We start from the raw sequence: 144,179 nt of genomic DNA, 5'->3' as shown, positions 1-144,179 counted from the left end.
CCCCTCAGAAGTATTGAGAGTAATCTTAAATATCATTCTATTTAATAGGGAGCCTTGTTGGTGCTTAACATAAATATCATTACACCTATAGGAAAACTCACCACTAATGCCAAGGCATGCGTATAGCTCAAGATTTGGATTTCCTGGCATTTCAATTATTGCTTTTAGGTAGGTAGCTTCTAGGCTTGTAAGTGACATTAGTATTTGGGTTTTGTAGAAGAGTACATAGAATTCACAAAGCAAAGAGAATGGAATTGAATTTGAGAATGGTTTATGCAGCTGTTAATAGGCTTATTACATTCAGGGGTGAAGTCAAAACTAAGAGATGGGGGAGAATTTTGAACGAACTGGATGATTTGGCAAGTCATGCAGTTAAAGAGATTATGGGTGAGGACTACATTAATAATGATCTATGTTATCATGTAAATTGTGACATTCCTGCTACCTTTGTTGCCATTTTATTAGCAATAGGTAGTTAAAAAGAAGAAGCAAAATAGTTATATAAAAGTATTTTAAGGAAGAATTTTTGGGTAACCTAGAGTTAGCGGTAGATAGTGTCGATGGAAACATGATGATTCCTTTTTCAAAAGACTATGGTATGGTTGTAGGCTCGTGACAGGTTCTTAACCCTGATATTTTAGTTAAGATGTGTCCTTTGTTGGAGATAAGAGACAAAGAGGGTTTTGAGCAAAGGAAGTAGGACATTATCAGAAATGTAGACTTCCTCTTCAAATGGCTCCATCTGAAGGCAGCAGATGGGGACAATTTGTTGGTGGATTATCTCTAAGAAGAAGGTTTTAAACCTTCTGATGAATTGTCGAGCGTGGAAGTTGATAGGATTTAGGTATTACCCCCAGTAATCATTAGGGAAAGTTGGGTCAATGAAGATGCAAATAAGAAAAGTAGGAAGTCAAAAAAAGACCAGACCGCATCCAAGAACGATGTAGGGCCATCATTCTCCACCACGAAGCACATGGACTACGATTACATGGATCAAAGCTTACTAGAGGAGTGAAAGTTTTTAGGTTTGGTCTAGTTTTAGGTTAGAGATACTTTTCCTTGGTTAGAGTTGGCAGAAATTTTGTTTTTCGATATGTATAGGGTGGTCCTATCTTTAAACTTAATATTATCAAAGTGTTAATAGTTACATAGGGTTTGGAACTTATTAGTTCTTGTCAAAAAATATCCTTTGGTATGCAGGGTCTGGGTTTACTCGTACAAGTTTTATTTTGTTTGGTAATTTCATTTTGTTCATGCAGGACCTAAGTAAGACTTGATATGAAACTCTAATAAATATGTTATGATGAATAGCTTATAAGTTTTGTGTTGAAACTTATTTGTTTGAAGTGGTATGGATTTATCAGTATCTAGAGATTGTTCAAATTAATAATGGTTTAAGTCAATTTCTATGTATAGTGCTATTAATTTGTAATTTTGGATGTGATAAATTTTGTTGGTAGTTCCCTACATTGCAGTCTAGTTCACTCTTTTTCAGTTAAAGATAGCATTTAAGGAATTAACTATGTTGCGTGAGATCATGTACATTGGTTTAGCAATATATGTTGTTTATATTAGCAATTAATTAGAACGTTTCTTCTTGCTAACCTGGTTATTTAGCACATCAACTTGTTTGTGAGCTTAGGAGGTGGATCTACTAAAATCTTTGAAAGCAAGCAAATCAAATACAAGAGGTAAGAAAGAGATACAAATCTCACAATTGGAGGCTTCAGGTAATTTCATTTCATTTTGATTGACATTTTTGGCTTCAGCCTATTACCTAACAGAAAATAAATAAATTTAAAAATAAAAAATTGTAGTATTTACTTCATAAAAAAACTACATTCAAATATTTTTAAATTTTTTTGTTAAAATTACAAACATAAAATAGACAAAAGAATATAAATTTTATTAGTTTACATCATTTCAAAATTCAAAACATATATTTCACTTTCTATTGATTTAATTTAAAAAGTTGAATCAGCATTGGTCATTTCCTTTATAAAAGTGTGACACAACTTTGTATTTTTACCCATGTGTGTGTGTGTGTACATACACATACATATATGTATACATATGTATATATCTAAATCTATATATGTATATGTATATATATGTGTACATAAATATATGCATGTGTGTGTGTGTGTGTACATATACATACATACCTAAATATATTATATATTTGTGTGTGTGTGTATATATATAGTTGGTTAACAGATTTTGTTCTCTCCAAAATGTAACAATATTGACTCCTAGCCTAGGCAAGAGAACAAACTATTAACAACAGTTCGAGAAGTTGCAACTATTTTTGCAACTTTCCTCTGAATTTGAGAGGTACAACTCCCTCTTATGAAATAAATATAGGTTTTTCTAGGTATGCTTTTAACCAAAAAGAAGGAAAGGCAAGACTTTTAACCAAAAAGCCTTAAAGGAAAAAGAAAGGGAAAGAAGCAACACACAAATAATAAAAGAACTTTCCCAACTAACACCCGACAAAAACCATTGTTACACAATATTTATTCAAAGATAAACACCATATAACAATGATTAATGGAGGAAAGACAAGTACTTCAATAGCTCAATGCATAGAAACTTGAACAGGAAAACATCCACATTAGAAGAATGCAAATTTATACACTATAGCACAAAGTCTAATCATGTTAGGTAAACTATTCAAAAATTCCCTTACTTGGTATTAAACTAGCTAAATTAACTTCAAATTTTATTTCTTTTAGAAAACAACACAAAGTTTGCATTCCCAAATTTTTCCTCCTCTCTTTTACACTACCTTCTAGCCCTTTTTATAACTAAAATCCATTTGTCATTTCAAAGTAACAATTTATGGGAGGGTAACGGTCTTGAAAATAACCATTTCAAAGATTACCCTAGATAAAGCAGAACTCACCAAAAAGTATTATTAACATTAAACCCATACCATAAATAATCCTAATTCTCTATTCCTTCATCAAGTACTAGATTTTTTCCTACAATTTTATTTTTGATTATCTCGACCTTCGTTTCTTCTTCAATCAACACCTAGAGAAGTGCTGCAAATTCTTCTTCATCTTGTATCCATTCTCAAGATAAATCAATTAGACTGAAAAGGATGTCCTCTTGTATGTCTTCAACATCAGGTTGTATCACTGGAGCCTTCCCTTTGAGCACCATCTTCCTGAATGGTCAAAAGCTTAGCAATTGCATAATAGATTCAGGGGCATCAGACAACATAATGCCTTCACCCGTTGCTAGGTCTTTAGGTTTAACTCTCACGAAAACATTTGGGAGATGCTTTTCGATGGATGGGAAACATGTTCCTCTTATTGGATAGGTAAAAGACTTCCAGACAGTGCTAGCAACATGCCCTAATAAAAGAGTAAAATTGACTATCTTGGTTGCTGACATTCCCGCAAGTTACGGGATGCTCTTGAGTAGAACTTTTTGTAAGGACCTTGGAGGTGAAATCAAGATGGACTGGTCTGAAGCTATTATTCCTCTTGGAAAATAGAAAATCAAGCTTGAACCTGAGCCAAAAAATAAGTACACTGTTTTTCCTTCAGATAACCTTAAAGCCCAGATTTTGTTTTAAGAATGCGAGTTTGGAAACTATCTCATCCTTGCACCTGACGAAAGGGAACCTGAAGAAGCAGTTGACGAACTTGGTGAGTTGTGGCAGATGGAATTCGATGGAAGTTGCACCAACTCTGGCTCTCGAGCATGGGTAGTTTTGTTGTCACCCAATGGTAATATTTTTCCTTTTTCTTTCAAGTTGGATTTTAGAATACTAATAATACTACAGAGTATGAGGCATTATTATTAGGATTAAATGAGGCCAAATGTAAAGGTATCAAATTGCTCAAAGTTAAAGGTGATGCAGAGTTGATTGTCAAACAGGTGAGAAATGTCTATACAGTTAAGAATGACAGATTGAGACATTATAGAAATAGGGTTTGGGATGAGTTATAATTCTTTGATGCTTTCTCGATTGAAGCCATACCGAGGGATCAAAATAGTAGGGCAGATTTGTTGGCCGTTTCAGCTTCACTTTTGTTACCACATTCAGACTTTAAGGATAATTCATATAGGATTGAAATGATTTATAGGCCTAGTGTCCCTGATAATGTAAATCACTAGCAAGTATTTGATGCAGATGCTCAGATCAAAGATTTTCTGGAATGTGTTCAGTCATTCTCCCAATCATATTTTGAAGGTTCTGAAAATATCTGCAAGGAGTTTAGTCTAGACTCGGATGTTGATCCCACAAATAGTTTTATTCAGCTCAAAGGCAGCAAAATTCCGAAAGGGCTAGTGACTCTGGAGAGGTTTTTCACCAGAGATGATGCGTTCATAGGCAAGAAAGTCCCCAAGGATGACGGGAAAGGAAGTTGTGAGAAAATAAATCTGGGCGATGAGTCCAACCCAAAAGAGGTAACGATTGGCAAGTGTTGTTCTCCAGAGGAAAAATGAATACTTGGCACACTACTGAAACAATACATTGATGTTTTCACTTGGTCCTATGATGATCTGAAGGAGTTTAGAGATGGGCAGTTTCAACATCAAATTCCATTGAAGCCAGGCGTCTCTCCTTTCAGACAAAAATTGAGAAATTTCAACCCCATAATGGCGGATGCAATTTTTAAAGAGGTTGATAAAATGCTTAAGGCCAGAATCATATATCCAATTCATCACTCTACCTGGGTAGCCAACATTGTGCCCGTAAGGAAGAAGAATGGGGAGATTCATATTTGTGTGGATTTCCGTAATTTGAATCAGGCAAGTCTGAAGGACAACTACGCTTTACCCAATATGGATCATATTCTACAGACGGTATCCGGGTCAGAGATGATTTTGATGTTAGACGGTTTTTCCGGTTACAATCAAATTAGTGTTGCAGAGCATGAACAACACAAGATGACATTCATCACTCTGTGGGGAACATTCGCATATAACCGTATGCCTTTTGGTTTAATAAATGTTGGAGCCACCTTTCAAAGAGCTATGGATTCCTCTTTTAAGGATTTTCAAGATAGAATTATTGTTGTTTACCTGGATGACCTGATGGTATTTTCTAAAGAGAGGAAGAATCATCTCAAGGATCTGAGGGCAGTTCTGCAGCGTTGTCGAGAGCATGGAATCTCCCTGAACCCAAAGAAATCAGTTTTATGTGTCACAAAGGGCAAATTGCTAGGACATATTGTTTCAAAGGAAGGAGTCAAGATTGATCCTGAGAGAGTTAATGCAATTCAACGTCTCAGTTTACCTTCAAACCAGACTGGAGTAAGGTCTTTCTTTGGTCAAGTGAATTTCTTCAGGAGATTCGTTCCGGAGTTTGCAGAAACTACAAAACACATCATCATCTTGTTGAGTGAACAACATCCTTTCAAATGGACTGAAGAGGCCAAAGAAGCTTTTGAAAGAATCAAGGGTTCAGTTGCAAATGCCCCTACTCTCATTAACCTGAATTTCACAAAGGACTTCATTTTGTATTGCTATGCATCAGAACATACGATGTCTGGAATACTGTTACAGTTGGATGAATCTGGGGCCGAAGCACCTATAGCATTCATGAGTATTCCGCTCAAGAAGCATGAGCTTAAGTACTCACTCTTGGAGAAACATGCCTTTGTTGTAGTCAAGGCTGTGAAACAGTTTCGATATTATATTATGCACTCTCACTCTTTGGTTTTTGTTGCAGACTCCGCGGTGAAAAGCATTTTAACTCAGCAAGAGGTCAGACTCAATAAAAGAGCAACTTGGGTAACAAAAATTCAAGAATATGATTTAGATATTCGCCCTACGAAGACAGTCAAAGGACAAGGCTTATGCAAGTTAATAGCAGAAAATGAGATGGAAACAGAAGCAGAATTACCATTAACTCTTTTTGTTGGATTGCAGGATACCTGGTTCTCTGATGTGGCCTATTATTTGACTTATGGTAGCTGCCCAAGTCATTTGTCAGCAAAAGAACAAAGGAATCTTAAGTTAAAGGTTGCTAAGTATGTAATTTGGCGGGATGTTTTGTACAAGAAAGGTTTGGATGGAACATACTTAAGGTGTGTAGATAAACCTCAACATCAAAAACTTCTGGAGATTTACCATAGCGAAGCCTGTGGGGGGCACTTCTCATCGTCCGTCACTACTTTCAAAATTTTGAGGAATTGTTTTTATTGGCCAGGCATGTTTAGGGATGCATATATTTATGTTATGGAGTGTGAGAAATGTCAACTTTTTTCTGGGAAGCCACATTTAGCGGCCCTGCCTTTAAGGCTTGTGATATTAGATGAACTTTTCAAACAGTGGGGCATTGATTTCATAGGGCCGATAAACCCTCATTCTAGTGTTGGTCATATGTACATTTTGACAGCAACTGACTACTTCACCAAGTGGGTGGAAGCCATTCCCATTAACAAGGCAAACTCAAAGGTTGCATGTAACTTTCTCAAAGATTACATCCTAGTTCATTTTGGGGTTCCCAAAAGATTGTTGCAGATAACGCATCATATTTCTCTTCTGAGGAGTTAACTATGTTTTTCTATGAGCATCAGATTACTCTCTCGCATTCCTTTGATTACTTTCCATAGGGTAATGGACTGGCAGAATCCAACAACAAGAACCTGATAGCTATCATTAAAAAGTTGGTTGACGAAAAAACTCGAAATTGGCATAAGAAGGTATATGAAGCTTTGTGGGTAGACAGAACCATGCCCAAGAGGGCCATTGGAATGACACCTTTTGATCTTGTGTATGGGGTCAGCGCAAAACTTTCTTTACCTCTGGAATTATCAGCAACCAAGCTGCAGACAGTAGTGGAAGATTCTTTCTTTCAGAATGCTTTGGAAAAAAGAGTTATGTACTTGATGAAGTTGGAAGAAGAGAGGAAGATGCTGGTGGACACAATCATGGAGCATCAGAGCAGAGTGAAGAGGATTTTTGACATGAGAGCTCGGCCAAGAGGTTTCCTAATAGGAGATGAAGTGTTGTTATGGGATAAAAGGAAAGAGCCAAAGGGTGCTCACGACAAGTTTGATTCATTATGGAAAGGCCCTTTCAAGATCTGTGAAGTGGTGGGACAAAATGCTTTTAGACTCAACTACTCTGATGGAACGATTATGCCCTATACCTACAATGGGCAAGATCTCAAACTCTACAAATTGTAAGTCCCATGGTTAAGAGTTTCTGTAAATAGTAGCTTAGGTGTTTGTTTAGTTGTGGGTCTCCTTTTCCTTTCCCCTGTTTTTTTTTTTTTTTTGGTCATGTGAAACCAGAGATAAGGAGTTCTTTGCATTTTCCTTCGCAAAATACAATCCCCAGTCAGAGCCGATGTTACTGCATCATTTATTCCTCATGACAAGAGTGAGTCATCCTATAAAAATTCCATTCAGAGTCCTTGTCTTTCTTGTTACACCTTGGTTCAAGCCCTTAGTACGTTTGTAAATCATCTTTCAATAAAAAATGTCGAGTTTTAGTAATTGGTTGAACTCTGTGAACACGTTGAACCATCTTGAACCGGGTTCAACAGGTTCATTTAGGTTCCAGGAGACCTTAGGTGTTCGGGGAGGTTTTCATACTAACATTTTCATTAAGCGTCTTGTAGTGGCTCTTTAAAGGTTTCTTGTTTGGTAATGTGTTATATCATCTCTCTCCGGGCGTTGAACTCATTGAACCAAGTTCAAGAGGTTCAAACGTGTTCAACATGTTCAACATAGCACAAATGGTCAGCAGCTTGGCATAATTAATATTCTCGGCAAAGATTTTCCCTGAGCGCGGCGTACACCTTGAACTACTTGAACTCTAATGAAGTCTGTTCCAGATGTTCATATGTGTACGAAGTTGGTGGGTCCCGCAGGTTAAATGATTTGATGGTGCATTCATTGCCAAATATGAGGAAGGTGAACCATGTCTTAAGTGATGCCAATCCTTGGTTTTTCGAAGTAAGTAATCATTTTGGGAACTGGCGGTTACTTCAAAAATGCCGCCATGCATTCAATGCATACGTGCGATGTCCAATCCACAAACTTAACACACTCAGACTGATAATTGGAATTATTGCATTTAATGGTTCTGTATCGTTGCCCTCACTATAAGGTATGAAAGATTATTAGTGCTCTACATCTTGTTCCTCACTGCTGCGGTTTTGTTTTTCCTGGATAGGAGTCTTGTTTGCTGGTAGTCATCATCTGGTTGTTCAACTGTGAAGGTGAGTCCTTTTCTTGTTCTCTTTAGTAGTTTTTACTTGCATTTTCTCTCTCATAGAAAGGTTTGCTGCAACCAATTAAGGCTTATTGCTTAGAATTATGAAGTCCACATTGCATTTGTTCAGGAATGTTTTTAGCCTTGCATGTACTGAATCCATAGTTAGCGATACCGACCTAAAAGGGGAAAATCTTGAGGTTTTGAAAGAGAGGGTGTTCGAGGGAATTGACAAATCTTTTGGTGTGGAGATTTTGAGTAGCGGTCTCATAGTAGCGACAATTTTTCCCCTAGTCATTCCCTGCCCAGAATTGATCTGGGAATGTATCGCTAGATATGACCCAGTCTCTGAGACCATTAGGAGAGACAATGGTGAAACCCTTCTTGCCATAAATCCTGAAGTAATTTCCTTCGTCTTCGAGATACCTGATTACCAGTTCTCCAACTTTTCCCCTGCTCAGTCAATCACCGAGTTCAACGTAGACAGAGGTGGACACCGTAACAACGTAGCAAAATTCTGGTTGAAGGTTCCTCAAAGAGGTGGTTCCAGATTACCCAAGAATCCTAATAAGAATCACATGTTGCCTCACATTCATGATGTTATGCTTTTGTTACACCGGGCCAGAGGGTCTGCTGAAGCTTACAGCTTCGATGACTGGATTTATTGCTACGTGCAACTAGTTTTAGAAGGGAAGCAGTATCTTGACTGGGCTGAATTGATTGCTGATTCAATGAAGGAACAACTGAGTATGGCTAAACAGTTCAAATAGAACTTCTTTATGTCTTCGTATCTCTTGTATTGTTTGGCGTGTGTTAAGGAGTTAGTTGGTATACCAAAACAACTCACTAAGGAGGATGTTTCCGTATATGAGTTCTATCCCATGCCGCAAAAGGATAAGGCCTTACAAGATTTCAGAAGGGTGCACAACACTTTTCTGGGTGACTTGTGTCATGAATTGAAGAATATGAAAGCCAAAAGAATCTCTGAGGATGCGTAGACATTGATAAAGAGGTTTGGCAGTTTCTATATCCAGTTTTCACGCTTTTGTTACATAAGGATAGGTGGCTTTGAAGAGGAGCCCTTCAAGCTCCCTCACTTTTGTTCAGATTGCTTTGTTCTGGCGGAGATATGTAGGTAGCTGACCTCTGTAATAAAAAAGGCACAACCCAGGGATAAATGGGAGGGTCATTTCCCCGTCCAATTGGGCATGTTGTCCTGCAGTTTGATGTCCAACACTTTGAGTATTGGAGCAGATCTCAGGAATTTCAATTTTTCCCTGTATCCTGAAAGGAAAGGTTTTGATAATAAAGGTTTTTCCCGAAGTCTTGGTCTAATGCCATACCTCCCAATGCCACAATTGGAGGATTTCTAGGAAGATTGTACTGATGAACTCAAGGTGTTCAAAAGGGGAAACATGAGGATGGTATCAGGACAAGTTATTTCACTTCAAGTAAAGTTGGACATTAAAGGGCTCGAAGAGGACTATCTGGAACTGTTTGAACCCGGATACTTAGCCTATGTAGAAACTGAAATGCCTCCAATCGAATGGGACGAGGAGGAGAAAGATGATATATAGTTAAGGACCAAAGGATTTTTGGAGAGGACCGCGGCATGGGTTGCCAGGAAGAAAGCCGCGAAATTAGGCGTTAAGTCTAATTCTACGAGAAGTAATGAGGTCCCTCTACGTTCACCAAGGCATCTTTCTAACAATGCTTCTATGCCTGTTCATGCAGGTAAAGATAAAAAGTTGCCCCAGCTTAGACATAGGTCTAATTCAGCTTTGGATTTATGTACTCCTCGACATACTCGGTCTCGAAGTGCTGCTCAAAGAAAGATGAATCAAGCAAAAGATACAGGGCTGAAAGATACGATTCTTGATGCCCAAATATTTGAAGTTGAAGACCTGGATAGCGATGTTGCTAATGCCCTAGATTCTCATATGGTGACTGTGGCTATGATACCACCTTCCAAAGCAATCGAAGGAACAATCAGTTCCACTACAACTCCTAAGTGGTTGACCACTTCGGTGAACAGAAAGTGGAATTTTCTTCCTGTGAATGTTCCAATTCAGGAAATGGTTGTTAAGTACACAGAGAAGGGCCCCAAGCCGAAAAGGTTCAAAACCGCCGCCCGCTTGGACAATGATGAAGGAACTGGAAAATGGGTCACTGAAATCGCCTCATACAAACCCAAGGATGAAAACAAGGAAGCTAGCCTCGATGATTTTGAGGTCACAAAGGTGGAGCTAGGAAATATGAGTAGGGACTCAGATAATCATTTCTTCCAGGTATCGGTAAAGAAAATGCTCACCAGATAGGAGAAGGATGGGTGGGAAAAGAGAGAGCTAAAGCGACACATAAATATTTTTGCCCAGTTCATCAACAACATTGGTTGCTTTAGGGCACTCCCTATATCTCATGCTACAGAGAACTTTGACCCAAATTCAACAGAAAATAAAAAGTTAATGAGCCAAGTTCAACGGGCCAAGAGTATTGCAGAAGCTGTGGAGAAATGGATTGAGGGAATAATCAAGGATGGGGAGAAGTATATCACTGACTCCTAGAAGTTATGTGACGAGATACAAAGTCTTATTGCCGAAGTTCAAAATCAGCTTGTGCCGTGGGAGAAAGAGGAACACAAATGGCATAATATCTTGCCTTTGTTCGCCAAAATAGAAGAATATGGGGTTATCAAGTTTCTGACGGAACACTCAATCAAACTGGTAGCGGATGAATGTCAGCTCTTTGTGTTGAAGAAAATCATAATGTGGCGGGTGCTTACCTTCAAGTCTGTGATCTCCGACGCTAAGACCTCTGTTTATGAGCTCTAGGATCTCCAATGCAGTATAGTTAATGACAACAAGGTGGTTAACCCTGACCATGATTGACAATTGGGAATTTGCGGGTTGAACACATAGGATGCAATCAGGGCTTTCCAGATAAACATGGAGAAAATCAAAGCCAAGGGTAATTTCATTCCAGAAGATATAACAAGGGTGGCTAGGATTGAGTCTATGACCTTCATTGGAAATGACCAGTTACCAAAACATGCTGAAAAGATGGTGAAGTACCGGTGGAATAAGGAAGCGGCGAAGGCAAAGCTCAATGCGATGAAGATTCCGAACCAATCTATTATCCAGGAGCTCACAACCGCCCACGACGGCCGTGAAAGAAGAGAGGATGATAGTGATGGGAAAGCGACATAATGCATTGATCTAGGCCTGGTTTCCTTTATTTATGTAATTTCTCATGTTTATGCAAAGACTTCGGGACATCTGTCCCAAAATACATCTTGTCGGTTTCATAACTGTTTTGGGGGAGGTAGAGTTTTCAGGGAAACCTCCCTTGCTCTAAAACTATAAATTAAAGAAAGATAGATAGGATGGGGGTTAGATTTGGTGACAAATTTTGGTTAGTTTTTGTTTTTCCCTCTGTCTTGTAAAGTTTCTGTTTTGTAGAAGGAAGAATCAGACTTTTAATCTGGAATGGAAAAGGATTTATAGATGTATTATCGTGCATTTGTTGCACAAGAATATATATATATACAAAGATCATATTGTTTTTGGGAGAAGGAAAATCTGTGGGTTTTGAATCTGTGTAGACACATATCTTTGCATATGCTTATCTAATCAAATAACAGTAATGACCTTTCTATTGCAGAAAATTATTATTTTTCTGGTGCTCCTTCCTTTGAGTGTTTATTTTTAAGAAAAGTTTTGTGTTTGATAACAGATTCGTTTTCTCTTATCTGTCCGCTTCTTATTGGAATTATGGGAATGGTGTTCTGAACTTTGATTCAGTTTCTTCCATCTCTTGCATTGAAAAGATTGGAAAGAAGGTTTTTCTCAGAAATACATGTAAAATATTGGCCTCTCATCCAAGAATGAAATAGGCAGCCTTACATGCTTTTAGGTTAAAAGATACTACTCAAATAAAATTAATTAGATTATTCCTTGAATAACTGAAATAGGGAGCTGTACCTATGGAAAATTCAGAGGGAAGTGGTTTATATAACACTTACCCAACTGTTTAGTTGAACACTTGTCCTTAAAAGAAGGCAACAAAGTTTAAAATTGATCATTTTAAGAAAGGATAGATCTGTTCACTAACAATACACACACACACACATATACATACACACACACATATATATACACATACAAACATATATGTATATACACACACACATGAGCATAAGTAACCATTATTCAATATCCAAACAATAGTTCTATTTGCATATCCATCGGTCGATATATATACTTGAACAAAGATTAAAACATATCATAGAGATTGATTCAAACATTCCAAACCAAGGACATTCAAAACCATAACATTACAAATCATCACTCACTCGACAAAAGGCAACTTACCATTATCCCAACTAATTTAACTTAACTTGACCAACTAAGACGTGAGTGTGTGATAGCTCAATAAGACACACATATAAGATTACTGAACCAAGTTCTTCTTCCGAGTGATACTCTTCCTCCCTTCCAAAGGATTATTCATTTCTTGGATCTAACTTAGCACATCACAACAATAGTAAGTGTTATTAAAACATATATATACATCATAGATTTCATCTTTTAAATCCTCAAAATATCACATTTATTGCATCTCCATTCATTAGATTTCTAGTCAAGATAAATATGTTCAAAGCATATTCATGTGCTAAAGTATTTTAACTAAACAAGATAATAGTAAATAAGTAATATCACAATGGGGTGTACCAATTAGGCAAGGATGCCCACTTGCCCCTACATTTTTTGCTATTTCTTTAGATTGAGGGGATCTTCTTTCACCCCTAGGATCAAGGATATCTCCATCCCTAATAAGTAAGACCTTCTAGATATTCATTTTGAAAATGAAATTGCTATGTTTTTGGACCTAAATAAAAGAAACATGGACTAAAAGTTAAACCTATTTTGCTCTCTCTTAGGTGCTAAATTATAGAGTGCCAAATCTATCATGCTTGGTTGGAAAGATAACCCTCCAGAATGGCTTGCAAGTATGATTTTCTAGTGGGGAGACCTCCCACTAAGAAGGTTAGATATATAGGGATCCATTTACACTTAATCCTTGTTTGAAAGATATGTGGTTGTGGATAAAGGGTGAGATTGATAGAAAACTAGATAATTAGAATAGACAATTTTTATCCTTAATTGGGAGAATTCAGATTTGCCAAAAAAACATATCCTCTTACAATATGTACTATTCTTCTATTTGGCGCTTCCATAATTATCAAAATAATGAAATTCAGAAGAAGATCTTACAAACTTTTTGTGGTCAAATGGTAAAGGGAAGAAGAAGAAGAAGAAGAAGCACTTTATCAAATGGGAGTTGTGCTATTTGGACAAGATGTATGGGCATTTGGGGTTAAAATATTCAAGGATGCATGGAATAGCTATTGTCTTTGTGTAGGGGAAAAAGTGAGACTAAGAAAACAAGTCCTAATCCCACTCTCATGTACACATTGTGGAATATGAAAGAGCTTAGGGAGGTAACACACTTTGGCTACTTCTTGTGAGGAAGAGAGAGCCAAGGATTACCTCTTAGGGTTTCTATTCCTTTGTTGTAAATGAGGAGTAGAAGTGATGCAAAGTGCAAATTTGAATGATCAACCTCAAATGCAAGTATACACAAACAACCCTAATCTGAAAATGTAGAACTAAAACTAACTGATGCGTAGCTGAAAAGTACATATTAGGAAGTGAGTTCAGAGGTTCACCTGTGCCAGAAATCTGAGTCAAAATGTTCGGGATAGGGTGCCACGCCCGTGTCCTGATTCTCCAAATAGGAAGTTGTAACTGACATATTGGAATTTGAAGGTTCTAAACTACTGCTCTGCCAAAATCCACCTGAAACTGGTTGGACCAGGGTGCCATACCCCTTTTTTGGGTAGGACTAGGGTGCCACACCCCTATCCTAGTGATTTATGCTTAAATTTGATCCTTGAGACTGTGTCTGTGTGCTCTGTCGGACCTGTAATTTGCAGCAACGATTAGATCCTATACCTGCACCTGTAACTAAAAATAGGGTTTTGGATGGCTATATGGGGTTTTGACTTATTCAAACCCTTGTTTTGGTGATTTCCACCTCAACAAATAGCCAATTTGTCTAGTAAAATAGTGCATGCAGGAATCTTGTGTGTGTTCAAGACCCTAAAATGATGAATGCAAACAATCTAGAGTAACCCTATGCTTTAAAGAGTAAACCCTAAATACTTGTAAATGATAAATTAAATACTCTAAATCAATTGTGCTAAGTGATCTAAAGCATAAATGTAAATCTACAAATTGATGTAATGAAGCTCATACAAAGACATGAAAACAACATGAAATCATACCCAATCCCAAGGGAGGGGTATAAGCCAATCTTCAGTTGGTGATCTCCTATTGCTTTCCTACATATTCAAAAGCCCCCAATTGATGAAAGAATGCTTGATGAATACTTGATAGATGTTGTTGAAGACTCCAAAAGACTTGCTCTTTCACTACATAGAAAGCTCCTTGTGATCGCTAGAAAACTTAGGTAAAAACTTCTAGGCCTTCAAATGAAGAAAGAGAGATCTTATGTATGAAACCCTAGATCTTAATTTCATCTTTAGGCCGACCTAGTATTTGAATTTTCCACCAATTTCTTGGGTTAAGCATTATAATATCATATAATTATGCTCTCGAAATTTTGGGAAAAATGTCGGGGATTGTGCATAACTTACACACAATCGGACTAAATTTTCACAAAATTTTTAGAGCCGTTAGATATGATGATATTAGAGTGAATCCCAAAGTTAAAGATGATTTCGAGATGTTTTGACATGCGAAATTGGGCCTTGAAGGTCAAAATAAGACATAATTAGGGTTTATAATTTAATGATTTATTGGAGGAATAAAATGAAAAGGGCACACTTAAAGAAAAAGGGCCCAACTTTATGATGTGGGGAGTGATGACATATGACTTTAGATTAATTAAATTCTTAAAAGGAATTAGAAATGCAAGATGCAAAACAAAACAAGGCGGGTGTTAAACCAAGCGTGGAATTGTACCACCCTAGCAAGGGTGTACAATTTACGATGTTACATTTAGCCCCCACTTTAGCAGTCATATGACACTACGTGCATATGCAAGCTAAAGCATATAAAAGTAAACATTATTTGAAAAAAGGATATATCCATAATTTGTTTGTCGAAGCCCCCAGCGATATCTGTAGTACACAGTTAGGAACTGCACCCTACAAAACCACATCTAGATCACAAATCACTGAATGCTTACTAAGGAAGGTGATGAAATTTGCAGGTAGCTATATGCCCCTCCCTGTTTCAGATCACTTACTAGTGAGGTGAAACAGGGTATCATGTTTACCACAACGAATTGTGAAAAAAGACCTTGATGAGAAATGTTCACAATAAGACTCGATTATACATCAAAGCACTTTATGAAACAAATATGGAGAAAGAGAGCGAACTTATTATCCCGACACCGTTGATGATGTGAAAATCGGTGCTCCCTAGCTCAAGTTATAACATATTAAATGAAAAGAATTAAATTAGGGTTTTTAACTTAAAATTAGAAAAAGTGAAAAAATGCGTACCTCATAAGTATGAAAGTGACACCTTCATTTGTCAGTTTTTGACTTTTTGTACTATTCATTGCAGAGGAGCCCATGTGACAACCTTCATGCCTCAACGCCGACCCGAGCGACCTATGCAGATGGAGATCCTACACTAGGCCATGCTAACCGATAATCCACTTGACGAGGTAAGTTGACCTTCCATTGACTTTATGATGACTTTGACTTTTAGAATGATGATTTCAATGCCCCTGATAGTGCACATGCCCCCTATCTGAGCATCATGGTCCCCATAGGGCATCTTGGTCCTCCTTGGGCGCCCTAGTCCTCCCAGGGTGCCATAGTCCCAAAGGGGCATCCTGGTCCTCCCAAGACACCCTAGTCCCTGCTCAGGATGACAGAGGGTTGCATGGGATCAAGCAGTTGATGTTAAGAGTAGATAGGATGATGTTTTTTATTAGATGATGATGATTGATGAGTGATTACTGATGATTGGATTATTTCGTTTTGCAGATTCTCCCCTACATGCAAGAGCATACAATTGGCCATACCTTTCACAACCTTTTGAGTCAGATTCTGAGGCTTTTACCAGAGGATAGAGAGCTACTAGATGCACTAGGACTATGGTATGTGATGGTCATGCCCTCCATCAAGTTCCATCTCGCGATATTGATGGCATTGATGGAGAGATGGGATGTAGATACTTCTACCTTTCTCCTACCGGTGGGATAAATGATGGTCACCTTAGAGGACGTGTACCACATACTTCGTCTGCCTATCAGAGGAGAGACAGTGAGGTATTGATCCGATCGCACTGTTATCGACTATAGGAGGGAGCAGATATATTGTGTTGGGAGAGAGATGCCCATTGAGACGAGAGGCCGCATCATGATTAGTTGGCTTCTACATCCCATAGGTGAGGTACCAATAGTGAGATGGCTTATGATATCTACCATAGCATTAGTCGTGTGCCCTAATGGGAGCAACTCACATATGCATGGAGGTCACAATTATGCGGTGAGAGCGATGGAGAGACATTGGAGGGTATTCTCTTTAGGGGGGAGCATTCTAGCTCACCTCTATCATGACCTAGGAGACTCATGTTTGGACAAGGATGCAACTTGATGACTTGCACACTGCTAGCAGCCTCGGGACCGTGTCTGTGTGCTTTGTCGGATCTGTAATTTGTAGCGACAATCAGAGCCCGTACCTACACCTGTAACTAAAAATAGGGGTTTGGGTGGCTATATGGGGTTTTTCCTTAGTCAAACCCCTATTTTGGTGATTTTGACCTCAGCAAATAACCGATTTGTATAGTAAAATAGTGTGTGCAAGAATCTTGTGTGTGCGCGCTGATGAATGCAAACAAGCTAGAGTAACCTTATGCTTTAAGGAGTAAACCCTAAATGCTTATAATTGACAAAGTAAATTCTCTAAATCAATGATGCTAAGTGATCTAAAGCATAAATGTAAATCTACAAATTGATGTAATGAAGCTCATACAAAGACATGAAACAACATGAAATCATACCCAACCCCAAGGGAGGGGTACAAGCCAATCTTCAGTCGGTGATCTCCTATTGCTTTCCTACATATTCAAAAGCCCCCAATATATGAAAGAATGCTCGATGAATGCTTGATAGATGTTGTTGAATGTTGTTGAAGACTCCAAAAAACTTGCTCTTTCACTGCATAAAAGGCTCCTTGTGATCGCTAGAAAACTTAGCTAAAAACTTCCAGGCCTTCAAATGAAGAAAGAGAGCTCTTATGTACGAAACCCTGGATCTTAATTTCATCTTTAGGCCGATCTAGGATTTGAATTTTCCGCCAATTTCTTGGGGTTAAGCATTATAATATCATAGAATTATGCTCCTGAAATTTTGGGAAAAATGTTGGGGACCGTGCGTAACTTACACATGGTCCAACCAACTTTTCACCAAATTTTCAGGGTCATTAGATATGATGATATTAGAGTGAATCCCAAAGTTATAGCTATTTTTGAGATTTTTTGACATGCGAAATCGGGCCTTAAAGGTCAAAATAAGACATAATTAGGGTTTACGATTTAATGATTTATTGGAGGAATAAAATGAAAAGGGCACACTTAAAGAAAAAGGGCCCAACTTTATTATGTGGGGAGTTATGAAATATGACTTTAGATTTAATTAGATTAATTAATTAAATGCTTAAAGGAAATTAGAAATGCAAGATGCAAAACACACTAAGGCGGTTGCTAAACCAAGCGTGAAATTGTACCACCTTGGCAAGGGTGTACAATTTATGACGTTACAGTCTTTAAATAAACTTTTAAATATTTAGAGGGGAATGATCCCTAGAAGGTGTTGGTCATAAATAATATTCAACTTGGTGTCCCTAAATAAGCTAAGACTTGGAAGATGATTTGTTTATGTGACTTATTAACTTGCAACTTTTCAATTGTTCCTACATCGTCTACCATCTTTCAAAGTATTTGGAATACATGAGAGTTGGTTAAGAGTAATGTTTATAATAGTGGTATTATGTAATGTAATAAAAAATTACATGCTTAAATATCTATATGGTGAACCTTAAGCATAAAATTAAACCTTTAGCTTTGCTACAAGGTTTTTATGTTAGGAGTTGGTCGTCGAAAGGCATCTTGTCTTTCAATGATATTCTTATTGGAGGTAAACTAAAATCTCGGGCCTCTTTGAGTTGTGAATATGATATTCTTCCTTCCAACTAGAGGACCTACTCTATCCTCAAAGGACACAATTTTTTTCAGTTACCCAAAGATTGTATCATGGATAGTGATAACTTTAAACATTTCAAATGGCTTGATGGTATCAATATTCAAAAAGTAAATACCAAATTGGTTTATAAAACATTATGTAATAAAACTTGTATATTTGAATACCTCAATATGACATGGAATGTGACTTAGATTGGTGAATAGTGGCAAAATATTTTTATGTAGCTTTGGTCTAACATCCTTGAACAAAAAAAAACATGTTTTAAATGGCTTTTGATTCTTCAAAAACTACCCTATACACTATTTATTTGACTGTTTCTATGTTAAAGAAATTCGGAATTTATTTTGTTTTGACTGTAAGGGTTGGGAGGATACTATTAATTGGAAAGAAATATTATGTGGAATTGTGAGTAAATTGAATAAAAATAGCAATTTATTTTGGTTAATATTTTTTACTATAATTTTGTGGCTTATATGGATTGCAAGGGTTGAGGAAAAGTTTCATAGTGCAAAAAGGTCACTTAATGAGTCTTGTAAGAGATTCATTTTCTACAATGTTTCTTTGCATGTCACTTTGACTATGAAAATATGCAAGTTCAAGTTTATGAAGTTGTTGGAAGAGGACACTGTAAGGTCAACAAGTCAGAGACAAGGTATGGGTAGACATAGCCCTTCAACAAGGTTGAAAACACTCCATTTTTGAGAGGGTACCTAGACCTCTTGATGAGATATAATGGTGCCATACCTCTTGATAGAAAACTCTGCTAGAATATAGATGTTATGTGGATATGTACACAACTGAAGACATGCTTATCATAATGCTTTTTCTTTTATGTATATGCTGCTTTATTGTTATTGTATATCAACAACATAAACATTATAGTACATATATTATTCGAGTTTGCAATCAGTATTATTTAGCAAAGGTTTATTTTGGCAGAACTAAGACCCTACACGATCTTTTTTCTTTTAAATTTTGTAGATTAATGAGTTGATATGAAACTCTTTCATTGTATCTCAATGGTTTTTTAAATTATCTCTAATATAAAAAACAATTTATGTTTCCATATATGTAATAAATACATTAATCATAAATTAAAAATAAAATAGATCCAACTTGATATTCTCACTTTTTTTTAGGTAAATACATTTAAGATATCTATACTAGTATATTATATATTGTATTTTAATTTGAATGTGAGGGCTAAATTAATTTAAGATATGTATAATTTTTAAATATAAATATCTTCTAAATAAATTGAATATAAATCTTAAGGGAGGTGTGGCGGGCTCAAGACAAACTTTTTTGGAGACATTTTTGTGATGCTTCTTTTGGATCAATGGGTGGTTACTTTTTCGGGGGCACAACTCGGTTGTTGGTGTTTAGTATCTGGTGGTACACAACTCGACTCGATAATGGTGGTATGTGCAATGGTTTGCAACGTGGATGGTGGCTTTGGTTGTTTATGGTCTTTTAGGTAAGGTTGTTCAAGGACTTCATTTTGTTATGGAGAAGACCTTTTATGAGCCTCCCTCATGTTTTTGTAAGATGATGTTGCTTGGTTGAATGACATTTCAGTTATGAACATGTTTTTTTGGGTCCCCTAATATGTTAATCCAACATCGATGCTTGGTTATCTACGAACTAGAATGTATTAGCTAGGGTTTCTGAGCATCTTGGCTCTCTGAGTATGATGTGTCTATGCATATTTTATAGATATTAATATAATCTTTCTGACCTAGTCATGTTTTATGATTTTTTATTTAAATATTAACAATTTTTTATTATGTGGATGATTTAATAGAGGATGAAATGTAATCGTGTGAACTTATTAACGACAAAATTACTAAAGAGTCCATATATATTTATAAATAAATAAAATTATAAACTAACTTTACATAAATAAAAATAACTCTAAATAAATATAAGTCTTAAAATTAAAAATAAATTATGTAAATAAAGAAAATAATGATACAAATAGTTTTTGGATTCAACTTTGTACTTACAACACTTATTGTAGATTGTAAAAATTAATGTCTTTAAAAAAGTCATTTATGTTCATTATTCTTTCAAATGAACTCATTAATGATAAATTATTTAAAAATAAATAAATAAATATTATATCTACATTTTCATTTAAAAAGAAAAATTATAATCTTTAATTTGTTATTTTTTCTATTAAATTCTTTGAGCTCGTCTATGGAAACAAAAATTTGCACCCCCATAATTACGCCGAGAGGCGTAACCTACAGTGGCAGCACGGGGTGGAGTGAGATGGCGTGACCGTGTTAAAAAAAAAATGTTAACTTTAATAAATTGAAAGCCGACAAGTATTATTTAATAATTAATAAATATTATATTTTTTGAACCGACAACTAAATAGTCATAACGTTTCAAACTAATATAAATACCGATGAATTGTAGAATTAAAAACATATTAATGTGAATAAATACAAAAAAAATTATCACCAGCAAGTGCGAATAGTGCGAATACTTCAAATAAATTTACCAGCAACTGCGAATAGTGCAAATAGTGGGAATAAATTTACCCAGAATATAGTGCAAGGCGGTGCAAATAAATACTCTAAAAAAAGTAAGTCATTTTTACTTTATTTTACCTGCAATGTAAAATGGGTATTATATATATAATGGATAATGATATTTTTTATTATCTTTTTAGTAAAAGTAGATATTTTTTAATTCTATATTATTTATAGTAGTTTATATATTAAGTTGATATTAAATTAATTTATATAATCAAATAATATGATTAAGTTAATATTTCTCATATATTTTGTATATAATTAAGTTGATATGAACCTAAGTTGTATAATTAAGTTAATATTTTTTTTAGTTTTTAAATAAATTTTATTTATATTATATTCTTTTTTAGTTTTATATTTAATTATATATTTTTTTATTTTTTTATATTTTAATTAAATTGATATTAACTTGATATGTACATATTTAAAATAGGTAGTATAAATTACTAATAAGGATATTTTTAAATATGTAATAATTTATAATTAAATTTGTAGGATGCCTCGTCGTCCAAGGACAAGTTTTGAAAATGAAGAGCAAAGAAAAGAGCATCGAAGAGAATATGCTTGAAATTATATGAGACAACGACGTGAACAAATGGCTAATGCAGAAAGAGAGGAAGTAAGGATTCATTCAACTGAAGAGCAACAAAGAGAAAAAAAGAGAGAATATGCTCGAAATTATATGAGTCAACGACATGAACAAATGACTGATCTACAAAGACAAGAAGAAAGGAACCATCGAAACCAAAATGATAGACAAAGAAGTGCTAAACGTAGGGCAGAAATGACAGTGACAGAGATTGAAGAGGAAATGAGACAACATGCAGATAAAATGACGAAACATCGTGCACAAACATCTCAGGATAATGGATATATATTAAGAAGAAGAATACAAAGAGCTATGCATTCTGATCAATTGAATGAGATGGAAAGACAACAAATACAAGTGCGTAATCGTGAAGCAATTGAGGTTAGTTCTGAAGGGATGAATTCTTTGACAATTGATCGTGTGCTACAAACACCAAATGATAGAGTTCAAAATGTAATGAATGTTGATTTTCAAAATCATATGGAAAACAATAGTTCACAACAAGAATTAACAACTCCTCTAAGAAGACAAAGACAATTGCAAAGAACACAAAATAGAAGAGATCAAGGAGTAGTTAATAATGATGGAAATATTGAGATTGATTTGAAGACTTTACAAATGATATTTCGACATGGACTCAATCAACTTTCTTCACCAAGTATGTGCTACATTTGTCAAGAGAGTTATCCTGCAATGAAGGTTGTGCGGGTACTTGAGGGCCCTATTTGCAATCGATGTCGTCAAGAGAAGAATGAACATCGATTTTCAGCATCAAACAATATGGATCCTGGTCCACAACCATTAGAACTTGCAAATTTAACACAAATAGAAGAAATGTTGATAGCACGTGTCAACCCAATTCTTCAAGTAACACATTCAACTGGGGGTCAATACAAATATAAAGGACATACCATAAGTTTTCCACAAGAAGTGAGAGAAATAGCTAAAATTTTACCACATCAGATAAAAGATTTGCCAATCATCATTGTTCGAAAAAAAGATCAACGTGGAACAAATTATAATTTTACAGTTAATAAAGAGAGGGTATATAGAGCACTTAAATATAAAATAAAACATGATAAGTTCTATAGAGATGTTCAAATTGATGAAAATGCACTTAATGACCTTACATGTAATTCAGATGAGAACATTTTTGATCAATTGAATTCTGTTCATATGGAGTTTGATTTAGACACAAATGAATATGTATTTGCGGGTCCAATATTGGAGATCGATGAAGAAAACATTATTAATCACACTACATCAATGGCCTCTAAACCTCCAAATGCTCGAAGAGAAATGGAACTAATTCATGCATGGGTAAATAATCCTAATGTGGATCCCGGATCACTAATTGATTGGCCAGGAATTGGAGCATCTCCAATAAATGAGTATGTCACTAAAGGATTACTTGATATGGCTTTTCCAACACTATTCCCAAATGGACAGTGTGATTGGATAGAACCACGAATAAGGAGAGTCCATCTACATGAGTTTGTTAAGCATTTACTTCGATATAGAGATCATTGTTTTGGCCGACACCCAAGATTTAGATATTATATGATGAATATGATTATGCGACATCGTGCACAAAACTCATCTGCAGTGTTTGTCAAAAAGAGCTTGCAAGAGATGCCAATCACAATCAATGAGTTATGAGAACATATGGAAAATATACCACACTCACATCTAGCTGATCGTTTGATGCGTTTTGGCACAACACTAAGGGGTACAAGGTCTTATTGGGCAAAATGTCGAGCTGAATTATTTGACCTCTTGCATCAAATTGGTACACCAACAATTTTCTTTACTTTGAGTGCAGTAGATATGTACTGGCCAGATTTGCATGCATTAATGCCAGGGACACAACCAACTAATCCACAAGAAGCACAAAAATGGAGGCGTCAAAATATTGTTGACTACCCACATATTGTGGCATATTACATGCACCTACGCTATACAATGTTTAGAAAGGAAATACTGCAAAAGGGAATGAAGGCAAAAGATTATTGGTCAAGATATGAATGGCAACATAGAGGATCACGACATGTGCATGGATTCATATGGTTAGAGGGTGCACCTAACATAGACAATCTTGATTGGAAAAATCATGATGAAGTAAAACATGCTAAAAAATACTTTGATTCTATTATCCACGCATGGAATCCACGAGGGGATCCACATCAACGAAACATACAGGTATGATATTAATTCTCAATTGTATATATTCATTTTGAAATATATTATACTTAAAGATTTATATTTTCTTTAATAAAATATGTTATATCATTAATGATAGGTCTTACAAAATTTTACACTATAGCAGCTATTGTGAGGGTGTTTCCAAGATTTACCACCGTACCTACACGTCAATCAGAAAAATGGGTTGATTTTTGTTGGTCAGAGTTATTGTTGTACAAGCCATTTCATAATATCCAAAGAGATATTGGACTTGATGATAACATAGTTATATCAAATTGGGAGTCACTCAACTATAATCCATGGCATTTGGAACGAAGGATTATAACAAATGAAGCTGAAGATCATAATGATTCTGAAGATGATGATGATTTACCAAATAATCAAAATACAATCGAACATGAGTGGGAGATCATATCAAGACTACATCGTGGACAAATTATGGATGTAACAGAAATAGATATGTTGGGAAGAAGAGATATTGATAAACAAAATCCATGGAGTGCAGAATATCAAGGAGATGATTACACAAATATAGCAATAAATTTTATCAACACTATGAAAGAGAATGGCTTATTAATACCTGATGATATGATGTCAAGTATATCATATGGAACTTTAGGTGCTAAGCAAAAAAAAGCACTTGATATTATTATGTCACATTATAATCAAGTTGACAATGCCATGCCACTATACATGATAATTCAAGGAACAGCTGGAACAGGTAAATCATATCTGATTCATGCAATTCGTCAAACTCTTAATGATGCATCAGGATCACAATGTTCTCCCTTATTATTACTAGCACCAACTGGAGTTGCAGCATTTAACATTGGTGCATCAACAATTCATTCAACTCTACGAATACCTATTGCAGATTTTGCTGAATTAGAAGGCACAAGACTCACAAGTCTCCAAGAAGAAATTCAACATATTAAATATATATTGATTGACGAAATGAGTTTTATTGGACAAAATTTGTTACAAAATATTGATTCAAGACTACGTCAAGCTTTTCCTGAAAAATCAAACATGAGTTTTGGTGGAAGATCAATCATTTTGGTAGGAGATTTGGGACAACTACCTCCTGTTAGTGACAAACCACCTTATGATAGTAATGTGCGTGCAAAATTATTATGGCAAGAGTTTAAGACAGTTGTTACTTTGGATAAGGTGTTTAGACAAGATAGAGAAACTGAAGACCAACAAAGGTTTCGCCAATTACTCACAAATATTAGAGATGCACATCCAACTATAGATGATTGGAAATTATTGATGACAAGAACAGATGCTTCATTACATCCAACAATTAAGGAGGAATTTGATAATAATATTCATCTATTTGCAACAAATGACAATGTGCATAACCATAATAGAAAAAAGTTATATGCATTAAGAAGACCAATAGCCCGAAGCATTGCAAGTAAAGAAGGTAGTACTAATCCAGCAGGAGGTCAAAATGATGAGTTACATGTTGAATTATTAATTTCTAAGGATGCAAGGGTCATGTTAACATCTAATTTATGGATAGAAGCGGGTCTTGTGAATGGAGCTTTAGGATACATCCGAAATATCATATACAAACCTGGATGTGCCCCACCAGATCCACCAACACATGTTATGGTTGAATTTGACAATTATTCTGGACTTCCTTTTGAAGATGCATCTCCTAATTTGATTCCTATTTCACCAATACAAAGGGGCCGTACACGTCAATTGCCACTATGATTGGCTTGGGCACTAACAATCCATAAATCACAAGGATTGACTCTTTCAAAGGCAACAATTGACATAGGACCAAGAGAAAGGTCAGGATTAACATTTGTTGCTATATCACGTGTTAAGGCCTTGGATGGAATTAGAATCTCACCACCATTTTCATATGATCATTATGAAAAAATGAAGACAGGAAAGCAACTCACCAAAAGGAAAGCAGAGGAAGAAAGACTCAAATCTTTGGAAACATAATATTTTTATGTAATGTATACATTGTTGAATTGAACTCTTCTATTAAAATTGGGATTAAATTTGTGTTTTTAAAGACGAAATGTTGCATTTAATATGAATTTCTATTGTACACTCCATTGAATAGGATAGGCATCATGATTTGTAAAGGATAAATATGCTTTATTTAAAACAAAAGGTGATAAATTAATACTTTACATGTTGCGTTGCAGATGCTACTAGCCTAGATATCTTAATACATCTATCTAAAATACGCCGAGAGATATTAGTCTCGAGGCGCCTAAATATTTTCAACAACAATTTAAAATAGGCGCCTCGAGACTGATATCTCTCGACGTATTTTAGATAGATGTATTAAGATATCTAGGCTAGTGTATTTACAAAATAGGACCCGATAACCATTTCGTAATTTTTTCTTATACTCTATTATAAAATATTGATCAAACTAATTAACATTTTAAATATAGACTGATTTTTTTTTCTTAAATACCCCAGGACCCAGTCTTTGGCTCATAAAGCTACTTTCCATTTAAAAAACAAACAATTTTTATTAAGCTTGCTTTCACTCCGCAAGTTGTCTCACGCCGGGAAAACAATTTTCAGGTGGTAGAAAACAGTCCTCGCTTCACGCCTTGAAACAAATCTTTACTCGGAAGCAATATTTTCCTTTAAAAGGCTACAAAAATCTTGTCTCGAACTCAAGAATCTTTTAGCTTTGGAACCTCGATAATTCCAGACGATTGAAGCAGCAGCTAAAGGGAGATTAGTTTTGTTTTATCTCTTTAAAAGAAATCCGCTTTGATAGGGTTTGTAATAGTAATCTTGCAAACTCTGTCCATTTTTTCTAATTGGCATCGTCAACAGCACGACACAATTTGTGCAGATTCTTGAGGTAAGTCACCTGCTATGGTTTCAGTGAGGTTTTCTATGTAGGTGGCCGTATCAATTTCTGTTGCGTTTTACTTCACTCTAACACAATTCTGTTGTTCTCTGTTAAATGTTGTTTTACCTATGGCTGTTTTCGTACATGAGATCATTGCAATATTAGTGTTAGATTCTTATTTGTTTCTTCACGTAGAGATATCTTGAATTTTACATTTATTTGGTGGTTTTAAATTTTTGTTTATTTTGTTTTCCTTGTTCTCGAGGTTATTTTTGTGACAATTTACCCGACAGAATTATTATGTTCGTATTGAATGGGTACTAGCTACTGCTGATGCTGTAAATGCAATTGTTGCCAGAGCTATTTTCGAATCGAGTGATAAGTAGAGATCGGATCATCTTCATATGTTAAAGTTGCAAGTGCTAGTAATTAAAATCTATAAAAGAATTCCATTATAAACAAGAACTTAAAATCTATTTAAGAGCCCTTACTCAGCGTTATCCAATCCCTTCATTCATTCATTGAAACATAAAACAAGCAAGGCAAAAGAGGTCGCTTGGTTACAAAGCAACAAAGCCAACAAATAGCGAACTTAAAAAATTTAGCAGCCAAGGTATACAATCTTTTCCCCCTCGACACAAGCAGCTCACGAAGAAAGGCAAACTGATTGCAGCAATTTGCAAGGATAAATATCTGTAGTAGGTATGTGATTTCTTCTTTGCAATTCCATATTTTCTTTTGTTTGCTTGTTCGAAAAGATTTTCATCTTAAAAAGAAAATCCGGGTGTGCTTCCTTTCTGGTGCATTTCGCCGAATAGTTTCATAATCATCTCCTTTTCTTTCATTTTCCCGATGATTATCTGAGCATTCTCAGAGGCTGTCTTTTTGTATTGATTTTTCGCCCATATTTGCATTCAATGATTGCCTTTTTGTTCGCTTTTTATTCTATTTTGTCACTCGACAGCGTGGTTAGAGGCGTGGATTGCCACTAGTTGTCAAAACCTCTATAACTGTAGACGATCTGCAGCTTGTTGATGTTTGTGGGGCTAAAACTCCTGGAAATTTTGGATTGGGGATAGGATTTTTGGCTGAAGAAGGGTTATTGTGAAACTTGAAAGTAATTGACGAATCAAAGTGGGCTTCTACTTGGAAACACAACTGAATACGCTTGGAAATACAACTCAATAACATCGTCGCATCATACGGAGGGTTCATCTTAAGGTTTTAAGAATTACTCCAAGAGCGGGGTTGGAAACGTAAACCTAGTTTAAGCTTATTGCAATTATTATTTTACTCTAAAGTGCAGTCTCCACAAATATTGCATATCGAAGTGGGGCAGGGTGGATTAAGTTTGGTTTCTATGGTGGGATTATTGATCCTAATTTTACACCTTAGATATTTTGTGGACTTTATTTTATTTTTACAAGGGGAAAAACACTACTTACATAAAACCAAAGAAGCATTAATCATTTGGGGAATTAATCAGCAAAACAAAAGTATAAGATTTTTTGAAAAAATCGGCAAAATATCGGAAAAAAATTGGATTTACAAAAAAAGGTAAAAAATTGCAAAAAATAATCAAAAACTTTTTTTTTATATTTAAGGGCATTTCCATAGTATAGAGATATTGTAGGCAAATAAAATAGACTCTTCAACACATGAATTGTAGGAAATAGATTTTCGTTGTTTATACTCATATCGCTGATTACATTGCACAAAAACATAGCACATCATAAATAATATCTAGATGGTGATAGATGTCAAAATGTCGATTACAATATAGTTTGTGACTTTGTACAAAGTCAACTTGTACACTAAGTACAAAATTCCAAAAAATCAACCATAGACAATGACATGCTAGAGGGTAGGAGGCTCTGATGATGAAGCTCCCAGGTGAGAGCCTCTCTTAGCTCATTCAATCCATTCGCGATCCCAACTGGCTTCCCTCATGAGATCAAAATCTCCAGGCTCAAGCGGAGTATCATCATCATCATCATCATCATCAACACCAATCAACTTAGACTTTGGATCTATCTCATTGAGGTCAATTGGCTCGTCTTCCTGCTTGAGTTTTGCCCATGTAGAAATTAGTCTTTGCCTTACAAGTGAGAAACACAATGAGTAGTGAATACAATTTCAACTATTGCAACTATATATTAATATTCTTACCTTGAGCTTTCTCTATCTTCAAGTGGAGGTTGTGGTGAACAAATACCAAGTCATTCATCCGTTCTTGTGTTAGGCGGTTGTGTTTCTTGGAATGTGTGTGTTCAAAAACACTCCAATTACACTCACAAGCTAATGAGTTACATGGTTGGCTCAAAATGCTCACCACCATCCACCTTAAATCTGGTAATTCATTTCCAAAAGAAGCCCACCATTGAGCTGAAAAACACATTATATGGAGATGATATTGTAAGATTAAGAATATCTTAAATTCTGAACAAACTTAATGAGCATGTTGGCAAAATAAAGAGATTGTCAAAAGTTTATAGAGTCTACCTGGTTGGATGGTCTTTCTGCTTTGTATATGTGCCCTAGAAGAGAGAAAACCCTTAGCCTACTTGTACACTTCCAACTCTAAAATAGCTGCATTAAATTTATCTAACTTCGGAAACATTTTGTCCATTCACTGGTAGAAGCCTTGTTTGATCTCATCAAAATATCCATATATGAAGTCTTGTAGAATAACAAATGATTGAACAAGTATCTGGCAACATGGAGATGATTGTGCATTTGTCCATCCCATCTCCTATCAATTATGTCCCACAACAGCATATACCTCTCCTTGCTATTTCCTAGCTTACTCCTTATCACCTCCTTGGCCCTATCCATGGCCTCATACACATATCCCATGGGGGGTTTTTCCCCATCCACTAGTCTCAAGACTTTTACTAGAGGCTGTGAAAATTCTACAATTTGTTCAATCGATTCCCAAAAACTGGTAGAATACATGTACTCTGCCACTGCTATGCCATTTGCTTGATTTGTGAAGCCAGACTGCATCCACTCAGATGAAACAAACATTTGCCTCAAATTACTTTTTTGCTCGCATAGTTTCTGCAATGCAAGGAAGTGTGTTGCAAATCTTGTCACCCTTGGTCGAACTAGTTCCTTGCCTCCTATGAAAGAGTGCATTATAGCCAAAATCCTCATGTGATTATAAATAAATTTGGTAGCCTTGCGAACCTTCTGAAATGCCTCCTTAACCCTTCAATTTTTCCAATGTCCTCTAGGGTTAGATCAAGGCAATGTGCTACACATGGTGTAAAAAACATAGAAGGGTATTTATCTGTCAGAAATCTCCTAGTAGCAACACAAGCAACAACATTGTCTGATAAATTAAATCACATTTTATGGCCCTACGTCCGTAACTACTATGTCATACATCTCAAACAATGCAGCTGTGGATTTCATTATATTAGATGCATCCACAGATTTCAAAAAAACAGTGCCAATCTCACAAGAGACAAGGAAGTTAATGAGAGTTCAGTTCTTTCTATCTGTCCAACCATCTGACATAATGTTGCAACTAGCAATAGCCCACTGTAACCAATGCTCTTTAACATCTTCAACACCCCGTACTGCATCTTTGAGCATACCAACCCTCAATGACTCATAAGATGGGGCTTGAAACCCAAGACCTACAACTGCAATAGCATCTACCATAGGTTGCCAATATGGATTTCTGGAAGCATGGAATGCCAAGTGAGAGGAGTACCAAAAATTATCAATTGCCTTCTTTGCTTGTTCAGTGACATTTTTCCTCCATCCTGTACTCTCCAATGTGGTTTGTGATCTTGGTGTAGTACGAGTTTGGAAGAAAGTTTTAATGTTTCCTCCACCTGTGCTTGGTCCACGTGCTATAGAATTAGGCGTTGAACCAGATTCCCTGAAACCCCCATCTTCACCATCCTCCTCACCCAAACGGTTCCTCCTGGCATCTGTAGAACTAGAACCTAGTTCAACCCCAATTCTTGCCTTTTTGGCCTTACTCTCAGCAATCGCTTCAAGAGATTGCTTTGCCTGATACGAGACATTTGCAGGACATCATTTGCATGTTTTGGTGTTATTTCCTTGTTTTTTTGACAAATGTCATTTGAAATGATAAATTCCATCACTAATATCTTCTAGACACCAATTGCACTTGACCTTCGTGCTACATGGAACTACTGTGCAATGTGTCCACACAAAGTCTTTTTGACGTGGCATTCTGATCAAGAATCAGATCTGCGAAAACATTACACTCATTCTTTAACTTTTGAGTGAGAAAATCAAATTGTTGAGTTGAGGATTAATCATGACTTCCCATATTTCACATGTTTTCTTATTGAGAAAATCAAATGTCTAAAGCTTAACTTGTTTATTGTCTAAAGCTATATTATGTTGCTTAGAGGTCAAATGAGCTGATCTGAGGTCAAAGATGAAGTGATCAATGAACACCACAAGAAGGATTTTGATGCAGCAGGTTATGATGGTTTTGGCTTGTTTGAACATGTTAGAAAAATTTGTGTGTAGAGTGTAAACCATGTGTTCAATTCAAAATACAAATTGATCAAAAATCTCAAATTGTCACTAAAGCATATACCATTACATGTCTTCCCGAGTTTCTTACTATTTCTGACCTGGGATTCAAATTCTTAAACAATATGGGAAATAATTCAACAAGTTTTCTATAAAACAACTCTTCAAGGTGAAGCTATCCTTGAATTTTCTATTATAGTTATTTGATGTTTATGAAAACGTTCTAGGACAAATGTATGCCATGCTTGAAGATTTCAATATATAGCAGTAGTCCCAAAACTCTAGTTTTCAAATCTTTTCTTTCTTACGTGTTACACCTATGATCTGGTTTATCAGACAAGAATGGAGACAAAAATTCAGACTTTGAAGGAGCAAGTTAAGCGACTTGAACAATTATTTAACCATAATGTGACACTGTAATTTTTAAATTTCTATTTAATGTGATATAGTAATTAAATATAAATTTAGAAATTACTGATAAAATTACAGTAATTTCTATTTAGAAATTATTGATAAAATTACAATAATTTCTAAATTTCTAATTAAGCTATAGTGTATCAAATTACTTTTAAATATACTGTAATTGATATATCTAAAACTTATTTTGATGTATAATTCTTTTTCATCAAAATAAGTAAAAATATTTGATATACTGTAAATAATATATCAATTACAGTAATTTGATACACCGTATATCAGATTACAGTATATCAAATATATCTATACTGTAATTGATACACTATATATCAAATTTCGAAATTTATACACTATCTCCTTACAATAAAACAATTTGATATACTGTATATTCTTGTCTATGCACAGTAATTTGATACACTGTATATTCTTTATATTCTTGTCTATACACAGTAATTTGATACAGAATTTGTCCATATACAGTAATTTTGATACACTAATTTTAGAAATTAATTTGTCTATAGACAGTAATTCTTGTCTATACACTGTATATACTTGTCTATACACATTAATTTGATACACTGTAATTGATACACTATATATCAAATTTTGAAATTTAACACTGTCTCCATTCAATAAAACAATTTGATATACTGTATATTGATATATTGTATATTCTTGTCTGATCACAGGTGTCGAAATTCTGTATAGAGACTCTCTATACAGAATTTCGACACCTATGATCAGACAAGAATGGAGACAGAATTTTGAAATTTATACATTGTATATCAAATTTCGAAATTTATACATCTACAACTTATTTTGATGAAAAAAATTAAATGTCGTAAATACCTGGCTAATGGTCGGGAAAATGTGTTTCGCAGCCTGGCTCTTGTCAGGTAAATAGATGAATTGCAGCAGCTCCGGGAAAATATGCCTCGCACGATCAACTAGCAGAGTGTCAAACTCAGCCTGCGTGAGCTTGGATATGGAAAACCCTATCGTGTTGCACCCTATAAAGGAAAAATGCACATTTTTTTGCGCCTTTTTTTTTCGCGATATTAGGGTTTTTTCGTGCAAAGGCGATTAATCATACATTTTATTTGCGTTTTAATCGGGAAAAAGCCGTTGAAGATCGTTTGGATTGGTCAATGATTATTACTGCTGATTTTGGGGAATAAATCACCACCACATTCGATTCCCAATTAATCGGGTATAATCGCGATTTATTGCCAATTGTTGCTTCTTTGCATAAAACTATCTTTTCTAACTATTAAATAAAGCAATTAAGCAATAATTAGCCTAGATAAATGAGGGGGGACTGATAATTGATATTACTGATTCAGCTTGGAATTTGATGATGGAATCTTAGGGTTTGATTTGATGATTGTTTTGGAAGCCATAAAGTGATTTTGTGTTGCTTTGGTTTAGATCTACAAGTGTGGAAATGATTTGAATTTTCAGAAAATGGATTGTTGGAATTTTCTCACCCTGATCCTCTGCTATTTAAATCTTTGTAAGAAATAGTAGTTTTTAGGAACACCTTCGGGCAATCTAAAATGTGAGGCTCATGTTTCCTCAGGTAGACCCCTAGTTGGACTGACTCAATGAATCAAGATGAAGGACAACAAGTAGGTGTTCAAGAATGATGTGTGCCAATGTAATGCTAGTAGAATGCTCTGCTAAGTGCTCTATAGTAATGGTCTTAGATTTCTCCATAGACCCTTTTAAATGAATGAGTGAATGCCCTTAAATACAACAACATACCCTCAAAACAACACAAGTATGTGCTAGGTTGGGTCATGGGGGCAGTGAAATTTTCAACAATGACTTAATTTGAATTTTGAATTTTAGAGGTCTAGGGTTCAGATTTGTGATTGTGGAAGTGAGTTGGGGTCAAGTTTGCACTCGTGGATTTGATCCAAGGTGGCAAATGAGAGATCTAGGGATCAAGATCAAATTTTTTTGGGACGAATGATAATGGGATTAAGATATGGTAATGAGTTGAATTCATGCAAGAATATGCTACTTGTAAATTTGTTTCCACATTATGGACACTTTAATCAAAGATCCAAAACATAAGGGAAAAAGGCACAACTTTGCACTTTCCACCATTACATTTTGTCCCCAATTTGATGTGGACGTGAACTACTAGGCAAATGCATGCCAAATTAAGAAAAGCAAAGAACATGTAAACTACATTTTTTTCAAATACTTAGAAGTGTACAATATGCATAAAGTTTACAGATCATTCTTGAATTCTTCATGCAATGAGAATTCCATTGGAAACCTACAAAACAGTTTTTTTTTTATGAATAACATCTGCTACATATATGTATAACTACAACTTGTTTTGAAAAAGAACTATCCTTGGAAATAATAAAAGCATAGAAGAGAAGGGTAAGAGATTTTGCCGCATACAGAAAGTGGTAAAACTCTAATGAAGCATTGATGTAAAAGGAATCTGATCAAGTGGATGATATTATTAAAGCTCCCCTAAACATTGGATTGACTATGAGCATATCTTTGCAAAACATAACTCACAAAAGGATTTGTTAGCGAGATATATGCCTCCTTCCAATTGGTTACATACAAAGGATGCAAGGAATTGGAGGAGAGGAGAGAAATATATAATCACCATAAGGCATGTAAACGTGGTAAAGGATAACATCATTTGATAAGCATGTAAGAATATTGGTAATTTGTTATCATGAAATCACGTGTAATAAGGGAAAGGCAGATGCTCCCCAATGTTATGCTGAATGAGGGCAAATGACGAGGTAAGGGTAGTCATAATTCTAGATAAGGATCATATAAGCACAAGTAAGGTGTAGAAGTTTTTAGCATGACAAGGATTATAAAGATGGAATCATAAAATATAAGCATAATAAGGATCATAAAAATGTAATTGTAAGATATGAGGATCATAAACATGCAAGCCATGTAAGTAACATAAGCTATGAACATGAGAAACATATAGGATCAAAATAAACATAGGTGTAGACAACATCATAAGAATGAAATATAAGAAACATAAAAAATCATGTAATGTGAGCAAGTAACATAAGGACACAACAAGTGACATGTGGAATTGTAAGTGACAATTATGGAACAAAGGATGACATAACATTTAAATGAGGAGCAGGAAAGCATGAAAATGAACAACAAAATATAGGCAAGAATGTGAGGTAGATAGAAAAATAAATGTCAAAGACAGCTCAAGTAGGAAAACTAAAGAATATAGCATAATCTAGAAAGTGAAATTAGAACTGGAGAAATTGAACATAGCATAAACAAAAGGCCAAAGCATAAAGCATAAAAAAAACCAAAAAAAAAACACTAACATAAGTACATACATGAATTAAACATAAGAATGCTCAAGGTTTCATGGAATGAAATTAGAGATATCACTTTCCAAGAGGTCATCCTCATACCAACAAGTAACATCAAGTTCTTCCACTTTAATTTTGTGGCTCTCTTCTCCAATCCTACAAGTTTCATCTTGATAAGAATTAGTACTTTGGTGAAAACACTATCAATAGTTGTATCGTAGGAACCTCCTTTACCCATTTTTCTTGTTTCTAGAGAAAGGTTTTGCATGAACAATATTTTTCTTTGGTATCCATGAAGAAGTTATGTTCTTAGCATGAAATTTGGGTTTTTGAAACATTCCTTATCCTTCTTAGGTGGAATTGGAAGTAAAACATGCTTAGTATGGTCATGTACAACCTTAGTTCTATCATTTTCTTTCCTTTTTCTTTAAATTGCTTTTCATAGGCTTTTAAAAGAGTTTTTCACTTGCATATGATGCTTCCTTTAGGGTTGTGTATTTACGTAGCCACAATAAAATGACTTGTTTATGAAAGAAGCTCATATGGATCTTTTTAACCTTTACAATTCTTCTCTCATGAATATTGTTAAACATTGATGCACAACAAAAGGAACAACCCTCAAATACTCAAGCTATGGTCTACCAAGTAAAATCGAGAATTTATGTGAGGAAAGAATAATATAACAAAGTACTTTAAGGCCCATTGTAATAGATATAATAAGGCATATCAAACAGTTTCTTAAGATTAAATAGTTGTGGTTCCATTGGGACCCCGTCCTTTATAAAAAGACAAGCTTATGACAATGAAATTATCACCTTATGAAAAATGAGCATACTAGAAACACTACTACAAAGCCTTAGCCACAAAAAAGAAAAGATACATAGTTCTTCACTAATGGGGTTATAGACAAAATATGAGCTAACTGGACACCAAAATGACCACTAAAACAATGCAATCAACAACAAACAACCCCCCATTTGCTTGATTTGCAAACTCTACTGCTTTGTTCACCACTATTTTCTCCATTCATACCATCTAACTAGAAGCACAATGCCAAAAAAGGGAAACACTAGCCACAACTTAAATCTTTTTTGACAACAATCATTGTGAAGAGAGTTGCCACAAAATATTGGAACAACATAATCACTCTTGACCTCTATAAAACCATTATGGTGAGAAACTCTAAGACTAGCAATCATGATCCCAACAGAACCATAGAATGCTCTCAACACTCTTGTCTCATAGCACAACTCTTCCAATTCCTTTGTTACTCTAATATGGCATTTGCGAAATTGAGAGATTTTGCTCCCTCCATAGCTTTCCTTGCATTTCCATATACACTTGTATGCCCACTTGCATCCTTGACTAGCTACATTGTGCCAAATTGATTGGGAAGAAACATTTTGAGCAAGCAAACCCTTAGGTTTGCATTTGGGATGTTTTACACTAGATTGGGAACAAAGTCCCGTTGATGTGTTTTTTATGCATATGCGAACACAAAATAAAATACCAAAGTATCTTATCCTCTCTTGAACAAAGTTTCCCCGAATGCTGAAGATTTCGCCTAAGGATCAATCAAGGCAACTCCAAGGTTCTTATATGTAGGGTCTCTATGTGTGGATAAGCTTTTGTGGTGTGATGTGATTATGCTGGAATCACAAGGGGACTTACGTTTGATGGCCTGAGTGTTTAATCTGCTGGAACTTGAATCCTATCTACTGGCTGGAAGATAAAGAAACATCAAAAGATACAGGGCTCAAAAAGTCTACTCTAAGACCTAGAATGCGAGAATATAGATGAATGACTAGTTGGAGTCCTACTGGGTTGGGTCTCACCATCAGGCTGAACAATTCCACACCAACTCAGTGCGATCTTCTAAGGGATGCTTTGAATATGTTCAAATCGTACACCATCAGACACTGATCACCAATCAAGATAATGCATGAACAATAGACATGTAAGGACTCGAGATTAAGCTCATTCTATGCCAGTTGACCACGCAGGGCGCACTTACAATCAGCAAGAGGCTAGTGGTTTGGACTAGGCGGTTTCCACGCGAGTGCATTCAATAACTTCCTTCATTCAATCTAATTATTTACCATCTAAGAATGAAGATTCAACAAGAGACCATGCATATTGCAAAGAAACAACACACTTCACCATAACTTCAATGAAAATGGAGTTCATTTACAATCAAGGCAACAATTCCTTGACTTCTCTTCCTAATCTACTCTAATTGCTATTCTATTCACTATTCTATTTTACTGACTATTCACTATTGACTATTCTCTAACTATTATTAGCTAACTCTTAACTATTAACCCTTACAAATGAAGAGCCAGAGCTTTATATAGGGAGCTCTTTACAATTCAACGGCTCTGATTGACTTACAATCAATGGCTAGGGTTATAGGATGGAAACCCTAATTAGGGTTTGTTACAACAAACTCCTTTAGCCAATGAGAAAATTACATTCCATGAGTGTGGACCAATAGATGTCAGGGGTAGGTGCCTCGAAGTTTGTGCCATCACTGGTGAGTCAGGTACATTGAATTTGGACATGTTGAGGTGGAGCTATCTGATTGGAGGAATAGTGACTGGGATGCCACCTTGTCTTGCATTTGTGCCTTGGTTGATACTCCTCTGTCTTTGATGCGATGAATGATGTACCTCCTTGACTCCCATGTGTTTGATGAAGCCTCCTCACTGTCAAGTTTTCTTTCTCTGGTAGCTCACCTCGCCTTGAAGTGTTTATAAGATCTTTCTTCTTAACATCCTGTGGTTTCTTCATGTGGTAGAATGAGGTCTTGAGGATGGTCGGCTCCATTGCTTACAATTCCTTGAACACTTGAAGTCCTTCGACTTAGTAGCACCTTGAGTCCTCTTCCATGCCTTTGAAGTGTCCTCGATAATGATAAAACTTGAAGAGGTCGCCCTTGTCCTGGCCTGGTCTCCCTCGAACTTGATTTTGTTGATCTGCAAAACAAACAAAAGATGATTAAGTATACATAATATATTCATTCTAACATAGCATTTCTTACCTTAAATCATCAACAAGAAAGCATTAGAATGAAATTCTCTCAAGATCCTCTCCAGGGACATGCCCTATAGTGAAATTCGCTCTGGACACTTTGGAAGGGTCAGGAGCAAAATGTGACAAAGTTGCTCAATTAGACCTCATTTTCAACATTACCCTACCAAGATCAAGTCATTCGCCTCCAAAATTGCCTAGGAATAGGTTTTGCTCAAGGACCTAGGCAAAATATTAGACCTCCTAGGAATTTCACTCTGGACCCTTTGGAAGGGTCAGGAGCGAAATTTTGCATTTTAGGCTTAATTCACATTCCTTTAGCCTTGAACTTCACTTGACCTTTGAATCCCTTTCTCCTGAAGACATCATTGATTTGACTCCCAAAAAGACCAAAAAGAAGGATTTCGCTTTGGACCTTGGCCAAGGACAGGACCTATAAGGAATTTCGCTCTGGACCCTTTGGAAGGTTCAAGAGCGAAATTTGCAATTATGCTCAAATCCTTCACTTTGTTTCACACATCAATTCTCTCTTCACTACGCCATAAGGACAAGGTTTATGAGGCAAATTAGGGAGATATTAGGAAATTCGCTTTGGACCCTTTGGAAGGGTCAGGAGTGAAATTTGACATGTTAGTCTCTCCGTATAAGTGACAATTCCTTACATCATCTTTCTTCTTTCTTATACTTTAAGTTATATTCCATATATATTGTCAGGATGTTTGAGAGTGGTTTCAGACCTCCAGGAGTTATAATGCAAAATCTAGTTTTTGGAGGATTCTTCAATTTTCCAAACTTCGTCAAATTTCGGGATCAGGATGACATTCCAGACAGCCAAATTTCAGGACATTTGAGGATCAGGATGACATTCTAGACTTCTTAAGGCGAATTTGCTCTATCCTTGATGTAAGGGATGGGACTTAGGAGGACATTATGCATTGAGCACTCAACCAAGGTTTGATTTAGCAACTTGAAGTGCGATTAGATAGTACACAAAAAACACCCTAGGAATGATCTAAATAACCCCTAATCACTCAATTGACCTCATCGCTTGAGGAGATCCATCTGACTCAATCCCTTCAATGCAAAGGCTAAGACACTCAAATGACTAACAACAAAACCAAAAGGGCTAACCCCAAAAAGCAAAAAGTGGGGGTCCCCATTTGCAATGGGGCGATGTGTGAATACGTCACAACAAGTCCCTTCTTGGGGCAGCTTTCAGACTACTATTGGAGTTGATCCTTTACGTGCCTAAAGCACAACAAACAAACCCTATCACTACGTTAGAAACACAATGAAATGTGCACCAAATTTGATGCTTCAACATAGAACCATGCTGCTTGCCACCCTTTCTCTTCCGAAAGCCTCATTTGCTCGCCATGCGTCCTACCAACATAAGGAAATTGACATTCAACCTTTAGGTTCCCAAAACACACCAAACAAACCCTATCACTACATTAGAATCACAATGAAATGTGTGCCAATTTTGATGCTTCAATAAAGAACCATGATGCGTGCCAACCTTAGTCTTCCCAGAGCTTCATTTGCTTGCTAGCATAAAGAAAGCTCTTGGAATCAACTTACACAATAACACAAATACAAGACTCTACATTCCAATGCTTCTTTCTATCTAGACTCTTCTTAATAACCACTCAACCTATATGGTACACACTTCAAAAACTAACCATGGGGATCATAACATGCCTAGCACCAAATAGAGCTGAATGATACTCCAATCTACTACAAAAAGTAGGATACTTTCTTTAATACAAATCACTACACCTCAAATATAATCAATCCTAGAGTGAGTAAGGATGAAATAATAATGTGTTTCTGTCACCTTCTCTATGCTAAGGATATCCTATGCTTTAGATGTGCTTCAACATTAAGAAGCACATAACATACTTGCAGTCTAGGCATACTAAGGTAGTCTAAAAGTTCAAAGTTCTACGAGTTACTTCTAGGAGTTAGGAATAGTGATTGTATATCGCTGTTATGAGCTCTTGCGATACACCTAGGTTTACTAAATAATTAGTAGCTGAATTCATATTCCTTTGACAATTTAGAACCTTAAATCTGTAAAATGCATTTCAGACCTTGAACCTCTTCCACATTCTGATTGAGACATCAATTAGGTGTAGAATGTTTCTCAAGAGCGTTGATTATGATACATGAATCTCCTACCACCAACTTATTCATAATTTGTGTTTTAGCTGCATCTAAACCTACAAGCAATACCTCCCATTCTGCTTTGTTAGTAGTTTTACATCCAAAGAAGAGTGAGCAGCACCATGCAAAATCTTTCCAAATGAATTATTTAAAATCACCTCTCCTCTAGCCACACCTTGATTTACTTTTGATGCACCATCAAAATTCATTTCTACAATTTATTTGGAAGGGGACACCAATTTGCACCTTTTTCATCCTTTCTTTCCTATTTGTTTTGAGCTTGCATGTTTCCTTGATTTGTACCTCTTCTCCCTTCATTAGTCATTTTCAAAGCTATTCTAGATTGAGCAGAAGATTTTACTTGTAGGTTCGTAGCATCCAAGAATTCTTTAGTACATATATAAAATTGATTTGTAGGATGAATAAAAATGCCCTCAATAACCTTTTCGTGTATGCCACCATTCACATATGATGGGATATGATAATTGTTTTGTGCGATCTCCTCATCCTCAAATGTAATCATTCAAATATCATGATAAGATAATATACCTCTAAAATGTATTGTGTGACACAAAGTATCCATTTATGATTTTGCTTGGGATTCAATATAAAAATCTGCTATGTAATCTCTATCAACTTGTGTATGTGCCATAGTACAAAAATCTTGTTCATGAGATGGATTGATCTTGTTAGCATAATTTGGAAATGGATTAGTGTAAATCTTCAAATTTTGATTAGGGGGTGTGGCATGAAAGATTGCTTCCATCATTGACACACTCTATATGAATCACACTATTATCAATTAAATCTTGCATCTTATGTTTTAAAGCCATTCAACCTTGAGCCTGATGCCCATTAAGACTATGGAAGTTGCAATAGTTCTTAAGTTGCCATCTAGCTGGATCTAATAGATGGATAGGTGGAAGTGTAATCAAATTAAATACATCATAGTGTCCAAGGGCTCTTATAACTTAGTAAATTTCCTAAAAGAATGAGGCTTAAAGATGGCACACTTGGAAGTATTTCACGTGATGCACATAACTCTGTCTCTGTAGAATTGTTACCTTTTAAAAAGTATGACTTTTGGAATTCTGACGGGCAAGAAGATGTGGAAGAACCATGAAAAGATGAGCAATAGTTCATGATTTCTTATATGAGTGCACATGTCTATAATAGAATGAAAGCTACTTAGTAAACTTTATTTTTGATAAGAGGAAGGAGTTCTTCAAGATTTATGGTTTGTACATCTAATTTTTGTTTAACTTAACCACATAAAGATTGAAAGTGAATAACAAATCATTGATAGGCTCATTATTATTGTGCACATTTAGTTAAATCAGTCTATTGTTTCCCAGCCCTTGTTAACATGAAAATGTTGTAAGAAGCAATGGCTAGCTCATCAAAGTAGTAGATAGAACTAGGAAGTAAATAATAGAGCCATTGCATAGCATGGTGCCTTATGTTTTTGGAAATAACTTAGTTAAGAATTTATCCTAATATGTGAAAGCTAAACATACAACATTTAAAGCTTGTAAATGGGCATTAGGGTCTCCTTTCCTTGGATATAATTTAAATCTAGGTACTACAAAACTAATAGGCAATGGATAGGTAACAATCTCAAATGCAAGGGGTGTGTGATGTGGAGGGTTGTGTGCAATAGAATCTTTGTTAGTATGTATATCTTCTTTCTTTTTAAGTTGAGAAGATTTCTTAAATAGTATTCAAGGTAGAGATAATCCATGGATGAAGTTTCTAGAGAATGAGGTATAAGGGGTAATGTCATGGTAGTGGAAGGAGGAGCCACACTAAAAGGAAGAGTGGTCATAGGTTGAGGAGGAACGGTGTATGGAACATTAGTGTGGTGGATGTGCAAGTAGGTACATGGGCAGAAGGTTGAGATGTAAGTGAAATGTTAGTGGAGAGAAAGGTGGTGGTAATTGGTAGCACTGGAGGTAGGCATGAGAGAGGAAGGGTTCACACTAGTATTAACAACGTGGATATTAGATGCCATGGAAGTGGTAATTGTGGAGAGAGGAAGAAGGATGGGAAGAGGATGAAGGTTTAGTGAGTTGATTAGAGGAAACAACATTGATAAAAGCTATGAGAGTGCCCGTACTATGAAGAATATACGTACCACGAGGAGCACTTGCCAATGCGTTAGCTAAAACAACAACTAATTGTTGAGGAGATTCATTTTGAGTAATTGCATTAGTAGGTAATTGTCTTGATCTTGCTTAGCTACATATGCATCATGATCCTCAAAGTTGTTTTCAGCATGAGCACTATTAGGAGCATTATTAAGAACATTGTTGGGATTCACTTTCCTTGGTCGTTTGATATCTAAATCTTTGTAAGGATTGGTAGATTGTGGTGCTTAGGAACATCTTGGGGAATTTAGTGAATTGTGACGGTCCTCCCTGGTCTTTTTATATCTAAATTTTTGTAAGGATTGGTGGTGTTTCGGAACACCTTTGGGGACTGGTGGTGTTTAGGATCACTTTTGTGGAATTTGGTGACTTGTGAGGGTCCTCCCTAGTCTTTGATATCTAAATCTTTGTAAGGATTGGTGGTGATTAGGAACGCCTTTGGGGAACTTGGTGAATTGTGAGGGTCATCCTTAGTCAAACACAGGCAATTAGCCAAGATTGAGGGTTGTCCTTTGATAATGCTTCTAGAATGCTCTCATAAATGGTCTATGCCAATGCTCTTAGATTTCATCACACACCCTTTTAAATGAATGAGTGAATGCCCTTAAATACAATGTTGTAGTGTGCACACAAATCAACACAAATGTGTGCTAGGCTGGCTCACAAGGGCTTGTGAAATGGTTGTCAGTGACTAAATTTGACTTTTGATTTTCAAAAGTTTAGGGTTTAGATCCACGATAGTGGAAGTGACTTGGGTCAAGTCTACACTAGCAGATTTGATCCAGGGTGGTGAATGGGGAGATTTAGGGATTAGGATTAGAACTTTTGGGAAGAGTGATGATGGGACTGGGACATGGTGATGCCATGAGCCAAGTTCACATGCATGAATTTGCCACTTGTATAATTGTTATGTCATTAAGGACATGCTAATGAAAACAGGTCCAAAACATAAGGAAAAAGGGAACAGTTATGCACTTTTTAATGTTTCACCATACAATTAAAAAAAAACAAAAGTTTGAATCATAGTTCACATACTTAGACTTAGCTACTTAAGAAATACTTAATTTTCTTAAAAAATTTACATTTTATGCAAACATATAGCTATAAAATTTATTAAATGAGTTTAGTGGGGGTTTGTGGGTAGCACTTGTAGTTGGGTTGGGGGGCAATTCATGGGGTTTGGGATAGCATCCCCAGCCTGGTCAAGGGGCAGTGACCCCAAGCACAAATTGAGGCTTTTGAGACCACACAGTCGTTCATGGTGCATGCCATTTCATAAATTTTAGAAAGGCAAAAAATTGTGCATTTTGAGTGTGAAAATCACATTGGCCAAGTATAGTCCACAAACTTGCTAGAAGCTCATTTATTAACCTGCCAAAACTCGCTTAGAACTTGCTCCTGCAACTTGGCAAGTTTTTTTTGCAAAAACTTGGGGCAAGAAAACACTTGTGAGTATTTAAACTATGATTTGAATCTTTATTTGAAAGGTGCTATGTTTTTAAGGGTTAATTGTTACGAGGGAGTCCATTATTCCTATTTTTACTTCTTATAGTAATTTATTAAAAACAAATTTTCACTTGATTAGTGGTTTTTTAGAGAAACTATATAATTGCTGCTTACTATTTAGTTATATATATATATTTTTTTATAGAAATCAGTTATTATTATTTTAAATAACATTTTGTGGATTACATTATGTTGTTCGTATAGAATTTTGAAGAGGAAAGTTACCAATACCCTTGAAATTTTGGTTCTTTCCTGCTCTGTTACAAGCTTCAAACTGGCTATGCATAAAATAAAGTTAATAATGGTTCAAGTTGCAGATGGTAATTATATTGGGTTCAAATATCACCAAGTAGAATTACAGAATCTGAAAGTAAACATCCATTATATATATACAGATGGCTGAAGAAAGAGAGAATTTGTAATTGATGTCAACAAATGATTGAAATTAGGCTAGCTAGACTAAGAGTACACAATTGTAATAGATTATTTGTAAGTTATTGTAGATTGACAAAGATAGCAAGTACAAGGCTCTACAGAAATGTAAGATAACAATGGGTTGAATCTAAAATGTCAGAGCCAAGCTAGCATGCTAAGTTCTAGTATTGGATTGTCCTTTGATCTTTCAGCTAAGTTGCTGGCCATGGAATTGGTTTGGGTTCAGCTTTGCAGGTTTGGTTCGTGGGTTTGGTAAAAAATTTTTGGGGATTGGGTTCATCCATATAAAAACATATAGAAATAATAAATATATAGATATTAGATGTAATATACATATTTTTTAATATATCAAATGTATAATTATATTTAAAGACCTAATGCATTATTATTATATTAAAAAAAAATATAATATTATAATATAATAAAAAATATTTAAATAAAATTAATGTTAATAGTTAAATAATATTTAAATTAATTTAAAATTTGAATTAACATACATAATATTCTATTTAAAATATTTTTGTGCATTTGATATTCTTGAGGTTACACTAAAGCATAATTAATTAATTTTAATATTTTTAACAAATATTATTTCTAGTGAATGTGTTTTTTAAGGAGGTAAGATGTTCCCAATTGCATGAAAGAGGGGCCATTGGTATCTTACTCGTTTTGTATTTTTGCCTCTCCGACTAGTGCATTTGCATTTGGGGTTTCTTAAGAAAAGAATTAGAGATTTTGAAATTTTTTAAATGCAACTCAGAAAGGGTTTGTTAGGGCATGCCACTTTTTTGCTAGGTTCTTCCTGGGTTCGTGTATATTTTTTTGTGATAAACCCACAATTTTGTGTACATATTGCCATAGAATCCTTGACAAATTGGCTCCGAATCCAGACAGTTTATGATTCAGACACAAATTTGGGCATAGCAGAGGCCGAACCAGTAACATAGTCTGTGAGAATGAGGGGGCTTTTTTCATTTCACTTTTAACTTTTTTATGGACTCCAAATGTGTCAGTCTTGTGATCAGTGTTGGGAGTAAATTTAGCCTCACCAATCCATCTCAACAAATATAAAACAGAAGGTACTAATTGCTTAGAGAGCTAGGAATACTGAGCCAAAGCATGGTGTGGAACTGGGTCACCGAAGTTACTTTCTGCTCAATAGGTTGATACAAATGTCAATACTGCACCAAAATGATAATTGGTAGATTTGTTTGTAACTTTGTAGACAGAAAATCTGTGTGTGTGTAATGTAATAATTTTAGTTTAACTTATTACCATCATGAATTTGCAGGTTTTTGTAAGTTGCGTTTGAGCATCTAGGACAGAATTACTAGAATTCCACTTGTATGAGGAAACTCAGATCTTATGTGGTACCTTAGTGTACTTAAGGATTCAATCCTTCAGCATTGAATTCCATTCCAAATTTCATGTTAAGTATTATGCAATGTAACCTCTGCTGCACAGCTGAATCCTGTGTGAATAAGGAAAAATGTCAATGCAAAGTTATAATTTCTTCTTTTTAAATGTTTGATCAAACTGTTAAAATATGGTGTAGTTAAGGCTCAAAAAGTTGGTCGTGAATTTCGTAAGCTACTGAAAAATTAACTTATTTTTATCTTGACTTGATGTACAAAAGGTCTCTCTGAGGTTTTTTGACATAATAGCAAAAGCATGTACCCCAAACTGCTTGTTTTAAAAAAAAAATAGATAAAGCTCATAAGGCCTTTACAAAACCAGAGCTTAGAATTCAATATTGTTGTGAACCCATGGGGATATAAATCTTTCATTTGCTTAACCAAATCAAATTGTGGAAATTAGTCTGGATCCAACATTTTGTAGTAGTGGATTTGTCCACAACCAATATTTGCCTATATATATGTTTCTCCAGGCTCAGTGAGTTGTCAACTACAGCACAGAAATATTCTCAGTAAATAATATAGACTCTAGAGTCCTATGCTAACAAACTATTTCAGTAAAATTATGTAGTAGCCTTTAACATAATTGGATTATGTGAAAATAAAGTCTGAACAATTCCTACGAAGATAACCACTATAGTCATGGTGCAAAGCTGTCAAATTTTTTTCCCTTAGGATTCTCTATTCAGCCCTAGTGTTTTATTTTTCCATCCCCTTTGTTTCATGGTGGAGGCAGTGCTGAAGAAGTTGGTCTAGTTAAGGTTTAAGAAGTTGGCCATGAAATTCATAAGCTACTGAAAATAAATATTAATTGTCTTGATAGATATAAGCATTCAAAACAAGAGTGCAGTATTTAATATTGTTGTGGACCCACAGGGATATCTACCAATAATAATTAAATCGTTCATATGTTCAACCATGCCAAATTTTGGAAATTAGTCTGGAAGCAACATTTTACAGTAGTGGATTTGTCCTCAAACCAGTTTTTGCATATTTCAAAGTTTCTCCAGGCTAATAACATTGTCAACCAACGCAAATAAGTTATTCTCATCAAATAATGTAGTCCTATGCTGACAAACTGTTTAGGTAAAATTATGGAGTAACCTTTAACATAGTTGTATGAGTATGTGCAAATAAAGTCCAGGCAATTCCTAACAAGATCACTATGGATGAGTATATTCATGGCCCAAAACACTCAAAAAGTTTCCCCTTGCATTTTATTGCTTCATCCTCTTTGTTTCATGGTGGAGGCATTCCAGAAGAAAGCATGAACTGCTTTGGGTTGCTCTTAATGCTCAAGACAATAGAACAGGAATAAATAATTTTCTCCAAAATTTGAGTGAGCTGCAAAATCTCTTTTACTTCATATTAGTTTGGCTGGATTGACTTAGTAAGGTTAGAGATTTATCTTGCATTCTCTTCTCTTTTAGTATTAGCTTTTTAAAGATGGGACCCTGCCACATCCACATCCACAATTTTACTAATCTTGAGATTAATTTTAGAGTACAAATTGTAAATTACCTACCTACAACCCCAGAATACCATGGAGGTTCCAGTTCATGCTTGATTAGATTCTGCATCTTCATCACTGTGCTCGATCAGTACTTATACCTGATTTAAAAAAAATACTGAATTAAATTCATGATTCAATGTTCTACTTTTGGTTTGGAATTTCATGAGTTGAAATTGTAAATATAAGATGCATTTGCATTGTCAGAGTTACATTTATTGATCCCTTTTACAGTAATTCTCAAACTGTTTCATTTGGTTATATTTTTGGAAAATATAATGTCAATGTTTCTAATGGCATCTTTTTTGGTGATCCAGGTAATCTTCTATTGTTTTGTATGGCAGAGGATGGGAAGGAAAAGATAATGATGAATAGGGAAGAAACTTTGATGGAGCAGAAAAAGGATTCAACAGAAAATGAAAATAGTAATAAAGACAAGTCTGTAGAGACTAAGGTTGTAGAGAAAAAGAGGTGGGGGGATGAAGAGTTGGATGATGATAAGGTTTCTGATGCAGTAGATGTAATAAATTCTATAAATATCAATGAGGCGGCCACTGTAGATGAACCTGAAATCATTCTGAAAAGTGATAAACTTATTGAGCCAGCTCACTCAGATGAGTCACATATCAAAGCGGTATGCAATTCTTAGCATCCCCTGCTTTCCAATTTCTATTTGCTTCATTTAGATTTCCAACTTGGGGCATTTGAGCCAATGCCCATTTGGGTAGGGCTAAGCCTTTTGCTAGGTATGTAGAAGTGACATTATTGGTATTTTCATTTTATTTTTTCGCAGGCGGGAAAACTATTTTTAAGTGGTGGCCCCCATCCTCATTTTTGGCTGGAGAATTCCCTGTTTTGGTGGAACTGCCTTCATTTTGGATGTGACCATTGCAATAGCACACAGTAGGGATGGTTATATGTGGTGTGAGCTCAAGGAGTTTCCTTAGTAACTAGGATTTAACCTGGATGAATATAATAAGTGAGTGCAAGTGTTTGAGGCTTGAGCATTGCTAGCACAAAATCATTAAGAGATTGGATTTTTGCCAGAGTCTGTATAGTGGCTGACTTTGGTCAGCTGAAACTTGAAAGCTCTGCTTGGTATCCCTTTATGTGTCTAGCCAGACTCATGTTTGCTTGTTGGGATTGCTATGATGCAAGTAGAATTCATATGAAATAATTAGATTTTTAGGTTTTCTTGAGCATTCACTGTATTATCTATAGGCTGATAACGGAGGAAATATCTACTTCCATTTCCATTTCATGCTTTTCTTTATGCAACTATTTCATTAACAATGTTGCAGGAATATCTGTTAGCATTTATCCATACTTAATGGCTTTTCAATGATATATGATGTTTTATGTGATGCATTTCTCTTTATTTAAAAGTGAAATTTTCTTTAGGTGGTTAAATCTGTAGGCAAATTTGCTGTTGGATATCAGTTCTATCTAAATGCTTTGTTGATCATAATTTGTAGGTTTATGCCCATTTTTCTGGGATGCAAAAACATCAAAATTTGCATAGCTTTGGTATGTTGGTTAAATGATTTCCAATCTGTATGCGTTTTAACTCCTAAGGTATATATCTCTTGGTTATGGTTGTTTGTGAGCTTTCCTTAAGCTTCAGCTCGTCTAAGCTAATCTTTTTTACTAGCAGACCTCAGTAAATAATTGTAGGTGTCAACATTCCAAAGATGCTTCAAAATCATGCCAGCTGCCTCTTTGAGTTTCTTTGAGATTAGTATGTTTATTTCCTTGATTGGCTTGACCACAGTGCTATACCAAACTCTAGGTTTTAAGATGACAACTTGCAAAAATATTTGTTGTGCTATTGGGATGAGAGGGAAGGAGTTTTCTCTGTTAGGCTTTGTCATAGGTAAGTAATAGAAAAGGTGATTTTTCTTCTTTTTGTCCTCACTTGTCTTATTTTCTTTATGTGTTTTCATTATAAGACTTCAGCTCAGCCTTGAGGGAATGACGCTGTTATGTTAAGACCGAATTTGGAGTATACTCGAGTATTCAAATATTACTTTTTGATGAAGGCAAATCTTCACCCCATGGGGCTTGGAAAGATGGTTTTCCTATCCAATCTATCAAAGTTCATACTTTAAATAAGCTTTGAATTGGTTCTTACAGTCTTACAAAATAACGTTGTCTCTTATTTCTCCCTTTTTTCTGCCTTTCCAGTTTTTTTTTTGAGGATAAAATTCTATATTTATAATGTTTATTTTTTATACTATCTTTTTGTTGTCGTATATATAAGTCCAGTTCACTTTTTTTGCCATCTGAAAAGCATTAATGTCCTCTTTCTTTTCATTTATTTGGTATGCAAGGCTTTCAGGAAATTCTTTTTGAATATCGTAACCAAGAATAAATCATCATAAACTTGTTTCATGTTTCACACCTCCCAAAATCACTAGCATCTCAATGAGTTTTCTTTCCAACAGCAATTGTTTGGAGTCTCTTCTTTATAATTAAGGACCAAAGAATTCTTGAATCAGTTTCCATAGTGACACAAGAAATGTTCAACTCAACAGCATCATCAAAACTACATTGATTCTATGGCTTCTGTGGAATTATGTGTTTACACAGCCAAACTTAGAGCAAGTAGAAGCAATGCTTTCCATGCCAATCCGTAAGCCTGTAGAGGCTTCATCTGCGTTCAATTTAGTGTAATTTAGACAGAGGTGGTGGTAACCAGCCCATGCTCTTGCTATTATTATTTTGATTAGCAACTCCATGATTGGGAGAAAAATACAACCAATTTGAAATCAAGGATTTTCTTAAATTCAATTTGTTATATGCCCGGACATGACAAGCACAAGTCAATGAGAAGATTTTATTTGGTCTACTGTCTGTACAAGTGATTACATCTTAGCCAAGATTCAAGCTTGCTTTCAAAATTCAGTTTTTAAATTTTTTGATGCCATTCCAAAGCTTTATCAAAGTGATGAAGAACATTTGATAGACTTGATGGGCAGACTTCCAGATCTGATGGGTTACATACCGAGCCCTCATATTACTGGTATATATATTATAATCTATGAGGTTGCCTTTAATCAAAATAGCAGAGGCTATCTTTTAACAATGGTTCGAGAAAGCCCATTAAATTTGAATTAATTCATTGAGTGCCTTCCAATGCATGCATCTTGACAATTTTTATCCGAGCTTATAACTGATTTTTGCTAGATCTAATATTAATGCAGGTTACTGCTGGGGACACTCCTTATACTTCAGCAAAAACATTTGAGGACTTGAACCTTTCACCTGAACTACTCAGGGGTCTCTATTCAGAGATGGGATTTGAGAAGCCAAGCAAAATCCAAGCAGTAACTCTTCCAATGATTATTAGACCACCTCATCAAAATTTAATTGCTCAGGCTCACAATGGGTCTGGAAAGACCACTTGTTTTGTTCTGGGTATGTTGAGCAGAGTTAATCCGAGCATTAATGCACCACAGGCACTTTGTGTATGCCCAACAAGAGAGCTGGCAATGCAGGTTTGTTATTGTTAATGTATAGAAATATTGTTTTACAGTAATTTGAAATGTCATCTTGTGAATGACTTTTTAAGTTTTGTTATACAATTCTCATTTTTAAAGTTTCTATACAGAATCAAGAAGTCCTCTTAAAAATGGGAAAGCATACATCTATAACTTCAGCATGTGCTGTACCTACTGATGCTGCAAGTTATGTCAAAAGGCGCGAACCTTTTACTGAGCATGTTGTAATCGGCACACCTGGTACACTTAAAAAGTGGATGACAGCAAAAGTTTTGAGCATGAGATACATCAGTATACTTGTCTTTGATGAAGCAGATCATATGCTAGCCCAGGTACTACTTTGTTGACAGATAAATGTCTTTTTCTACCCTAAATTTTATATTCTATAATTCAAAGTAGCTGTGTTTGATAAGGCTTAGTAAATTGATATACAAGCAAATGCAGTTGTCCACACTTTTTTCCTAATACAGTTGTTACAGATAATTTTAACACAAACACTATGTTATTGTAGATATACACTCTGCATATGTGTTTTATTGAGGTAGAGATAGCATGATGCATCACTGAGAATGTTGTATAGCTTAGCATATATTTATATTTTTACCAAACATTGCTCTAGACTTTTAGTGTAAGTTGTAAATAGGGGTGTATTGTTGATTTAATGTTTTGGATAGTGGTCCTTGCAACTTTCAAAACTTGGGAGGATAAAGCTGATTTTCATCTAATACTTTGTTTATGGACAAAAGAAAGCTCATTAGTGGAGGAGAATGTTTTAATTTTTTTTACTACCAGGTAATTTAGGTAATTTAATCCTTAGCTCGATATGTAAATACTAAATAGTTGTTTTTGTATTTATTAGATCTCTATCTGCACATGAAAGTTGATTTGTCAAATGGATTGACACATTGAGCAATGAGTTCATGAGATCTTGTAGTGAACCAGTGTAAGTACAAGCAACAACATGAACAACGTCATGTCCTCCATTAGTTCCAAGTAAGGGGTAATGTATTGTTGCACCTTTAGAATGAAAGGTTTTAGCTCCCACATAGAAAACTTAGGCCTTTGTGATATGGTCTACATGCCATTACCATGAATGTGGTTAATAATGCATTTAATGTGTTCCATTGGGACATGTGCCTGGCCATCAATCCCCTGTCCCTGTCACCAATAGTGTTTCAGGTATGGCGGGACAGCAGATGACCTCCCTAGCTATCCCCAAAAATCTTCAAATATTTGGAACATTTCTGAAATGTGTTGCAGAAATAGGAAACACTGCGAGGACATTTGGCCATCCCTGAGACAGCCAGGGACACCTGAGACATCCCTTGACCTTCCTGGGGATGGCCAGATATCCCTGACAGCAATGCAATTTTTTAGGATGTAAAAAAAAATCATTCATAACATCAAAAAAAGACTGATAAATATTTTAGGACATCATTATAACAGCAGCAACAAATACATCATGACATCAGTATTATAGCACTATGACAGCAATTAAATTAATCGTGACATCAGTGACAACAACAACAGTAGTATAACAGCAATAAATATATCATGATTCAGATTCATAGCTAATGATATATGCTATATAACAGTTAACACTAACAGCAATAATTTGGATTTCTTATTTCACTCAATTTTTGGAATTTTTGATATGGTACTAGAGTCAGTTATTATTGTCAGTTGCAGAAGAGATAATTGATAAAAGGTGCATTGGCCATGGTCTGGTACAGTGTGGTATTTTGTGAGAGAGAAGTACAGACGAACAATTTCTTTTTGGAATGTGGTTGGCATGCAGGCTTCTGCAAACATCATTCGACATCATTTAAACAGTGTCATGTTATATTGCTTCTCTCTCTCTCTCTCTCTCTCTATATATATATATATATATATATATTCCTGCCCCCCTGTCATCCGTGAAACACGTCCCCTGCTGTTCCACTGTCCCCATCCTGAAAATGCTGTGGAACATAGAGTTAAACTCAACATTCTATCCTAGCTTGGGTTGCATCCAGTTTTCAATGTAAAATTATCTCTGCTACTACCAGTGTAGTCCGTACAATTCATATCATCGATGAATTGGTCAAGGAGATGAATAGTTAGAAGATTCTGGTCTGATGGGCTAAAATACTGTTTTAGGTATGCAGGTACAAACAACCTTTTTCTTGGTTGGGTTAGATTTGGTATGTGGATAAACAGGAAAAAACATTAACATAAAAGTAAAAAATAGTCTCAAAATAATAGCTGAAACCTAACAAGCAGAAAATAATAAATCCGTTTGTTAATAAAACCACATGCCGCATACATTAATATAATAAAGTATACATTTAAAGGCTAAGTAATATTAATTTGAAAAGCATTAATAAATATAACTTAACATGTAAGGACTAAATAAATTATTAAATTTAATTTGTAGTAAAAGATTAACATTTAAACTCAGTAAAATAAATGTGACTAGTAACATTCAAAGACTAAATATACAAATGCGGTGGATAAAACGTAAAGCATGTGTTGTTTGTATTAACACCTATGCAAATACTCATTGACCATCATTCGATGGAGAAGTAGTAGGGGTCAATGGGATTGAAACAGCTTTCTAGGGATTTGGCTTCAAGCTTGCATGGCAGTTGAGTTTTTATTGCCTTGGGTCTTCGGAGGGATTTTCTATGCAGTTGGTTAAGATGGTTGTGTCAGTGGATGAAGCACTGAAGTCAATGTGTAGGTGTCTATGTGTGGGATGATGGCCTTCCTACCACGTTTTTCTCTGTTTCCTAACTATAAATACACTGTTTGATAAAAATGCCAAAAAAAGAAAAAGGTGAAACAGAAAAAATGGTGCCTGATTTGCTGCGAGTTTGCTTTGGGATTTGCATAGCCCACCCAAGTTTGCCCAAGCATGCTGCAAAGTGTACCTTGACAAACTTGGGTGGGATTTGCAGATCCATGTCCACACCCACAGCGGGCTGGACTGCATAATTGGACTGGGTATGAACTGGACCCAGACCTGGGGGTTTTTCTTAGCAGACTGGTATTAGAGATAATGGGTGGTGAAGGCAAAGCAACTTTCTGCATGAAGTAGTAGAATGGATACATGGTATGAGGTAGTATGTTTCACAAGGTGTTATTTCTTTTGGTGTGTCAAGAAAGAGAATGATCATTACTCAGAATGTGAACGACAAATGAATATAAAGATTTCATCTATTTTCTTATCTGAAAAAGTTTTCATTTAAAGTGAGAAATTTTGATTCATAAATAATGGAGAATTTTTGGTTTAGTGCCTTGTTAAAGGGGATAAGTATGATATATGTGCCTTATTTAGGAGAACATTTGTAAAGCATCCAACAAACTTCTGAGTGCCCTTCCAAATTGTGATTAAAAATGAGTTTGCAGCAGGCAGAAATAATCATTGGAGAGTTACTATAAGGTTGATATGATGTTCTGTGCACTTGAGAATAGGGTTTCCTTGTTTTTTTTCTTTGGATAAGTTCAACAGAAAAGGAGCCTTCATTTTCAATACTTTATAAAAATAAAAGAATAAGAGAGACTTGGCAAAACAAATTCCAAGAGCCATAACACCCATTTTCAACCCAAAGTGAATTATTAGGGAAATATTGTTAGTATGTTAAACTGAATTCAATCTACATTGTTTGAGATATTACATTTAGTTTTACTGCTACCAGCTGACTAAGAAAGCACATTCAAAATAGTTTTTTGATGGTGATGCTTTTTATGCATATTTGATTGTGAACATTTTATATTTGATTCATGAAATATACATTAGATAACCATATAGCCAATATTGATTTCACTTCAAGACATGAAAAGGGACATATTCGTTGATATTATTAAGTGGAGCCCAATAATTCTATAAACAAGTTAGTTAAGTGAAAATATTAGAATAACCCTATTGAAACATTTACCTAGGAGTAGTGACTATATCTCCAAGTTGTTTGGACAGTCCCAGTTCCTAAAGTCATATTTTCATCAATAAAATTGACGTCAATTTCATGTAGACAATGTAGAAGGATAAACAAACATTAAAAGCTATAAAACTAGTGAAGGTATTTATCTAAGTTACTGTATTGGGTTCAGGCATGGTGGGACGACAATTTTTTGGGTGCCAGGTATGTTTGTACAAAAACATAATAATCATAAATACATATTATGTTTGCCTAAATTATGAATTAATTCCTGATAATGACAGAACACACATATAATAAACAAAACAACCATAAAAATATATCCACATAGCATACAGTCTTCAACCATTGGCAGGGGAGAAAGAAAGTTTAGAATCTAAGAATGCAAAACGTCATATCCATTGGACAGTAAAGACCAAGAACTAAAGCTCTCAGAAGTATTAGAACGCACTAATAATTCTTAGGAAGAAACAAAGGGTCTGCAGATTATCCTTCTTGTGCCTAGTTCATGAGATATAGGACGTGCAGTGAACTGTAATGAGTTCCAGAACTTGCGCAGTGAAGGTCAATATTATTTACAAAAAGAAATAAATGAAGTTAGAAATCAAATGCTGCCAAAACTATTTCATGCCTGCCATCCCTGTAATTTATACACTCAAGTAAATTGGATATAGTTACTGAGGCTGCAGCTTGCTCAGATAGAGATAAAGAAGAGTTCTATCAAGATCCACAAAAACAGTGCCCAATACCCGTTTTTAGTCATTAGTGCTATGGCAGCTGAACATATTTATCATTAGGAATAGATGAATGGAAAAAGAAACCTTGAAATGGAAAATGCAGTTACCATCTTTGCAAAAAACATGGATTCTCTGTGTCTACATTTTGGGTTTTGCATTTGCAGGATGGACTTGTCCAGGTACATCAGTTGCTCCCTATTTTATGCCATGTTTCTGGGACGAGGACAACAGGGGACAGGGTAATGCATTTTGGGGATGGATTTTTCAGAGGCTATTTTAGGAGACAGCTTGGGATGGCTATTAAGAAACTGGGAAAATTTTTAAAAGCAGGAAAATTTCAAACATTCATATGGTAGCATTGATAAAGCATTCGTCATATACATTATTGATTATAGGTCCTTAATACATGATATTAGAGTTGAATTTAGACTTCACATGAGAGTTGACAAAGAAATTAACAAAACTTAATTTCTTTCATTGTCAATGTCCATATATATTGTATAAAATTAAAAAAATGGAACAAAATGCCTTAAGGCCGCCAAGTTTTAATTACAAACTGACAAAAGCACTGAAAATATGTTGCTGCCTTCAGTTGGCATCTGCTAATATTGGATTAAAATCGGAGTTTGAGTTTGGTCATTACTACTATGAGGGGCTGATAGATCCATTTGAATCCCAACCAATCCCTTCTATGCCTCCTCATCAATTGGGTGGTCTCTTTGGATCAACACTCCACCATAAATTTGGAGTTTATTGATACTCTAGAGTCTAACGCTTTTGAAATTGCAAGGCACTATCATCGGCCACCAACTTCTTTTGTATGGAGGTAAGCCTATTCCTCTTGACAGAGTGGATGAAGCTATGTGTCGATCAATTCCTCTTTATAGTAGATGAATTGGAAACTCATGAAAGGAGGTAAATGGCAAACATTTTCAACTTTGGTGTATCCTTGGCATGCCATGACCACCACTGAGTGGGGTCGGTTTGAGGTGATGTAGCTCTATCTATCTTTGCCTTTGGTTTGCTGAATGTTGGACTGTGAAGATTAGTAAAGGCATGCCATTGTGTGTGAAGTAAAGCTGATTCCTCACTTGAATATATCTTTCGAAGGGCCTTTATTAATCTATGCATTTAATGATATGATTATAATTATCCATCATGTTGGGTAAGGAAGGAAGGAATCTGCAATTAGGGAGAACAGCTATAGGGCAGCTGGTACAGTGGCAAATAGGGAGAGAACAGCTAGTAGGGCACCCTATTGCATTGTGAAAGGGAGAGAACGGCTAAGGGCACCCTATTGCAATTTCCCTTCCAACCCCTACATCGAGGGATTGTCAATGAATATAAGGATCTCCAGCCACAGATGTGTGGAAGAGGATTGCATGGAGGGAGAACAGTTGTCTTAGGGCACCCTACCCTGCTTCCTTACTCCATATTTTCTCTGACTGAGATTCACATACAAGTCAGACTTGCTGTGTAATGATGCATATATAATCTCTTTGTTCTAACCATAGATTTATTCACAAATGATGTTTGCAATATTACCTAACCCTAATATATATATATATATATATATATATATATATATATATATATATATTTGCATATGTTGTTCATGTTGTGATTGCAAGATTCAAATCCAGGATCACACTATAAAGATTTTTATTTGGTAAGATGCAATCTTAACCCGAATTTGTTGAAATTGTGATTTTAGAGCAAATTAGGAAGGGGACATTACAATAGGCCATCTACCCCACTTCAGATTAAACATCATCAACTTTAGATCCTCTTGCACCTCAAGCTCACTCTCTAACAAAATAAAATAACTGGCATATCTAGTCTCCATAGGTTGCAAACTAAGTTATTGGTTCAGGTTTGAAGAACCCGGTACGCCGGTATGGCAAAATTTTGAAAAGGGGTTTGGGTTCGTTAGTACAAAAACATGTAAATTTTTTTTTTTTTTTATATATATATATATATTGATATTTGTGAAGCCTGTAAGCATGAATTAAAATTTGCATGTCACATAGCATTATATAAACAACAAAACAAACATAAACTTGTAATCATAGCATCATGATCATACCATAATAGCATCATATACATCAAGTTTAATATAAAAATGACAAAATATTCAAGTTTCATTGTTTCAACTTTCAATAATATAAACTTAAAGTTTAATCATCAAATGGATCATCCAAAAGTGACTTCTTTTCCAAAAGCAACACGACACCCCTACCTTGGCATATACGGGTTTTTCTGTTGAAAAGAGAAATCATTTTCCAACAAATGACGCATTAGCTCTGACAGACAAAAGAAACTGCAGCCCAAAATTGTTTCAAAAAGAAACACATAAAGCAGAAATTGGCACTGGAAAGAACATTTCTGACAAAAAAATCATCGAACAAACTCACAGCTACAAAAGAATAACGCATATTACTTGGAATATGCACCATTTAATATGTGCCAAATACAACGGCTGCCAAAAAGAAATGAAGCTCAAGAATAAACACAAGGAATCAACTGCCCCAGACCACACACATATAGCTGTCAAGATAAACACTGCTGGGTTCGACCTGGGTCCGCCCAGGTTCAACTGGGTTCGACTGGGTTCGACCAGGGTCGAACCACCTCTGGGTTTTTCGAACCCTGGTCGAACCTAGGTCGAACTAGGACCCATACCAGGGGGGCCCAGAGGTGAACCCGGTAACCTAGGTTGCAAATGAAGATTTGAACAACCCTAGCTTTTGCTACCATGTGCTTCATTCAATCTATCTTCCCTATGTCTTTCAATGTGTTGTTTAACACAAATACAACATGGGTTCAAAAGATGAGTTTGTAAGCATCCTCAACCATCATGCTAGTTAATTTGCATCCACATGTTGAATTATTGACCACTTGTACAACATTTGAGGCCTTAACCTCCTCAATAGCTGTTCTCAAATCTGAAACTGGAAGTCCACATCTCTGTGTTCCTTGAACAATCAACTACTCTAAGAAAATGGGAGCTACATGCATTCGTGACTATGATATTAATGAGTGGTCAACATCTAATATCGGTCCACCCATCCTTGAGAATAGAGCAACTTATCCTAATCCAAGTTTGTCTTATGTTCACCAAATTCATCGTGAAATATTATTTGCAAGGAGGGTTGTGTGAAAAGGGGTAAATGAGGGACCAAGAAAAGTTGCATCTTTGAAGATTTGTTTGAAGGAGAATGTACCGCGTGAAATGGGATAGCATGGGCATAGAAAAATTTGGCAATGGAAGACTTTTGCCATATCCCCTGCTTGCATATTAAACACACTGACAATTATCCTTGACCTCTTACTACCACTAGTCATTCTATTTCCTTTTGTGGAAACATCACCACTACCACGAGCAAACATGGATGGCTTAGTTGATTGTGTAGATTGTATTGGCATTGTCACACCCTTATACCTTGCTTCCGCCTCCATAAACAATCTATTAACCTCTGCCCTTTCATTCTCCATAACCACACTTCACTCTTGACTTAATATTTCATTTTGTCTTTGTGTAGTGTTGTTACAAATTGGAGAAGAGGTTTATTGGGTTTGAAAGGGCCCTTTGTATGAGGTTTCAAAAGGGTAGGAGGGCATTCAAACAGGTTATATGGCTATCTCTTTCACTCACAACACTCCTATTTTCTACTGAATCTCCAATTGAGGCAGAAAGGTTCCCTACTATCACAGCTGCTGCCAAATAAACATTTTTGTGAAAAAGAATGCAAGCGCAAACTGAAATAGAAAAATAAAGAAAAAAAATTCCTTTGTAAAATTTTGAAAAAAATTCATAAAAAAGGGTAAGATGCACTTACCTTTGGTATTAGTTTTGCTATCTCAATTGCATACCTCAAGATTGAGTGGGGGGGGTGGTGGGGTGAATTAGTTTGGACCTTAAAACAACTTGCTTATAATCCTTTAAACATCAAATCACATTTAACTTATATCTGCAAATATGAAACATGAAACCATAAAGCACAACACAAACAAGAACACCAGATTTACATGGAAAACCCAAGAAGGGAAAAACCACGGTGAGAATCACACTCACAATATGACTAACTAATTACAAAGTTTTAGGCTTGAAGCTATACAAAGAACTGCACAAGCTGCCAAAGGACTCACTCTCTTCCACAGAAGGTACAGGGAAATAATGAATTGAAATGAACAAGATCTCCTAATGAAACTTTCGTGGAACCATTGTGTCAAGCGAACAATATCATGACAAACACATCACAAATCACTTGCTGTCTTAAAAACATTGTCATACTAAAGATATGATCATCAAAGCTCATCACAAACTGAAATCACACTTTTGCTTCTTCACTTGTGCTTGCATACATTCACATCCAATTCACACATTCACACTTCCATTTATAGAAGATTATACATTGAAACCCTCAACTAGGTTGGCCACAAACAAAATATACATGAATTACATAAAGTCGACCATCCAAACCAAAAACATTCAATGTGGTCCACTCTAGGAGATAAAGGGGACCCAAATATATCACATCTCATCTTCCTAAGCCGGTTCCAATGAACCACACGCTAACACTTCCTCCAAAGTCAACATCAAATGTAATGTGTAGAAAAATAATAAAGCACGTTAACCAGTTGGCCCAAATACATCACGCAATGCAAATTACTCAATGTGGATCTACACACGCCACGGTGAGACCCATATCAACATTCTAACTCAACCTCCAATGCATATTTGGACCAAAAGAGCATGATTTAAATAAGATAAGTCAACTAAATCAGCTATAGACCAACACAATTGACAAAGCCGAACACGCGAACAAGATTACCTCACTTGCCGATCAAACCAGCACTAGAAATCTGAACTGGAACATTGCATGAACCATATGAACATGTCTACCAAGCCACAACACATCGGAGCAATGTATAGCATTCTCCGGACTAGTCCTGATAGACAACCTCACTGTCAGCAAACTGCCACTACCAACTTCATCATCTGAGCAATTGAGGACTTGAAAACATGATAGTGCAACATCCACAAAATGTAGACATTATATCCACAAATGCAAGCCATCATCATCAAGAATCGGAGGAATGCAGAGCATTCTTCCATAAAGACATTAAATACTCTTTCCTGCATGCTGTAATTTCCACTATTGTAGCCTTCTAGAAACACCTTATACTTAATATCACCATTAGACAACATAACAACATCTGATCACTCATTTTTGGACCATCTACTACATCTGCACAACTGACAATTGCAACTTCCTCTTCACTAACACACATAGTGACATCAATGACAACACTAGATAGGTTGACATTAATGACAACAAAAGACAAGTTCGACATCAATGACAACACAACTCAAGTTTCCAACATATTGTTCACTAATGCTGCCCTAGTCTATTTATCTCCAACTGCACCTTCAAACCTTGCTCAAAATGTTTATTTTCCCCTTTAAACTGTTTTGCTACTTTTTTTGGCACGTAAAAATGATTTGGAATAGAAAAGGAAGGCTTTTTTAGTTATTTAGGGCTGAGTGTGGTGAGGGGCACAACAAAAGAAGACAAATATATTTTTTATTCATCTTGTTTAGTTTCTAGGTTGTTTCAACAATTTTTGTTTCGATAGGAGATGATGAGGGACATTTCCAAGGCTTCCCTACCTCTCTCATACGGGAATGCATTCAAAATGGTTGGGGATTTGCCCCTGGGGAACATAGGTTGGTATGGATTTACTTGGACAAATCCATTCTGCAAATGCAAAACTGAGAATGTGCCCAAAGAAAAGCAAACCCATACCTATATTTGGAGCTAATGAATCAATGTACCTAGACAAATCCATTTTGCAAATGCAGAACCCTGAACTTACCCAAAGCAAACCAAATGCTTAGTCAAACTTGAATCCAAGGCCATAGGGGAGTGAATTGGTAACTTGCTATTCATGGCACAACACACATACTAATACAGTTTTATAAGCTTTTCATAGTGTTCAGAAATTGGTTTTTTCAGAAATTATAAATCTTATCAAGAATTCTTGAAGGACAGTATTTCACAATTCACACATTTACTTGACTTTGTAAAGATTTTGAAGGCCAGTTTTCAATATAACATGGCTCTATATTTGGAAGGGTCAAACCTTAGCATATAAATTAGTAATTACCAAGCACTATAGTTTCTCATGCCTTGGTGCACAACCATACCTTGGACAAGAATTAACAAGCAAAAGCCTCTAAAGATAGTGAGATATTTCGTTAAGACATCAATTCATCTATCATGGTCAACTTAAGTATGGACTTTTGTTTTGCACGACAAGGTGGTCAAGTAATACACACACACACACACACACACACACACACACACACTAAAGAGTATGAATTTATTCTAAGAAGTGTTCCTTATATTGTTCATTGTTTATTGAGAACGTGGTGGAGATATATATATCCTTGCACATGGAAATGGCTATGCACAAGAAAGATCATGATGAACTTCAAAAACTATTATTGATTTCACAAAGATGAGTGTGAAACCCTTGTTGCTTATGGCCATACTTTGTAACAAAGGTTAAAGTAAATGTAGTTTTTCAGGTCACTGCCAAGTGAGAACAATTTGGCATGCACACCTGCTCCCTTGGTTCTTCCCCCATCCCAAATGATGTATGAAACATCATTTACTATATATATTGGTCAAATCTTGGGGGCATCTGTTTTAAATATTTTGAGCAAGCTTTTGATAAATCAAGTTTTGCCAACTTATTCTTTTTTGCACTCTACATATATGTCAGCCAAGAATTTGGCCTAATATCATGTTGGGAATAGTGTATAGAGAAAATTAGTAATTATTATTTTTATAGATCAATTAGGAGTGTATGAATAATCATGTATTTATTCATATGAATGGTCAATCCCAAATCCAACCGTTCACAATGCACCTCTTGGTATTTATAAATAGATATTCACTTTGTATTATAAATCATATCTTGCAGTAGAATCACCTCCATAGCAGTGCAACTTTATTTATGCTATTATTGCTATTCTATTTACGCTTGTATTCTAGCCTTCTAACTTTTAAGAGTTTGACTTTGTGGTCTATATAGTCTTACAGTGGTACATGCATCCATCTAGATTTGAGAGCACCCATCACTCCCCCTCCTCCAAAATATATCTTTAGCTAATATTGAAGGAAAGTATGTATTAAAATCTTATGTTATTATCTGAGGTGGGTATATAAGAAATATGGGCAAAGATTCGAGGAGAGTTTGTAGAAGTTTTATATAAAATTCTTTACACATAATAATATGCTTCTGTATTCCACATCTTTTCTTCAGTCATAGATTACATACTTATAGGATTTCCATATCCTATATTATAGGAAACCTTGACAACTCCTAAATATATGAGTGATTTTAATAGCTCATAAAACAAACAAACACCCCTAAATAATTTTTTTCTCATTTAGAATATATTTGTGAGTTTTTACTAACTTACTATAACTCACTTTTATTTTAACTTCACACATGTTATTATACTTACTAATGTCAACACTAACATGATTTCACCCCCCTAAGTGTGAACATGGGGAGAAAGTACATCACATGAACTGGAAATAGAATCATATGCCTACGCATACTTTGAGGTCTGCATACTGCTATCTGGATCTTGCTGCTCATGATCACCTACATACAAGAACTTATCCCGCTTTCACTTCTAGTGAACTCGTCACCGACCGACCATGCTTCCAAGAATTCTTACAGCCAGATGATCTTTATAGTCAGCTGCTCTCCTATACAATTGTTTACAATGTCGATGATGCCCACATTCTCCTCTTTTTAAACTTGAACACTTTCAACTTTAGTAAGCCCAACTCTCGTGGCTCATGATCTTGATTCAAATGAAAGGCACCTTTCATCAACCTTTCATGGTTTTCAAATAGGTTTCCCACAAACTTGGACACGAACAAGAACACACTCAACTGTTCACCTCATATGGTTTTTTGGATTACAACTAATCGTTTAAAGATCCATGAACTGAATTACACTAGTGCTTTTATTTAATACAATACTTCACACAAGGAGGTTACTATTATCACAAAAGCTCGCACCCTTGCTGAGCTATCAACTTAGCAAACTTGTGAAACATGGAAACAACCCCGAGGTGTGAGACCTTGTGCAAGGGGTTGAATCTCCAGAGAAGGCTGACTTCCTTCTGAATCTAGGTGCAGGTGTTGAACCAACTCAACACTTCAAAACTAACTCCTAGGCCTATCCTAACAAATTGCTTGAAATCAAAGGAGTTGATGCACCAAGATAAGAGATTGTTCCTCTCCCACTCGAAATGGTGCAAGGAATCAACTGAAATACCCAAGAGATGCACAAACTTCAGTTGCATGAGTGACCCAAACGCATGTATGGAGGTTAGAATTTGCTAAGTGTCAAGAGGGGAGAAGGATTCCCACAAGTCACACTCAGAAAAAACAAGTTAACACAACATATATGGAGAGAAGAGCCACAAAACATAACCTATGATGAAGGTAAAGAAACATACACAGCATGCATAAGTTGAAGGAATGCAAGAATGTAATTTCAATTCATTCAAAGGCCAAAGGCCAAACTTACAGTTGCAGAAATGCAAAAATAATTACAAGTCTTCAAGAGAAGAGAAAGAGCATAGGAAAGCTCAAGGCAACAGGGAGAGAACCCTTTACAATGAGGCTTAATAGCCTTATATAGAAAAATGGTAACAAGAGTGATCATGACCCCTGTATGTCAATCTGGGAATGTAGGGAAGTGCATGCACTTGACTTCTGTACATGCAAGCAACCTAGCCATACCCACAAAAGGCAACCCTGAGAAGGGTGGATTGACTGACCTTCCGAAGTCAGAGTATGCAGACATGACATTAGTCACCACAACAAGCATGGCCCCGTACCTCCCTTGATGGAAACCTTGCCAAAAACATTAAATGCACCCCTGTGGCTCCACAAAAGCTGTCGGAGCATTTAAAGCTGAGTGTTGATCTTGCCATCCAGAAGTGTTGCCAGTTGGAAGGAAGTCTGGGGACTTCGGAAACTTGAGGTTTCGGAGTTCCGGGAAGGAAAAAGGGAAGCAAAGGAAGAGAACCTCGAAACCTTGGGGTTTCGGAGAAAGGAAGGAAGAAGGCTAGGAGGGAACTTCGAAACCTCGGGGTTCCGGGGAACAGAGAAGGAGGCAAGGGAAAGGAACTTCATAACCTCGGGGTTCCGGGGAATAGAGAAGGAGGCAAGGAAAAGGTGGAACTGAGCAAAGGAACTTCGGAACCTCGGGGTTCCGGAGTTCTGGGCGAGGTTCCGAAGTTCCGGGGAAGGAAAAATAAAAGAAAGGAATGAAAGAGAAAGGGAAAGAAAGAGAGGAACTTTGGAAACTCGGGTTTTCGGGAAAAGAAAGGAGAGGCAACAAAGGGAAGGAACCTCGGAACCTTGGTGTTCAGAGTTCCAGGAAAGAAGAAAACGAAGAGGGAACTTCGGAACCTCGGGGTTTCGGAGTTCCAGAAAAGGAAAAGCGAGAGAAGGCAAAGAGAAGGAACTTTAGAACCTCGGGGTTCCAGAGTTCCGGGGAAGGAGAACAAGACAAGGCAAAGGGAAAGAACCTCGGAACCTCTAGGTTCCGGGGAAGGAAGAAAAGGCGAAGGGAGAAACTTCCTCCGGAGAAGGCAACACTTCACACTTCATGATTCTTCTGCTTTCTCCTTGATCAACTAGGGCAGCGCTGGTCCATGGATCATACCTCTGATCGGTTCTTACTGGTGGACCAAGGGTGTCATAAAATGACAATAGTTACATAAGAAGATAAAATACACATGAATAAAAATAGCCACTGTTGTTGGTCGTGCCACTCGATCTCCAACAACATAGATAATCCTCATTGCCATACAATAGAAAACAAAACACCAGCAAAGCTGATAAGCGACCTTGTTGTTGGTGATTGACAAGAGGATGCTGAATGTCCTCCAACCTCCTGTGCCTCCATCCTCCAATAGGTTCGCTACATAGCAATTTTGGCATTTGAGGCTAATTATGAGAAAATAATATATCCCTCTTGATGTGAAGTTTTTAAAAAGAATGTTGGGTACCTGTTGTGACCTTTTTCACACATCGCCCCATTGCAAATGGGGGCCCTCTCTTTTCTTGCTTTCTAGGGTTTTTGTTAGTGTCCTGTTGCCTTCCGCTTCAGTTTTGTCAAGCCTTGCTCAGTTTTGAACAGTTCGAGTCCTAAGGATTGAAAGTTAGTTTTTGCAAACCAAGTGATTCTAGAGTCAGGACACCGTCAAAGTGCCTAGAAAGGCCAAAGGATGAAGATCGCAATTGATTTGGATGAATTTGAACAACTTTCTATTTTTAGAAAGTCTGCTTTTTTGCTTTTTCCTATTTTTTAGGAAGTTTTATTTTTGGCATTTTTAGCCCAATCCTCGGTATGGCTATTTTTTAGAAAGTTTTCCCTATTTTTTAGGGATGTCTGCTTTTTGCTTTTTCGGAATGGGGACCTAGGGTTTGCACTGATACCACTGACCTACTTCGACCAGGATCCAAAATTTCCAAGTTTTGACCTAAAAAGCTAGTTTCCTACATTTTAGGGGTCATAATGCTTCAGATGATTTGCCGGAGTATGGATTTTAAATTTCAAGTTAATTTGGTTAAATTTGGTTAAATTGTGAAATTTTGAAATTTTCCAAATTTTTTTCCAAGTTTGGCTAATGGATGATGTTGAGTGTTATGGCAGGTGATGAAAAACTCCGCCCAAGATGGTAGCAATGGAGGAGTCATAAAAGTCTGCCATGTTTGGTAGAAAGGCTTCAAACTCCGCTCTATGATGGGGGTGATCGAAAGTCCGCCATGTTAAAGAGGCCACAAAGAGGGAGCACAAAACTCCGCCCTCCTTGGTATCCTTCCAAACTCCGCCATGCTTAAGGAAGGGGCATCAAAGTCCGCCCAAGGAGAAGCCTCTCCAAACTCCGCCATGTCTTGAGAGAGCTCCAAAGTCCGCCTTGGGAGTGGTTTCAAAACTCCGCCCTATGCCTTGGAGAAGCCTCTCCAAACTCCGCCATGTTGGAGACCTTCCTAAAGTCCGCCCATGGAGAGGTACTCAAAGTCCGCCATAAAGAGGGAGTATAAAGTCCGCCTTGGTTGAAGTCACCCAAAAGTCCGCCATGTAGAGGGATGTCTAAAGTCCGCTCATGATGGTGTGTAAGCCTCTTAAGGCCTCCCAAACTCTGCCATTTGTTGAGGTCATTCAAAACTCTGCCCTCCTTGAAGTCTCATGAAAGTCCACCCATGGAGAGGTACTCAAAGTCCGCCTTGGTTGAAGTCACCCAAAAGTCCACCATGTAGAGGGATGTCTAAAGTCTGCTCATGATGGTGTGTAAGCCTCTTAAGGCCTCCCAAACTCTGCCATGTGTTGAGGTCATTCTGAACTCCGCCTTAGAGGTTGTCCTTCCAAACTCCGCCTTGATTGAGATGCCTTCTAAGTCCGCCCTCCATGAAATTGTAGAGTGGTAGTCAAAAGTCCGCCCCTTGATGATGTATTCAAAACTCCGCCCAAGGTGCAATGATGGGGATGATCAAAGTCCGCCATGTTGGAGAGGCTTCAAAACTCCGCCCTCCTTGAAGTCTCATGAAAGTCCGCCATGTTGAACAATTAAAACTCCGCCATGAAGAGAGCCTTCCAAAGTCCGCCCAAGTTTGATGTCAAAGAAGATGGTGGAGTCATAAAACTCCGCCATGCATGGTGATAAGGAGAAAGGCTGCCCATGTTGAAGACCTCCAAAAGTCCGCCCAAGTATGAAATTAAAGGCAAGCAAACATGAAATTGAACACTAAAAACTCCGCCCTACTTTTGGAAGTCAAATAAAGTCAACAAGAATCCAAGCGATGTCATCAAATCTTCCAAAAAAATCGAACTTGTAATCAATTTAGAAAGTTGGAAATTGAGATTTTCAAAGATCAGCGAGTTAGGAGATCAAAATGGAAACTCAAAATTAAAATGGGAAAGAAGATATTTGCAGATCAAGATGATTTTCAGACTGAGTTCCAAATTAGAAACTTTTTGAAGATACTATTTTACGAGCCTAGTTCGAGTTAATGAACTAAAAACAATTTAGAAACTTGCACAAGTAAAGGATTTTCGAACTAATGAAGATGACAACACTTTCCCAAGATTTGAGTTAGATTTAGAAACATGAGTTGGATGATTTTGCATGTTTCTAATTATGAATTCAACTTCATTACAAATGCATCATTTGTAACTTCATTCTTACACCAAGAAGTTCGAAATTCTTTAGCTAAGGAGAGCATAAAGAAGTGTTTGCGGATTGGAGTTTATTTGGAGAAAATTTCGACATTGCTTGCAGTTGGGCAAGCTTCTTAACAAAGGATTCACAAATTTTGGAGTGAAGCCAGCTGGTATAAGGAAGAATTGTTAATTCTTTCTGAGTTTTCTGAGAAACTTCCAGCCTTATTTCAATCTATTTGAAGGTGAAGTTGAATTTACAATGCAGATTTGTGCATTTTCTGAGTTTTTTCATTCATTAAAAATGATTTTAGTGGATTTATTCGAATTCTTAGTGAAGGAAAATCATTTTATTGACTAAGTAAAAGAGAGTTTTTGAAGTTATAACACTTGGTGTTGGATTGTGATCACAGTCATCCTTAGGATTGAAGAATTTATATACGAAAATCCATTTTTGTGGCTAAGTATGAAAATGAAATGAAATCTTCAAACACTTAGCCATTCACAACCCCTATTTTCTTCAATTCACAAATTAATTTCTAACTTAAGCTTCATTGTCTAATTGCAGATTCTAGGCACTATGAAATTTCAAGTGGACAAGGACGCTCCTCCCGAGTCAAGGATGACTTCAAAGTGGAAGAATTTAAGCAACACTAACCTCGGGCACATCAATCTGAGGGAATTCAAGAAGCGAATGTTTGGTTTGGACAACCTCGTGCCTACCTGTTGATGTGTATTTTGTACACGACCAAACACAGAATAAAATACCCAGAGGTATCTTATCCTCTCTTGAATAAAGTCTCCGAATGCTGAAGATGTCGCAAAAGGATCAATCGGGATGACTTCAAGGTTCTGCTTTGTAGGATCTCTACTTGTGGATAAGCACCAGTGGTCGTTGTGTTTGCTGTTTCTTCAAGGGGCCTTACGTACTTTCAGAGAAAGCTTGTCTGTGCTACTTCCTTTCAAATGAGGGAACAGGATTTTCCTAATGCTAACAGATTTTCAAAAATATCAAAAGATAAGGGTTTCAAGGAAGAGATACTTAAACTAATCCTAAGAATGACTCAATGAAGGCTAGACTTGATAAGATTCTACCAATTTCAGTATTGCCAAGAGATTACAACTCTACTGGAATTGATTCGATCTTCTAAGGGGATTCAATAGCTTTCAAATCATCAAGGATATAGATACTATCAAGGAGATACATATCAATACTTCTAATGATGATTGAATTCTTAATCAATCTCAATGTTTCCAGTTGACCACACAAGGCATTCTTACAATCAGTAAGAAGCTAGTGGTTTGGAATGTGAATCTTATCAAAGATCAAGCACAACAATTCGTCCTTCAAACTTAAAATTTAAATGCTATTTCAATTGAAAGTGATTCAAAAATATAAACAATCATGAAGATAGCCACAAGTATTGCAATAAAATACCATAACTTCAATATTTTATTGATCTCATAACCAAATGGACAACAATTGTTCAAATTTCTCTCTTCACTACTCAATTTTGCTACAACAATAACTTATTTCTCTCCAACTTTCTAACTTTCTTCACTCTAAACTCTCTAACTCTCTAAAATGAAATGAATGAGGGCTTATATAACATCCTCAAATACAATGAACGGCCTAGATCGAAAGAAGATCAATGGCCAAGATTCTGACACCTAAACCCTAATTAGGGTTTGTTACAAAAAAGTCCCCATTTAGATAAACATCTTTAAACCATAGCCAATAAAAACTTGGCACAAATAACGAGGAGACATAGACCAATAGGAATTAAGCTACCACATCATCCTATAACAACTTTTCATCTAGAACTTTGCTCCCTTTCCTATGCTCTTTTCTAGCATATTCAATGAATCTGGACACAATTCCCTCAATCTCAACAATGGGAATCTCAGGAAGACTCTTCATTCGTTCTTCCAAGTGAAGGACTTGATCAAAAGCAGTGAGAAGAGTCGTCTCCCATTCAGGTTCAAGTTCTTTGGTCTTCTCAATCAGGAACATAGTAGTATACATTTGATCTCGTTGCTTTTCTGTGATGATGTTCTCTTCCTTGCAAAAGATGACCTTGATTCTGTCCTCCAACTCTTGGATGTCCACATCTGTCTCGATCTCAATCCACCTGTCAAGGATGGTACACAACACCTCAAACACCTTATCTTGAATTGGATGAATGATGCCTTCAACTCGGCTGCATCTGGTGTTGACGTCTTCAAAAAGGACTTCCTTCATCTGGAGCAGAGCTGACCACTGTAGGAGGCTATGGGTTCCTCCATCCATTATCTTTTCTTGCGTCAGAATCCGTCTTGGTGTTTCTCTTATCACTTGTAAGATTGGGATGATAACATCTCTAGTGTGAGTGAATGCAGCCACAGTTATCATTAGGTTATGGATAATCTCAAGGACCTGGATAGCTCGATGAACTGTCTTCATCATTCTTGTTGCAAATTCAACGACTACCTTGTGAGATTCATCAATCCAAGAACTCATGAGTTGAACTAGGTTCTTTGCCCTTTCTGCCTCACTTATTGATTCAAGAGGAAGTGCATGTAAAGGAGATATTGTTGGATCTTGTCGTCTCAAAGGCTGGTTAAGATGGCTAAAATAATTCCTTCAAGCACTGACCTCCTTTTCAAGCTTCTTATTCTTTTCCACTTCCTCTTTGAGTTTGTCTTTGAGTGTTTTCAGTGAATCAGTTGCTTCTTCCATAGCCTGCTCGGTGGAAAGTGGACCAAGATCAAATGTTTCTAGATCGTATTCTTTTGCTAGAATCTCATCCTCATATTTGTCCACCATCGGTGTAGCTATCTGCACTTTTCTGGATCCTGTCTCATCTCTAATTACCTTTGACATCTTTGTGGCCTTCTTCTTCTCTATTACTTCATGAGAATTTCGTATAAGGCTTTCCAAGTCAAATACATTTTCTTCCTCTTCAACCACAACTACCCTTGTCAGCCTCTCTTTCAGCCAATCAGGAATGGCAGATATTGTTTCCCTCACTTGTATTTCTTTATGTAGAGGTCTATCTTCCCGGAAAGGAGATGTTGCTTCATCATCATTCTTTTCTTCATGTTGCTCATTAGCACCAACTTGGGGAGATTGACTTGATGAATGCTGAGGTGTCTGTCCTTTCCCTTGTTTATCATTATGTACCATGGATTCCATAGACTCATCAATTTTATATATTATTTGCCTGTGATCTTCCTCTTGACTTGCTTCCTTTTCATGCCTAGAAGATGTGCTTGGTGGGTGATCAAGATTCGTTTTCTGCTTCTTCTTGGAAGGTTCTCTCTTCTCAGGTCCTTCTTTCCTCTTTGAGCCTTTGGAATGAGAAGTATTCTCACTCACACTTGCCTCTCCTTCTTCTGGTCTTGCTTCCAAGGTGAATGTCATAGATACATTCTGCTCCTTCAACTTTTGATGCTGTACATCCACCCATCTGGGAGTGCAGGACAAAACGGGAGCCATCAAAGCTCTCAGGTCTAAAACCTCGGGCTCATTCCAATCTATCTTCACTTCTTTGTCTTTCTTCTCATAGGATGACTGGAGGTATCTACCATTATCCTGGGCTTGATCGGCTACTATATAAATTTTGCATTTCCTGATGAGATCCAAGGGCAACCTGGAATGCATCTTTCTTTTGACCTCGACATCATCTTGGACATTCATCCAAAAGTCCTCCACCTGAGACTCATGCCTGTATTTCTTCCCAACTGTTTCTTCTATATGACCATGGGGATCAAAATTCTCTCTCGAGACAAAAGATGTGAATGATTATAGAGATAATTCCTTCTCTGCATCTTCCGCGGCTTGAGTATTAGGGCACACTTCAACTGAGTTCCCTAGTATGATGGGCACGGGAATTCCATTTCCATGCTTATGTTTGGATGCCTTCGCATAAGCTGCCAACTGTCTAGTCACCTCAAGTAGTACTATCCTGTCAGTAGGATATCTTGGCAACATGTAGGGAGGTGAAGGACACCCATGAACTCTAATGTATGTGAATTTTGGAAACTGAATGAACCATGCACCATGCTTCTTCACGAGCTCTTGTGCATCCAGAGACAGTCGATTGTGAATCCCACCTTGCAATATCTTGGTGATATTCATTGTGAAGGTGTCATTGACTAGCTTGTAGTCACTTCTGGGCGGATGATGAAGCTGAACATAAGAATCACAAACTCTTATTTCTCCGGGTTCTCTTCCAACAACTCCTCTGTGAGGTAGTCCTGCATACTCAAAACCTCTGATCAAGGCGTATACAACATATGAACTCATGTGGAATGACTTGGTAGGCCTTAGTCTTCTCAACTGCACGTCCAGACTGTTGCTAATGATTCTAGCCCAATTGAGCATTCCCTTTCCTTGGACAATCAGTTGTATGAAGAAGAACATCCATTTATCAAAGAAGAAAGCTTGAGAAGCACCTGTGACCCGATTAAGCAAGGTTATCAAATCCTTGAACTCTTCTTGGAAGTCGATTCTGTGCGGTGTATTTGGAATCTTGTTCAGGCGAGGTCTACTCTTGAGTAGCCAATTCTTGTTGATGAAGTTCAGGCAGGAATCGGGGTCATCCTCATAGATTGACCTAGCTCCTTCTAGACTTTTGTAGACCATGTCTCTATGTTCCGGGAGATGAAAAATCTCACTTATAGCTTCCTCCGAAAGATAGGCTAAGATAGTTCCATCATCGGCCACGATTGTCCTTGAGTGTGAATCATAGTGCGGGGCGCACTCAATCATCAACTCATGACACTTGACTGCGGGAGGGAAACCTGCAGCTTTGATGATGCCACTCTCAATTATCTTCTTTGCAACAGGTGATGGCTTTCCGATGTAAGGGGCCTCTCGAAACTTCCTCACATTGAAGTTTCCTAGGTTGGCGTCTCCGATATTACTCCACTTGGACACGATCCTGGTCTCCAATTCGTCATTCCTCTGATCTTCTTTGATGAGAGCCTGCCGAGTAGTAGATCCTCTGGCTTTGGGGGTCATCATTTGATGCCTACACAAAAACTTAAAATTAGTCTTTGAGCATAATATCTTAAAGTATAGGACCTAAGACCTTTCAAGGGAAAAAATTTAGACATGAATTTGAAAATGACATGATAAATCCAAGAATTATAAACTTTCAAATTAATTATGAATGAAATCAGATTTTACAAGACTTGAATTTTAAAAGATTGCTATGAAATCAAAATAAGTCTTGAATAAGAACTTCAAAAAAAATTGATTCTTCATACCTCTTCTTTGAAAGCTTAACTATCAACCTTGGAAAATGGAGAAAAGGAGATCAAAATTTGCTGGATAAGGACTGAATTTCTGGTCTTCCTTTGGATGAATTATGCCTCAATCAGCCTTCAAAAGAACTTCGCTTTCCACCAGCCTCCAAACACTTAGCAAATTCTGGAAATTAGCCTCCAACTTAATAAAAATTCGCTCCTCTAATCTGCTCCTCAAATTCGCATGTGAATAATGAATGAATGATTTGCATTTTGTCCACAATACACCTCCCTTATATAGGGCGCTCACCCTAATTCCTCATGAGGCTGACTTAGGTCAATTAGCAATAAAAGACAATAAAATCCCACTTAAAAGGAGGCCGACTTGCTTAAAAAGACAAAATAAAAGGCTTGAGCGCTCACCTTAATTTTTTTTTAATTTTAAAATTAAATACAAGGCTTCCAAGGTGAATTTTATATTTATTTTAAGGCTTGAAATTAATTAATTCAATTGCAAATGCCTTAATTCATGCGAACTTGCTTTAGCCTCGCCAAATGTCTTGAATTTGGCAAATTTAGTGAAAATTGAGGAATATTAAGGTTTGATCAAGGCTTAATGAAGCTTCTTTCCTCCTTAGGCATTGAAATATCCAAAGTGATGAAGGTCTAAATTACTTTCAAAGCTTGTTTGAACCTCACATCCAGGCTTGTTTACTTCATGAGTCAAAATTTTCACAACCTAGATTTGCAAATTCCCATGCCCTTGTCTTCACAATCTTGCAATTTACCCTTGACTCACTCTAACAAGGTTGAATAATAGGCTTTTTGATGATTTCGCCTTGGACCCTTTGGAAGGGTCAGGAGCGATTTTTCAAATTAGGACTTGAATACCTTGTTTTCTTGACTCCAAAATCACTTGAAGTCACTCCCAGGGGCAATTCCTTCTTGATTTTACCTCATCCCACACTTGTTCTAGCAAAACTTGATAGCAAAAGAAGTTTTGAGAAAATTCGCTTTGGACCCTTTGGAAGGGTCAGGAGCGAAATTCTCAATCTTGACCAAAAGTCATCATTTTCTAAACTTGCAACTTCTTTGCAAGGTAGGATTTCATGTTTCATTGTGCTAGGAATAAAGTTTCATGTCCAAGAAAGGCTAAAAAATAGGTTTACAAGGAATTTTGCTCTGGACCCTTTGGAAGGGTCAGGAGCGAAATTCACTCTCCTGGCTAGAATCCTTCATTTTCACAACTTCTAAACATGCCTAAGGATTTCAATATGCTCATTCTTCCTTTCATCATGTCTTGGACACCTCGATTTGACCAAACAAGGCAAGAAATGTCTCTTATAGAGATTTTCGCTCTGGACCCTTTGGAAGGGTCAGGAGCGAATTTCTTAATTTAGGCTTATTCCACCATCATTTCAAGTTGAATTCACCTCTCAAGGAAAGAAGACACTACTCCTCTCTCATCCAAGCCATAAAAACCCAAGCTTGACTTGATTTTGCAAGAAAAACAGGTGATTGAAGAATTTTCGCCTTGGACCCTTTGGAAGGGTCAGGAGTGAAATTCTCCCTTTTGGGCAAAATCCTTCATTTTTTCAATTCAAAACATCTTCAAGAGGCAAAAACAAGCTATCTCCCTTCCATTCATGCCAAAAAACTTGAACTTCTTTAATGCAAAATAAGAGCTTTTGGGAATTTCGCTCTGGACCCTTTGGAAGGGTCAGGAGCAAAATTTCCCTTCTTGTCCAAAATTCTTCATGTTTGCATGTTTCCAAATCTTCAAAGGTGACAAGAATGTTTAATCCTCCCTCCAAGATACCCTGCACATCAAAATTTAGCCAAAGTTAGGAAGAAATAAGCTTCAAGATAATTTTCGCTTTGGACCCTTTGGAAGGGTCAGGAGCGAAATCTCCATTCTAGGCCAGATTGCTCAGTTTTCATGTTTCAAACCACCTCATAAGGCAAAGTTAGGTCATTTTCCAAGCTAGGAACAAGGTTGCAAGTCTATCCAAGGCAAGAAATAGGGTTTAAGATGAATTTCGCTCTGGACCCTTTGGAAGGGTCAAGAGTGAAATTTTCATTTAGGCATCAATCTTGCTCTTCAAAATCCACCGACTCCTTCCCCAGGCAAGAACATATCAATTCACCTTCAAACATGCCCTACTTAGTAAAAAATGAGAAGAAAAAGGAGGTCTATAAGGATTTTCACCCTGGACCCTTTGGAAGGGTCAGGAGCGAAATTGAGATTCCAGTCCAGGTCTTACCTTGGTTTGCTTCATTCTCCATCAAACTCGATCATATCAACTCCTTTTCTTCACTGACTCTGCTCAACTGACTCAGACCTAGAAACAAACAGGACCCTGACAAGAAAACCTTCTTTCAATCTAGACCTGACCTGAGACCTATTCACCCTGCTCCTTGATCAAACCAACTTGACTCTCCTGAAAGGCATGCTTCATTATGGCAAACCTGAGGTTTTAGGCAGACGACCAACAACTTCCCAAAACTAGGCTAGACTCAGCTTGAAAGAAACCCTAAAATGAGCTTCCAAGGATTAGCCCTAATCTAGCCAGCCCAGGCAAACCACTCACTCACTCAAAAACCTAGAAAGCAGAGAGAAAAACAAGCAAAAGGAAAGCAAAACCTAAAGCAAAAAGAGGGGGTCCCCATTCTAATGGGGCGATGTGTGAAATGGTCACAACACTACCACAACCACATGAAAGATGATGAAGAGTGGCATCGTGCATGCTACTGGTTTTCTTCCCACCATGCAATGCATCGAATTAGTAGCTGAATGTGCTAGGCATTACAACCCCGCCAATAGAGATATTGTTGCATTCGATGGGAGAGTATTGGCGAACATCAGTGATGAGGCCATCAGAGAAGCCTTCAGAATCCCAGAGTATCATAACGTTGTGTACGTGACCAAGAATGAAGTTGATCGCATGTATCAGGATCACTTGGAGGAGTATGACACCATCGTCAATCATTCCTGGCTGGATAAGCCAAGGAAAGGTGCCTCCAAACTTCAGAGGAAGAGCTTGGTGAGAGCATACTTCAAGGAAGATATTGGAGATATGATCGTTTTGCTAAACAGGACAATGGGGAATCCTCAAGGTGCTCCATTCGAGCCCTGGATGTATTATTTTATTAATGAAATAATGAATGGAGTGAAGATGATAGACTGGGCTCAAATGATAAGTGACAACTTGGATAGCCAGGTGAATAACCTGGAAGCAAATAGGACCTTCTTCATGAGTTCGTACTTGTTTTATTCCCTGGCTAGAACCTACAAATATAGAGGTCTCACTTGCAGAGGGGAAGTGGGAAACAAAGAAAACCAGTTTCCAATCTATGATTATTATCCCCAGCTCCACATGGAAGAAAAGTTCCATTTTAAAAGCGTTTCAAGGTGGACTGCATCAGAGACTCTTTCAAGAGTCTATGGACTTCATCAGTAGATTTGGATATTGGTATATCCAATACCCGAAGGTCACTTACCTTAGAATTTAGGGGTTTACTGGGTCTCCCTATAAGATTCCAGCTTACCCTACCAACCAAGTTGTGTTACTCGAGGTTGTGAGGCAATTGGAGGGGTATATGGCAATTCAAAGAGATAAGCAGAAGAAGGCGGGAACCTCCTCTCTCACGATTGGGAATGGACTGGAAACATGTTCGTCATCACAAGCTACTGCCACTGCTGAGAAGGAATTGGCTTGGTATCCCTTCTATCAGTACAAGGCGAGGAAGAATTTTGATCCGTTCCACAAAATAAAAAAGGTCGAAGGGATAACATTTGAGCACAGAGCTGATTTAGAAGATTATTGGGCTAACACAGCCAATAGTTTCGAAATTAGGAAGAGATTTTGGTTGAGGATTCCCTTGAGCCTGGTAAGAGCGACGAAGGTGTTTAGAGTTGTTGACAAGTAGAGGACAACCTTGAGCTTTAGCAGCCGGGCTTTGAAAAGATGAAGAATGAACCACTAGCCTTGATAGATTGGGCAGAGGGAGAGAAATCAGATCTGGCAGACCTCATGAGATCGGTGGTCGAGTATTCTAAGTGGTGGACATCTAAAAGGACAAAACAATTGAAGTCTAAAGGTGTGGCCTTGACCTATGAATTGATGGGAGTAGATGACTCTTTGTCCTCCAACCCTTGTATCTTTGCAGGCAATGCTCGGAATCCAGAGAGTGTTGGGTCTCGGAAGAGGAAGGAGTTAGTAGGAAGCTCTGGAAAGGCCATAGGAAATAAGATTGTAGGGAAGAGACGAGAATCCAGCGAAGGTCATTCCATCTTGAGTGCCGCATCTGCCGTACCTGATCAGAATGTCGTTGAGGAGCAGGAGATGGACATATGTATGGTCAATAATGAAGTGAGAGTGCCTTATCCTTCGATCGAGGAAATAATGAAAGCAGTCGTCCAAAGTCTGGACAGAGAGCAAATTGAAACACCTGCATCTCCAGTAGTCTTCTTGGATGGTATATCTACTAATCCAGGAAGGACGGATGATGGGTTTGATCAGAATACCGTAGAGAAATCAACTATCCCTGATTGGCTAAGGGAAAGGATAAGGGCTAAGGTCCCCAAGGAAGCCTGTTCTAAAGAGATCACAACAACATTTTTGGAGAAGGTGAATGAGCCAGTCATAGCTAAACCACCCAAGCTAGCCAAAAAGTTCTCTTTGATTCAAAGGGATAGTGCAGGATTCAGGACAGTTCAAATAGCTGTGCCGAAGGAAGGGACAACTTGGGACAGTGTTGCCCCAGAGGACTATAAGATCACAACTATAGAGCTGGGTAAGCCCACCCAAGACCAAGAGGTTCAGTACTTTGATGACTCTTGTAACGCCCTCAAGGCAAGTTTAGCTTAGGAGAGAGAAAAGAGAAAGAAGGTTGAGGAAGAAAACCAGCTATGGAGGAAGTATGTTCTCCATCTTACCAGGCCATTTAACCATGAGATCCGGTCACCCCTCCACAACCTCTTCAGCAGGAATCAATGAAGGATTACGAGGATATGAAGGGCACATTCACACAGGCCAAGGAGTGGATTTCAGATGCTTCAGGACATGCTGATATATTGGTGGAAAATTTAGTGTCAAAACATGAGTCATCCTCTTCGTTGGTCAGTCGTATCCAGGACCTAGCTGCCAATTGGGAAGACGTGGAGGAAATTCAAGATGAAATACTTCCGCATCTGAAGGTTATCCGAGGCTTGTCGAAGAGAAGTTTGGTGGATGTAGGTGTCATACAGGCCGGGGATAGGTATGACTTTAACACCTGGTATTATGCCTTGGTCACCCGGAGTGAAGTTTTGAAGAAATCCGAGACTAAGTGCTTTGAGACAAAGGAGAGTGTCAGGGAGATCTTGAGCAAGGTGTTTCATGTAGCATCATAGATTTGGAAGAAAGCGAGTATAAGGGAGAAGCACTTGCAGGCAGTGAACTTGAGAGCCAGGATTCAGTCAAGCTTCTTCAAAGTTTTGGGGATGATAGACAAGGGCGATCTTTCGAGGATTGCAAATTTTCTCTTCATCGACGAGAACTTTTTTTCCCAAGCAATTGAGTGGGAGAACATCCTTGCCACATGTACCGATGATGTGGACGTCATCGACTTTCAGCTCAGCAACTTGCCAAGTGTCACTATGGAGGAGGTCAGACTTATTGTGTCTAGGTACATCGAATCTGCGAAAGAAGAAATTGGACACTCACCTCAGTGAGATTAGCAGTTGTGCCACATGTCACTTTCTAATTCATTCAAGCTGATAGTGCTTTGGGAAACCCTAATTAGGGTTTGTAGCTTTCAATCCGGGCCCTTGATCACTGTTTAATCTCGGCCGTTCATTTATTTTTGAAAAACTATATAAGGCTACCTCCTCTCATTCGGAGGGTGTGAGGTTTTTGACATATTGTTGCGTAAGGTCATTTCCAGATAATATATTGCATGTGCGCTTTCTCTTAAGGCTTTGTAATCCCTATTGTTTGAATGATTTGCATGGTTTCAATTTCCTCAACACTTAGTTAAAGTTAATTTAGATTCGCTTTCATTGTTGTTAATTTGAATGAAGGATTTGATAAGTGTTAATTGATGGTGTATCTCTGCTCATACTTTTGGTGAATGGATGATTTCCATTTTACCGTGCAAAGTTAGTTTGAGCCCATCCTCTGTGCATCCCAACATCTTAATCATAAGCACAATCCATTGAAGATTGCACCGGCTGTGTGTAGTTGTCCCTAGTGTGGCGAAGCAAAGTTTGGTTTCTTGAGAGCACCCAATTGATACTGTCTCCGGAGTTCATAGGATTAGATTAGCTTTCCTAAACCCTATCTCTTTTCTCCTTTTTGAAAGTCTAAATCCTAGAAAATCTAAAAAAAAAAGAGAGCCTAAAATTGCTAAATCCATCTAAGTCCAACAGTTCAAAGACATTTGTTAACGTAAGTCCCCCTTGAGATTTTCAGCATACACTATCCAAGAAGCTATTTCACTAAAGTCGCTTGTTTGCACATATAGACCTTGGAATTAGTAGTGATTTTTGAGGAGAGGATAGAATACCTTCGGGTATCCTATTCTAATGTTTGGTAGATGATAAAACAGACACCAACAGTACCACTGATCATGCACTCCAATTTCTATTTATATATTAATTTTTTTTTGACACTATTTACATTTCATTCCATTATAAACAAAATGATACACCTTGATTTTGACAACACACTACTATGACAAAACTATTGAAAATTAATTGGAAACTATTACCCAACATTTTGCTTTAATTGGCAGCTTCTTGTATATGCGGGTTCACATATAACAGCAATCTCTTTCAACAATATTTTTGCACTTTCTTCGATTGCGAACTTATCTTGGCTTGGTTGATTTCTTTATTGGGCAATTTGCCTCCTTCAGTGGTGACTCAAACAAAGAAAAATAGCACTGTGATCCTTATCCAATTTGGAATACAGTACACATTGGGTGATCTGATTTTAACAATGATTCTTTCTTGTCTTGGCAGGCTACTTGACACTCTGGACTTCCTCTCAAGTGGTGTCTCGTCCTTTACTGCGGCATGAGTGATCTCCTTACTTCAAGGGGTTTTCTTGGCTAAAAAAAATGCATCAAACATTAACAAAGTTTGATCTTTTCTGGCAGTGGCCTAATTCCTTGTGACTCTACTCCTTCACATCCTTCTTGGTGCTGATGGGGAAGCACTCTGAGTAGCTCTGCAATAGGCCATACCACACCTCTAGTCTATCTGATGCCTTTTCCACCTCATTTCAGAACCACTTCACTCTCTCCTGGATGCTTCCTGTGCTTACCAATACGCTTGTCTCATGTAGCTTAGGTAGAGAAAACCATAGCATGATGGTATCAAACCTTAGAAAGCTCGCATAGATAGCACTAATGATGAAAACTATCTGTGTTATTGGAAGACATAAGATGGAATTTGCTTTGCTTTCCTCTACAGAAACAACTAATTTGCTTCTTTCCACTTTTGTGCCTGTGATTTCAATAAAATGTCTCAACCAAATTTGATGGCAGTAAGTCCCGCTCTGATACCACATAAGAAACATGGGCAGAGATTCGAGGAGAGTTTATAAAAGTTGTAAATAAAATTTTCTACACAGAATAATATGCTTTTATATTCCACTTCTTTTGTTCAATCATTGATTACATACTTACAGGATTTCCATATCTTATATTATATGAAACCTCATTCAATGACGCCTTCATAAAACAAACAAACAAACACTCCTAATAATTATTTTCTCGCCTAGAATAGATTCATCAGTTGTTACTGTTGAAATGTGGCGACTGATCAGCAAAGTACTGTACACTCAGCACGCACCACTTCATCCGGACTATTTTGGAGGAGGGTCAGTTACGGCTTGAGAAGATTCACACAAGTGAGAATCCTGCCGATATGTTTACAAAAGCAGTTCCACAGGAGAAGCTGATTTCTTCATCAGTTTCTGTTGGTCTTCTTGATTGATAATTGTGGAATTTATACCAGTCAAGTCCTAGTGTTTTATCCAGCAGATGTTGCATGTACAGTGGTGTCGTGTAGTATCAGTCTCCAAGTGGGAGATTGTTGAAATGTGGCAACTGATCAGCAAAGTACTGTACACTCAGCACGTATCCTCGCCGTTTTTCGTTGATGAAAAACGACATTGTAATAAAACTCTAAAAAGGCCGACTTTGTTTGTTGCCCTAAAAATGCATGTTATAAGCGGCTGGGATGCTTAAGGCATTGTAAGGTTGATGTACTGTTTTTGCTGGATAATAAGAAAGATTGGACGACTGTGTATGGTGGACGTAACCCATTCTGGGTGAACCACGTTAAATCTCTGTGTTATCTGTGTCCTGTTTTATTTCTTTATCTTTTGTATTTAAATCTGCATATAATTGTTAGTTCATATTTGCTTCGGATCTGCTTGAAACCCTAACAATTGGTATCAGAGCGAGGTTTTCTGTAAATTGGTAGGACTTTCAGATTTGAGTGGAAGCAATGGAGGATTCCAAATTCAAGGTCGAAAAGTTTAACGGCCAGAATTATCAGTTATGGAAAATGCAGATGGAGGATTACCTGTATCAAAAGGATTTGTGGCGGCCATTGGAAGGAAAGGCAAAGAAACCGACCACAATATCAGATGAAGAGTGGGACATTTTAGATAGAAAGGCACTGGGATCCATTCGATTGTGCCTTGTGTCGTCTGTAGCATTCAATATAACAGAAGCAAAAACGACTGTAGATTTGATGGCAACATTGGCTAAGTTGTATGAGAAACCCTCGGCTTCGAATAAGGTATTCTTATGAAGCGTTTGTTTAATTTGAAAATGAGTGAGGGAGGATCTGTAGCGGAGCACTTAAATGAATTTAATACAATTACCAGTCAATTGTCTTCAGTAAAAATTACCTTTGCAGAAGAGGTTAGGGCTCTCTTGATTTATGTTCTTTGCCAGAAAGCTGGAATAGCTTGGTTATGGCTGTAAGTAACTCTGTCTTTGGTAAAAATACTTTGGTATTTGATGATATTGTTGGTGTTATCCTAAGCGAGGAAATGCGAAGGAAAAGCACAGGTGAGACTTCAACATCATCGGGTAGTGTTTTGAATGTGGAGAACAGAGGAAGATCAAAGGAAAGAGGAAAAGACCCTGGGAATGAGAAGTCACGAGGAAAGTCAAAGAAAGGACGCTCTCAATCTAGAGGAAAGAAAGATTGCTGGTATTGCGGAAAGCCTGGTCATCTAAAGAAAGACTGTTGGTCTCGGAAAAACAAAGAAGGAGACAAAAATGAAAATGATAGTAAGGAAGCTAATATTGCAAGTAATACTTTACAAGATGCTTTAATCGTATGTTTGGATAATGTTAATGATTCCTGGGTAATAGATTTTGGGGCTTCATTTCATGCTACAGCCCATAGAAAATATTTTCTAGATTATATTCAAGGTGATTTTGGACAGGTATATTTGGGTGATGATGAGCCCTGTCAAATTGTTGGAAAAGGAAAGATAAAGATCAAGTTGCAGAATGGTAATGACTGGTTTCTGCAGGAGGTAAGACATGTTCCTAATTTAAGAAGAAATTTAATTTCTGCAAGGCAACTAGGTAGTGAAGGTTGCATAGTTACCTTCTCAGACAGTATGTGGAAGGTCACTAAAGGATCATTAGTAGTAGCTAAAGGTGCGAAGGTAGGCACATTATATCTGTGTACTGGTAACGCTTACTCTACCTTAGCTGCTACAGATAAAGTTACTGCAGGGACAATAACAATAAATGTTGCAAGAACAGATTCGATAATGTGGCACCATAGGCTTGGGCACATGAGTGAGAAAGGAATGAAAATCCTTCACTCCAAAAATCTATTGCCAGGACTAAAGAAAATTGATTTAGAGTTCTGTGAAAACTGTGTTTATGGTAAACAGAAAAGAGTCAGATTTCTCAAGGTTGGGAAAGAGAAGAAGAGTGAGAAGTTAGAGCTTGTACATTCAGATGTATGGGGACCGGCTCAAGTATCATCTCTTGGTGGCTCTTGTTATTATGTTATTTTTATTGATGACTCAACCAGAAAAACATGGGTATATTTCCTAAAACAAAAATCAGATGTTTTTGAAACTTTTAAGAAATGGAAAGCTTTGGTTGAGAATGAGACAGGAAAAAAGTTGAAGTGTCTCAGATCGGATAATGGAGGTGAGTATTGTAGCAAAGCATTTGAAGATTACCGTTCCTTAAATGGGATTTGAAAGCAGAAGACAGTTCCAGGAACTCCACAAGAAAATGGTGTGTCAAAGAGAATGAATAGGACCATCATGAAATGTGCGAGGAGCATGAGATTGCATGCTGGATTGCCCTTACATTTTTGGGCAGATGCTGTACATACTGCTGTCTATTTGATAAAGAGAGGACCTTCAACCCCTTTGGATGGTGGTATTCCAGAGGAGGCATGGATTGGTAAAAAGGTACCTGATGCTCAGCAACAACAGATTGTCCCACAAACTCTTGCAAGTGTTAGACGTTCTACGAGGACAAGTAGACCCCCTGAAAGATTTTCTCCTTCTTTGTATTCTATTTTATTAACGGATTTTGGTGAACCAGAAGAATATGAAGAAGCAATGCAGGTGGATGCCAAACAGCAGTGGCAGCTAGGCATGAAAGAGGAGATGGACTCCTTGATAAAAAATAAGACTTGGTACTTAGTCCCTTTACCTACAGAAAAAAGAGCCTTGCCTAGCAAATGGGTTTATCGGTTGAAGGAGGAGGAAGGAGGTCAGAAAAGATATAAGGCCAAACTTGTGGTAAAAGGTTTTGCACAGAAAAAGGGTATAGATTATGATGAAATATTTTCTCCAGTTGTAAAAATGACTTCAATTAGAACTGTACTTAGTCTTGTGGCTTCAGATGATTTACATCTTGAACAATTAGATGTCAAAACAGCTTTTCTCCATAGAGATTTGGAGGAGGAAATTTACATGTTGCAACCACAGGGATATGAGGTCAAAGGTAAGGAGAACTTGGTGTGCAGGTTGAAGAAAAGTCTGTATGGCCTAAAGCAAGCACCCCGACAATGGTATTTAAAATTTGATAGTTTCATGGCTGAACACGGTTATCATAGATGTCATTTTGATCATTGTGTATATTTTAAAAGATTTGATAATGGTAGTTATATTATCCTGTTGCTTTATGTTGATGACATGCTTGTTGTTGGGTCTAACATGCAACATATAAATGATCTTAAACAGAAATTAGCCAAGTCATTTGCTATGAAGGATTTGAGTGCAGCTAAGCAAATTCTCGGTATGAGGATTACACGGGACAGGAAAAATAGAACCTTGAATTTGTCTCAAAGTGAGTATATAAAGAAGGTGTTGAAAAGATTTAACATGCAAGATGCAAAAGCAGTTAGTACACCTTTGGCTAGTCATTTCAAATTGACTAAGGAGATGTGCCCAAAGGCATAGGAAGAGGTTAATAAAATGTCTAGCATCCCATATTCATCAGCTGTTCGTAGTCTGATGTATGCAATGGTATGCACAAGGCCAGATATTGCACATGCAGTGGGAGTTGTGAGCAGGTTTATGAGTAATCCGGGTATGGAACATTGAAATGCTGTGAAATGGATTCTTCGGTATTTGAAAGGAACTACTACGAAGGCATTATGTTTCAAAGGATCTAATGCTGCTCTAAGTGGATTTGTTGACTCTGATCTAGCGGGTGATATTGATTCACGGAGGCGTACTACAAGGTATGTTTTTACTATAGGGGGAACTGCAGTCAGTTGGGTTTCTAGGCTGCAAAAGGTTGTTGCACTTTCAACCACTGAAGCTGAGTATGTTGCTGCTATAGAAGCCAACAAATAGATGATTTGGTTGCAATGTTTTTTGAAGGAATTGGGTCAGACACAAGAGGATAGCCCATTGTATACTGATAGCTAGAGTGTCATTCATCTTGCGAAGAACTCTGCTTTTCATTCAAGGACAAAGCACATTCAGCTCAGGTACCACTTCATCCGGACTATTTTGGAGGAGGGTCAGTTACGGCTTGAGAAGATTCACACAAGTGAGAATCCTGCCGATATGTTTACAAAAGCAGTTCCACAGGAGAAGCTGATTTCTTCATCAGTTTCTGTTGGTCTTCTTGATTGATAATTGTGGAATTTATACCAGTAAAGTCCTAGTGTTTTATCTAGCAGATGTTGCATGTACAGTGGTGTTGTGTAGTATCAGTCTCCATGTGGGAGATTGTTGAAATGTGGCGACTGATCAGCAAAGTACTGTACACTCAGCACGTATCTTCGTCGTTTTTCGTTGATGAAAACCGACATTGTAATAAAACCCTAAAAAGGCCGACTTTGTTTGTTGCCCTAAAAACGCATGTTATAAGCGGCTGGGATGCTTAAGGCATTGTAAGGTTGATGTACTGTTTTTGCTGGATAATAAGAAAGATTGGACGGCTGTGTATGGTGGACGTAACCCATTCTGGGTGAACCACGTTAAATCTCTGTGTTATTTGTGTCCTGTTTTATTTCTTTATCTTTTGTATTTAAATCTGCATATAATTGTTAGTTCATATTTGCTTCGGATGAGCTTGAAACCCTAATAGTTACTATAACTCAATTTTATATTAACTTCACACACATTATTGTACTTACCAATGTAAACACTAACATGATTTCGAACAGGTTATGCTTTGAGAGCAAACAGAAAATCATGGACCTTTTACTATTGGTAAATACCAATAAATTCCATGCGTGGATAAAGAAAATTGTGAGATTGAAAAAACCAGTCTTTCTTTGAGTTTCTGGGATGGGGACAGGTTTTGGGGATGGGAAAAATTATCCTAAATTTTGGGGACAACGAAGGGACTATATATATATATATATATATAAAGTTATAAATATTAAACAATACCAATTGTCAAAATCATAAATGTTATCAGTTGAAAATCATAGTAGCTGAAAATCGGAAATCATTAAAATGAGCTGAAGGTTCAAAGTACCCACTAGAGTCTACAGATGACAAGATCCACCCTGTTGAGATGGGAATAACAGCAAAAGTTGTTGCAATTGACAAGACCATTCACAATCCCCAAATCATTCATCGCAAGTTTCTATGTGTACTGTTAACAAATTGTCAAGGAAAATATAAAATGAACGAGTAAGTTGCCAGGCCCACCTAGGTAAAGGATAAACTACCACAAAGGTGTCCCATAGCAATCAGTAGCATAGAGAAGACAAAAAAAGTGCAGTATACTGGTCTTGATAGAGATAGTGCAGATCAATATATGACAGTTCCTTAAATATTGATGCAACTGTGTTGTATGGTCCCACTTCGTCAGATGCATGGTACGCAGTGGAACTTAAAGGCTAATAACTATCATAATTATCAGATTTACATCGTTGGAACCAAATAACAATTAATGGACCACTGCCAGCACACTGTTGAGATCAGAAATCAACGTAACTTATGACCAGTCCTGAATCATTGTCTGTCTGAGGAGGCTGTTAGGACGTCTTGGGGACATAGGGAATGCCCTGGCGGCTCCCCTTGGAGAAATTCCCAGGAGGGGTCCCCCATGGGGGTGGTGGGGGGGATCCCTAGGATGTCCCAAAAATTTGCAGAAAACAGGGGATGGGGAGGCAATGTTCTGTCCTTGTCCCCACATCCTCAGAACGTCCGAGGTGCCCAGAATGATGGAAAAACCCCAGGAAATCCTGGAACAAACAAGCTCCATAACTTTTGAGCAGATAAAATAGCCTAATGAAATAATATTGTGGCATAAGAAGAGAATGCTGATCTGGTAGAAATTATTATTTTTGTACTATTTTGCAATAGATACGTTGTGATGTCTAGGGTTGTGTTGTGACCATTTCACACATCGCCCCATTGCAAATGGGGACCCCTGTTTTTTGCTTTTTAGGGTTTGTTTTCTGGGTCTTTTAGGGTTTTGTCTGTTAGCCTTTAACTTTCGAGTGTCGCCAAGGGGATCACTTGGATAGCAGGTTCTGCTTGAGTTAGGTCAAGTTGGTGAGTGAAGAAGTCTGGAATGTCCTAATCCTGAAATTTGGCTAAGTCTGGAATGTCCTGGTCCTGAAATTTGACTAAGTCTGGAAAACTGAAAATCCTCCAAAAACTAGATTTTGCAATATATCTCCTGGAGGTCTGAAACCACTCTCAAACATCCTGAAAGTATATATGGAATATAACTTAAATGTTATATTCCATAAAATTCTCCTGGCAGAGAGTCTAAAAATAGCGAATTTCTCTCTTGACCCTTCCAGAGGGTCCAGGGCGAAAATCAATCTAGGACTCATTTCTTGCCTTATTTGACCAAATTTTGACTTGCAAGACATTTTGAAGGGAAAGTTGGAAATGTTTGAAAACCTTGAAAAAATGATGGATTTTGGCCAAGATTAGGAATTTCGCTCCTGACCCTTCCTAAGGGTCCAAAGCGAAATTCATTTTAAACTTCATTTGCCACCTTATTTGAGCTTGAAACCTTGTTCTTGGCCTTGAAAATGATCTTACCTTGCCCTGTGAAGTGTTTTGAACCAAAAAAATTGAATAGTTTAGCCTGGAATGAAGATTTTGCTCCTGACCCTTGCTGAGGGTCCAGGGCGAAAATTTTGTATGAGCCTATTTTTCACTAATTTTGGCTAACTTGTTTTGTGCAGGGTCTCCCAGAAGGAAGATTGGACGTCACTTGATGCAATTGAGGGTTTGAAAGCATGAAAAATGGTGAATTTTGGGCAACTAAGGTAAATTCGCTCCTGACCCTTGCTGAAGGCCCAGGGCGAAATTTTGAATTTCCCTTATTTTGTAGTGAAAAAAAGTCAAGTCTTGGGCATGAATGAAACAAGGACAACTCCCTTTACCCTCCGGAGAAGTTTTAACTTAAAAGAATAAAGGATTTTGCCTAAAACCAACAATTTCTTTTCAAGTTTGTGCTAAGGCAAGGTTATACCAAGGTAGAAATGGCCTTCAAAAAACATGATGAATGAGGATTTGCTTCCAAAACTTGATGATTCTAAGCCAGGGAAGAAAAATCGCTCCTGATCCTTCCAGAGGGTCCAGGGCGAAATTCCTCTAAAAGCATTATTTCCTTAAAGATTTTGATGAAATAACTCAGTGGTGCAAGGAAATGGATCTTGGAAATTGCGTTGGGAGAGTTCAACAATCAAGCTAAGGTGGATTATAGCCTAAAATGAGAAAATCGCTCTTGACCCTTACTGAGGGTCCAGGGCGAAAATTTGAAAATCCCCTATTTTGCCTTGCAGGAACGAACCAAGCTTGGATGGAGTGGAAGAAGAAGACCTTTGCCTAGCCTTGAAGGGTGGATTCAAGAAAAGTTGATGAAGGAGTAAGCACAAATTTGAAAAATCGCTCCTGACCCTTGCTGAGGGTCCAGGGTGAAAAAATCCTAAATGCACTTTTCTTCCAAAATTCAAGTGAAATCAAGCCCAAATTCCAGTAAAAGATGCCATTTGGAGTGCCTTGGTGATATTTTGGATTTGCAAAAATAGGATATTTAAGGCCTAATTTGGAAAATCGCTCCTAACCCTTGCTGAGGGTCCAGGGTGAAATTATTGTCAATCTTCATTGTGGCCTTAATCAAACTTTGATATTCCTCAAATCCCCCAAAATTGCTAACTTCGAAGCATTTGAAAAGATTAAATTCGTATTAAATTAAAGGCATTGGCAATTTAATAAATTAATTTTTGATCTTGAAATAATCAAAAGGGACATCTTGGAGGCATCTAAAATTAATTTTTGAATTTAAATTTGTTAATAAGCGCTCAAGGCATTATTTTGCCTTTATTTGGCAAATCGGCCACCTTTTTAAAGAGTTTTTATTTATTTATTTATCCCTTTTGCCAAGTTGGCCTTGGAGGAAAGAAGGTGAGCACTCTATATAATAGGGGGGCATTGTTTCAAGTTCAAATCATTCATTCATCCCTTCTAAAGTGCGAAATTGAGGAGCAATTTGAGGAGCGAAATCCAAAAGATTGAAGGCGAAATTTTGCTAAGTGTGGAGACTAAAGAAGGTGAAATTCATTTTGAAGGCTAATGGAGGCATAATTCATCCAAGGGAAGACTATAATCTAAACCTTGTCTAGCAAAATCCAGTCTTCTTTCATCATTTTCGAAGGTCTTAGAGTTAAGTACTCAAGAGAAGGTATGGAAATCATTTTGATATTCTTCGTCAAGGCTTGTTTTAATTTCATAGCAATTTTTGAAAAGAAGTCTAAGACTTGAGAGTTTGATTTTGTTGATTAATTAATTAGGAAATGAAGAATTCTAGATTTATCATGAAATTTCCTAATCAATATCTTGAATTTTCCCTTTGGAGAGTCTTAATTTCTACATTTTAAGATATAATGCTTAAAGACTAATTTTGGAATTTTTGTGTAGGCATCAAATGGCAGCCCGGAGTCGGAAGATCTATTACTTGGCAGACTCTCATCAAAGAAAATCAAGCCAGATCAAGGATGGTCTCCTCCAAGAAGATCGAGCAAGGATAAGGGCGACCTCTTCCAATCTAGCAGTCCAAGGCGAGGTACATCATCATCCTGCACATCAAAGACAAAATAAGTCAGAGCAAGGGTTTGTTGAAGAAGCAGATAGTTTTAGAAGAGTTAATTAAAGCTAGCTTCTCAACAACATCAAGTTGAATATCTACCAAATTACAAGTGTCAGACGAGGTGGCATCCCAGTCATCACTCCTCTAGTCGGATTGGTCCACCTCAGCGTGTCCAGATTCAATGTACCTAACTCATGGGAGGTGGCACAAACTTCGATGTACCTACCCCAGCTATCCATTGGTCGAATTTTCTAGAGAAGACGTGTCCAATTAATACAATTATTTCATTGGTCAAAATTGAGTTTGTTGTAACAAACCCTAATTAGGGTTTTCATTGTAGAATCTTGGCCATTGATCTCAAATTGATCTTAGCCATTGAATTGTATTAAGGGCACTATATAAGCCCCGACTCTTCATTTGTAAAGGCGAATAGAGAGTAGTTAGAAGGTGAATAGTTAGCTAATAGTGGATAGTCAGTTGATAGAATAGCAATTAGAGTAGAATAGAAAGAGAAGGCAAAGATTGTTGCCAATATGTTGTTGTAAAAGACTTGTAACTTCATTGAAGAAATGGTGAAATTTATGGGTCGATTCAACAATTTGCATGGTCTTTATACTTCTCATATTTGATTTCATGTTATTAGATGAGTGGAAGAAATGTGTTTGATTGATGGTGAAATTCGTATATCCATACTACTAGTAGTTTGTTGATTGCAGACTTGCCTTGTGTAGTCAACTGGAATCATTTAGCTTAAGCTTAACTTCAATTGTCGCTTCTTCATTGATATGCATCAGCCTGATGGTGTCTATGCTTGTAGTGATGATTTGAACATCATAAAGCTTTCCTTTGAAGATTGCACTAACCTTGTGGAGATGGTCCTGGGATGTCAAAACAAGACTTAGTTAGAATTTCATCAAAGATCATTCATTGCTCCTACATTCTTAGTATCAGAATTGGATCCTTTCCTCGCCCTTGTCCTTTTTCCTTTTTTTTAAATCTAAGCCAGTAAAATCCTGTGTTCCAACAATATTCAAAGCGAATCAGACATTTAGGTCATCAAGTGTAAGTCCCCTTGTGATTCCAGCAAAATCACATCATACCACAAAGAGCTTATCCACACATAGAGATCCTACAACAAAGAACCTTGAAGTCATCCCGATTGATCCTTTTTCGCGACATCTTCAGCATTCGGAGACTTTATTCAAGAGAGGATAAGGTACCCTTTAGGTATTTTATTTTGTGTTTGGTCGTGTACAAAATACACGTCAACAGGTTGCCAAAACAAAAAGCTTCATCATTGTAATTCACTAAGATGACAAGATAGTAAAATTTTGCAAGTACACTGACATACAGAGGAGTTTGATATAGTAAGTGGTGGTGACTATAGCTTGGATCTTCGAGTAGCTTCTTATGCATTCTTGGCAAAGCTTGTATTTTAATTTACATAACAGATTCGATCTCACATTTATGTATGGCATACAAAGTGGAAGTCATTTGATCACCCAATTTTGTGTACAGTTTTAATTGTTCATTTTTGAAATTATCTTTCTTTAGATTCTGAGATGTGTTCGCAGTTTTTAGATACGTAACTTAATTAATTGACTGTGACATTTCTTACATTTTGGAAATCAGGATGGATTTAGAGATGACTCAATGAGAATTATAAAGGACATTCAGAAAAATCGAGGTGATCTTCAGGTATGGTAAATTTTTATTTCCCTCTAGACAAGTACTAAACTTCTTCTGCCGGCAAGGTTGTGAGCAGGCTGCCTGGTTCCCTCCGATGCCATCAAGAGGGGTCTATAAGTGAATCTAATATTTTTGCTTTATTGTGAATTTGATTTTCCTATGGTGTATGGATAATTTCTTGTTGTGCTATATTGCTCTTTTCTGTGTTTAAATTCTAAAAAGAATTACAGTAATATGCATTTACAATACTTGCTTTTCTTTAAACCCATTTTGCATAAATATGTCTTGAAATATATGGTACAAAGACTGCAGGAAGATGGTGATCTTGTCATTTATTGAGAGGAAAGGTAAGGGTGTTCTTGTCAATAGTATAATATATTTTATTTTTGTATCTGTTTACACAATGAGAAATATTCTTGTAAGGAATAGTCCATTTCTTAACATCTTCAGGGTATTTAGGAAAGTATTTTTGTATTATGCAGGTTTAGAGTCTTCTGTAAGTTTTCTCGATTCCTAAGCCTGCTATCGTTTTTCTATTTTCCTTAAAACATATTTTTCAATTTTGTTCATTGTCCATCCTTCTTGGGCTAGCCTTGACTGGCTTATCTAGCATTCCCCTTAGGCGTCACCTGTTTGCCCGGTTTCTGCCTTAGCTCTGCTTGAGCTTCTTGCTTTGTGTTCCATCTAGCCAGTGTATTTAGTATCTTCCTTGGGTCTGCTTCAGACTGTCTGATTGACGTTGAGCTTGGATCACCCTGCTGGCTCTTTCCTTGGGCCACCTGTCTTGTTTTTCCCTTGGGTTGTCTGCCTGGTGTTTACCGTGGGCTGTCTGCTTGTCATCTATCATGGGCTTGCCTATGCTGCCTGCTTAGAAGTTACACTTCTTTTATTATAGAGTATGCTTGTCAATTTTGAACCTTGGCCATTGGAGTAGTAAGTGATCTTACTTACTGCAAATTATAACCTTATGGGCAACAGTCACAGCTAAGATGCACACAAAATCTCAATATGATTATTGGAATATTTTGAAAATTGAGTTTACTTTTTTTGAATTCCTTTCAGTTTGTGTTAAACAGATAAACATTCAAATAAACTTGTATCTGTCTTTGAGCTTGACTGGCCATGTATTGTCCTTGGCTATAACTTCACTTTCATTTTAGTAATTTAAATTAATGAATTAGTATCTACTCTTTTTTTTTTCTTTCTGCAGGGAAATTGGGACTTAACATTCAAATAGCCACAGCTAAAAAATACAAAGATAGGTTGACCTACATTTCCTCATATCCCAACGATAAACATTCAAATAAACTTGTATCTGTCTTTGAGCTTGACTAGCCATGTATTGTCCTTGGCTATAACTTCACTTTCAATTTAGTAATTAATGAATTAGTATCTACTCTTGTTTTTTCTCTCTGTAGGGAAATTGGGACTTGGAGGTTGTTTTCATTCAAATCAAAGATGAAAATCTCTTAATCGGCAATAAATCTTTTGGCCGAAAATTTTAAAAAAATTGGGATCGGCAAAAAATCATTAAAAATCGGCAAATTTATCGAAGATTTGAAAATATATAATTTCTTAAAACATATTAAAAAAACACACAAATTAAAGATTTAAATAACAAATACAAATCTACTTGATTTAAAACATAAAATCAAGATTTTAAATTTTCTTTTTGTTTAAATAATAAATATATTAAATCAAATATTAAATCAAATATTTGAAATATTATATTTTATTTTGATATATTTAATAAAAAGAAAATAAATAATAAAACTACATGATTTAAAACATAAAATTAAAAGATATTAAATTTTATTTAAAAAAATAAAAATAAAAATAGTGTGCTCTTTTCTTTAATCTGCGATCTTCATATCACTTATTTTTAATTTATAGGTCTGATCCTATTCTTGGCGCCAAAACAATAAGGCCGACCGAAGGTCTATTAGGAGGCATTGAGGCATATATATACAAGTTGATTTGTAATTATTCAATGCCAATTCACATACAGCGAACTATCTTTGTCTACTGATCAGCGATCTGCCTTTGTCAAGTGAATTAGTGTTTCAGTCCAATGAATTCATCCTGATTACTTTCTTGGCTGAGCGAACATCATACTTGGCTGGGCGAACATCATTCTTGGCTGAGCGAACATCATACAAGGCTGGCGACTCCATTCAGAGTAACAGTGAACTTCATCTAGGGCAGCGAAGTATTCAAGGACACAGCCTTCAGCATATTGTATCGCCTACAGCAAGATAAGTTGCCCTAATGTGTGCCCTAATTTGAAGTATGCTTCATGTGTGAAGCAAGATTGTAAATCTACTACTGAGTTTAATTAATATAATCTGAGATCTTTTGTTGCTAGGTTTTTCATCTCCAAGAGGGAGGTTTTCCCAGGGTACTGTTGTGTTATGTGTGTTGCATTTTTTATTTTCTGCTTTCTGTTATCAATCTGATCTTAAACTAACATCAAACACCTCTGCCATATATCTTTAAAAGAGTGATTCAGAGAGAAAGGGATATGAATGTATTTGATAATTTTATCATGACCACCCCAAGTCCAACCCATAGTTTTAAAACTCGTGGACTCGCCACGGACTCGCCACAGACTCGCGAGTCCATGGGAGCCACGAGTCGACTCGCCAAGGACTCGCGAGGCGAGTCCTGGCGAGTCCATCTGAAAGACTCGCGAGTCTTTTGCAAGGACTCGCGAGTCTTTCAGATGGACTCGTGCGACCCAGAGAAAATGTCATGCAAGCTTTAAAATTGAGTTTAACATGTGAAAAAATTAGGTCTCTCCGTCAGGATTCATATATGGAATATAACATTTAAGTATAAGTGACATTTCCTTTTATCTTTCTTCTTTCTTATACTTTAAGTTATATTCCATATATACTGTCAGGATGTTTGAGAGTGGTTTCGGACCTCCAGGAGTTATAATGCAAAATCTAGTTTTTGGAGGATTCTTCAATTTTCCAGACTTAGTCAGATTTCAGGATCAGGAAGACATTCCAGACTTAGCCAAATTTCAGGGCATTTGAAGATCAAAATGACATTCCAGACTTTAAGTTATATTCCATATATACTGTCAGGATGTTTGAGAGTGGTTTCGAACCTCTAGGAGTTATAATGCAAAATCTAGTTTTTGGAGGATTCTTCAATTTTCCAGACTTAGTCAAATTTTAGGATCTTTCGGCGATGCCCCTTGACCCCAACTTGGGGGCGTTGCCCCGAAACCCCCATCGAAAAATATGGGGGGAAATTGCGCTGATGGAAGTAGGGAAAATTTAACCTCCGAGTCTGATTAGGCTCCATATAAAAGCATAATTAGCATTGAAGAAATCTTGGTATTGTACATTTTAGAGTTGAAAGTTTGAAACTATGAGTATGTGACATGTGTAATGTTTCAATTATGGCTCTTATGTTCTTTAAATGCATTAATTTCTTTATGTTTTTTTGTAAAACTATGGTTTTTTTTTTTGCCGAGTCCTTGCCGAGTCTTTCACGAGTCTTTCACGAGTCCGAGTCCGAGTCCAAATTTTTGGTTTGCCGAGTCCGTGGCGAGTCCGAGTTTTTCAACTATGGTCCAACCCATACTGATCAACCAGTCAAGGGGAGGAGACCAACCTAGCACCAAGTACTTATGAAAGACAATTTAGAGCTAGGAGCAAAGCAATATATATTCTTGAACCCAAGGCAGGATTGAGAGGGGAGGCGGGGGGTGAATTAGTCTAAAACAAAAATTAAATGCAGCACATTAACAATTAAACTTCAAGACACATCCAACACAAACACCAAGATTTATACGTGGAAAACCCAAATGGGGAAAAACCATGGTGAGCACCAGCCCACAAGAATATATCCACTATGAATAGAAATGATTACAAATGGGAGCTCACTGCTCCGGACTTGCACACCAAGGCTAACTGCTCATGGGGCAAGATACAAAGAGGACTTGCAAAACCTGAAGCTAATTGCACTTAGGGCAAGATATAGAAAAATAATCTGAAAAGAAGGATCTCCTGATCATGAAGCTGTCCTTGAACTCTGCATCAAGCATCCATCATGACCACACAATCACAGTCTCAGCACAACTTGCATATCATTTGAAAACAACTCTTCTTCTTCTCTTTACCAAACCTCTAATCTTCGCTATTCACCATATCTACTCTCACTCACATCTCATGCTCATACTTAATCACACTCATTCTTATATACAAGATAGATCATCAAAGCTTAAACCAAGTCGGCTTGAATATACTTTCCGAATCAAAAACACGCGTGTTGATCCACTCCAAGAGAAAGAGAGGACCAAAACACATCTTCCAAAGATTAATTGAGCGATCCGCAATCACCGGAACATAACCGACAACATATCCACATGCTACACAACCATATAAGCATAAGCAAATACCAATCAAAACATACTCTCCAATGCAAACAACTCAAATCTAGATCTCCACACACTACGGTGAGACCCATAACATATCAACCACGCTTCCACAAATCATATCCGGACCTAAGGATAGGTCAAACATAGAATCTCATAACCAGCAACGATCAATGCCACAACACCCGCAAAACACAAGGATGTTTCCAGACCACAATGCTATCATAACCATGATACCAAAACTATATCCAATGAAGATAACAATAATACTCAACACCAGCAACAAATTCTGGATCCAAGCACTTCCGAAACTACCAACAGATCAACTGCACCAATAACACAGCAAGATAAATCTGCACCACAGACATTCCAGAACAAGTTTGACATCACTGACAACCACAACAACATATCAACACATACTTCCAACAATTAAGTGTAGAAAAAGAATGTTAAAATTCTTCTAGGCATTGAAAAGCTTCATCTGCAAATTGAATATCAGGCAACTATTCTGATAGGTATTATTTTTAGGAGTGCCTAAACAGTATTACCTCAACAAATGTGCAAGGCCCTAGCAGCAATCATAAAGAGGGAAGGGCCAAAGATTACCCTTTTCTAAGAGAATTGTCTGTGTAGAAAGAAATAGTAAGCTTGTCACTGATCTCTGTACTTGAGCAGAGGCATCATGAGAAAGAACTTTAACCATTCTGTAAAAATAATCTCCAAAGCTCAAGACCTTAAGCATTAGAAGAATAAAGGGCCAGGGCCACTCAATCCTATCTTATGTTTTCTCAAAATCTATCAAACTTATACAAACAGTTTGTCTTGTGGATCTCGCCCAAGACGTAGCTTCTCAACTAGTGATAAGGTCATTGAGTGTTCATCTTTTTTCAACAAAACCAGTTTGAGTTATAGTAATAATCTTAGAGAGGAGGAAAATGAAACAGAGAGGCACTCTATAGCAATATGCAGCTAGAGAGGCATGCCAAGTATGCTTCTAGGGCTAGCAAGTTGTGTCATGTTAGGAACCATACAATATGCCAAAGAAATGGGACTCGGACTCGGCTCGGACTCGGCAAGGCCGACTCGGACTCGGACTCAGGACTCGGCGTCAGACTCGGCTCCGGACTTGGCTAGACTCGAGAAAGTGAAAAACTCAAGAAATTTAGAGATTTTTAAAGATTTAAAACTTGTTTCAGACACCCTTTATTGAATACACCTTAAAGACACAAAAACATCATTAAACTCGGCTCATTTGATTACATACACAAGTATACATCAATCACATAAGCATAAACGCAAATTGTAGTTGAAGAAAATAAGAAACATAGATATATAAATATTGTCAAATGTATACAATATTACAAAACTCATGGAATAAAAAATCCATGTCATCATATGATCATCATCAAATGTTTCATACAAATACCAAAGGTAAATAGTAAAACTAAATACAACTACAAGTGTACAAGCCTATGGCTGAGATGGCCGTGCACCCTCTCGCCTTGGCCCCCTGCGAAGGCGTTTAAAGTAGGTCCTGGATGATTCAGCAGCCATAGTTGCTCCCCGTGACACCATGCCATGCTCACCAACATCAGGAACGGCTGTGTCATGCTCACCAACATCAGGAACAGCTGTGTCACTCCGAGTCTCAGTATTTCCTGTCTCTGCTCGTGTTCTCTGCTCCTCCTCTGCCATGGCTACAGCCTCAGCCTCTATATCTACCTGGTCGATCCAATCAATGTCATGATCACTAAATACAACTGTAGGAGTCCCAGGAGCTGTCTGATTCTCATTGGCCCACTCTGCTTCAAGATCAACCTCATCTAGAATGATAGGAGACATGTCAACTGTTGCATTCTTTCTCATTCTCAGGCGGAGGTTGTAGTGAACAAAGACGAGATCATTCATCTTCTCCACAGATAATCTATTGCGCCTCTTGGAGTGTATGTGCTCAAACATACTCCAATTGCGCTCACAACCTGATGCGCTGCATGGTTGGCTCAAGATACGAATGGCCAACTTCTGAACATTTGGTGTCTCTGGGCCAAAAAAGTTCCACCAATGATCTGAGTTTGAAATGAGAAAAATAAATAAAATCAGTCTCACTCATGAACTCATTTAACAAGTTACAATATAGTATTGAATAAAACTAAAATTAAGCCTAACAATTTATTTTTACTTGGCATCATAGTTGTCCTACCGTCTTTGGCGACAGGACGAGAGAAGGTCTCCCCTTGTGCATCTGAGAACATCTGTAGCTCTCGAAAAAGGTCTATCTGAGAAGTACCAACAGGTCCCATCTTCTCCATGATTGCATATAGCCCATTAAGGACCTCCGCATCAGCCTTGAAAGAAGGGATAAAACGGAATGCCGGATTCAGATAATAGGCTGCCGCATGGATGGGCCTATGTAGCTGATGATGCCATCTCCTATCAATGATCTCCCAAATGGGACCATACTTGCTCTCATCTGCTCCATAGACGAATTTGATGGCCTCCTTCGCCCTATCCATGCCCTCATATATATAGCCCATTGCGGGCTTATCTCCATTCGCAACTCGCAACAAAACCACCAAGGGCTTAACAAACTGCAAAATTGAAAATATTGTGTAATTTAGAAAAATGAGCAAATAAGAGAATACATATAATAACTTATAAAACATGAAGCTAAATTGTAGAATTTATAAAAAAATTACCTTCACTATCTCATCACAAGGGACCCAAAAGCCTTGCTCATAAAAAATGCAGTCTGCCATCTCTATCCCTGCAGGGGTGGTAGCATAGGATGAGGAAGACCACTTCTCACCAACAATCATATGTCTCAAGGCAGGTTTAGACCTAAGCATGGACTGCAATGTGAGGAAGTTTGTGGCAAATCTTGTGATTCTTGGACGATGCAACTCCTTCTGCTCTGTGTATTGTCTCATAAGAGCCAACACCCATGAATGATTATATACAAATTTGCAGACATTTCTTGCCTTTTCTACACATCTCTTGACCCATGGGATTTTTCCAATATCCTCCAACATGAGGTCAATGCAATGAGCAGCACATGGAGTCCAAACTATAGATGGGTGCCTCTCCATCAATAGTCTACCTGCAGCAACATAATTTGTTGCATTGTAAATTGTAATTAATGGAGGTACAAACTACAAGATAGTAATTAATTTGCAAACAAAATTAGTTTGTAATCAAAAGTTTACCCGCAGCAACATAATTTGCTGCATTGTCGGTCACCACCTGTACCACGTTCTCCTCACCCACATCTTCAATCACCTCCTCTATCTGCTCACATAGGTAGGTGGCATTCTTGCAATGGGCAGAGGCATCAATGGACTTGATGAAAACGGTGCCCCTTGAAATAAAAAAATAAAGCTAGGTCAATGATCATTCAATAAACCATTATATAAAAAATAAAAAATTAAAGACTAGATGAAACTAAAATTAATCAATCACCTGCGGAAGAAACAAGAAAATTAAGGAGAGTTCTATTTCTCCTATCTGTCCAACCATCAGTCATGATGGTGCAACCTTTAGTGCTCCATATGTGGCGTTGTTCATCTAAATCCTTTTTCACATCATCCACCATTTGAGACAAAATGGGTCCCCTCAAATCACTCTCACTAGGGGCTTTGAACCCCGCCCCGCATATGGTAATGGCATCAACCATTTGTTGCCAATAAGGAGACCTGTCGCAAAGAAACTCAATGAGATAAGTTAAGTATAAAAATTAAAACAATCAAAGTTATCAAACATAAAAGTTAGTAAAACATTCACCTGGCTACAAAGAATGGAATACTGCTGTAGCTCCAAACCTGCCAATTGCCATTTTAGCAGCATCATGGACCTCCTTGTTCCAACCCATGCCCTCAAGCGACGGTTGGGACCCAGGAGTAGTGCGAGGCACAAAGAAGGAATCCAACCTAGATTTACGAATCTTAGGTCCAATGGTAACATTCCCACTACGACTACTAGTGGTAGGAGCATGAGAAGTGGTGGTGGCACTGCCACTTATAGAAGCAGAAGCAGAAACGGAAGCACCAGCAGTAGCAAACTGAGTGGGACGATATGGAGGTAAGGAAGAAGGGCCTCCAACACAACCTAACTGTGTCCCTCTTCCTAAAACTGTCTCTCTCCCAATGGCCGCTCGATCCTTCTTTTGTTTCTTTTTTCTTTCAATCTCCTCAACCATTACATAACAATCACGTATGGCCTAAGAGACTGCTTTTAGGCATGGTTCGGCATCATGTCCACGCACACCAACAATATGGTATTTCAGCGTATATATACCTCCATGGAATATTGTTTTGCAAAACATACATTTTGTTTGCCCCTTTCCTTGCCCTGGAAAATCCTCATGATATTTCCGAGCAGTGTCCTTTCTCATGGGGTGTCTAGAAGCTGAAGTAGACATTTTAGGATAGTTTTGTGAAAGTTGAAGTTGAGGCAAATAATAAAGTGAAGTTTGCTGCAATAAAACATTACAAATACAAAATAAAATTAATACATACATTCAAAAAAACTAAAGTAGGGTTTGTAAATTTTTTTAAAAAAAAATTGTAGGGTTTGTCAAACCCTACAATTTAAAAATAAATAAATTTACAAACCCTACATACAACCCTACATAGTACAACTACATACTACATGCTACATACAAATTACAAACATACAAAAGATCTTGCATACAAGAAAATGTAAAACTTTCAAAATAAATGAATAGAAAATGGAATTTTTGCATATAAGAAACAAAATAATGTTAAAAAAAACAATCTTACCTCTTACAACAAGCTTGAAATGAGCTGCAAACTCTTCCTATCCAACTCTTGATGCACCAAATCGAAACACAATGCAGCTCCAATGTGACAAATTGAAGAAAACTTGAGCTTCCTCGTTGTTGGTTTTTCTTCTATGCACCCTTGTTTTTCTTCCCAACTCACTTTACTCTTCCTTTTTTTGCAAGTGAATGAAATGAAAGTCACTTTTAGGGCTAGAAGACAATTAACATTAAAAAACGGATTTAAAAAAACTTTCCAAACTATTTTTTTTTTGACTTTTTATTTGTGCCAACGCCGGCCGAGTCTAGGGCTCGGGACTCGCCAAGTTTGGCGATTTTGGGCCAAAATCGCCAACTCGGCGAGTCTGGCGAGTTTACTCTCCAGACTCGGCCGAGTCCGAGTCCGAGCCCCTGGGACTCGTTTGGCCTGACTCGGACTCGGACTCGCCGAGTTTGGGCGATTTCGAGCGAGTCCCATTTCTTTGCGATATGCTCATGAATCACTGGCACTACAAACTGAGTTGTAGGGTGACCATAAAGAGTATCCAAAAGAGATAGGACATATGAAGATCCATAGGCTAGCAAACTGTATTATATTAGATGATTCATATGCTACCAGTATTACAGGAACACCACAAAAGTCCAATGCAACAGGGTGTTAGCACTGTAAGGAGCATAAAAGTGAAAAGTGTGTAAATGAGAGCCCCCCAATAAAATAATTGCAGTAACAATAGAATGCAAATCATTTTAAGGTAGAAAAAGGGGAAGATGGTTGCATATAAATAAGAGACATCAACAAGGATGTTTCAAGCGTGAAATGCATGACATTATGCTCATGGAATGACATCACATGAAGGAGGGATGCCACATGGAGATGAGCAACATCACATAAAAACACACACTGAGGGACTATAATGTCCCCTTCTCACTGATGACCTTCCAGTGGTCCATTAGCCCATTCCTGAGACCTGTAGGCTAGGTGGAATGAAGAATGAGGGTCCAACATTGATGAAGCGAGGACTTACTATTTTTAGTAAGTTAGGAGATGGCTATTCTGGTGACACTGTCCTACTGAGCTCTCCATGCTCTATCTTTGGGCGCGGAGATCATGCTTTTCAGAGCATTAGTTCTTGACTTACTATTTTTAGTAAGTGGTAGTATGGCATAATTCTATTTTTGGCAGTGGATAGGGTCCTGATCCTGTAGCAGCTCAGTGGTCTTCTTGGCTCAGTTTCATCCTAGTTTTGACAGGAAATCAGTACGGGAGTCATGTGACGCAATTAAATATTATTTCCTTATCCTAAGGTTTAATATTTAAATTATTTTGATTATTTGCTATTGATTTTTGGAATTGGGGATTAATGTCTATTATCTCCTAAGTTTGGCGAAATTCATGTGTATTAAGGGATGCCGAAATTACTTAGAGGAGTATTATTTTTATATTGCATCTCTAATATTCGCCAAAGTGGTTAACGTGGGTCCATGTCTTTGGCGTGGAGTTTGACTATTGAATATGGCGCTACACTTGGGTCCACATGAAGGTGAAATGAAATGCAAACAAAGGAAGTGGAATTTGGGGAATTTGCATTTGAATTTGGTTGTGGAGAAGTTATAAATAAGAGCCTTGGGCTCTCATTTGAGGCATCTTGAAAAATTGTAATGTTATGTTGCCGGTTTGGCAACAGAACTTGAGGCTTCGGAGTGCGTCTCCCTAGTGCTTCCCGGTTTCGTACTTGAAATATAGTACCTAGCTGTGCATTGTATTCTTCTACATTCTCAGAGATTGCCATAGACTTTGTTGGTGTTGGAGTGATTTTGGAGACTTGTTGGTTTGCCTGTAGCTGAAGTACCTTTTCGATCATACCTCTTTGCTGAAGCAACTGACGATTATGGGTATCATCTCCTTCTTCCTTCCCAGCACTGGCGATAAACTTTGAGAGTTTACAACATGTTTGTTTGAGTTTTGAATTTATTATGCTAAATCGGAATTCCCAGGGATAGCGTGGGTTTCTGTTTTTGCATTGGGATGCGTGCAAATTTAATAAGGGGTTGTTTGGGGTGTGGTTTTGATTGGTTGTCATTGCACATGATATATGGTGGGTTTGGGACTGGTTTGAATTGATTCGGATGTATAATGAGGGAGTTATGAACATTTTAGCAATTCCATAGGCTGCTGATTTTTAATTGCAGCCTGCAAATTGGTTGTAGCAGAAATTCATGTTCTTATTGTGATAATCTGCACTTTTCTCCTCTTATATCTATTATTGTAAGGTTAAGTAGTAGTACTACTAACCAGTTCTGTTTGTAACTCTCACCCCACTGAAAAAGTGGAAGAGGCTAGCTTGCCGCCTAATATCAAGCAACTTGGTAATTTTCAGTCCTCCCACTGCATAAGTGGTCGAGTGATAGCTATGTGTAATGGTCCTCCCGTTGCATAAGTGGTCGAGTTGAGGTTATTATGTAATTGTAGTCCTCCTGCTGAAATATTGCGGTTGAGTGATTGTTATTTTGAGTATCTCACTTGGCTGGTTTACCGCCAAGTTTCCTTGTTCTCCCGTTGGATAAGCGGAAGGGGTTGGCTTGCCGCCCAAGCATTGCATTATGTTTCAGTTTTCTTAAGCTAATGATCCCCTCAACATCGTATGCTCTCACCTTCCCACATTGGACACTTGGTGATCAGAAAGTGGAAGGGTTACTTTCTAGTATGGTTTCAGTTTATGTTTTCTAACCTTAACGGGTTAATTTCTTGTTGATTTTATTGCTGGCCTTAAAAATAAAAATAAAAATAACTGGGATATTACAGTGGTATCAGAGCTGGTTTTCCTGCCAGCCTGTGAGTGTCAGTGGGTTCAGAAGTCTCCATGAGTGACAGAGAAATCAGATACTACAACAGAGAGCAGAAGAGACAGCAGTTTCAGATTCTGATAGTGCCGGAAGAGGACACTTTCTCAGAAGTATTGAGAAACAGAGGAAAAGATCTAGATACTTCAGATTCAGTGGATTCAATGGCAGATAAGACCACAAAACCGAATGAGGCACCTGATAAGAGGGCAGAGAGACAATTCAATGCCATGATGGACATGATGTCCCTACTGCTGGCCAAGCTTAACCAGAACGTTGTTGGGACCCCTAATCAACCCAACAATGGACCGAAAGCCAGCACTTCTAACGCTCCTGTAGGCAATGGAAACAGGAGTAATAACGGGAGTAACAATGGAGGTTCAGCCCCAAGGCCTTTACAACTTGTATTTCTGTCAAGAGAAGTACAACAAGCTGAAACAGGGATACCCATAGTTGATGAAATAAGAAACAACTACATGGAGTATGCTTCCCTTCCTGGTGAGATCCGAGATATCCTAACTCTGGATCAGTTTATGAATCAGAAAAAGAGAGGGAGGAGGAATGACCACAAGTCTGCTGCCCCAAGAGATTATCAGCAAGCTCTTGGAAGAGTGACCTTAGCCTTTTCCTTTTAGAAAGGATAAGAAGAAGTTCACAAATCAGACCAAGAGGTTCCCTCCTCGAATGGATGATGAGCTTCGTCAAGAGCTCCGGAGGAAGAATCTTTGTTACTCTTGCAGAGAACCTTGGGCCTCCGGACATAAGTGTCATGGAAAGGGGAATTTGCATTAGATGGAGTGCTATTCTGCAGATGGATCTGATTCTGAAATTTCAGAACAACAAACTGAAGTTCAGGACAACGAGTATGAAGAGGCTCCTAAAGGGCCTGAATTTGGGTCAGAAGATAGAGGAGTGGTTGCTCAACTCTCAAGCATTCACAAAAATGAATCCTTTAGAGTTCGGGGTGTGATTGGAGAGCATCGTGTCATTGCTCTCATTGACACAGGTGCAACACACAACTTCATTGATGAGAGGATTGTTGCAAAAAAGGGACTAGTGGCAAAGGAAGTTGAGGGCTTCAAAGTCATGGTAGCAGATGGCTCCACTATATCCTGTAATCGAATGATTTCCAACATGTCTCTGAAGTTGGGGAATCATGAAATCAGAGATGATTTCTTTGTGGTGAGCATTGGAGGGACTGATGATGCAGTCCTCTGGATTCAATGGCTGAGATCTCTTGGTGAGATCACACTAAACCTACAAACCATGGAGCTGAAATTCATGTCTGAAGGGAAGAAGGTAGTGTTGAGAGGAATGTTGCATGGGGGACTTAAAGTGGTATCCTTGAAAAAAATGGAAAGGCTAATCCGCCATAATCAGGTGGAGTGGGCAGCAGAGTGTTTGATAATGCCTTCCAATCCATTGGTAGATAAGGGTAGCTATTCCTCAGATATTCCAGTGATGATCAAGGATAGAAGCAAGATCATGGTCATGTCCTCAGAACCACAGAAAGAGCATAGGAACTATCCTGAAGACATCCAAGTTTTGATAACAAAGAGAAGCAAGGTGTTCGAAAACCCACCTCCCGGCAGACCTCTTGAAAGAGGTGCCGAACACATTATTGAGCTTGAAGAAGGAGCTAAGCCAGTCATGACTACTCCTTATCGATATCCTAAGAAGCAGAAGGATGAGATTGAGAAAGCAATGCAAGAATTGCTTGACATGGGTTACATACGGCCTAGCAAAAGCCCCTTTGCTTCGGCTGTTGTTTTGGTAAGAAAGAAGGATGGGACCATGCGCATGTGTGTGGATTACAGAGCCTTGAATCAGAAAACCATCAAGAATCGGTATCTTATTCCGAGGATTGATGAGCTCATTGACGAGCTACATGGGGCAGTGTTCTTTTCCAAGATTGACCTCAGGTTGGGGTACCATCAGATTAGGATGAGAGCATCAGATGTGGAGAAGACTGCTTTCAGATGCCACTTTGGGCATTTTGAGTTCCTAGTCATGCCCTTTGTCTTGACTAATGCTCCAGCTACATTTCAGTCATGCATGAACAAAATCTTCCAAGAGCAGCTAAGGAAGTTTGTTTTGATATTCTTTGATGACATACTTATATTCAGCAAGTCTTGGAAAGAACATTTACAGTAGTTGGATGAAGTGTTGAGCATATTGGAATCTGAATCCTTGTTTGCGAAAGAGTCCAAATGTGAGTTTGGGATGGGAGAGTTGTTCTACCTGGGTCACATTATCAATGCAGGTGGTGTGAAGGTGGATCCTGAAAAGATTAGAGCCATCATTGATTGGCCTACTCCCAAAAACATAACACATTTGAGGGGATTTTTGGGATTGTGTGGATTTTATCGGAGGTTTGTGAAGGGATATTCATAGTTGGCTGCCCCCCTCACAGATCTTATGAAGAAAGGAGCTTTTGAATGGTCCGAAAAGGCACAGACAGTATTTGAGCAGTTTAAAAAGATCATGAGTTCCTGCCCTGTTTTAGCATTGCCTGATTTCACCAAGCCATTTGAGCTATAGTGTGATGCATCTAGAGAAGGTGTTGGTGCGGTCCTCATGCAAGATAAGCATCCTATAGTCTTTGAGAACAAGAAATTGAGAGGTCCTGAGAGACTGTATTCAATTTATGACAAGGAAATGCTTGCCATAATGCATGCCCTTGCGAAGTTTAGACAATATCTGGTGGGAGCAAATTCATTGTTAAGACTGATCACAATAGTCTTAAACACTTCATGCATCAGAAAGATTTGAATGAGAGACAACAGAAATGGGTGAGTAAGCTGCAGGCTTACGATTTCAATATTGAGTATGTTAAGGGGAAAAACAATGTTGTGGCAAATGCCTTGTCCAGAAGACCCCATTTAAGCTCACTTTGTGAGCTTACTGCTGATTGGAGGGAGTTGTTGCTTGCTGATTATGCCAAAAATCAGTTTGCAACCAGCCTTATAGAAGGTACTTTTCATGATGAAAGGTACAAACTAGTTGAAAGATTGATTCTGTACAAGGGAAGAATCTTCATAGTAGCTGAATCTAAGTTAAAAGAGAAGATTTTGAAGACTTTCCATGACATCCCCCTTGCTGGTCAACAAGGTTATTTCAAAACATACAGGCAGATCCGGGAGAGATTCTCTTGGAAGGAACTTAAAAGTGATGTTTTGAAGTATATTAAGGAGTGTCATACATGTTAGAGGAACAAAGATGAGCACACTCTACCAGCTGGTTTGTTACAACCCTTGCCTATTCCCGGTCAAAAATGGGAAAGTATTTCCATGGATTTCATCACGGGGTTGCCTCGGGCTCAAGGGAAGGATAGTATCTATGTGGTGGTGGACAGACTTACAAAGTTTGCTCATTTCTTCGCCATCACCAACTCTTTTACAACAGCACAAGTTGCTGAAGTGTTCTTCCGGGAGGTGTTCAGATTACATGGTTTACCGAAGAACGTTGTGAGTGATAGGGACAACAAGTTCCTAAGTGTTTTTTGGCAGGAGATTTTCAGATTGTGTGGTACTGTGCTCACTTCAAGCACCAGTTATCACCCTCAAACTGATAGGCAGACCGAGATAGTGAATATGTGGTTGGAAGGGAAACTATGTCTCGGAGCAGCAAAATACATGGGTGAGATGGCTTCACCTAGGGGAATATTGTTACAATTCCTCCTATCACATGTCCATCCAGATGTCACCATTCATGGCACTATATGGTTATGAAGCTCCTAGCTTCGCGGACTTGGTATTTGGTGATAGCAGAACCCCTCAGGCAAAAGATATGATGCAACAGAGTCAGGATATTATGAGGATTCTGAGGGACAATCTCCAGCATGCACAGAATCAACAGAAGTTGTATGCTGATCAGCAGCGAATTGAGCGCACCTTTGAGGTGGGCGATATGGTTTATTTGAGGCTCCAGCCATACAGACAGTCTACTCTCAAGAAGAGTGGGGTTGAGAAGTTGAAGCCACGATTCTATGGGCCTTTCAGAGTCAGCAGAAGGGTTGGAGAAGTGGCGTATGAGTTGGAATTGCCAGCAAGCAGCAGGATCCATAATGTATTTCACGTGTCTCGCCTTGAGAAGGCTTTGGGACATAATGTTGTTGCTTCAGTTGAGTTACCTCCGCTTGATGAGGAGGGAGAGTTGGTTTTGGTTCCGAAAGCTATCCTTGAATTCAGGGAACGATCTTTGAGGAGAAGAGTGATCAGGGAATACTTGATCAAATGGAAGAATCTACCAGTAGAGGATGCTACGTGGGAAAATGAGGAGATTTTACTGCATCCAGCCTTACAGTTGCTTGAGGACAAGCAATTTTGGGGAGGGCGGACTGTAATGTCCCCTTTTCATTGATGACCTTCCAGTGGCCCATTAGCCAATTCCTGAGACCTGTAGGCTAGGTGGAATGAAGAATGAGGGTCCAGCATTGATGAAGCAAGGACTTACTATTTTTAGTAAGTCAAGGGATGGCTATTCTGGTGACACTATCCTACTGAGCTCTCCATGCTCTATCTCTGGGCACAGAGATCATGCTTTTCGGAGCATTAGTTCTTGACTTACTATTTTTAGTAAGTGGCAGTATGGCATAATTCTATTTTTGGCAGTGGACAAGGTCCTGATCCTACAACAGCTCAGTGGTCTTCCTGGCTCAATTTCATCCTAGTTTTGATAGGAAATCAGTACGGAAGTCATATGTGACGCAATTAAATATTATTTCCTTATCCTAAGGTTTAATATTTAAATTATTTTGATTATTTGCTACTGATTTTTGGAATTGGGGATTAATGTCTATTATCTCCTAAGTTTGGCGAAATTCATGTGTATTAAGGGATGTCGATGTTAATGCATGATAGCTTCGGTAAGATAAATGATTGAATGAGAGTTAAATGAAGTCTCTCATTCAATCATTTATCATATCGATAACTATGAAAAGAAAAAAAACCTTCAAGCAATTAATTCATCCTTGATAGCCATTCTACATTTGCATATAAACAACCTTCTGATAAATCACACTATGTATTTTACTCATGTCAATCGATCTAATAAATCTTGCATTTAAATGTATATCGATTAACATAAATAATGATAACACCGATTAATATATATATATCGGGTTGCATATTATTATATCGGGTGGCAATATAAAGGTCACCGATAGTTATCGGTTGTCAAGGCTAACACACCGATAACTATCGGCTGTTAGCATTGAGCAAATACCGATAGACTTCGGTTATAATATTAATCCACACTGATTGGCATTTACGGTGAAACATGCAGTTGTTAGTATAAACAAAAGGGCATGATCAAGTAATGTCTTGATAGGTCATGACCGATCAAGGCATTGCTTGACCGTGTCCCATTTATTATATACTTATATTGAGTGGCATTCGTGAGATAGTATATAGAAAAAATAAATGCTCCTCTCACTTGCCATACAAAAGAAGATAGACAGATTTATATTTTAATCAGTAATACATAGAACAAGATAATTTTAATTCTGATCCATAAATTTAACATGGTATCAGAGCCAAGTTTCCATCTATAAAGCCTAACTGCCTGAAGGAAGATCCGATTAAGATCAGCTTGATATCTCCTTGAAAGTTTGTATTTTAAAATGACGAATGGAATTAGATTCGAAGACAGACTTGAAGGTGCCTCAAACTATGATTCATGGAAACTAAAAATGATGTTGGTACTAAGGAAGAATGAGTTAAACACAATAATAGAGAATCCTTCTAAACCTGATGGAAAAGACGAATAGAGTCAGTGGGAAAAGAACAATATGAAAGCAACGGAGTTATTAGTAGATGGAGTAAAGAGTCATCTACTACCTATCATTACAAGGTTAGATTTTGCATATGACATGTTCAAAGCCTTGAAAGACATGTTTGAGATTAACAACATGAGCAGAATCCTCACACTTAAAAACCAACTTTCTAATATTAAAATGAGTAAAGAAGAGACTATCACTTCATATTTTATGAGGATAACAGAATTAAGGAACCAACTCTCATCAATTGGTCACATTTATGATAATAAGGAGCTAACTATGATAACTCTAAATGGGCTCCCTATCTCATGGGAAAACTTTAGACAAGGAGTTAGTGCTCGATCCAAAGTTCCCAAATTTGATAGACTAAAAGCTGACTGCATTCAAGAAGAGTGTAACCTAATATCAAGAGGAATCATGAAACCCGTTGATGAAGATGTTCAAGTTCTAGTCTCTAGTTTGGAAAGGAAAAAGGACAGAAAGACATGGTAATCGATCATTCAAGAAGCTTAGAGACTCCTCTAAAGTACAATGTTTCATATGTGACGATTATGGCCACATTGCAAGAACTTGTCCTCTCAAACTTAAACTACAAGGGTCCCTTGTTGAAGTCAGAAATTCAGACGTATGTTCAAAAAAATATGTTCTCTAGAAGAAACTCAAGATACCTTGTGATTGAGAGGGAGCTTGCTAATAAAGATTGAGCACTTCTGAGGTAAAAATTGTAAATATTAATAATTTAATGGGCCTTGTGTAAATCATAAGGAAGTGATGACTTCCAAATGATTTCCACTTGTATTTTTGAGGTTATTGGAAGGTGACGATCTTACAATAACTTAAGATTGTGGATAGAATCGCCGACTGAGGCGATCCACGTAAGAGCTTTTGGATAGAATCGCCGACAAAGACAATCCACACAAGAGCTCATGGATAGAATTGCCGACTAAGTCAATCCATGTAAGAGCTTGTGGATAGAATCGTCGACTGAGGCAATCCACACAAGAGCTCATGGATAGAATCGCCGACTGAGGCAATCCACGTAAGAGCTTGTGGATAGAATCGCCGACTGAGGCAATCCACATGAGCTCATGAATAGAATTGCCAACTGAGGCAATCCACGTGAGAGCTCATGGATAGAATCGCCGACTGAGGCAATCCACACGAGCTTGTGGATAGAATCACCGACTGAGGCAATCCACACAAGAGCTTATGGATAGAATCGCCGACAGAGGCAATCCACTCGAGTTTGTGAATAGAGTCGTCGACAAAGGCAATTCACATCTTGAAACTATGGTCCCAAGATAAGCATCATACGATTTATGAATATTGCTCCCAATACCTTTTATCTTACCTAGCTAAGAGGGAGTGTGTTAATGCATGATAGCTTCGGTAAGATAAATGATTGAATGAGAGATAAATGAAGTCTCTCATTCAATCATTTATCATATCAATAACTATGAAAAGAAAAAAAACCTTAAGCAATTAATTCATCCTTAATAGCTATTCTACATTTGCATATAAACAACCTTTTGATAAATCACACTATGTATTTTGCTCATGTTGATCGATCTAATAAATCTTGCATTTAAATGTATATCGATTAACATAAATAATGATAACACCGATTAATATATATATATATCGGGTTGCATATTATTATATCGGGCTGCATATTATTATATCGGGATGCATACGATATATCGGGTGGCAATATAAAGGTCACCGATAGTTATCGGTGTGTTAGTCTACACTGATAGTTATCGGTTGTCAAGGCTAACACACCGATAACTATCGGCTGTTAGCATTGAGCAAATACCGATAGACTTCAGTTATAACGCTAACCCACACCGATTGGCATTTACAGTGAAACATGCATTTGTTAGTATAAACAAAAGGGCACGATCAAGTAATGTCTTGATCGGTCATGACCGATCAAGGCATTGCTTGATTGTGTCCCATTTGTTATATACTTATATTGAGTGGCATTCATGAGATACTATATAGAAAAAATAAATGCTCCTCTCATTTGCCATACAAAAGAAGATAGTCAGATTTATATTTTAATCAGTAATACATAGAACAAGATAATATTAATTCTGATCCATAAATTTAAGAGTCAAAATTACTTAGAGGAGTATTATTTTTATATTGCATCTCTAATATTCGCTAAAGTGGTTAACGTGGGTCCATGTCTTTGGCGTGGGGTTTGACTATTGAATATGGCACTACACTTGGGTCCACATGAAGGTGAAATGAAATGCAAACGAAGGAAGTGGAATTTGGGGAATTTGCATTTGAATTTGGTTGTGGAGAAGTTCTAAATAAGAGCCTTGGGCTCTCATTTGAGGCATCTTGAAAAATTGTAATGTTATGTTGCCGGTTTGGCGACAGAACTTGAGGCTTTGGAGTGCGTCTCCCTAGTGCTTCCCGGTTTTGTACTTGAAATACAGTACCTAGCTGTGCATTATATTCTTCTACATTTTTAGAGCTTGCCATAGACTTTGTTGGTGTTGGAGTGATTCTGGAGACTTGCTGGTTTGCCTGTAGCTGAAGTACCTTTTCGATCATACCTCTTTGCTGAAGCGACTGACGATTATGGGTATCATCTCCTTCTTCCTTCCCAGCACTGGCGATAAACTTTGTGAGTTTACAACATGTTTGTTTGAGTTTTGAATTTATTATGCTAAATAGAAATTCCTAGGTATAGCGTGGGTTTCTGTTTTTGCATTGGGATGCGTGCAAATTTAATAAGGGGTTGTTTGGGGTGTGGTTTTGATTGGTTGTCATTGCACATGATATATGGTGGGTTTGGGACTAGTTTGAATTGATTCGGATGTATAATGGAGGAGTTATGAACATTTTAGCAATTCCATAGGCTGCTGATTTGTAATTCCAGCCTGCAGATTGGTTGTAGCAGAAATTCATGTTTTTATTGTGATAATCTGCACTTCTCTCCTTCTCTTATATCTATTATTGTAAGGTTAAGTATTAGTACTACTAACCAGTTCTGTTTGTAACTCTCACCCCACTGAAAAAGTGGAAGAGGCTGGCTTGCCGCCTAATATCAAGCAACTTAGTAATTTTCAGTCCTCCCACTGCATAAGTGGTCGAGTGATAGCTATGTGTAATGGTCCTTCCGTTGCATAAGCGGTCGTTATTATGTAATTGCAGTCCTCCCGCTGAAATATTGCGGTTGAGTGATTCTTATTTTGTGTATCTCACTTGGCTAGTTTACTGCCAAGTTTCCTTGTTCTTCTGCTGGATAAGTGGAAGGGGCTGGCTTGCCACCCAAGCATTGCATTATGTTTCAGTTTTCTTAAGCTAATGATCCCTCAACACCGTATGCTCTCACCTTCCCACATTGGGCACTTGGTGATCAAAAAGTGGAAGGGTTACTTTCCAGTATGGTTTCAGTTTATGTTTTCTAACCTTAATGGGTTAATTTCTTGTTGATGTTATTGTTGGCCTTAAAAATAAAAATAAAAATAACTGGGATATTACAGGGACCAAGTCTTGGAGTCGGTACATATAAGAAGTAATCATAATTATGATATTGCTATCAGGATTCAACTGTTTAGTTTTCAATGAGTTTGACTCGAAAACTACACAATTGAATCTTGATAGCAATATCATAATTTGACTTACTGTGGAAAATATCTCCTACTTAGTAATCATAATTATCATCTAGAGAAAGGCTCTGAATTGTCATCATCCTCCAAGCCTTGTGGAATGGCAAATACAAATGAAGAATTTATATTTGAAAACAAATAAAAATTTTGGATCATGGAAGAGACCTAAATGTCTCAACACTTTACATCATCCCCAAAACTAAAAAATGCAATATACAACATATAGAAGAATGTAAAAACAAATAGAGGAATGACAGCAATGCAAACTACTATCTTAGGTTTAGTTTGATAATCCCTCTGATATTCATGATGTCACTAAGAAAATAAGGCAAGTACTTCAGGAACTTTTTGCAGTGCAAGATTTTGATAGTTACTGCTCAAAGAATACAGAGGATCACTGTGTTGTCAGTGTTAGTAGCTTCAGAAGTTAATGACATTAAGGATGTTGATGTTATTGTAGCAGTGGGAGATTCTTTCTCCTATCAAATTCAAATAATTAAATGATTTGTGTATGAGGCTGACTCAAGTATGAGACGCCTCCATTTAAATTATAGCCGACTTGATGAGAAGTCGTTCTATTTCATGTTTGTAAAGACATCTCTCTTGGGGCCGATTATTCTTGTAAAGGCACCTTGATTTGCATATATATACTCATGCGATCTTCATTCATTCGGTGATCTAACACATTGTAGAAAAACTAGCGCTTGAGGACGGAGTTCGATATCTTCAGCATATAGGCATATTGCTTCAGATCAATACCTATTAAGGAGATGTTATTTCAGTTGTAAATTCACGCCTAGTGAGGTGCCTTCACTTCTTCATTGTATTGGCCTTGAGATTGGCCAAGTTGTAAAGGCAAATTTTCTGTATTATTCAATAATATAAGAGATACTATTGGCTGGGTTTTTTCTCCCTCAAGGAGGGTTTTCCCAGGGTATTTGCTGTGTTCAAGTGTTTATTATATCTTGACGTCTGCTTATTTCACTTCTGATCCTAAACTCAACAAAGGATATATTGAAAGAAATTGAGAAAATGAGAAGACATCTGTGAATCAATCCAATATAGATTGATTTAGACTATTTATAGAGTAAAGCCACGGTGACAAAAAACTTTGACTTTATTTATTTATATTTTAGTATTGTCTTGTGGTATTGGTGGTGATTTATTTTCAGTCTGATGGAAATATAACTAATGGTGAGGTGTTGCCCATCAAAAACTGATTTATAAATAGTTCATAGACCTGGTTGTAGGGGCCAGAAGTTATTATTTGAAAATTTTCTGTTGAAATTTCCGCCAGCTTTTCAGATTAACGGGGAAAACTGGAGGATAGATTCTCACTGAAATTTTAGTTTTGGATTTCACAATGGGTTCTTTGGAATCAGTTTAGGTATCTGTTCATTATATATAGTGTTGTGATATGGAATGGATGGGTTTTACGTGTCTGAAAATGGCACTATAGTAATATTAGAATTCTTATCATTGTTTGGGAACTGGTTTAGTGGAATAAATCATAGTATTGTTTTAATTTGTATCATCCTTAAGCATATATGGGCAGTGCCATTTGTCTTAGTGATGGTTGTTCTTTGTGGGATTTAAATCTGCCAATGTTTTGAGTGGATTGATTCAGTTAATTTCAATAGAAATCTTCTTCTCCCTTAGCCTTTATGTGTCTTCCATTTTCTTAACAAAATAAAATAACCGTGTAATAATGTAAGAGTAATTGTTTTTTATTATGTGGATTGTTGGTCTTTTCTTTTCTCTATAATATTTAATAACCCCTGAGACGTGTTTGGCAACTTGTGCATTGATAACCTGGAAAGGTCCCTAAAATGAGAGAAACTTTTTTCCCTTAGTGATGAGTAAAGTAACCCATCAACACATAGTATAAAGTTTAGTATACAAGGTTGAATGTTGACGATTGCAATTTCTCAATGCTAACCTAGAATTTTCATTATGATGCAGATCCTCCTTTTTTCAGCAACTTTTGATGAAAATGTGAAGCAATTTGCAACAAGAGTGATTTCAAATCCGAATCAGGTGTTTGTGAAGAAAGAGGAGTTGTCTTTAGATGTCATTAAACAATATCGTGTGAAATGCCCAGATAAACTTGCTAAAGTTCAAGTATTGAAGGATAGAATTTTCCCGCTTGCTGAAAAGCTTGGGCAGTCAATAATTTTTGTTCGCACAAGAGAAAGTGCAAGCATGTTGCACAATCAATTAGAAGCAGAGGGTTACAAGTGTACTTCTATCCAAGGAGGTCTTAAGCTGGAGGACAGGGATCTTGTAATTAAGGAATTCAGAATGGGACTGACAAAAATCCTTATTGCAACTGATGTGCTAGCACGGGGTTTTGATCAAGCACAGGTTTTTTTTTGTGCTTGTTTGGATTTTCATTTAGTGATCTTCTTGGATAGATATCAATTTTTTGGATTACGTATCATATCTGTAGAGACTTAAAGAGGTTAGTGAAGTAGTTTCTATTTTAACAAAGCACATGTTATGACAGGTAACCTTGGTTGTCAATTTTGATCTCCCTACCAAACATATGCCTCCACATGACCCTGATTATGAAGTATACTTGCACCGTATTGGGCGAAGTGGGCGTTTTGGTCGCAAGGGTGGGTCTCTCTCTCTCTCTCTCTCTCTCTCTCTCTCTCTCTGTTCTCTCTGTGATTGATCCCTCTCACAGCAAGTGCTTCCCACATGGATGGATGCATTCTTAGAGATCAAAGATAATTATTTTCAGTCTCATTGAAATCTCACAGATGTACTTTTTCTTTTTTACAGGAGCTGCTTTTAATTTCCTCACTGATGAAAGAGATGAGCAAACAATGAAAAAGATTGAGAGGCATTTCCAGCGAGAGGTGCCTGAGGTAATTTAAGTAGCATTGTTGTTCCTTCTCCTTAAGCTGCTGGTTGAATTCTGTCATTGGTTTTAAGTTTTATTTTTTAATTTGCTAGAAAGTTGTTTGTTATTGATGTATCATTAAATGATCACAAACTGGTTGAAGGTTTCCTGCTATGTATTTATTGTGCTATTATTGTTACCGTGCAGGTGCCTTGGGATGACGAGGAAGCTTTTGAAACTGTTCTGAAAGATGCAGGGCTTGCATAGAAAACAGATGTTGCTATTGTAATAGCAGAATTAAGAGTTTATTGGTGTTTCAGCTTTTAAGAATTGTTTTGGCATTTATTCAAAATTGAAGTGATAATTATAAATAAAATGCTATTCTAGTCAATTTACGATGTACTGATAAATAATTACTTCATTATCAAACAATTGTGGTTTCCTCGTGCAAAATATCCCGTGGCATGCAAATCCATCATGTTGTATTGATTCATGCAATTGTAACTTATCATGAAAGTAATACATTTCTCTGTTAAAAAGAACAAGCCGAACAGCTTTAATTTCACACTAATCTGTTAATTTGCATTGTTTGGGAACACAAATAGATAAATGGAATAATAGAAAGCAGCGGTGGGATAAACAGTGTTTACCTGAAGATGGTTCTTGTTTTGAAGAAATATGCATTTGAACAATATGCTTTTTATGCGTGTTTTAATAGCAAACATGAATTGAACCATATTTTTTATGCACTTCTTACTTGTTGAGGGTTGGTTATCTAAAAATAATTTCCAATCCTTGAACACAAAGGCAAGCACCAAAATATGTACAATCCCTAAATGTCAATGGCATTTAACTAGCCGATTATATCAACTAGCTATCAAATTTTTTTGGTTTGAAGAGTTAGCAGATGTGATATGCCTTAATGACCAAAATTGAAAATGAGGTTGCTTTTTGTTAATGTATGATACCTAACGTAAATGATTCTGGTGCAATTGGAGGAATCTAGGAAAGGTAGCAGGTTGGGACTAACATTCTTTAAAAGTTACATTTGCGGTAACTGATTGTGCTTAATACTAAGAGGTACAACTATACTATCATCCACATGTCCATATTGTTACTAGCAGTTGAATTTCTTTTTTTGTTGCTATGTTATGTTCTCTTATTTATTTATTTATTTAAAATATTAAAATGAGACCCTTATGATAATTTCTCAAAGATATGTCAGTAGATTGAAGTGATACCTAGACAATTGTGGTCTAACTGACACCTCTTGATCGACCCACTTTTTGCCCAAGAAGGTAGCTCTTGCATGCTGTTATATTGGCTTCCCCTCGTAAACTGATATTGTATCTTTGTACCGTAGCTATTCATGCTACTTGGTATATCCACAAATTTGCAATTTTTATTCAATTTTATAATATGTGCAATCATTGGTCTGCCATTTTGTTTGTTATGTTTCATATGTCGAAGGCATACCTTATATGAAGTTTTCAACTTACTTACTGAAATCAATGGTTCAAAATTGACTAGAAAGATGCAAGATGATTGAATTGATCTCAATCGTATGTTTACATTAATATTAATTTAAAAAAATTGATAAAAAACTAAAAAAATATATTTTAATATGATTAATTAGAAAAAGTATGTGTAAAAAAGAATCTACTATTTTCCTACATTTAATAATAGTATATTTTAATGGTATCTTCTTTAATTTGAATATTCCATATTTTTTGAAGTTTCAAAAGTGGAAAAGACAAAATTATTATAAAAAAAAAGAATTAGTTATTTTTCCTACTTTTTTAAATGATTAATTTTTCATCAAGTGAAAATCTTATTTTAATTATTTATGTTTTTTAATAGAAATGTAATAACTCACCAAAATTGATCCAACAAAAATTGAGTATATATATTTTTTTTCATTATATTTTACTATGTTTTATTCAATTGCATCCTCTGGGCATCCATCCAAATAGGATTGGGCATTCATCCATTCGGGATGAGCTTCTAACCATACGGGTTAGGCAAGTGTCCATACGGGACGTAAATTCCATCTATCCAATACGGGATAGGCATCTACCCATACGGGGTAGGCATCCATCCAAACGGGATAGGAGATGCTCTGGCCAGAGACTTAGACTCATCGGAACCATTCGGGTCCTGGGCCACTCACTAAGTACTACATTCTTCTAACAAGAATGCACCGATGTCGCCGTCCTTAGGAGTAATAAGAAAATAATACAAGTTTGAATTCCGCCTCGGAATTTGGCTTAAAGCCTCGGGAAGTCAAGCGAATCCTTACGGGATTCCTTCCGAGTATGCATTGAATTAAGTTTGATTATCTTATCTTTTAATTAGGATTCTTACTCAACCAAGCCTAGACCCCACCCACGAACGCCTGAGTACGAGGGACAACTCCGTCCCAAGACTGCCTACATACCCGCTTCGGCACGGGATCAAGGCGTAAAGTATGTAGTTCTATTTTCTAATCTATGGTTTTGATGTAAACTGATTTGTGGGTACGCAACTCTTTCTAGGGTCAGTGTCCCAGACAGTTTCTCTGCGGTTGCTACCCACGAAGGTAGCACTTAAGCGAAGGCTCAAGATGGCCTATTGCTTGTGGCCTAAACAAAATAACTAGATCCTAATACTTATCATGAGCGTCACCCAATTGCAAATCACCAATATCCCTTCGGGATGAATAAATAAATAAATAAGAAAGTAAATTCCACGAGAGCTTTTAACTTGACCATCCCTAAGAGGGGTTTACTATGGGTTATCTCAACGGATGTGAAATTCATTTAAAAGTTATCTTATTAAATTATCGATCCAAGAGGGATTACCTGCCCCTTGGATTTTTAACTTCCAAATGTCCCTTATTACTCCCCGACGATTTATAGGGACGATGCCACAGACGTCGTTAATGCAGCTTTATTAGGCGTTAAGTGCAGTAGTTCAACACGACGGCATTACCCGTAAGCGTGACCCAGAGGCACCGTATATACCGAACGCTGCTAGTTTTGGTTTTCCAACTTCCTTTATTTAGTTATCTAACTACGAATAACGAAAATGAAAGCGTAAATAATTGAAGTAACTACTTGAAGTGTAATTTGCATAACAAATGAAACTTGCATAATAGTAATTGCATGAAAGATATAATTATCCTATAAATAATTCGCATGCTATGAACCATTAACGAAAGCAATTAATCTATGATGTAAGATGACTTAACGAATCCAAAATAACGATTAAATCTAAGTACTTGTAATAAGATAAGTTAATCTCTAAGGACCAATCGAGTGTCCCAACGATTCTTAATAGTTTAATAAAAATCTTGCTACACATTAATCCCAATTTTAATTGAAAGTCAATATCCTTAAATTTACACTAAGGAAATAAAAAATCATCATTTCCTAAGTGTCATTATTATCAACCCTAAAAAAAAATAAACTAAATGGTAATTAATTTAGATTATTATTCTTAAAAAAAAAAAACAAAAAAAAAAAAAACAAATTAAAATTCCAAATTTCGAAATACTAAAAAAACCAAATTTTAATGGCAAGGGCTTGTATTTTGTTATGATTATAGCGAGGGTTGCGGGGTGGGGACCACGGGTCCCATCACCCCTGCGGCCCTGCATGCGCAGGTCCGCAGGGATGAGGGGACCCTGCGGGCCCCTCCGTACCCTGCAACGGTTACTACGTAACCGTCCTTGCATGCAGGCTATCATCCAATGCAAAACGCCATGCGTTACGGGGCGAGGGTGGGTTTTTTTTAAGAGATTTTTTTTCTAAAGTTTGAACGATTTCCATTTTTTTTTGTTATTTATATATATATATATATGTGTGTGTGTGTGTGTGTGTGTGTGTTTTTATAAACAATATTATTGTTATTATTTTTTTTTTACAGGAGTAATGTATTTTAATCTATTGAAAATCACCCAGAGCAGGGTAGATAACAGGCAATAACCATGTAGCAGATTGATATTCAGAGATAAAATACAATGAAGCAATAACCAGAGAGGGTTTTTCCATTTCCTTTGTTTTCTACACAGGGAAATTCATTCACAGAGAAAAGGAATAGTTTATTTCTTTTTCTTTCATCTCTTTTATTCTTTACACAGGGAAAATTCATTCACAGAGAAAGAAGCAAATTTGTTTGTTTCCAGGATTTATTCTCAGAGTCCAGGAGGATTTATTCAACTGGTATTTTCAGTGAGCTCAATCCACAGAGAGTTTTCAAAAGAAAATAATAATAAGAATAATCATTAAATGATTACAGAGAGAAAAATTGTAGTGAAGTTCATCCTTGTTTTCAAATAATTTCTTTTCTGTTCTTCAGAGAATTTATATAACCAGATACAGAGGAGATAATTACAATGAAATCTCTTTTAGAGGATGAGATTTAGATAACAATAACCAGAGAGATGAAAGGATGGTTCTACTTAACAAGAATCAATCTAAAATTTAATAAGAGGAAAAAAAACAATTTAAATCTGGATCTAAATTTTTTTAAAAACAGTGAATCTAATTCTTATCAAGCAAATTTAATCTACTTCCTTTTTATCAAGAATCTGAAACTAATAATCAACAATTTGTTCTACCTTTTTTTTTTTTTTTTTCAAACATTTTATTCTACTCCAAGATCTGAAACTAAATTTTATCAAAAATTTGAAACAACGAATCAACAATTTATTTTACTTTTTGTCAAACATTTTAATCTACTCCAAAATCTGAAACTAAATTTTATCAAAATCTGAAACAATGAATCAACAATTTATTTTACCTTTTATCAAACATTTTAATCTACTCCAAAATCAAGAATCTAAACAATGAATCAACAATTTAATCTACCCTTTTTTTTTTTTATCAAACATTTTAATCTAATTCTTATCAAGTCTGAAAACTAATTTCACAAATGAATTTCATTTTCATAAAATAATTTAATCTAATCTAATCTACAGTAAAAATAAGATGCATAAACTAAGTTGAAGGAACCTGGATGCTTGAAGATGGTGTAGAGTCTTCCTTGATCCTCCAAATTGAAGAGAAATTCTCCCAACAAAATTTCTTAGCTGCTAATGGAAGTGGACTACAAAGGAGATTTCAACTTGCAGAAATTTCTTATGGAATAGCTAACTTTTCTTTTGAAACTTGTACCTATTTTATAAAAGAAATTACCAATTCCCACTACCTATTTTTTTTTAATTGAAAAAAAGAGATTCTTCTCCCAATTTGGCCTCCATGCAAATTAATTAGGCTTAGTGGGAGGAGTTACATGCAAGGAGGTGGAGAAGCCTCTAGAAGCTTCTTATTCCTCCTACAACATGTGCCTTAATTTGGGTGAGGGAAATTAAATAACAAATTAAAATATATATGCATTTTTCATGTGTGTGAGGTTTATTATTTTTATTCCCTTACAATATTCATTCAATAATTCATCCAAAGAATATAAATAGAGTTTTGTATTTAAATCAAAAAAAGTGATAAAGGAGGGTTGTGACATCCTCCCCCCCTTAATCTGTGCATCGTCCCGATGCACTTATTAAATGCATTCAAAAGAGTTTATAGTTCATGTTCAAAACAAAAAGGGAAATAGCTGCTGCATCTCCTTAGTATCCTCCCACATGGCATTCTTCTTGTCGTACTGGTCCCATTGTACTTTGCACTGATCAACCTCTCTGTTGCGCAACTGGCACTGGCGCCTCTCCAAGATTCTAAATGGCTCTATCATTATTCCCCCCATTTCTTGGACCTGCAAGGCATCCCAATTCAAAATGTGTTTCTCATCAGGTACATACTTCTTAAGAAGAGATACATGGAAGACATCATGGATTCGGCTCAATTGGGGAGGTAAGGCCAACCGGTAAGCAACTGGATTAATTCTTCCCAATATTTCAAAGGGTCCGACATAACGAGGTGCAAGCTTAGTCTTTTTCCCAAATCTTATGGAACTCTTGTGTGGCCTAACCCTTAGGAAGACTTTCTCTCCTACTTCAAACTCCCTTGGTGTTCTGTTTTTATCTGCATAACTCTTTTGCCTATCCGAGGCTTCCTTCAACCTTTGCCTAATTTCCTTAGTTTTCCTTTCCATTTCTCTGAACATATCTGGCCCAATAATCACTCTATCTTCAAGACTATCCCAACTCAAAGGTGTTCAACATGGTCTACCGTACAAAGCTTCAAAAGGTGCCATTCCCAAAGATGTTTGATATGTATTATTGTAGGCAAACTCTACCAAAGGTAGGTACTCTTCCCATTTTCTCTGTTGGTCCATGCAGTACATACGAAGTAGGTCTTCCATAATCTGATTTGTCCTTTCTGTCTGACCGTCGGTTTCCGGGTGGTATGCGGTGCTAAAATTTAGTTGAGTCCCTAGAGCTGATTGAAGAGTGGTCCAAAACCTGGAAGTGAATCTTGCATCTCTGTCTGATATGATTTTCTCTGGTATTCCATGCAACCTAACTATCTCCTTAACGAAACGTCTAGCCAAGGTGGGTGCATCATCTGTCAGATTTCCTGGTATAAAGTGTGCCACCTTAGTGAGCTTGTCAATTACCACCATTATTGCATCATGCCTAGAAGGTGACATGGGTAACCCTTGTACAAAATCCATACTAATAACTTGCCACTTATGTTGGGGTACATCGTGCAATTGTAACAATCCAGCTGGGTGCCTATGTTCTGCCTTTACTCTTTGACACTCCAAACATTTAGCTACATACTTGACAATATCGCTCTTCAACCCTTGCCAAAAGTATAACTTCTTTAGATCTGCATAAAGTTTGTTGACTCCTGGGTGGCCTGAATAAGGGGCATTGTGAGCCTCCGATAAGACTACTTCCCTTAAATTCCCTGAATTAGGAACATAGATTCTGTTATTGTATCTGAGTAGCCCATCTTCATCAAATGTATACCCTTCGACCTTAGGGTCGGTCGGGTTGTGTCTTATAGTTAATTTGACTTGCTCATACCATGGGTCATGTCCTTGCTCATCCATTACTTGCCTTTTGAAAGAGGTTTTGAAGGTTGCTATAGTCATCAAGTGTCTCCTCCTACTTAAGGCATCTGCCACCCTATTTTCTTTTCCCTTAATATATTTGATCTCAAAGTCATATTCACTTAGAAACTCTAACCACCTTCTTTGTCTGGCATTTAAGTGAGGTTGGGTAAAGATGTATTTTAGTCCTTGGTTGTCCGACTTAAGCTCAAAGGGCTTCCCTAGTAAGAAGTGTCTCCACTTTTGCAGGGCATGCACAATTGCTGCCAACTCTAAGTCGTGGGGTGCATAATTGACTTCATGAGTCTTTAGCTTCCTAGATTCATAAGCCACTACCCCTTCATCTTGGACAAGTACTCCTCCTAACCCTTCAATAGAAGCATCTGTTACAACTGTGAAGTGTCCATTTGGGTCTGGTACCTTTAGAATGGGTGCTGAAGTTAGTTTTCCCTTCAAGATTTGAAATGCCTTATCACTTTGCTCGGTCCATACAAACCTTTTGCCCTTCCTTTGCAACGAGGTGATGGGATTTGCTATCTTAGAGAATCCTTCCACAAACCTCCTATAGTAACCTGCTAGCCCCATAAAGCTTCTTACCTCTGAAACATTCTTAGGGATTGGCCATTCTACTATCACCTTTATTTTATCTGGGTCGACTGCTATTCCTTCCTTTGATATTATATGCCCAAGATAGTGAATCTTTTCCTCAAAGAAGGCACATTTGGACAATTTTCCATATAACTTATGTTCTCTCAATCTTTGCAAAACAATTTGTAGGTGCACTAAATGTTCCTCTTCATTTCTAGAATAAATCAATATGTCATCCAAAAATACCAAAACAAACTTATCCAAGTAGTCATGGAATACACTATTCATCAGGTTCATAAATGCAGCTGGGGCATTAGTTACTCCAAAAGGAACTACTGTGAATTCATAATGTCCATATCTCGTCCTGAAAGCTGTCTTCGGAATGTCTTCTTCCTTAATTCTGAGTTGATGATACCCTGACCGAAGATCTATCTTGGAGAAAACTGCCGCTCCTTTCATTTGGTCAAAAAGGTCCTCTATGCGAGGTAAGGGATACCTATTCTTTATGGTAACTTTGTTCAACATCCTATAGTCAATGCATAGCCTTAAGGTTCCATCCTTCTTCCTAACAAATAAAACTGGCGCTCCCCATGGTGATACACTTGGCCTTATTAATCCCTTAGCTAAGAGTTCCTCTAATTGCATTTTGAGCTCTTGTAATTCGGTTGTGTTCATCCGGTAAGGTGCCTTTGATACTGGTTCAGCTCCTGGGAGTACTTCGATAGAAAAGTCAAAATTTCTCTTAGGGGGTAAACCGGGTAGTTCTTCTGGAAAAACATCCTTAAACTCCTTTAAGAAAGGGGTATTTTCAAATGTTGGTGTGTTTTCCTCCTTTCCTTCATCAATTTCAACCATAAAGATTTGTCCTCCTCTTCTCCTTTCCTTCTTTAATTGCATTGCTGAGATAGTTTCTATATTAATGGGTTTAAACTTTCCTTGGATTTTGACCCTTTTCCCCCCATCATCCAAACATTCAACAATTTTGCTATAACAATCTACATTAGCTTGATGGTCTCCTAACCAACTCATTCCCATAATTACATCATATAATCCTAAGGGTGCCACATAGAGATCTACCCTTGTTTCGAACTCAGGGAATTGTACCCTTGCCCTCGGTAAACACTTAGTTACTTCTCTAGTTGCCTTATCCCCATATTGAACCGTCCATGATGACTCCATTTGATTAACTTTTAATGCATATTTGTTTACTAACTCAGGTGAGATGAAACATTCAGATGATCCAGTGTCAATTAGAATTGATATTGGTTGTTCAAATAGTGTACCTGTAGTTTCCACGGGAACATTCTGGTATCTTCTTCTTTGGTTCCTAACTGCTGCATGAATCCTCTGTTGGGGCCCTTGTTGGGGTTGATTGGCTCTAATTTGACCCTGCATCCTGGGGCAATCTCTAGCAAAATGATTTTCCCCGCACATAAAGCATCCGCCTGGAGGACCTCTCCTGCCTTGATTTCTAGGGGGATCATTCCTTGTTTCATTTCCCCTGGGTGGATAAGTTATCCTGTTTTGCTGGTCATTCCTGTTATAGTTGCCCCTGTTATCATTGCCTCTGTTATTATTGCCCCTGTTATTATTGCCCCTATTATTATCATTTCCATTCCTCTGATATTGATTAGGCGGTGGTCTCCTTTCGGAAGAGTTATTCCTTTGACCCTTGTTGAAATTAGTGTTTCCATTGAATTCTTGCTTCCTCTTAAATGAGTGATTCCCATTATAGTTTCGTCCTGCTAGTGTTTGAATCTTCCTCTCTTGCCTTAGGGACTTTTCAAGTACTTCATTCATGTTTCTCGGTCCATGCATATCAACCTCTGCCCCTATGTTGGTATTCAGCCCCAAAATGAATTTCCTTGCTTGGCCTTCTTCATCCCTTTGGTACATAGGCACATACTTAAGCAACTTGGCGAACTTATCCCAATATTGTTGAACAGATAGGGACCCTTGACGTAGATTATGGAATTCTGTCACTTTCTCATCAAAGAACAATTGAGGGAGCCACCTATCTTGAAAATGGTGAACAAATTGATCCCATGTGATTGTATCCCTGTTATACCCATTTTGTTCCTTGGTGTTGGTCCACCAACTAGCCGCCTCCCCTGTGAGTTGATAGGAGCCCCATAAAGCCTTGGTTGTTTCGCTAAAATCTCTTAACTCGAAATATTTTTCCATTTCATTTAGCCAATTCTCAGCCCCTTCACCAATCTGCCTCCCATCGAACTTAGGAGGGGTGATTTTCTTCAAATCCTTGGAGAGTTCCAATATGTTATTTTCCTTTCCATTACCCATCACATTTCCTTGATTGCTACCAGGGTTTCCATTCTCGGTACCACTTCTGTTCTCAAAGTCATTCTGCCTTTCCCTAAGGTCCTGCAGTGATTGTTCCAGGAAGTTGATTTTATCTCTTTGTTCGGTTAGAAGGTCGATTATAGCTTGGACCCCATCTCCGTTATTACCTAGGTTGTGTCGATCCTCTTCATGATCTTCCTCATGGTTTCCTTCATGGTTTTCCTCATGGTTTTCCTCATGGTTTTCCTCCCTTTGACTCCTCGTACGTCTTCCATTACCCCTTCCTCTTCCTCTTCCTCTTCCTCTTGCCATTCTAGGTTTTACCTGAAAGTTAAATTAGGTAGTTAGTTTTCTTTTTGTAGAATAAAATTAAATTTCTATTGTTGTAAAACATTCCCTTAGTTGAATAAATTGAAGTGAGCACAAGGCCTAGATTTGAACCTTTGCTCTGATACCACATGTAATAACTCACCAAAATTGATCCAACAAAAATTGAGTATATTTTTTTTTTTTCATTATATTTTACTATGTTTTATTCAATTGCATACTCTGGGCATCCATCCAAATAGGATTGGGCATTCATCCATTCGGGATGAGCTTCTAACCATACGGGTTAGGCAAGTGTCCATACGGGACGTAAATTCCATCTATCCAATACGAGATAGGCATCTACCCATACGGGGTAGGCATCCATCCAAACGGGATAGGAGATGCTCTGGCCAGAGACTTAGACTCATCGGGACCATTCGGGTCCTGGGCCACTCACTAAGTACTACATTCTTCTAACAAGAATGCACCGAGGTCGCCGTCCTTAGGAGTAATAAGAAAATAATACAAGCTTGAATTCCGCCTCGGAATTTGGCTTAAAGCCTCGGGAAGTCAAGCGAATCCTTACGGGATTCCTTCCGAGTATGCATTGAATTAAGTTTGATTATCTTATCTTTTAATTAGGATTCTTACTCAACCAAGCCTAGACCCCACCCACAAACGCCTGAGTACGAGGGACAACTCCGTCCCAAGACTGCCTACATACCCGCTTCGGCACGGGATCAAGGCGTAAAGTATGTAGTTCTATTTTCTAATCTATGGTTTTGATGTAAACTGATTTGTGGGTACGCAACCCTTTCTAGGGTCAGTGTCCCAGACAGTTTCTCTGCGGTTGCTACCCACGAAGGTAGCACTTAAGCGAAGGCTCAAGATGGCCTATTGCTTGTGGCCTAAACAAAATAACTAGATCCTAATACTTATCATGAGCGTCACCCAATTGCAAATCACCAATATCCCTTCGGGATGAATAAATAAATAAATAAGAAAGTAAATTCCACGAGAGCTTTTAACTTGACCATCCCTAAGAGGGGTTTACTATGGGTTATCTCAACGGATGTGAAATTCATTTAAAAGTTATCTTATTAAATTATCGATCCAAGAGGGATTACCCGCCCCTTGGATTTTTAACTTCCAAATGTCCCTTATTACTCCCCGACGATTTATAGGGACGATGCCACAGACGTCGTTAATGCAGCTTTATTAGGCGTTAAGTGCAGTAGTTCAACACGACGGCATTACCCGTAAGCGTGACCCAGAGGCACCGTATATACCGAACGCTGCTAGTTTTGGTTTTCCAACTTCCTTTATTTAGTTATCTAACTACGAATAACGAAAATGAAAGCGTAAATAATTGAAGTAACTACTTGAAGTGTAATTTGCATAACAAATGAAACTTGCATAATAGTAATTGCATGAAAGATATAATTATCCTATAAATAATTCGCATGCTATGAACCATTAACGAAAGCAATTAATCTATGATGTAAGATGACTTAACGAATCCAAAATAATGATTAAATCTAAGTACTTGTAATAAGATAAGTTAATCTCTAAGGACCAATCGAGTGTCCCAACGATTCTTAATAGTTTAATAAAAATCTTGCTACACATTAATCCCATTTTTAATTGAAAGTCAATATCCTTAAATTTACACTAAGGAAATAAAAAATCATCATTTCCTAAGTGTCATTATTATCAACCCTAAAAAAAAAATTAACTAAATGGTAATTAATTTAGATTATTATTCTTAAAAAAAAAAAACAAAAAAAAAAAAAACAAATTAAAATTCCAAATTTCGAAATACTAAAAAAACCAAATTTTAATGGCAAGGGCTTGTATTTTGTTATGATTATAGCGAGGGTTGCAGGGTGGGGACCACGGGTCCCATCACCCCTGCGGCCCTGCATGCGCAGGTCCGCAGGGATGAGGGGACCCTGCGGGCCCCTCCGTACCCTGCAACGGTTACTACGTAACCATCCTTGCATGCAGGCTATCATCCAATGCAAAACGCCATGCGTTACGGGGCGAGGGTGGGTTTTTTTTAAGAGATTTTTTTTCTAAAGTTTGAACGATTTCCATTTTTTTTTGTTATTTATATATATATATATATGTGTGTGTGTGTGTGTGTGTGTGTGTGTTTTTATAAACAATATTATTGTTATTATTTTTTTTTTACAGGAGTAATGTATTTTAATCTATTGAAAATCACCCAGAGCAGGGTAGATAACAGGCAATAACCATGTAGCAGATTGATATTCAGAGATAAAATACAATGAAGCAATAACCAGAGAGGGTTTTTCCATTTCCTTTGTTTTCTACACAGGGAAATTCATTCACAGAGAAAAGGAATAGTTTATTTCTTTTTCTTTCATCTCTTTTATTCTTTACACAGGGAAAATTCATTCACAGAGAAAGAAGCAAATTTGTTTGTTTCCAGGATTTATTCTCAGAGTCCAGGAGGATTTATTCAACTGGTATTTTCAGTGAGCTCAATCCACAGAGAGTTTTCAAAAGAAAATAATAATAAGAATAATCATTAAATGATTACAGAGAGAAAAATTGTAGTGAAGTTCATCCTTGTTTTCAAATAATTTCTTTTCTGTTCTTCAGAGAATTTATATAACCAGATACAGAGGAGATAATTACAATGAAATCTCTTTTAGAGGATGAGATTTAGATAACAATAACCAGAGAGATGAAAGGATGGTTCTACTTAACAAGAATCAATCTAAAATTTAATAAGAGGAAAAAAAACAATTTAAATCTGGATCTAAATTTTTTTAAAAACAGTGAATCTAATTCTTATCAAGCAAATTTAATCTACTTCCTTTTTATCAAGAATCTGAAACTAATAATCAACAATTTGTTCTACCTTTCTTTTTTTTTTTTTCAAACATTTTATTCTACTCCAAGATCTGAAACTAAATTTTATCAAAAATTTGAAACAACGAATCAACAATTTATTTTACTTTTTGTCAAACATTTTAATCTACTCCAAAATCTGAAACTAAATTTTATCAAAATCTGAAACAATGAATCAACAATTTATTTTACCTTTTATCAAACATTTTAATCTACTCCAAAATCAAGAATCTAAACAATGAATCAACAATTTAATCTACCCTTTTTTTTTTTATCAAACATTTTAATCTAATTCTTATCAAGTCTGAAAACTAATTTCACAAATGAATTTCATTTTCATAAAATAATTTAATCTAATCTAATCTACAATAAAAATAAGATGCATAAACTAAGTTGAAGGAACCTGGATGCTTGAAGATGGTGTAGAGTCTTCCTTGATCCTCCAAATTGAAGAGAAATCCTCCCAACAAAATTTCTTAGCTGCTAATGGAAGTGGACTACAAAGGAGATTTCAACTTGCAGAAATTTCTTATGGAATAGCTAACTTTTCTTTTGAAACTTGTACCTATTTTATAAAAGAAATTACCAATTCCCACTACCTATTTTTTTTTAATTGAAAAAAAGAGATTCTTCTCCCAATTTGGCCTCCATGCAAATTAATTAGGCTTAGTGGGAGGAGTTACATGCAAGGAGGTGGAGAAGCCTCTAGAAGCTTCTTATTCCTCCTACAACATGTGCCTTAATTTGGGTGAGGGAAATTAAATAACAAATTAAAATATATATGCATTTTTCATGTGTGTGAGGTTTATTATTTTTATTCCCTTACAATATTCATTCAATAATTCATCCAAAGAATATAAATAGAGTTTTGTATTTAAATCAAAAAAAGTGATAAAGGAGGGTTGTGACAAGAAATACAAATAATAATTTAGAATTATTAGAATTCATTTAATTTATAGTTATTTGTCTTATTAAAATTTTAATTATTGTAGAATACTTATTTTTTTGAATTAGAAATCTATCATTTATTTCTATTTTTTTCATATCTTCTTTTATTGGGATATTCTATCTTATCTTTTATTCAATTATTTTAATCATCTTTTTTTTTTAAGGTTTAATTTACATTAAGTTAAAATTTAATTTTAATTATTTTTGTCTTATGAAGTTACAAATAATAATTTTAAAAGGTAATAGAATTAATTTAATTTATACATTTGTCATATTATTTTTTAATTTATTTTAGAATAATTATCTTTTAATTTTTAATTTTATCTCCCTCTAACTCATAAACACACACTCCCTGTTTCTCCTTCCCTCTCTCTATCTCTATCTTTCTCCCTATCCCTTTTCATTTCTTTATATTTCCCTCTATCTATATCTCTCCCTCTCTCTCTATTTTTCCCTCTCTCTATTTCTCCCTCCTTCATTCTCTCTATATCCCACTATCTATCTCTTTATCACTACCTTTCTCTCCCTTTCTCTTCTTTTATATATATATATATATATATATATATCACTGTTTCAATATATGTCTATCTCTTCCTCTATCTCCTCATATTTCTCAACCTCTCCCTTAATATCTATTTGTCTATATCTAGTTCTTTCTATATATATCTATATATCAATCTTTGTATCTCTCTCCATCTCTCCCTCTCTATGTCTCCTTATATCTCTCTATCGCTATCACTTTATCTCACCATCTATATATCTCTCTTTATCTCTTCATATTCCTCTATAGACCTCTTTATCCCCCTATCTTTATATCTTTATCTTGCACTCTACATCTCTTTATCTCTCTAGATCTATTTTATCCTCTTCCTCTCTCACTCTATCTTTCTTTCTACCTCTATATTTTCCTCCCCACTCTATCTATATACATATCTCCCTCTATATCTCCATCTCTCTCCCTCTTTCTCTCTCCCTATCCCTCCTTTTAAACCTCTATATTCCTCTTTATATCTATCTTTCCATATTCCTCTCTCTCTCTCTCTCTCTCTCTCTCTCTCTCTCTCTCTCTCTCTCTCTCTACCTCTCTCTCCCTCTCACCCGATTGCAAACATAACATGAGTCTGTTGGTTATGGAACTTGATTCTCTTCCTAATTGAAAAGTTTTGTTTCAGTTGTAATTGGAACCTTGCAAGAGGATGCAAAGTGGATTTGAAACCAACACTTCTACATTGAAACCTTTGTTGCACAAGAAACATTATTTTCTAAATTTGGCCTACCAATTGATCTCATGTACTACACAAATTTATCCAAAAAATTGACCAAATTTTTCCCTGACTGACTTTCCACACCTCTTCGGCGTACCCATTGCACACTAAGGTGCAATTGCTAGTAAATATATATTGGGTAAAGTAATGTTGTTAACAGTCCTTAATGATGTACCAACATCAAGATGTAATTGAGAAAAAGAGACCACTTAACACGAGAAACTAGATGTAATTGAGAGAAAGAGACCACTTAACACGAGAAACTAGATGTAATTGAGAGAAAGAGACCAATGTAAGCAAGAAAGTAGGCTGTATAGCTTAGGATGTTATGTTTGTGGGGGACATGTTTGTAAAAGAATGCACACCAATATTGACAGATGGAGATGTTTCAAAACGTTGTCTAGGAAAGCTTGGCCTATAATGAGCATGCAGACTGGTTGAACCATGAAATATATACTATTTTAACATTGTATTATTCTGTAATATTTGTGCAATGAATGAGACATGGGATGATATACTCTTACAGAAGTTTGAGGAAAGCAGGAAGTGTCATACTAAAGAGTGTTATCTGAACACCAAGGTTGAAAGTGTTAATGTCATCGGGTTCAAATAAAGGCAGAAGAAGGCAATAGTGTTAGGGAAACACAACGTAAATTGACTCAGTTGCTCGAACAAAGAGTGAATGTAGAGCTCTTGGGAGGCAGCCAATAATTTTTCACTAAAAGACCAAGTACAAGTGTAAAGCTGAAGCTAGTACCAGAGGAGAAGATTCTACTATGGGCGGACAAGTTTGTTGTTAATTATTACCTAATGGAGCAGGTGCAAACCTTACTAATTAGGATGGCTTAGAAGGTGCTTTGGAGGAATTGAGGAATGAGTCAACTGAAAATTTGCACGTTAGTGTAGATGGGGCTCAATGACTCCTCATGAGAGAGGAAAGAGGCGACATTCCAAATAACTCACAACATATCTAGGATATGCTTACTAACAAAAAAGAGGAGTTTACATATCCAAGGCAATGTTGAGGTCAAACATGAGTGCCATCAAAAGACGGGTAAAGTGCCATATGGGTTGCTCAAAGCAACGATTGAGTTAAAAGGTCAAGACAAGTCCAGAAGTTGTGAGAGAGAATCATAACATGTGATACTTTCGAGAGAAATAAGATTGTTTATGAAGTTATGGAGGTGGAGTCCTAATTAAGTATGCAAAAGCCTTAAAAGTTCACTAGTCCTAATTGTCATGTATTTTGATGTGGATTGCTAATGGAATGCTGGTCGTGATCATATCTAAACACACCAGTCAAGAACATAAGATAAACTCTATATATTTAAATACCTAGCCAGGTAAACATATGTTAAGGAGATCACTAGGCTGGTCAAACAATTTGAACAACTCTAAGAGAGAAAAACATGCATACAAGTTTACAGATTAACTATAATGCAAAGATCAAAGACATGCTACAAGACTACATATGATATATTTTGAAAAATTCGTAAAGAAGGAAAACCCAGCTCTTAAAAGTGTCTACATTCAAGACTTTATTCAATAATAAAACGTTACAATACACTTATAGAGCCTCCATGAATACTTTTGAAACATCCAGCTCCTCAACGCATCCTTGATGTGTCTAAGCATTGAAGGAGTTTGAAGTTTCAAAAGTATTCATCGAGACTATAAATGTATTGTAACAATCCATTGTTAAATAGTACATTTAAGTGTGGATGTTTTTGGAGGTTGGGGTCGAGGTATTTTTTAAGGTATATTTTATGTAATCTTGTGGTATATTTTTTATATTTGTATTATGGTTATTTTATAAGCTTGTATGAAAGTTTCTCTCATAGAGTTATGTAAGAAAGAGCTAATTCATTAACAAGTATTATAGTAATTGTTGTGGTTGCAGTTGAGGGAGGTCAAAAACCTCTTTTTTTGTTTAACCTTTCTTTGAGTAGATTTGATGAAAATTGAAGCCATGACAATATTTGAGAGATTTAACACATTTCAAGCTATAGGATGTTGTGGATGTTGTGAAAATTATAAGTTTTGGATTTGTAGATTTGTGAATTATTTTTTACAAATCTAGGGTTTGAAACAATATGGTAAAATGAGTTTTTTCTAGGTGTTCATCATGAGGTTTTGTGGAGAAAGCTTCATAAATGGTCTCTTGGAAGAAAACAAATCTCACCATTGGATCAAGAAGACCCAAGAGATGAAGATTGACATAAAATTCAATCTATTTTGGTCATGAAGGCTTAAAGGAAAAAAATGTGCCTTTGTCTACACCCTATATTATGTAGAATTAAAAAAAATTAGCTAAAAATGTTTAAAAAAATATTATTGCAGTGTTTCAAAATAAAAGATATGGAAGTGGTACGAGGTCCGAGGAACCATGTATTGCTTGTATCGTGTGGTGATATTGGCATGACACAACTTGACTACTAGGTTGCACGAGGGTGTTAGCTCCCATTTGGGTGAGGTTAGAGCTTAACCCCCAATAGCTAAGCTCAATAAAAATTTAAAAAATAAAAAATAGAATTAATTTTTCTTTGAAATCCATTAACACCTTCACTCACCCACCCTAACTTACCATTGCCACCACATCTTGCTAGTGCCACTACCTCTTGTTAGTCATAGCCATGATTGCCCAAGGGCTATCATTGTTCAATATAAAGGCCTAATAGATCATTTTCTTTTTGGTGGCCACAACTTTCACATACAATATTGAATTTTTTAATTCTTATAATTGTCAAAAAAAAGCTCTTTGAGCACTAAAAAGTGGCATAGGTTTGGTTTTCAGATTTCATTGTTTATGTTGGAATTTGGTGCCTAAAGCCACAATTACTTTAGATTGGTTAATGTGTCATATCTTTCACATACAAAATTGGATTTTGGATTTCAAATAGGGTTTGAAGAGCATTTGCATTGTACTATGTAGTAGATTAGATGGTTTTTCACTTGGATGAGCAAAGAGAGATTTGCACTTATTTTAGTATGTATATAAGTTTGATATTTGGGGTGTGATTATATGAGCTTTTAGACAAATTTATGGGTAAAATTTCATGAGATTGCATATTCTTATGAGACTAATATGATGGTACACTAGATTATTAGATTTACTAATTCCTAATACAAGTTTACAAATATTTTAGAGAGTCGATTTTGATAGATACATGTACATAAGTTGTTTTGTAGTTTGAAGACATAGTTGATACATGTGTGAGACTAGGGGTTTCGGTTCAATGAGATTTAAGTACAATGATGATGATGATAATGGTCATGGATGTTCATGTCTGTTTGAAGATTGACATGATATGATCATGTATGAGATTGATAGGTTGTGGTATTGATTGATTCATGATAGGTGGTGTTGTGATTTAATTTTAGGAGGTTTTTTTTTTTTCTCTTGGATGCTTGTTTGATTCTTTGACTATGGTTACTTTATTGTGCATTTTTTTGGCAAATCAAAATTTGTAAGTGATTTAGTGTTTTGAGTCTTGAGATATATAGGTTATCATCTTTGTTATCTTGGTTTGTACGTTATAGATGTGATGGTGAGTTTACATGTTACATTGGTTTGAGATCTACAAATTATGCAATTTTGTGGGTTGGGCTCCAATGGTTGTAGCAAGATAACTCCAAAAAAAATGTTTATATCCATATATTTTACATTTTTTTGTGTTGATGAAAATTTAGTTAGTTGGGGCTTGTTTGTAGTCACTTATGGATTATTATTTTGCATTAACACAGTGTTTATCATGATGTCATGTATAACTTGGTTATACAATTTTGTGGGAGCTTTTGATAGTGATGTTTTGGGTGTAGTTTATCTTCTTGGATTAGATATCTTACTTCTACTTTATTATTTGGAGTTGCTAATATTGTGGTTGAGTGTGTATGGACCATGGATGATGTCATTTAGGAGATAACTATCATGATGCCATGAAGAGCTCAATATCACGATTCAATGAGAGCTTTGGTAATGATGTAGAGATGTTGACATCTTGGTTAGCTATAGAAGACTCTTGGAATAATTTGATTGAGATGTCAGTTTATGCATTGTTAGTTTTGATAGATGACAATTGGTTGAGAGGATGCTTTGGTGGTGTGCCATAATGGACTCTTGATTGAACATTAAAGTATTTGCATGATATAGGTGGTCTTGGGAGTAGAATATGCTCATTGGACCATTTGATCTCTTAGGAAGAGATTTTAGATCATAATGTCATGATGTGTTCTTGATGTTATAGTTGGGGCTTTTGACAATATTTTGAATAGTTCTCTTGATATTGAGTAAATTGGTCATCTACTTAGGAGCCTCTTGAGAGTGCAATGTTGTATTTGGAGCTTAGTATGGATTGATTACTTATAGGTGTTCATGGATACTTATGTACTGAGTGACGTTGGAATTCTTTTCAATTTAGAGACATTCATTTTTTATTAGTAAAGCAACGTTAACTAGGGCGTTGACCCTTAACATAGTCAAAAACTATCAACCGCATACAATCAACACCAAAAATCATGATGTTGGCAAAAAAAAAAAAGCCCGAAGGCAGTAAGGAACAAAACACAGCCAGACGGGCCAAAGAGAACCCTGTCAAACCGGAAAACACCCAAAAACCCAATCAAGGAATGGGAGAGACACCCAAATCCAGACAAGGGGGATTGGGGGAGGGGAGAAGACTTCCCCTTCCGCTTGCGAGAAATCACAGTCTAGGCGATGTTGTCATTAGGACCATCAAAAGAGAGATCAATTGGGAGGGACCCCGTAGGGTTACAATCAGAAGTGTCAACAGAGTGTTGCAACAGAACAACGGGGGGGCTACTGCAGAGCAACAGAACAACAGGGTCCAGGCGATGTTGTCATTAGGACCATCAAAAGAGAGATCAATTGGGAGGGACCCCGTAGGGTTACAATCAGAAGTGTCAACAGAGTGTTGCAACAGAACAACGGGGGGCTACTGCAGAGCAACAGAACAACAGGGGCCTGCGAGAAATCACAGTCCAGGCGATGTTGTCATTAGGACCATCAAAAGAGAGATCAATTGGGAGGGACCCCGTAGGGTTACAATCAGAAGTGTCAACAGAGTGTTGCAACGGAACAACGGGGGGCTACTGCAGAGCAACAAAACAACACGGGCCTGCTGCAGAGCAACAACAAGCTGTGTCGAAACAATAGTAGAAATAGAACCAATAGGAGTAGATCGTGGCAGCAAAGCTGGAGTGACCGAAGTTGAAACCACAGGGGTGGAAGATGAGTCCACCAGAGGAGCCTTCATTTAGAGACATTTGTTGAGACAATTACTCTTTGAAGATTTTAGTAGGAAGTACAAAGAGCCTCCATTTAGGTATAAATATGATTTCATGATGGACTCGAGATGAGATTATTTTTGGAGACAGTCATTGAAGCTTAGTGTTTCTTAAAGGAGCAATCGTATTCCCCACTCTTGGTCTCCTCGGCAAATAATAATCTAATTGGCATTGCCCAATTTTTTAAAAAGATTATTATGTTTTATGCTTTGTCTTCTCATGGATATATGTATTGAGCTATGCATATTAGTTCTAGAGGTTCATTTGAGGAGTGTTTGACATGTTTATCTCCACATGCGTATGTGTTTGATTGATGCCATTTATGAAGACTTTAGAAGATGTTATTGAGTTTATTCCTGATGAGGGAAAACATTTTGAGTTTGATCTTCCTTGATTTTATAGAGGCTTGCATCCATGTTTTTTTCGGTAAAACGCCTAAGAGGGGTAATTTAATTTATATTGATAAAAAATATAATAACATCATTTTTACATTGTGAACAACATATGTTAGCTTGTCAAAAAAGTAGAGAGGGACAAACACAAGCTCTGCCAATCAGTTACAGTAATGAAAACATACATACAAAAAATCTATTTTCCTTCATCGAGCTCGCCTAAGTAACTGGGACAATCTATCAAACACTGAGGCCAAAGCAAAGACCCATTCTTGCCATCAAGACAAACCACCTGGAGTGAGCTCCAAACGAGCCGCATTCATCCTTGTCACACTCAGTTGCAGAGCCAAAACACCGACCATCGCTTGTCATGACACCATGCAAACCCACCTTTGTTCATACATACCATACTTACATGTTGAAGGAAGCAGAACAACCCATTGAAGCACCAAACAGGATCACCATCGAAGCCAAAAAGGACCAACCAGGGATTGTCGTCACTAATCACCATAAAGGACCAGCCCATTTGCCACCAAGTCTGCAAACCAAAAGAGCCAATCAAAGTCCTCGACTGCATCAATCGCTTTAATTTTTCAAAGGAAGTCGTGCCCTACCGAAGCCCAATGTCGATGGCGACTAAGAGCTCTGTCATTAAGATTTAGAATGAAAGGCTACCTCCGAGACACCTCATCCCCTTCATATAGTTTCAGAATGTCATTTGCCCACAGAATTCCTATGCCAAGTTTTGCCCGGCAGTGCCCAAATCATCCACAAGGATGTCCGCCATGAAAACCTCTCACAGCAACAGCAACATATCCATTTTTCCTCCCACCCAATTCCAGAAGGGATGCAAGAAATTTAGAGGAAATATTAGAATTGACTCTATACCGATTCTCATCTATCATGAAGTCTCTTTCAACAACCATTTTGACTGCCTCAATCTCAAGCTGATGAATGCCGACAACCCGATGGCTCTTCATAATGCATTTTAGGCAGAGGTCAGAGTCTCTCCCCAAGAAGGCCATCTGCCTTCTTGCACTCAACTGAATTGGCATATCCATGACACAAGATCTCCTAATCTTACCAAATGTGTGTTGAAAAAGCACATGCAGAACAAGCCCTTCGTGTGGGTTTAAAAAGCCATTTCGCGCGAGTTGCCATTCCGTGCAAACATACTGTGTTTTTGGAGACAGAATAGCTGCATCCTCCTAAGCATTGACTTAGAGTGGTCGGACCCACAACTACTTAAGTTTTATCCTTTCCCGTCCCTGTTTCCATTTTGATATTTGTCGTTGTCGTACTATCAGAATGATATTACTCACCGTACCATATGCACTTTCCGTGCAAATGTACTGTGTTTTTGGAGTAGAATAGCTGCGTTCGAAAATCGCAGCCGAAGCTTACAAAATCAACGGTGTATAACGTGCAATTAATTTTTTGTGTTATGCACTTTTTGTGCAAATGTACTATGTTGTTGGAGCCAGAATATCTACATCCCTCTAAGCATTGACTTAGAGTGGTCGGACCCACAACTACTTTAAGTTTTATCCTTTCCCGTTCCCGTTTCCGTTTTGATATTTGCGGTTGTCGTACTGTCGGAATGATATTACTCATTGTACCATTGAAGCCAGCATTCTCTACCATGTCAGGAGCAAGTGGAAACTTTCGTGTTATGCACTTTCCGTGCAAATGTACTGTGTTTTTGGAGCTAGAATAGCTGTGTCTGAAAATCATTGTCGTAGCTTGCAAAATCAACGGTGTATAACGTGCGACTAATTTTTCGTGTTATGCACTCTCTGTGCAAACGAACTGTGTTTTTGGAGCCCTAATAGCTACATCCCTCTAAGCATTGACTTAGAGTGGTCGGGTCCACAACTACTTTAAGTTTTATCCTTTCCTGTTCCTATTTCCATTTTGATATTTGTCATTTTCATACTCTCGGAATGATATTACTCACCGTACCATCGAAGCTAGCATTCTCTACCACATCGGGAGCAAGTGGAAACTTTCGTGTTATGCACTTTTCGTGGATACGCACTTTGTTTTTGGAGCCAAAATAGTTGTGTCCTTGTTTCTCTATGTGCTACGTGATTAGTCCTTTATCCCACATGCATTGTAGGAGACGAGGCAGAGGAGAAAGAGATTATTAAAAAATAAATTTATTGAAATAAGCAAAAATGATATAGAATACAATTCATGAAACTTGTTGCATTCATTTTGTGAAATTATTAAATTTTGACTACATTTTAGCCTATTAATATTTTATTTTTAAGTATGACTTTAAACAACTTATTAAATATTAACAATAAATTAATAATGATTAATATTATTAAAATTAATTAAAAAATTCAAGTTTTAAAAAAAAAATTAGTTATGTCAAAAAAATTAAATTCCCGTATTTTTTTCATTTTAGCCTATTAATATTTTATTTTTAAGTTTGACTTTTAAAGAACTTAATTAAATATTAACAATAAATTAATAATGATTAATATTATTAAAATTAATTAAAAAATTAAGTTTCAATTTATTTTTTTAATAATAAATTACCCATAATGGATATTTAGTTACAATTATCTTTTTAAGGTTTTTTAGGATAGTAATAAGATAATATAAATCAATAATTATTAACTTTTTAAGTTTTCATTATAAATAAAAAATAAAAAATATTATTTATAAATAAATTTTAAATAATAATTTTAATTAAAATAAATAATAATCAATAATAAATTATAGATTATTGATTATTAATTATTTAAAATTCATAAAATTATAAGATTGATTCTAAAGTATGCGAAATAGTATTCTTGAAGGAATACAAAACAAACTATTTGAATATAGGGGTAGTTGTGGGTTTGTTGATTTTCTTTTAAGTGGTCTTTATGGGACAATTTGCTCATTACACAAAATAAAAGAGAAATATAATTAGTATTGTTTTGGGTGTTTGGAAATGAAAGAGATCTAAAATTCTATGAAAATTGACATATGCTAATAGTCAAATTGTTATCTTATTTAGAGCATTTCCGTGCTTTGTATACTTAGAGCAAAGGGTAACATGATAATTTGAATTGACTACTATATAATATTTTGTTTTACAAGAATTATTTTCATTCCTTACATCTTTTACATAGGAATGTGTATATTTTTATAATTGACAAAGTTCTAATTTCTTGCCAAAATTAATATTATTATATCAAATTTTTATATACATATACAAAATAAGAACATAATTAAGAAATATATTGTAATAGTTTCTCACAATCTTCTCCAAAATCCTTATTGGTTATCCTAATATGAAATATTTGGAACAAACCATACAAATTTACACAAAGATTAAAAAAAATTCAAATGTTGTTACATGTCCTTTTGAAATATATGCAAAATGTGGGAGGATAGACAAAGCATGTGAACTATTTGACACAATGCCTCAAAGTTTTGATCCCATGAAATGCACTCTAATTAGAATAGTTGCATCATAACCATAAGAATCTCTCAAAAAAAAATTGTGTGTTTATTGTGTTGTATACCCAATTTAAAATTCAATGTGACAACATTAATTTTATCATCAATTTGTCATTTGTTTATCAGGATTATCTAAATTCAAAATAATCGATTTCTAATAAAATCATAGATCATGTTGTCAAACTCTAGAATGTTCATTTATAAATTATTAATATTTTATTCATCAATAAAAAATTGAAATGATTTATAATTAATAATAAATTATTATTAAAAATTAGTTTTTAATTAATAATTTATTATTATTTACACCAATTTTTTTTAATAATGTTCAAATATTGCTTATTTATAATTTATTCATCAAATCTAATTTTAAATGATTAACATATTATTTATTCATCACTTTTTATTTTTAAGTGATTAGCCAATAGTTTGTTTAGTGAGATGTTGTAATACTCTCCAACTTTGTAGTGTTACAAAATAATCTCCATAAAAAGATGCTTAATGTCTTGTGTTATACCTAAGTTAATTGTCATACTATCTTTTTTATCTCTAATTGATCTAATCCAAAATTATCAATGTCTAATAAAATTATAGATCATGTCATCAAAGTCTTGAATGCCGAATTTGTGAATTATGTAATTTCATCAATTTTAAATAATTAATAATAAAAAATTATCTATTATTATTTAATAATTTTAATTAAGATTGTTATTTAAAATTTATTTTTATTTAATAATTTATTATTATTCTTATTTATAACCCTCCAAAATCCATGAATAAAAAATAGTATTTAGCATACTTTAGTATCAATCTTATTATTTTATCAATTCTACATAATTTCTAATAATCTACAATTTATTATTAATTATTATTTAATAATTTTAATTAAAATTGTATTTAAAATTTATTTATAATTAATAATTTATTTATAAAAAAAAATTAAAAAGTTAATAATTATCGATTTCTATTATCTTTAAAGTTTTTTTTTTGCTAAATATCTATTATAAAAAACATTTTTAAATATAAAGTTTATAATTTATAATTAATTTATTGGTAGTTAATTAAGATTTCTAAAGTAAAACTAAAACTAAAATACTCCTACGTAAGAAAAGCGTGTCTTCTTTTTTTTACATAAAAAAGCTTTCCCTTTTAATTTTCTTATATTGTTGTTCGGTACAAAATAGAAAATATTTACTTAAGTTTAATAGTCTCTTTCTCCTTTGCTGCGTCTCCCACAATGTATGTGGGATAAAGGACTCATAGAAACAAAGACAACTGATCCACTTGCTTCCAACGTGGCAAAAAATGCTGGCTTCGGTGGGTACGGTGAGTAATATCACTTTGACAATACAACAATGGCAAATATCAAAACACAATTGGTAAAGGAAAAGGATGAAATTTAAAGTATTTGTGGGCTCGACCACTCAAGTCGATGCTTACCTCATGTTCCCATGCAGCTGCTTAACTCTATTTTCTGCTAAGCAGTTAAGTGTTCCCATGCAACTTTAAAATTGTGAAAAAAAGGATAATTTAAAATCTTTTCCTATTTTGGTGGAGCAGCTATTGTTTAGGAATTAAAAATAAGCTATGGAAGAAAAGGGGGGCTTAAAATAAGCAGTGACTGCTTATTAACAAAAATGCCACGTGGCTCCACAATTTACAAAGTTAAGGTGTCTTTGCTTAAAAGTAAGCAGCAAAGATAAATATTCATGGGGCTAGCTGCTCCACAAATAATTCCTAAAAATATTGAGCAGCAACTGCTAGCCAAAATAAGCTAAGCAGCCACATGGGAACATGCCCTTAGAGTGTACTGGTTAAGCCCGACCTGCTATATCCCTTAGAATGACAATAAATTTGATTTGACATTTCGTTTGAAATCTTTCCTCTCCAATTCAATTAGAATAATGTTGTTTTGGGGGTTCATTACGCAATATAGATATACGATCTGATGTCACCCCGTACCCATCTCTATGTTGTCAATCCCATCAGTTGCATCATTAGCCAGTTCGTCTGCCCCCTGATTACCTACTCTGTAAATGTGATTAATAGTGATAATCTCAAAATCCTCTATCAAATGTATAGCCATTTTCACTAAGGTATTTAGTTTCCAATTTGGAGTCAAACCTGTCCCAATTGCATTAATAGCAATGGTTGAATCCCTTTCAATTTCAATCTTATTAACATTTTTCTCCTTCCATAATTTGAGACCATATATTAATGCCATGAATTCCACTTTGTTATTGGTTTCAACAGGAAGGGCCTTGGATGAAGCAACTATCATCTTTCCATTAAAATCCCGTATAATACATCCAACCTTGAAATCACCTGGATTTCCTCTTGAGGATCCATCAAAGTTGAGTTTCAACTTTCAACCATCCAACTTGGGGGGCCTTCCATAATATGTTCTCCCTTACTTTGGAACCATCCTCATCACCTTTCTCAATCCAAACACGAATTTGCAAACTTGTCCACACCAATCTCAACTTTGTGTCCCATTTTGTAAATGAAGTATCTTTTGGAATGAATTGTGTTAGCTTACTATTCACAACTTCTACTATAACAACATCAACCTTGTTTTGAAATGAACAAATGTTCATTTCTTTATCTTGGAACAATCAATGGTTCCTTTTCTTCCATAATTCCCATATAAGGATGGAGGAGCATATCAACCACATACAATTATATGTTGCATTTTTCTTGATGTTTGGCCAATAGCGAAATAAGCATAAAATATCCCTTGGAAAGGCACTTACCCAGCCTAATTTGGCATAGAGCCACATCCAACACTTTTGAGGAAAAAGATCAATAAATGATTTATTGTCTCTTCCTATTCCTTGCAGAGACTGCAATGAGAAGGACCTTAAAACCCCATTTAAAAAAACCTTTCTATAGTAAGAATTCTTTTATGCAAGGCAACCCATGTGAAAAGTCCTGCTTTGGGAAATCCGTACTTATTCCAGCATAAATGCAAAGGTAACTCACAATTTTGTCGTTCTAGAAGATTTGTAAGTTTTGCAAACCAATCTTTGGTATTGTTGGTGCCCATTTTGGATCCACACCACACCAATATATCATTCCCCTGTCACTAAAGACCTATTACTGAGAGCATCCTCGAGTTGCATAATATGTCACTCATCAAACCCAAAAGTTGTGAAGTCCTTCCAATGCCAACCTTGCAATGGATCAAAAGGGTCGGGAGTTATAGTCACATGATGACCTGAATTATAAATCAAAACCTGTTTGATATTGGGTATGTCAATGAGATTGTCTAAGCTAGGATACTTGGCCCAAGAATCGGTCCAAAAATGTGCTCTATGACCATCATGGATATCCCATGATACATAATCTATGATTATTGATTTACATCTTTGCATGAAATTCTAAATCTTTGATCCTTTCGCCGGGTTGGAGGTTGCCAAAACTGTATCTGGGGCCTCCCCTTACAAATATTTCTTTTGTAGAATCTGAGCCCATTTCATCTTGGATTCCTTATACATTCTTCAAACCAATTTAACCCCTAATACCTTATCTTGGATGACTTGATTTCTTAGACCCACACCTCCCTTAGACTTCTGTCTGCAAATTTTGTCCCAAGTCACTAAAGCAATTTTATGCCTATCTTTCAACTCTTGCCAAAAGAACTTCCTCATGATCTGATTTAGCCAGACTGAGACACCTGTAGGGAGGGTCGTGCATGACATTAAGTAAATGGGAATAGCTGAAATTACTGACTTTAGCATAGTCAATTTCTTAGCCCGTGACGACCATTTACCTTTCCAAGAGGCCAATTCATCCCTCAATTTTTATTTCAAAGTGTCCCAAAGGTTTCCATTCTTCATCCCTCAATTTTTATTTCAAAGTGTCCCAAAGGTTTCCATTCTTCAATCCTTTGACCAAAGGAAGGCCAAGGTAGAAGCAAAGCAAGTGTCCTTGACTAAAGCCCATGATTTGCAAGATATCCCTCTCGAATTGAGGGGAGGTATTTAGAAAGAAAATAAGGGGTTTATCTTTGTTGACCTCTTGTCTAGAAGCTGGGGCATACTTGTTCAAGATATACTTCATATTGTAAGTCGTCCTTCGCTTGGCAACTCCAAATAACATGGTATCATCACCAAACTTCTGATGTGATACTGCATGCAAAGAGCTAGTGACCTCCAACCCTTGTATGGTCCCAGTTTCCAAGCTCATCTTCATAGCCCACTCTAATGCTTCTTTCATTATGATGAACAAGAAAGGTGATAGTGGATCACCTTGTTTAGATGTCCCTAGACACCTCAAAGAAACCTTTTGGTGATCCATTTACCAATATGGAGAATCTTGGAGTGGAAATACACTAAAAAATCCAGTTCAAACACTTTGTGTTGAAGCCAAAAGCCTACAAGGTTTTGATCATAAATCTCCAATATACTCGATCA

General features: G+C 36.7%; 2 protein-coding genes across 2 annotated transcripts; both read left to right on the top strand.

Annotated features, from left to right (window-relative positions):
* Nucleotides 1-23,913: 23,913 nt before the first annotated feature.
* On the top strand, nt 23,914-25,548 carry LOC131031226 (ATP-dependent DNA helicase pfh1-like). Its single transcript, XM_057962274.2, has one exon. The coding sequence runs from the start codon at nt 23,914-23,916 to the stop codon at nt 25,546-25,548; it is 1,635 nt and encodes a 544-aa protein (XP_057818257.2).
* A 779-nt stretch (nt 25,549-26,327) lies between these two features.
* LOC131031219 (DEAD-box ATP-dependent RNA helicase 38) lies at nt 26,328-115,887 on the top strand. Its single transcript, XM_057962268.2, has 9 exons — nt 26,328-26,677; nt 47,465-47,781; nt 50,351-50,644; nt 50,758-50,979; nt 91,005-91,070; nt 114,437-114,838; nt 114,981-115,092; nt 115,262-115,347; nt 115,530-115,887. Exons 2-9 carry the CDS (start codon nt 47,485-47,487, stop codon nt 115,587-115,589), a joined length of 1,539 nt encoding a protein of 512 aa, XP_057818251.1. The 5' UTR covers nt 26,328-26,677; nt 47,465-47,484; the 3' UTR covers nt 115,590-115,887.
* The last annotated feature ends 28,292 nt before the right edge of the window (nt 115,888-144,179 follow it).

This window comes from Cryptomeria japonica, chromosome 4, assembly GCF_030272615.1.
Source record: "Cryptomeria japonica chromosome 4, Sugi_1.0, whole genome shotgun sequence".
Lineage (NCBI taxonomy): Eukaryota > Viridiplantae > Streptophyta > Pinopsida > Cupressales > Cupressaceae > Cryptomeria > Cryptomeria japonica.
This window is presented reverse-complemented; position numbering and strand designations above follow the sequence as displayed.

What these genes read in the sequence shown, in the direction of transcription:
- LOC131031219 (XM_057962268.2), top strand. Translation starts at nt 47,485, where the DNA reads ATGGCAGAGGATGGGAAGGAAAAGATAATGATGAATAGGGAAGAAACT. An exon ending in ATGAGTCACATATCAAAGCG is followed by an intron (nt 47,782 to 50,350) that starts GTATGCAATTCT and finishes ATATTAATGCAG; the next exon opens with GTTACTGCTGGGGACACTCC. An exon ending in TCCAGCGAGAGGTGCCTGAG is followed by an intron (nt 115,348 to 115,529) that starts GTAATTTAAGTA and finishes GTTACCGTGCAG; the next exon opens with GTGCCTTGGGATGACGAGGA.
- LOC131031226 (XM_057962274.2), top strand. Translation starts at nt 23,914, where the DNA reads ATGATAGGTCTTACAAAATTTTACACTATAGCAGCTATTGTGAGGGTG.